The sequence below is a fragment of the Schistocerca gregaria genome, chromosome 2, assembly GCF_023897955.1.
Source record: "Schistocerca gregaria isolate iqSchGreg1 chromosome 2, iqSchGreg1.2, whole genome shotgun sequence".
In the NCBI taxonomy this organism is placed as follows: Eukaryota; Metazoa; Arthropoda; class Insecta; order Orthoptera; family Acrididae; genus Schistocerca; species Schistocerca gregaria.
The window spans coordinates 703,442,242-703,573,265 of record NC_064921.1 but is presented as its reverse complement, the minus strand read 5'-3'; the positions used below and the strand labels follow the sequence as shown (position 1 = coordinate 703,573,265).

The following is a 131,024-nucleotide window of genomic DNA, read 5'->3' as shown; positions in this document are numbered from 1 at the left end:
AGATTCCCTGTTGATAACATACATTACCTTGTGTGTATAATGAGACACTTGTCTTTCACAAGAATGATATTTTCTGATTCAGCGCTGACCGCATGTCAATATATCATTTTCTTTGAGTTAACTGATAATGTCTGAATGCAATAAAAGTTCCAAAATCCTACTGCAAATCACCATCACTGATATGCATCTGTAATTCAGCAGAGCACTTGTATTTCCCTTTTTGTATATTGGTGTGAGCTGTGCAATGTCTGTCTTTGTGTATGGAAGCATTTGTATACAGTTGCTAACTATGGAGCTATAGCCACTGGCATACTTTACATACATCCTGTTTCTCTTTGGATTTTCTGCCAGATTTTGAGAGAGATTTTTTGTGGGAATTATTAAAAGTATCTCACATTAGAGACCACATTAAATTTCAGGCTTCTGTGAAACATTGCCAATCGAGGAGATTTTGTGTTCTTTTAAATCTGACACGCTATTGCATCAGGTGAGCTAGCATTCAGGAAATTGTGCTCCTGGTGGTTTCATTGCCTTTTGACAACTGATAAAAAACTGAATTGTTTGCATACTTTGGCTACGGCAGAGAATTGTTTCTAACTCACATTGTCTCCTGTGATGAAACACTGGTACATCTTTATACCCTTGCAACAAAAGCAGCAAGCATGGAATGGGGAATTGAGGGAACCATGGACCATGGAACGCAAAGTTATGTCTGTCAGCTGCCAATGTCATGGTGACTTTTTTTGTGACCAGAATGACTGCAGATCCAACAGACTTGATTCTATGAGGACAGGATGTTGAAGTTACCTGTTTGGTGGAGGCAATGTTTTATGACAGCAGGGACTATGCTGAAAAATGGCCTAAATACTTTTTACCATCAATTAAAAATACATAGAAAATTAAGTCTCATGTATATCTGATTCATGATCACACCTTAATGGACAATATAAGGCAAGAAAGTTGATACACTGTTACAATCAATGTCATGATCGAATGGTAATAACATTGAAAATTAGACAATACATGTGTGCTGTTTTTGTGCCTATATCCTTTCTGATATTTACTTTTTCCAGATTTACAGCTTGATTCAAAATTTAAAAAAAAATGGCATTCTAATTTTGTTACTGTAGATAGCCAATTTGAAGCAATGATTGTACAAGAGGCATATAAAAATTATATTGTTGTTTTTGTGGTCTTCAGTCAAAATATACAGATCCCCATGCTACTCTACCCTGTGCAAGCCTCTTCATCTCCAAGTAACTACTGCATCCTACATCCTTCTGCGTCTGCTTAGTGTATTCATCTCTTGGTCTCCCTCTAAAATTATTACCCCATACACTTCACTCAAGTACTAAATGGGGATCTCTCTATGTCTCAGAACATGCCCTTCCAACTGATCCCTTCTTCTAGTCAGGTTGTGCCACAAATTAGTTACATGATCTACCCATCCAATCTTCAGCATTCTTCTGTAACACCACATTTCAAAAGCTTCTATTCACTTCTTGTCTAAACTGTTTATCGTCCATGTTTCACTTCCATGCTTGGCTACATTACATACCAATATTTTCATAAAAGTCTCCCCAACACTTGAATTTATAACTGATATTAAAAAATTTCTGTTCTTTCGAAATGCTTTTTCTTGTCATTATGTCTACATTTAATATCATCTCCACTTCGGCTATCGTCAGTTATTTAGCTGCCCAAACAGCAAAAGTAATCTACTACTTTTAGTATCTTGTTTCCTAATCTAATTCCCACAGCAACACCTGACTTAATTTGATTACATTCCATCAGCCTTGTTTTGCTTTTCTTGATGGTCATCTTATATCCTCCTTATAAGACCTTGTCCATTCCATTCAACTGCTCTTCAGAGGCCTTTGGAATCTCTGAGAGAATTAAAATGTCATCGGCAAACCTCAAACTTTTTATTTCTTCTCCCTAGACTTTAATTCTACTCCAAATTTTTCTTTGGTTTCCTTTCCTGCTTGCTCAATGTACAGATTCAATAATGCTGGGGCTAGGCTACAACCCTGCCTCACTTCCTTCTCAACCACTACTTCCTTTTCAAGTTCCTCGACTCTCATAAATGCTGTCTGGTGTCTGTACAAGTTGTAAATAGCCCTTTGCTTCCTGTATTTTACTCTCAGAATTTCAAAGAGAGTATTCCAGTCAGCACTGACAAAAGCTTTCTCTAAGTCTACAAATGTTACAAACTTAGGTTTGCCATTTCTTAACCTATCTTCTATGAGAAGTCATAAGGGTCAGTATTGCCTCACTTGTTCCTTCATTCCTCTGGAATCTGAACAGATCTACCCCGAGATTGGCTTCTACCAGTTTTTTCATTCCTCTGTACAGAATTAGTGTTAGTATTTTGCAACCATGACTTATTAAACTAATACTTCAGTAAAAGAAGGTGGTATACATGGAAGAATCCTGGAGATACTAGAAGGTGTCACATAGATTATATAACGGTAAGACAGAGATTTAGGAACCAGGTTTTAAACTGTAAGACATTTCCAGGGGCGGATGTGGACTCTGACCACAATCTATTGGTTATGAACTGCAGACTAAAACTGAGGAAACTGCAAAAAGGTGAGAATTTAAGGAGATGGAACATGGATAAACTGAAAGAACCAGAGGTTGTACAGAGTTTCAGGGAGAGCATAAGGGAACAATTGACAAGAATGATGGAAAGAAATACAATACAAGAAGAATGGGTAGCTTTGAGGGATGAAGTAGTGAAGGCAGCAGAGGATCAAGTAGGTAAAAGGACGACGGCTAGTAGAAATCCTTGGGTAACAGAAGAAATACTGAATTTAATTGATGAAAGGAGAAATATAAAAATGCAGTAAATGAAGCAGGCAAAAAGGAATACAAAGATCTCAAAAATGAGCTCGACAGGAAGTGCAAAATGGCTAAGCATGGATGGCTAGAGGACAAATGTAAGGATGTAGAGGCTTACCTCACTAGGGGTAAGATAGATACTGCCTACAGGAAATTTAGAGAGACCTTTGGAGAAAAGAGAACCACTTGCATGAATATCAAGAGCTCAGATGGAAACCCAGTTCTAAGCAAAGAAGGGAAAGCAGAAAGGTGGAAGGAGTATATAGCGGGTCTATACAAGGGCGATGCACTTGAGGACAATATTTTGGAAATGGATGAGGATGTAGATGAAGATGAAATGGGAGATACGATAATGTGTGAAGAGTTTGACAGAGCACTGAAAGACCTGAGTCGAAACAAAGCCCCGGGAGTAGACAACATTCCATTAGAACTAATGACAGCCTTGGGAGAGCCAGTCCTGACAAAACTCTACCATCTGGTGAGCAAGATGTATGAGAGAGGTGAAATACCCTCAGACTTCAAGAAGAATATAATAATTCCAATCCCAAAGAAAGCAGGTGTTGAGAGGTGTGAAAATTACCTAACTATCAGATTGATAAGTCATAGCTGCAAAATACTAACGCGAATTCTTTACTGACAAATGGAAAAACTAGTAGAAGCCGACCGTGGGGAAGATCAGTTTGGCTTCCGTAGAAATGTTGGAACACGTGAGGCAATACTGACCCTACGACTTATATTAGAAGCTAGATTAAGGAAAGGTAAACCTATGTTTCTAGCATTTGTAGACTTAGAGAAAGCTTTTGACAATGTTGACTGGAATACTCTCTTTCAAATTCTGAAGGTGGCGGAGGTAAAATACAGGGAGTGAAAAGGTATTTACAATTTGTACAGAAAGTTTTGAGTCGAGGGACATGAAAGGGAATCAGTGGTTGGGAAGGGAGTGAGACAGGGTTGTAGCCTCTCCCCGATGTTATTCAATCTCTATATTGAGCAAGCAGTGAAGGAATCGAAAGAAAAATTCGGAGTAGGTATTAAAATACATGGAGAAGAAATAAAAATTTGAGGTTCGCCGATGACATCGTAATTCTGTCAGAGACGGCAAAGGACTTGGAAGAGCAGTTGAACGGAATGGACAGTATCTTGAAAGGAGGATATAAGATGAACATCAACAAAAGCAAAACGAGGATAATGGAATGTAGTCGAATTAAGTCGGGTGATGCCGAGGGAATTAGATTAGGAAATGAGGCACTTAAAGTAGTAAAGGTGTTCTGCTATTTGGGAAGCAAAATAGCTGATGATGGTCAAAGTAGAGATGATATAAAATGTAGTCTGGCATGGCAGGGAAAGCGTTTCTGAAGAAGAGAAATTTGTTAACATCGAATATAGATTTAAGTGTCAGGAAGTCATTCTTGAAAGTATTTGTATGAAGTGTAGCCATGTATGGAAGTGAAACATGGACAATAAATAGTTTGGACAAGAAGAGAATAGAAGCTTTTGAAATGTTGTGCTACAGAAGACTGCTGAAGATTAGATGGGTAGATCACATAACTAATGAGGAAGTATTGAATAGGATTGGGGAGAAGAGGTTGTGGCACAACTTGACTAGAAGAAGTGATCAGTTGGTAGGACATGTTCTGAGGCATCAAGGGATCACCAATTTAGTATTGGAGGGCAGCGTGGAGGGTAAAAATTGTAGAGGGAGACCAAGAAATGAATACACTAAACAGATCCAGAAGGATGTTGGTTGCAGTAGGTACTGGGAGATGATGAAGCTTGCACAGGATACAGTAGCTTGGAGAGCTGCATCAAACCAGTCTCTGGACTGAAGACCACAACAACAACAACTTCAGTAATATCCACACCTGACAGCACCTGCTTTCTTTGGGATTGCAATTATGAGAGTTGACTGAAAAGTAATGCCTCCACCTTCGTAACTCTTCAACAGTTGGCAGCATTGGTATGCAGCAGGTACTCGTTTGTTTCGTAGCCTCTGCTCCACAGCTCCAGTTGGTGGGAAGCCTCAGTACTGAATGGTTGTGTTGTTACAGTGTGAACTATGGAGCCCTGTGCAGATGGTCGCTCAATGCGATTTAAGCAACGCCCAGTCATTGAATCCTTGGCAGAAGAAGGTGTCAGCCCAAAGGAGATTCATCAAAGAATGAAAGCATTTTATGGTGATTGTGTTGTTTTGAGTGCTGCATGTCATTGGGCAAGTAAGTTTAAAGATGCTGAGGTGGGAACATCTGACCTGCATGACAAACAAATAGTTGGATGTCCTGTGACAGCACCCACCGAGTTTCACGCGTAAAATGTTTACAAACTGATTCAGAGCAGTCATCGTATCACTCAGAGAGAAATTGCAAGCACGATCGGCATTTCACAAGAAAGTGTGGGTCACATTATTGCTTTGCTTTTTATCAGAATATCTGTGTACGATGGGTACCCCAGAAGCTGACTCCTGAAATGAAAGTGCACAGACCTGAAATTTGCCAGGACCTCCTCTTGCGTTACGAAAATGAAGGTGACGCCTTGCTCCATTTAATTGTGACAGCAGACGAAATGTGGTTACACCGTTATGACCCGGAGACAAAACATTAGTCTATGGAATATTGACACAAAGACTCGGTCTAGAAAAAGAAATTCAAGATGCACCCCTCAGCTGGAAAAATCATGGCCACATTGTTCTGGGATGCAGATGGTGTTATCCATGTTGATTTCCTTGATCATGGAACGACAATAAATTCAGAGCGTTACACCACAACACTGCAAACTCTGAAACAATAGCTAACAAGGGTCCAAAAGAAAAAGGGAAATGTTTTCCTGCAGCATGACAATGCGAAACCACACACTTCACATGCCACCACAGCAGAACTTCAGAGGCTGGATCTCACCACCGCATGGCATCCTCCATACAGTCCAGATTTAGCACCGTCTGACTTCCATCTATTCCCAATAATGAAAGACAATCTATGGGGAAATCATTATGCTTCTGATGAAGACGTTGAGAAAACAGTGAGACTGTGGTTGCGGAAACAGGACTGTCAACTTCTTCTGTGACAGCTTCAGAAAACTTGTTCATCATTAACAGAAATGTATCCAACTAGCTGGTGATTATGTGAAAAAGTGAATGTTGATAATTAAAGATCACATTCTAAGGATTATTTCTGTGTTTGATTTATTAAAATATTCCCATCCAAACCCAATTAACGAAGGAGGAGGCATTACGTTTCATTCAATCCTCGTATTATATTCTTTCTGAAATCTGAGGTTGTTTCGCCTGTTTCCACACCAGGTGGAATATTTTTGTCATGGTTGGCTCTGCCAAGCCTGTAAGTCGTTCTAACAGAAGGTCATCTGCTCCTGGTACCATGTTTTGACTTACATCTTTCTGTGCTCTGTCAAATTCTTCTCACAATATCATATCTCCCATCTCATTGTCATCCAAATTGTCTTCTATTTCTATAAGTGCGCCTGCAAGTTCACATCCCTTGTATAGACCCTCCATATACTCCTTCCACTTTCCCCTTCTTTGTTTAGGACTTGTTTTCCATGTGAGTTCTTTGAATTCATACCACTGCTTTTATTTTGACCAAAGGTCTCTAATTTTCCTGTAGACAGTTTCCCCAATGACATATGCTTCTATATCATTATGTTTCCCCTATAGCCATTCCTGATTGGCCATTTTGCACTTTCTGTCAGTCTCATTTTTTAGACGTCTGTATCCCCATTAGCCTGCTTCATTTAACGCATTTTTATATTTTCTCCTTTCATCAGTTAAATTCAATATCTTTTGTGTTATCCAAGGATTGTTCCTAGGCCTAGTCTTTTTACTATTTAATCCTCTGCTACCTTCACTATTTCTTCTCCAAAAGTTGCCCATTCATCTTCTACTGCATTCCTTTCCCATATTCTTGTTGATTGTTTCCTAACACTCCCTCTGAAACTCTCAACAACTTCTTGTTCTTTTAGTTTAGCAAGGTCCCATCTCTTTAATTTCCTACCTTTTTGCAGTTTCATTACTTTTAATCTACAGTTCACAACCAATAGATTGTGGTCAGGGTCCACATCTGCCCCTTAGAATGGGTTACAATCTAAAATCTGGTTCCAAAATCTCTGTCTTACCATTATGTAATCAATCTGAAACCTTCCAGTGTCTCCACGTCTCTTTGGTGTGTACAGCCTTCTTAAATCAAGTGTTAGCGATGATTTATATGCTCTGTGCAAAATTCTACCAGATGTCTTCCTCTTTCATTCCTTTTCCTACTATCAAATTCCAGTCCCCCATGACTATTAAATTTTCAGCTCCCTTAATCATCTGAATAATATCTTACCTAATCATACATGCCTACAATCTCATCATCCTCTGTGGAGCTAGTTGGCATATAAACTTGTACTACAGTGGTGGCTATAGGATTCATGTCTATCTTGGCTACAATAATGTGTTCCCTATGCTGTTCATAGTAGCATTCCTATTTTCTTACTCATTGTTAAACCTACTCTCGCATTACCCCTATGTGATGTTGCATTTATAACCCCCTATTCACCTTACCACAAGTCCTGTTCCTGCTGTCACCAAACTTCACTAATTTGCACTATATCTAACTTCAGCTTATCTATTTCCCTTTTTAAGTTTTCTGACTTACCTGCCCAACTACGGGATCTGACATTCCATGCTCCAATCATAGAATGACAGCTTTGTTTCTCCAGAGTAGCCCTGCCTGGACATCCAAATGGGGTACTATTTTATCTCCAGAATATTTTACCCAAGAGGACGTCATTATCATTTAACTGTACAGCAGAGCTATATACCCTCCAGAAACGTTATGGCTGTAGTTTCCCCTTGCTTTCAGGCATTCGCAGTGCCAGCACAGGAAGGCCGTTTTGGTTAATGTTACAAGGTTAGATCAGTCAAATCATCCAGACTGATCGCCCTGCAGCTACCGAAAAGGCTGCTGCCCCTCTTCAGGAACCACATGTTTGTCTGGCCTCTCAACAGACTCCCTTCTGTTGCAGCTATGGTATCGCTATCTGTATCCCTGAGATACGCAAGCCTCCCCACTAACAACACGGTCCATGGTTCATTGGGGCTGGGGAGGAGGGGTAGTGGGAGGGGTGGAGGCATAAAAATAAGTGGTTGGTAATAGTCAATTCCAGTCATCAAGAGTGTTAATGGACTGACTCAAGAAGTTAATGTCTTATGATAATGTGGAACAGTAGTTGAGACGCAAGCTAACAAATGCCAAATTTGTCCTTTCACTTTGTACTGTTTAACACACAGACTTCCTTGTGGAAGGCAACAGCCAAAGCAAAGCCCTACACAGGACACTGTGGCCTGCAGGTTGCCATAAGCTCCACTCTGTTTAGGACAGTGTATCTTAAAATGGCATTTTTGAAGTACTGTCAGTTACAAGCTGCTTTCTCATTTGGCCTGTAGATGAAGTCTTCAGCTGGTGAGATAATATCAGTTGAGCCTGGGTCACAGTTTCTGCTTCTTACAGTTCTATTTGCTGTAGATTTCTTGCTGTTCTATCCATTAATTTGTATTTCTTGAATTCATATTGTTATAAAGTGCAACAGGTACAACCCTCTATTTAATGTTTTTGATCATTTGTCCCAGAATTTATTTTCAACTATGGTATTATTTATTACAAAATTTCAATGCCATTATTTATCACTTTTTAAGCTGACTGCCAATTTACAGTGACAAGCAGAGACATCATGATCACTACCAACTGCAAGATTGAATACAGTTTAGCAGTATTGTAAGTATACGACTTAGGAAAGGATGAGTGTCCGTTAAAAATTAATTTTTCTCTTCTTAAATAAAGTTTGTTAAGTGAAAAATTCGAATCTGGCACTGTTCCACAAAACTACTCAAATCTCCACTGTAGTAATAACTTTCTTCATCAACAGGTGCCAGTACTGCAGTCTCTTGCAAAATGGCTGACATCAATATTCATATTAGACAGCATTCTGTGTTAGAATTATTGGAAGTAGAAGGTGAAATGCACATTTGCATTCGTGTAAGACTGAAAAATGTATACGGTGATGCAACAGTAGGTATCCGCACTCCTAGGTGACAGGTTCATTGCTGTAACGAAGCTGAAGGGCAACAATCATTGGCTGACAAAACTTGGAGCAGCAGGGCGGTGACTGCAGTGACTTCACACAACATTGAGTGAGTCAGTGACATCATTCAGGGGGACCACCACGTGACTGCAGATGATTTGTATCACATTACCTCTCTCACAAAATGTAGGAGATACTGATTATTCAATAACTTGGAAGATCAGGATGCCATGAAAATGTCCATGCATTAATAGTTTCAGAAGCAGGACTGCGTGTTTTACCACACTGGAATATATGTCCCTGTTAAAACATGGACCAGAACTGTGTAAATGGATGGAGGTTATATGAGAGGTCATAAATTAATCATTGGTGTCATGTTTTTTCAACCTGTGCAGTTGCATTTCAAATTCTTGACAAATTTAAGAGAGAGAGAGAGAGAGAGAGAGAGAGAGAGAGAGAGAGAGAGAGAGAAGAGGAGGAGGAGGAGGCATTACTTTTTGACCGACCCTCAATTATAAGTGGAGTACAGGCGAACAGGGAATCATTCTAGTGATTATATGGACCACACATTGGGAGATCCTCTGACATGAGCAACTTCCATAAAGGGCAGAGTGTTATTATAGCCAAGCTCTAAAAATGAGTGTCTTGGAAACGGCAAAGCTTCTTTGCTGTTTGCAGGCTACTGTCAGGAGCATCTTGGAAAATGGTTTGAACAACGGTGAAACTAAGAGTAGGCAACAAGGTGTTGGATGTCTGCACCTAATCACAGGCTATGGAGGTTGGAGGCTTGGTCGTTCAGTAAAGCAGGATAGGCAGCAATCTGATGAGCAAGTGGTATGCTAGTTCAGTAACAAGTGTTGCACTTGAAGAAAACAATCCCTCTATATTCCATGTTGACCCATCAACATCATTAGTTACCACTGCAAAGAGCATCAGATCATCGAGAATAGACCACAGACCAATTGAAACATGTCCTGGTTGGATGAATCGCGTTTCTTCTGACACCAGGTAGATAATCATGCCTGCATATGCTGTCATCCAGGAAAACAGCTGCTTAAAATATGTAGTGTGCCATAGAAGCATGCTGACACTGTCTAAATTATTGTGTGGGGGATATTCAGCTGGGCTAGGGGATGTAAGTGAAGGCAACATGATAACGGTAGACAAAAAGAACGTTACTGTGGACCATCTGCATCCATTCCTGCTTAATGTCTATCCACGAGGTGATGAGTTGTTCCAGCAGGATAAATCTCCATGTTGCAAGTTCAGACTAATGATATAGTGGTTTGAGGAGCATGATAGTGACCTCACATTCATTTCTGAGGCTTCAAATGCTCCCACACTGTACCCAGTTGAGTACATCTGGGACATTATTAGGTGTCAGCTCCATATCCACAAACCAGTGGCCTGTAATTTACCTGTGCAGAGAAACATGGTGCCACATACCCATGGAATTCTAACAAGGACTTGTCAAATCCACGTTACACAGGATCATTGTTGTATTGCATTTCACAAGCAAACCACCGTGCTATTAACATTTTGGAAACCAGCTACCTAGTAGAATATCAGGCCTAGGAAACCGACGATGTATGCCATTACTTAAAGCATTACTGACACATACGTAACTGATGTATCTTCAAGACTAATACATATTAAAATAGGACCAAGCTTCAAGAATTATTTTTCATATTTACTTTAGTTCTTTGAGAAATTACAAATTCTAAAATAGTGGCAGAAAGTATAATTATACTTCCAAGACAAAAGTGAAAGTTGAGTTTAGAAGCTCAAACAAGACAATCTGTGTCAGTCACTTTTTATTTTCTCCCAAGACGCATTTCGAGAATTTGTACTATTGTCTTCAGGTGGAAAACCTAGCTGTCTGTTTTGGTTACATTTTGCTAAAAAAATTAATAATAATAACAATAATAATAATAACAACAATAGGCACCTGTTATCATCATATGACACTCAGATCATACATTTGAAGTGGTGATGGAGTTACTTACAATCTGTTCCAGTGTACATGGTAAAACAGCCACAGTTTCCTTAAAAGACAGTCCAACATGGATGACATAAGGCAATGTGAGTTGTTGAGCAATTTCTTCCTCTCGAGCTTCCAAAATTTCTCTCTCTCAACAAATGTGAGATATTTGTAGCAGAATTACAGCTATGTGTGAAACCTAATGAGTACAAGCAGGAATTTGTCACTGTGATCATACTGGCTCAGCCAATAGAGACAGCAGCAGTTATGTTTATTAATGTTTCTTTCGAAGTAATTCTAGATATTGTCAACAAAAGGCAGCACCAGCCAAGGTACAGGCAGTGAGGTGTCCGTACATCGTTCTTGCACAAAATATGAGCAAGTGTACAGTGACAGGTGGCTCACATGTTGAAAAGACTGCGGCCCCAACTATACTCAAGGACGATCTTTCTAACAAAAAGTTGTGAACCGAGCTCTACTCGGGCTTGGTTTCCGTGTTAAGCTGCAATACATAATGTTTTCACTCATCAGTGTATGTTCAGTTATGAACAGTGAAATCTCCTCTACTATATAATATAAATGGTTTTAGTTCAAATGGTTCTTGCACCATCAAACAATGTAATACTAAAAAATTGTAAAATACAGTTTTCACTGATGAAGAATTAGTGAGGAATGTAACAATGTTATGAAAAGGGAAGTTGCTACTCACCATATAGCAGAGATGCTGAGTTGTAAATAGGCCTATATGCCTATCTGTGACTCAGCAACTTTCCTTTTCATAATAGAATTACTGAGGAAGTTTGATTTAGATCACCCAAAATTACTGGGATATTCACACAATGAAGGTGTGTGTGAACAACTGATGGTGATCGCAGTGGAAATGACATACATGTGGTGGTAACAGAAAAAAGTTCAGTAGTCCTTGTGCAGATGGAAGTCAGACTGCAGTCACTGGAGAATGTTACGATATCAGGTGGTTTGCATTTGAAAGAGATGTCATGAAAAAAGGAAGTCATCAGTTTCATTGTAAAAGAAACCAACAGCTAAGCTGCACAGTTTTTAGATGGCAACTATGTACATGGAAGTGTGTGGAGTAACCATTGAGAAGAAATGAATTCTGAATAAATCTGAAGATTTTTCGGCAGTTTTATGCAGATGTACCCAACAGCATAAGATTGTTGAAGTACAAAAGTTCTGTTCCAGAATAACATTGTGTCTACAATAATGAGCATAAATAACTTTCTATTACTCCCACAAAAAGTGAAAACCCCGCTAAGTTCAAGAAAATATTTAAAAATTGCAAATAAAATTCTTTACAGGTGATTACTGTTGCTATAGATGAAATCATGGTACCATTTTGAGACCAACTATCATTTTTACAGTATATTTCAGGTAAAAGACATGAATATGGCGTTATACAGTATTTAATTCAAGATGAGTGGTGGCGGGGTGTGGGGTCATGGAGGACAAGTAGGTGATCAATACAAATTGTCAAAATCCAATTAATTACACATCTTTATTCTTACAATACATTTGTACACACAAGTGGTCGAGGTTCTGGTTCCCTTCAAACTTAAACTCAGAGTAGATTCCACATGGACGGATATTATTTACTGCCAGCGGCCTCATGTGGAGTCAGCTGATGCAGGAATGTGCATTATGAGCAATGCGAGAATGCTCTTGCACTCTACTTCCATGGGCTCTTCCAGCACCATTCCCAGTAAACAGAAGCTACCAAAGTGGCTCATTTAAAGACAGTATCTCTATCATACTATTTCTAATATTGTGGCAAAAATGTGGTGTGATCACACACCTGACTTATTACATTTAATTGGTAACAGATGATAAATTGACCAGTGTCACTAGCAGTAATGATTTTTTTCAGGAGGTGCAGAGGTCTTTGACTCTAAGAACAAAAAGTAATCAAATGTAACAGAAAAGTTAATAAACTGTTTGATAACAAAATTGTAAGACTAAGTATTCTGTATAGCTTGCTGCCATTGCTCAATAATGTTATAAGAATGGAATGGATGTTCTACATATCTTATGTTCAGCTTAAACTGAAATTGAAGGAACTCATTCAGTGGAATAAATAGATATACTGAACAGTCAAGTACTAAAGGAATGTCATATAAGGAAGTCCAAACTGAAATTGGCTCCCTTGTTACATTAAAAGCTGAACTGGTTATTTCGCTCAATCGCAATGCAAGTGAACCATGTAAAGTTCTAGTTCAGCAATCCACCTACTGATTCCGAGGCAAACTGCAGACCATACCAGACGGTGACCAGATGGCAAGCCATAATAGCACTGCATATATTTTATGCACAGTGACCTATGCATGCTGCACAAATGTTCCATCCAAAAACTTAGCAGAAAGAATGAATTATTAATTTGGCAAAGGCATTGTGTCATAACTATTATACAACAGCTCCTCTCACAAAACTGCTTCTTGAAACATAGACATATGGTGTGAACACTGAAAGAGAAAAGAAAGCATCTTCCCACAATTATAAACAGCATAAAGAAAGTGAAGTAGGTGGGTGAAGAATCGTCTGGTGGCACTGGCAATGGAAAATGACGGACAATGGAAGGAAAGAAGTGAACTGTTTTTTCTGTCAACAACACATATGTTACATATGGTTCTATCAGATAAGGATTGATCTGGAAATGAAAAACTAAAACCTATAGTAGTAGTTTGTTGTTTTACACAACCCATAAGCAAAGAGTAGACACCCCAGACCAAATGGCTAGTTTCTTCTTGCCATTAAACCAAAAAAAGTTCAATACTATCACAAAATCATCATCTAATTCCTCACCCGAGAGGTAAATGATTCAACAGTGCATAAGAAATTAAGTGGAAACAAAATGTGAATAAAAAAACTTCTTGGTACACATTACAGAAAACTTTTTTTGAAGTGTCAACTAAAGAACGATGTTTCCAAGGCACTAGCAGCCAATGAAGATTACTAAAATTTCAGGAAATACCTAAAACCACTTCACTAATGAGTGAAGGAGACAGTCACACTCTGCAGAAGCTGCAACAAATGGTTCTGCTCACCTTGTTATTCACAAATTTCTATGTACCTGTGACCACTATGCTAAACACCTACTCTATAATTTGTACATTGTATACATGCTCAGTTTCTTTCCTTATTGCATAAGGATGGAATAAAATAAGGTTTTGTTATCCTGAATTGGCCTGGCACTGAAATGTCCATCATCACGACACTCAACATGTTAATGTCACATTGATGCTGGTGTTGTTAGTACTTATTTTTTTAATGAATGAGGGGGAACAAAATAACTTTTACACTTATGTGAGAAATAATTCTGTTATGTGCCATAAATCATACAAAAATGTAAAATAATGGAAGGACAGCTACTCACCTTTAGTGGATCAATGCATGGAGCACAAACACATAACAGTAAATGGCATTCACACTAGTTTTTGAGTACACACACACACACACACACACACACACACACACACACACACACACACACACACCAAAAAGCACCCTCTCATGGTCACAGTAAAAAAAGTCTTGCAGTAGCTATGGAAGCTTGCGTCTGAGTGTGGATGTGTGTACTTCAGCAAGAAAAAGAGCTAGTGCTTGGAAGCTTGTGTGAACGTTGTTTTCAGTTATCTGTTGCTGTGCTCCATTCTTTAATCTTCTATATATGCGAGTGGTTGCCTTATTTCACATATTGCTCCAACCAGGAATTTCCGTCATTGTTAAAAATCATTTAAAAAAATTCATGAACCACAGCCATCTTGACAATATGCACAATGTTTAACAGCTGCACCAATTCATTTTCTACTGAGTAGGTTGGTGTCCAACTATTTGTTCACCATCCCAACTATACAACATGCATTTCTGTAAACACGATATCACCAAAAACACGACAATTATTTTTAAAGAACTATAAAATTTGAAAATTAAAGGTATTCTTGCTTCTTTCCTTCCTGGTGCCCAGTATCCAACCAATGCTGCGTTAGAAATAGTATGGGACTTATCCTTATTTTGATGGAGAACCAACCATACTTGAATACAGGGTAATATTACAATGGGGTTATCAATTCAAATAGCATTTTAAAGCTACAGCCAGTGCCCATGATACAAAAACATCTAGCTGATGTTTTGACTCTAGAACCTGAATGTCGGTTTAAAAAAAAGATTCGCGAGATTGGAAATAAGCTCTGAATAGAATAAAGATGCATCTGCAAAACATATACAATTGGTGTCAAATATATGGGCTACTATCCCTGAAGCTGTGAAGACTCAACTTTAGAAAGACTGCTCTAGGCTCTGTAATATCCACTGTGAAATAAAGACCAGTAACAAATGTGCTCAGTAGTGGCCCAACCTAACAATTCATGCACAGTCTGCCAGATTTATGTACAGTGCAATTATGTGAAGAAATGAATCCACCTTGTTAACAACACATTTTATGGGCTCATGATTTCTAACACCATTAACAAACTCCACTGATGAATCAAGATATATCATTAGTGTGTGGTCACCTTACAAGACCGCTTGGGGGCCATTTACATCTCTTCAAACAGTAAAATAAAAAGATATTCCACCTGAAAAACAAACCTGTATTATCTCAATAACGGCTTTGCTGCTAGGTTTACTTGATGTTAATCCAGCAGATCACTTATGGAACTGATAACTGTAAATATCCATTTCTACAGTTCCTAAATATTTCAAACTACACACATTAACTTCCTGCAATTCCTGAATTTAGAGATGATCTTCCAAAGACTCAACCAAGAATGGTGATGCAGTGGCTAATGCACTGGATTCAAATGAAAGAAAAGTGGAGTAAAAATCTCCATCTGGCAATCCTGTATTGGGTTCCCGTAGATTCCATAAATTACTACAAGAAGAAGATATTGTATTTCAACAAGGAAATTATTGTGTTAAAATACATGACTTTATGATAATTGTCCTTTTAAAATCAATTTTGGTAACAATTTATACTTACCAATTATGAAGACTGTGGTCAACGACCACTCAACTGCAGAGAAGGGGCAATGAAAACAAAAGGTACAGGTCTATTCACCCACTGTTTTGTATTTATTTCTCATATCACAGAAATGCAAAAACAATATCTACATATATACCTCTCTCTTAGCTAAGCGTAAAGTTGAAAAATGTTGCAACATTGGCAGAAATTCTTGTATACTACTTCTTCAACTGCTATGACAGCAATAACAAAAGACGACATACATCATTCAACAAAATATCTGTACATCAAGAAAATTAAATACCATACAGCAAAAGTACATACATTTAAGTAGTTGACTAATAACAATAATAATGCTTCAATAAAAATTTTGAAGGTCAAAGAAACACTCCAAAATAAAGAGACCCCAACAGGTTTCTCAACCTTAAAAATGAGAACTTTCACAATTAATCAGCAGATACGAATCCCTGCCTCATGTACAAATGACACAGAATTTCTCTAAACAAGTAATGGCAAAACAGTGCAAAGGCAATGAATAGCAATAAATACACTAAAGACTTTGAGCAGACGTGTAGGCAATGATACTGAAATGGAATGTTTACAAATGTACCTGAAAGAAACATGTAGAACCACTTTTTTATGCACATCTACCATGGGATTCTGTAATGCAATGGCAAGAACAAAATCACATTAAAAAAATTAATGTCTATGAACACTGAAAGTAAATAAGCAGGAGCTGCCACAGCAATGTGCATATAATGCGAAATTCCCACAGATTAAATGAACTTTTTTGTCTGTAATTGTTGAAAACAGCCAACTAAACTGCATATGCAACACATTCTGTCAGACAACCAAACTTTTAACAGATGTCATTTAATTTACACAATAATGATTTGTTCACATTTATATCCAGACATAAAACTGGAAGTTAAATTCTTCAAAACTTTATGTCATGAAACTTCACAGTCAAATGAAGACATGAAAAATCAATACATGGTTCTGTTACAAACGGCACAGAATCCATCAAAGCACACAACATGTATATTGGAATCTGGCAATGTAACGTGTAGAAAAATAAGCACACAAACTACTACATTAACCAAATAGTACTTGTGCAATACTTCATTCACTGGGGACAAAATATGGCCATACTTCAGTAAATTTATTATTCCTAACACATGCTTACAGTGAACTTGGTCCGCTATGCCTATAATAGGCCATTTGTTCCTTTCAAAAAATAGTTTCATTAATTATACAAAACACATAATGCTTTGGGTTGACATTTTCCCATTCACCACAGTCTGCATACTTTCATCATGATACCTACTCAATTACTTGCCAGATATACATAAATATTTTAAGCTGTCCTCCTTTACAACTAAGGCCAATAAATTATCTAATCACTAGATAAATATCTGAATAATCACCCACATAATTTAACACCACATTCATTTGACACACACACCAATGTTTAAATGGTAGTTAATTATCGCAACTAACCACTGGTCCAAAATCAGCAAATGAGCAACATCTATTTCATTTTCTCTCCTTAATACAGTCTTACAAGAGCACTAATACACTCACCACAAACTAAATAGATCATGTAGGCAGAGCCTTACACAGTCTACATTCTTTAATGTTTCTGATAACTTTATACTTATTCAATTAATAGGCCTGAAATATTAGTAGTAGCAAATAAATTCCACTACTAACCACTGAATTTAAAATATCTCAACCTTTTGTAAAGTTCTGATAAAATATACTCAAGTGAAAGAATTTTATAGAAACTTGTTGATTTTATTTACAAAAAAACTGACAGCACAAAAAGGTAGGTAGTAACAACAAATGACACTAAAATACTGCCCCTCACATGTAAACTCCGAAGAATATAAGAATGCAGTACTTACAAGGCACCTCTGTGTTTGAAAAATTACTTTAACTTTTCAAGATACTGCCAAGAAATTTTCTGAAAACAAAATATTATTAATAAGCACAATATAAACAAAATAAAAGACATAATAATCAAAGGACACAGGATGTATTTGTAGATAAACTGGGATTTGATGAACACTAGGGGACAAAAATGTGCTCTTAATAATAACAAAAATTAATATCCCCATTAAGAAATGACAGAACAGAGGAAGAATAGGTAGATTGGAAAACAACTCACAAAAACTACTGGGCTATGAGCAGTAAGGTAATAAAGAAGAAGTTACATTAAATCCTTTTAAATGAAAACTAAACAAGAGGAACCCTACGTTATACAATGTCAATCTTTAGTCATCTACTCCTCCTCCCCACTCCTGCTCCCTGGATGTAGGGTGTGTCTTCGGTCTAGTTTGATGCGGCTCATCGTGATGTCCTCTCTGACAGTCTCTTCATCTCACAATAGCACTTGCACCAAATATCTTCAATCATTTGTCTTCTCATACAACTTTTGCTCTGTGATACTACAGAAGTTTTTCTCTGATGTCTCAAAATCTGTACTATTATTCTGTCCCTTCTTCTAATTAGACATTCCACATATTCCCTCCTCACTGGTTCTGTATAGAACCTCCTTATTTCTTATCTCACCTTCTTACCATGCCACACAATTTTCAACATTCTGCTTTAACACATCTCAAATACTTTGATTCGCTTCTTTTCCCAATTTTCCCACTGTCCACAATTCACTTTCATACAATACTTACTTTGTTTAAGATGGTGCATATGAAATTCTTCTGAATATCTCGTGATATGTCGTCAGTGTCATAGATTCTACACAATAAACTAAATAACTGTTTGGTTGCTACTTCTCCCAGATATTTTAGTGATCACATAGGAATGTTACATTCTTCCTGCCTTGGATTGTAAGTCTTTCAGACCACTTCCAAACTCCAACTGCAATACTGTATCCCCTCTGTCCTGGGAATCAAAACCTATTACACCTGCATGCACTCCCTCACGGTATGCTTTATACTCATCCATTTGATAGGTCTCATATTTATCTATGGGACTGTGTGGGCAATATTCTTCCAAAAGTTGTATGTACATAGGGGGGGGGGGGGGGGGCTATCTTCCAGGAAAAGGAGAACTGACAATAATGTGACACCATAAAAGAAGCTGTTGATAGCAAATGAACTGGTTCAGCATTCTCTAATCACTGGATTATCATAGTTTGTCACACAATTACTTTTTTTTATGGCAATGATAATCCAGTCCAGAAAGAAGTAGAAAATTGTCACTTTATCACTAATAGCAAATTGGACACTGCCAACTGAGCACACAATGAAAAAAAAAAGGTCTCTGCCCTGTTGAATTGCACAGTGCTGTGATAGTAAATATACAATAGGGAATATTTCCCTCCTGTCACAAGAGAATATTCTGATAAGATGTAATAGTATTAGTAAGCCTCTAGAAGACATTAATAACATGAAATAATCATAAACCATTTAAATAATTTAGTTCTGTTTTCTGCTCACATCAGTAGGACCATTGTGTTAGCTTCTCGGCTGTTGGTGCTAATTACAAATCTAATTTTTACGTTAATTCTATGTCAACTTCATATAACCCTAATTTTTAATCCAAGACCCCAAGAAAGAAATGAAACAGAAAAATCATGGAAAACTTAATAATGTACTAACAGCCAAACCTCCAGATATCAGACACTCAAATCGGTGCCAATCCGTTGTATGCCGGTAGAGTATCAACCAAAATCCTATTCACTTGGTCCTATGTTCTGTCGTCCAGCAGGAAGGGCAAAGGTTGTAAATTTTAATTAAAAGTAATACCAGAGCATATCAAAAGCATTACTGTGGGTAACTAACAACTTCTGCTTCTGTGGGGAAGTTGGTAAAGTGTTAGACCCTCATACCAAGAGTCCCACATTCGAACTCCAACGATGACAATTTTTTTTTAGTGCATTATTTGTGAAATTGTTACATGGAACAATGTGTTTACGATGTGTAAAAGGGCTGTTTGGAGATTACAGCAATATTGCCTTGGCAATCTGCTTTTGCATTGTTTCTTTGAAAATAGTAAACCTATTGAGTACATTTGTAGTTTCACAGAATATACAATAAGAACACAAAAGTAAAGAAACAATTGCACCACATGTGCAGAAGCAATAGTAATATTAATAATTAATAATAAACAAAATGATAAGATCAATAATAATGTTCAACTAATGAAACGAAAGCAGACTGCCAAAACAACATTGTTACAAACTCTGAAAAGTCCTTTCACATGTCAGGAAAATGTTCTCCCATGCAATATAATAGTTTCATGCGTAAACAGTTTAAACAACTGTCGTTAGTGGGTTTTGAACACACTACCTTCTCACTCACATGAGATCTATAATACAAACACTCACATATACACTTTTCCTGTGCTCCATAGTTCTGGTGACACTTTTAATTACCATTTATGCATGTTCTACTGGATGACAGCACACAGCACGAACTAAATCGGTGGTTTAGTACATTCTCTATTGACATACAATGTTTGGTACCAATCTGACAGTCACACCTGGAGGTTTGAGTGTAAGCAACACCTCAAACAAAAAAGTAACTGGGCTTTGAAAGACACTAAAATACCATCTGTATTACTGAACAGCTATCCTAGCCGTACTTCATAAACCAAGTCGAAGGTTGCTTAACTAACAGCTTACAGGGGCAACAAAAATTTGATTTTCCGTATTTTGCATAATTATTGACTGGGTTTAAAAATTTAAAATTCTGTCACACATGAAGAGTTTTAATTTATGTTAAATATTTAACAACATAAATCAAGCATTGCAGTTAGAATTTGTGTGTATGTTTTGACAAAGCATAACTCATCATGCACAAATACCTAGACTATAATCATCCAGTATTTGCAAATTTGAGCACATAGGGACTTGCAACAAACTTTACGCACAATTTCATACCTCAATCAGGATGTTTCTTGTGAATACGCACTCTTCGTCCTCCCCCTGACAAAATGAAGTTTATGGTTTACTACATTTTTGCTAGTCATGCAGTAAAACTGCCTGCATGAGGCATGACATTTCAAATTACTTCTTTACTACCAATTCTATTAACAACACATTTTTGCAGACATCATCCACATATACCACTGACTACCTCCAAAATTATATAACTACAGGACACACAGTTCAGAAGATATAACATAATAAACATTGATATGTGTGAAAAACGAACTTTTGCTTAAAACAGGACACAAATTACCCAGACCACACTCATCCAGTATTTGATCATGAGAGCACTTAGTGACTTCCAACAAACTTTAAACAAAATTTCTAAGCTTTTCCAAACTTTTATCATTTAAATGCTTAATGTTAAATAACTCACTGGTAAAGTAATGAGGAGTTAAAGCAGTTATAGACATTGGAGTTGATTGGGGATTAACTCTTTTCGAAAACTGACTTGGTCAAAGCCTACCTTAAGGTTACACTGGATGAGGCTTTGAAAGAGTTGCCTTGTGGGTAACACACTGTTTGGCCTCTATCAGTATCAATGACTAATGTTTAGGGTTACTAATGCACCTGCCATATTTCAACTTTTTTTTTTTAACCGGTCTGACAGTTGTGCCTCACTGTACTATCTATCTTAAGAACATCGTTATGACTGGTGCTACCATGGAGGAGCACCTATGTAACATCCATTCTTTGTTTACTGTTCTATACTCTGTAGGCCTCAAATGTAATTTTTAGACTTCCTTTGTTTATTTGGGTCATGAAAATTCCTAGCATGGAATAGACCTCATGGAAAAACCTGTCACTGACATTACAGCATTTCTCTCTCCATCTAATCCACAATAACTTCGTGCATTCCTTTACAAAGTGGAGCATTATCACAAGCTCATTCCCAGGATGGCTACTACTATCTACTACTTGTATTTGTAGCTTCAGAAAAGCACTCCCGTTTTCAGCCTGCAGCCTCTGAGCATGCTTTTGTGCAGCTTTAAGGATAGTCTTTGCTCTGTGCCGCATCTTGTAAACGTTTCAATCTGGCAAGCACCTGGTCCTGGTACTGACATGCCCAAGTACAAGGTTGGAGAAGTTCTGGACCACTACCATTCAGATGTCAGAGAACAGCCTACTATCTTTGCATCAGAAACAATTCTCTTGGCCCAGCAACTGTATTCTCAGATGGAAAAAGAAGCTGTTGTCTATGACTTAAAAATTTTCATGTGCCCCTGTATGGTGCAAAATTTTAATTAATTACGAACCATAAGCCCTGGGTTTCCCTGTTTAGCCCTTCAGCGTTCTTATTGGACAAAGTCACTCATTTTATTCAGTGTTGGGCTATGTTCTTGTCCAATACAATTACGAGAAACATTTTCGTCCTATGTTTCAACAGGCACATGCAGATGCTCTTTATCACAGCTCCCCATTGGCCATAACCTCTTGTTCAACCAGGAGGAACTGCTTTGTTTTCAACTGGATACAGAGGCGAGCACATGGTGGATGGCTTCCCCATCACTAGTTCCCATATTGCCTCCGCTGTGCTGGCAGATTCGGTGTTCTAGCAGCTTGTACATATGATACAACACAGGTGGCCTGATGGCCCAGCACACTGAGAATCAAACCCCCTCTAGAATTTTTATGCATTGTGCCGTTACCTCTCATTTTGGGTGGCACTGTTCTCTTGTCAATGAAAGAGTTTACTACCTGTGTTATGGTTCCAGTGGCTCTGTGGCATGACGTACTCTGCTTATAATCTTAGGAACTCTGGGGGCTCTCACACACAAAACTGTTGGTGCACCATCAAGATTTTTGGCCAGCCATCGATCTTGAGGTGGAACACATTGCCATGGCTTGCAATAAGCAAGATATTCTCCATAAAAGGCTTGCCCAGCATCCTGGTTTTGGACAATAGTCCTCGGTTCATGGCACAGTCTCTCCAGAACTTCTCTACACAAAATGGAATTTGCCATGTCACAGCATTTACCTTCCAGCTAGTCGAACAGCAAGGGAGAACAACTTCTTCGAACAATTAAGACACAAATGTGCAAGTATGTAGAAGATTTCATAGCTGAGGAAGCTCTCACATTTCTTTGAAGCTCTTACAGAACAACTCTAACTGGGGCCAAGAGTCCCACTGAGCTCCTGCATGGCCATCAGGTGTGGACACTGCTCAACATCTTGCTACTGCGCAGGTGTCTCCATCTGCTCTGGTTTTGTTAATGTTCACACCCTGTACACCTGTCTGGCCCAGGATGTTTGGATGGTGTCCTCAATGGATTCTGGCCGTTGTCCACAGACAGTGCAGTTACCATGCCTTCATGGTCCACACTGAAGATCAACTCGCTGCATACCACCAGAACCAATCACTTCTCAGGATGGATAGAGGACCCCTTCCTGTGGCTGTGGGCCTGACATCTCACTCTTTGTCAGCACTGGCCACTCTAGGGGCCGAGCAGGCTAGGTCATGGCCGACTACCCAAGTGGATTGGACTTCATCAGCACCAGTGGCAGATTTGCTTCCTGTGGCCAGTGCTAGTGCCTCTCATTGCGCTGAGCAGGTGCCACAGTCAGTTGGGATGGAAGACAGATCTCTGTCACCAGAGCCTCTGCCCTCCAGTTCACCATAATTGCTGCCAGTGCTGGTGCCCCTTGGCGTGTACTCTGACGTCCAAATGTGTCCTGCCCTCCTATCATTCACACACAGCCAATCGCAGCACTGTGGATGGTGGCATCTGGTCCCCCCCCCCCCCCCCACTGTGAGGAATAAACAGTGTAGTGGCCTACCAATTGCCATGCCTATCACCCACAGCAAATTTAGGTCAGGCCACTAGGTCAAGCACAGGGTGCACTGAAATTCTGACGTGGATAGCGTAGTAATAGTAGTAGTTGTAGTAGTAGTAGAGGGGTTTTGGGCACACGACAGCAAGGCCTTCAGCACCCGTTCAGTAACATAGTGAGACGGGTGTCAAGAAAAATCCCAGAACAGTAATATAAAACGAAACAGAATACATGGGTAACAATCGTTGAAAAACATGTGGTCACCCACACCAAAGCGTTGGATGAAGCAGAGCGTCAGCAGTAAAACATGGACAACACAGGAAGAAAATGATAGAGGGAGCTAAAACAATGTAGCAGATGGAAGTGGCTGGCTGACCGCAAGGAAAAAAGGGGAGGAGTCAGCCACTCTGCAATACACTAAAACCTCCAGCCTAAAAGTTTAGGCCAGAGTCCAGACACATCACAAAACTTAAAAACCCTAGACAAACACATCTCATCATTAGCTAAAACAGAAGGCAGATCCCCATCAACTTGTGCTTCTGCCCGTGCATCACGGTATAAAATGCAGTCTGTTAAAATGTGCCGGACAGAGATGTGCACACCACAAGCATCACAAAACGGAGGATCCTCCCGCCGTAATAAAAAGCTATGTGTGAGAGGACAGTGCCAGATCCTGAGCAACCGGCAGGAGGAACGCCACGGCTAAGTGGTTGACCTTATCAACCGCAGTTTATTGGCCGTCACCGCCAGCCATTCGTCCTCCCACAACTCCATGCACTTCCTGTGGAGTGCAGAGATGACTGACTGCAAGGGAATAGGACACTGGACCACATCCTGCTCTCTGCAGGCCTCCTTGGCAGCCCGATTGGCCTGTTCATTGCCCCATATGCTGACATGACCAGGCACCCAGCAGAAGGATACTTCTGTACCCCGCCGTTGGAGCAAGTACAGCTGGTCATGTATCAGCTGGACCATCTCCTCAGTTGGGTACAGATTCTGCAATGATTGTAAGGCACTAAGAGAATCGGAGCAGAGAAGAAATCGACCACCCCGAACACGATTCATCTGCTCCAGTGCCTTCAGGATCGCGTGGAGCTCCACTGCGAAAACGGTATATTCAGCAGGGAGGCGAATCTGGGTAACTTGATCAGGGAACACTACAGAACAGCCAAGGAAATTCTCCCATTTGGAGCCATCAGTGTAAACGACAGTGAAACTGTGATGCACATCTAAAATGTTAAAAAACAGAGATTGGAATGTAAAATCTGGTGTGCAATCTTTCTTAAAATTAGTCAAATCTAATATAAGTTTGGGTCCCCAGAGGAGCCAAGGTGGAGATCTGCTCCAACTGCGACGCAAAACACGAAGACCAGCCATAGACATCGCAGCGAGGCAATCCTGTGCGCGAATCCCATAGCGCTGCGTCGCATGTTGCCGGTTATGAAATAACTGTGCCAGAGGAGGCTGAGCAACGGTATGGTATGCAGGGGTGTATGGTGTGGACAAAGTTTTATATGCCTGGAGCACTGTAAGTACCCGTCGCCGCATATGAAGTGGTGGTTCACCAGCCTCTGTACAGAGGCTCGGTTTGGGGCTAGTTCGGAATGCTCCAGTGGCCAACCGAAGCCCTTCATAGTGCACAACGTCCAACATCTTTAAGTAAGAAGGCCTCACATACCCATACACAGTGCACCCATAATCGAGCCGAGATCGCACAAACGCCCTGTAAAACTGGAGCGGACAAGTCCTGTCAGCTCCCCATGTACTGTGGCTAAGACATTTTAAAATACTTAAAGCCTTAAGTGACCGCCATTTCAGGTCTTTAAGATGAGGTAACCTCGTGAGCTTCGAGTCAAAAATGAGCCACAGAAACCTCACCGTGTCTTTAAAAGTAAGAATAGTGTCCCTCATCCACAACTCAGAAAAGGTTAAAATCTAACGATAACGGTTAAAAAAACACACATACAGACTTCTCGGTGGAAAACTTAAAACCACTCTTCTGCGCCCAGTCATCCAAACGCCTAATCGTAAGTTGCAACTGACGAGTTGTCGTTGCAAGGCTTGAAGAAGAGCAAAACAAAGAGAAATCATCCACAAACAAAGAACACTGCACAGGACTTTTCACTATGGACGTAATGCTATTAATAGCGATGGCAAAGAGTCACACTTAAAACGCTACCCTGATGGACACCGTTCTCCTGCTCAAAGCGATCAGACAGGACGTCACTAATTCGGTATCGACAATGAGAGGAAAGACTGAATATAAAGAGGAAGACAACCACGAAAACCCCATTCATGGAGCTGCTCCAGGATGAGACGCCTCCAAGTAGTATCATAGGCCTTCTCGACGTCGAAAAATACACCTAGAAGGTGATGGCGCGTAGGAAAGCTTGTTGTATAGCCGCCTCCAGGAGGGCAAGGTTATCGAAGGTGGAACGAAACCTCCTGAACCCACACTGAAAGCGACTAAGGAGTTGCAGGGATTCTAACATCCAGACAAGGTGGCGGTTGACCATCCGCTCCAAGGTCTTCCCTATGCAACTAGTGAGGGCAACACTACGGTAGCTACTTGGGCTCGTGCGGTCTTTCCCAGGTTTTAAAAAAGGGATTAAAACTGCCTCACGCCACGCGTCAGGTAAGTGACCCGACACCCAAATGGCATTAAAAAGTGCGAGGAGGATTTCTTTGTTGCGCATTGTGAGGTGCCATGGCATACTGTAATGGATCCATCCATACATACGTACGTACGTGTGTGTGTGTGTGTGTGTGTGTGTGTGTGTGTGTGTGTGTGTGTGTGTGTGTATGTGTGTGTGTGTGTGTATGTGCGCGCGCGTGCGCGCATATACCTATCCTTTTTCCCCCTAAGGTAAGTCTTTCCGCTCCCGGGATTGGAATGACTCCTTACCCTCTCCCTTAAAACCCACATCCTTTCACCTTTCCTTTTCCTTCCCTCTTTCCTGACAAAGCAACCGCTGGTTGCGAAAACTCGTAATTTTGTGTGTGTGTTTGTGTGTTATTTTATTGTGCCGACTCTACTGGCGCTTTCCCGCTTGGTTAAGTCTTGGATTCTTTGTTTTTAATATATTTTTTCCATGTGGAAGTTTCTTTCTATTTTATTTATATTATTAAAGTCATATAGAGAAAGATTCCAAATGAAAAAAAGAATAAATTGAAGTAAAAAAATGAGCGTAAAAAAAATGTTTAAAATGGTATGGTAAAAGGTTAGGTAAACAAATGTTTGAACTAATTATTTGAATAAAAATGATGATTGCAGCCATTTCAACAAAGGCAGGAAAAAAAGGAGGAGGAAGAAAGAAAAATCGCAGTTGACAGGATTCAAAACCACAACTGCCAGCACACCAGTAAAATAATGTAACCAAGAGTCTATGGGGATGATTTGAATAAGTATTGTATTCCAGGCTCTAATGCGGAGGTTTTCAAACTGTGTGTCATGGCTCCCAGGGATGTCACGACCTTACAGCAGGAGTTTAATAAAAATGATAATCTGATATTATGAATGAACAGTGTGTAAATTAATAATGATATGTAGGGGGCTGACAAACAGTGTAGTTACTATGGCAGTTTGGTAGATGGCCGTTTAATAATATTACATGATTCATTTGTTTTTATTACGTAACAATTGATTTTAAGGCTAGTTTTGTTGAATGTTTATCATTTTTAATGATCATTTGTCTTCTGTCAGCATGGACAAATTTTTAAATGTTAGTACAAAACATGATACTTAAGTATAACATAAAATAATAAAGACATGAATAGTCAAACACGCAGGAAGCATGAAAGCAGTTACTTTAATTTCATTTTTACAAGTGCTACTGTTGGAAATAATATATCACAATAGTGTGTCATTTGTTTCAAAGTCCTACCTACTGAAAGCATGCTTCCTAATAAAGTGAAACAACATTTGGAGTAAAACCACACAGTTTGGTAAACAAAACATAAGAATATTTTTCCCACAAACTAAAAGAAATGAAAGAATAGAAAACTTTCCACTAAGCGAGTTACAATTCCTTCAAATGCTCTTCTTCCATCTTAAAGTTGCCTACCATGTAGCAAAGACCAAGAAATCTTACACCTTGATTCTTTTACAGGGAGTGCAGTGGATTGGTTGGTTGGTTGGCGGAAGAGACCAAACAGCGAGGTCATCGGTCTCATTGGATTAGGGAAAGGCGGGGAAGGAAGTCGGCCGTGCCCTTTCAGAGGAACCATCCCGGCATTTGCCTAGAACGATTTAGGGAAATCACGGAAAACCTAAATCAGGATGGCCAGACGCGGGATTGAACCATTGTCCTCCCAAATGCGAGTCCAGTGTGCTAACCACTGCGCCACCTCGCTCTTTCCTTTGAGAGGAACATTTGAAAATAGGGTTAAGGATTTCATCTATTGCTTTGCTATGCTCAATTTCAGTGCCTGTCTCATTTGCCAGGGACTGGACACAAACTTTCGTGCCACTAACAGCTTTTACAAACAACAATAACTTTTTGGGTTTTGTGGAAGATCATTTGACAGTATTCTGCTGTGGTAGTAAATGAAGGCTTCATGCATTGCTGTCTTGACAGCAGAACACGTTTCATTCACCATCTCTCTATCTACAGCCCTATGCTTTGTTTTACACCTATTATGCAGTAGTCTGTCTCTCAAGTAATTTCTTTACAGCGACTGCATACCATGGAGAGTCGCTCGCATTACGAACTGTTCTGCTGGATACATATGTTTCCACCCACATGGTATATTATTCTTTAAAACATGAGTCATAGTTCTTCAACATGCTCCTGCCCTGTGGTGGAATTTCCAAGTTCCTTAAATGAGATATGACACTACAGATTTTTTTTATTTAGTTTACTGAACATATATATCTTTCCGCTTACTTCTTGTACTTTGGTGATCATTGTTGCTGCAACTGTGTCACGTTCACTGAAGTCGGTTTCAATGTGGGCATCATCTAAGAGTTCAGACCTATTTGTTGCCATTAGATCCTATATACTTCTAAGAGTGGGGTCCCAACCTATCTGTTCTAAGTAGCTTTCAGAGAAAGCCTTTAGTAATGTTTCACAGGACGTCTTATCACACCCACCACTAATAAAACTATAATTTTCCCAACTGATTGTTGGACGACTAAAATCTTCACCGAGGACTACAGTAGGCGCGGGGAACATACATACAAGTGAACTGAGTGTCCCCTTAAAGTTTTTGGTCACATCAAGAGATAAGCCTAGTGGGCGACAGAAGGATCTAATTATCATTTTATGCCCATCCCTGATACCGAGTCTTGCCCACACAATCTCACATGTTTCAATTTCTATCTCGATGGATTTGGGTTTCTTGTCTACTGTGACAAATATGCCACCTCCATTTTCTATTCGCCTATCCTTTTGATATAAACTTAAATTTTCCCCATAAATCTCACTGCTATGAATTTCAGGTTTTACTGAACAACCTGAATGACATTTATTATTTAAATCCAAGGTGGAGAGGGGAAAAAGGAAAGAAAAAGGGAAAGGAAAATCAAAAGCAAAAGGAAATGAAAGGAACTACCAATGTCAGCTGCATGACTTGATGCGAAATCAGCAGTAACGAATGAAAATGTATGCTGAACCAGGATTTGTACCTAGGGCCTCCTGCTTACTAGGTATTTCTGTTAACCAGTGCACCACCCAGCACCATGTTTATCATAAGTGCGCACACTACCTATGCAATCTTGGGTTTGAATTAATGCCTGGTAAACATTTTCTTCACTCATCGCTGATTATTCCAAATCAACTCCTAATGCAGCTGACATCAGAAGTCCCGTCCTGCTCCACACCTTCTTCCCTTCACCTTCTATTTACATAACATGTATGACAACTGCAGAATCCACACCATGTCTGATCTTTTGGACTTGTTCAAAAGGGTGGACACCAGGCACTCATGTAATGCATGAAATTTGTTGGCTGTATAAGGATTGTAAGCAGAAGTATCTAATCCAGAATGAGATTTTCACTCTGCAGCGGAGTGTGCGCTGATATGAAACTTCCTGGCAGATTAAAGCTGCGTGCCGGACCGAGATTCGAACTCGGGACATTTGCCTTTCGCGGGCAAGTGCTCTACCATCTGAGCTACCAAAGCATGACTCACGCCTGTCCTCACAGCTTTACTTCTTCCAGTACCTTGTCTCCTACCTTCCAAACTTTACTGAATCTCTCCTGCAAAGCTTACAGAACTAGCACTCCTGAAAGAAAGGACAGTAGAGCACATGCCCACGAAAGGCAAAGGTCCCGAGTTCGAGTCTTGGTCCAGCACACAGTTTTAATCTGCCAGGAAGTTTCAAAAGTATAGTAAGCTCACCAAGGCAACAAAAAAAAAAAAAAAAAAAAAAAAAAAAAAAAAAAAAAAAAAAAAAAAAAAAAAAGTGTATTTACACTTTGGTGTTTCATTTTGTAAAAAAAAAGGAACACTGTTTGTTATTACATAGAATATGACATGGGAAATGGATAATCCACCAAATATTTTTTTCCAAAGTAATCCTCAAAGCAAAGGATATCACATGAAGAAATTAAATTTGTGGGATTATCGTTCCTGTACGGCATTTTTCTTGCTATAGCGGAAATTTTATGTCAGTTTTCTTTCAGTCATCTTACAAAATCAGTTAGTGCTCGAACACCAGTAAAAATAACTTCTCAGTTTTTAATGTTTTCAGCATTATTATTCTTTTTACAAAATAATGATTTGTTTATAAACCAAGGGAAAAATGGTCAGAGCCATGGTTCATTACTAAGCAAGTGGCAACAAACAATGTCATAGGTTGTGGGATATATGCTTATGCCAAACTAAAATTTTAAGTAATTACACTTATAAAATAAATTGTCTCAACCAAAAGCAGTACAAAATACACAGTTAAAATGATAACAAAACTTCTGACTTTAAATTTTTAGAAAACAATCTACAGTTAAATTAATTTAAAACAACAATGTCTTTTACTAATAAGGTACAGATGGAGGCATTTGAGCTGCTGTGGGCATTGGAAGAAGTCTTGTACACACTTCACTGATGACCAGGATGATACCAAGTACATGCTTCCAAAGCTCAAAGACGAGTATGAAAGATTGGGCTTCAGAGCAAGAATGAGGAAAACTGAATATACGAAGAATGGCAAGAGTACCCTAGAGGACTTGGACGTGGGAGCCATTGCAATAAGGGGGTGTAAGTCTTAAGTATCCGGGGGTTATAATGGTTCCCAACAGAAGTCAAGATGATATAAATAATAAAATAGGGTAGAGCAAAAGTTGCACAACTGAACTCAGTCCTCTGGAATAACAAAATAATGAAGGAGGGAACAAGCGTTATATTGTTTCATAAAATTTAGCAAAACTGCCAGATGTCTGCAACTTGCTGCTACAATATTTCAGTGCAGAGTCTTCTGGTTGGTTGGTTTGGTTGGTCTGGGGGAGGAGGTCCAAACAGCGAGGTCATCGGTCCCCTCAGTTTAGGATAGGATGGCAAAGGAAGTCTGCTATGTCATTTCATTTCAAAGGAACCATTCTGGAATTTGCCTGAACCAATTTAGGGAAATCACTTAAAACCTAAATCATGACAGCTGGACATGGGTTTGAACCGTTGTCCTCCAGAATGCGAGTCCAGTGTGCTAACCACTGCGCCACCTTGCTTGGTGAGTCTTCTGGCCACCGGCAAGTGAATACTATGAAAATGCACTGAGCTCATGTATTTACGACCAGCTGGCACATGCGTGGTGTATATGCTGCTTGAGCACATGCACTTGTGCTGCAGGTCTGTGCACTGCACTGCGTGCCCTTCACAGTGAAAGTTCACCTCATCAACAGAAAATGAATTGCCTTTGTACCGTAAAATCACAAAATGATGCCAGCTATGCATAGCATGAAATTTCTCTGTGAAAAGATTACACGTAGAATTTAACTGGAGTGCCAAAAGTTTGACATACAGGCCACAATTTTTGTGTCACTGCATTTCATCAAAAGACCTGTGGAAATACAGCATTCAGTGAAAGCAGACTTACTGGTTTGAGGAAGGCAAGTACGCCGCTGAATTTCTATAATGTGATCCTACACTGTGTGCATTATTTGCCCAATGTAAGGTCTGCCACATTCACATGGAATCCTGTAAACACTTGCCTTGTGCAACTCTGAAGTCTCCTTTAACAGATCCCAACAGTGTTGAAATTTTCCAAGGATGAAAGTTTGCTTTAACTTTATGTCTTTTTAATATTCTGCCTATTTTTGCTGAAATATTTCCAATATACGGCACATAAACAGTCTGTTGTTTTTATGTCTTTAGCACTCTCCATACTTGCTGAGATGAGTATCTATTGCTCAGGAACACAGTTTGCAGGTAGTCCAGTTCTGTTTGCATATTATCGACATCCGAGATGGTATGGGTTCGGTGGATTAAGGTCTTTACAACACCCACTGTTTGTGCTGGATGGTGCTAATTAGCAGCTAGCAAACACAGTCTGTATGAGTGGATTTTCGGAATACCAAATGTCCCATCACTCTTATATTGCACCAAGATATTTAAAAATGGCAGCAAAGAACTGTCTTTTTTCATCTTCATAATAAATTTTATTTTTTCATGTATGGAGTACAGATGTTGGAGGAACTCTTGGAGACAGAGTAAAACCATGAGACTGAACTGTAGAAGTGTCACCAACTTATCAGCAAAATAATGTTGGTTTTAAAATAGGTGAGGGAAGCACTCACTCCTTAGACTCTTCCATATGATTAGCCACCATAGGAGATGAAAGCGTTCTCATTCTGACACCATCCCATTGTTAAAAAAAGTCCTTGTTAAACAACTATGTCAAGAAGAGAATGTTGTTGTGTGGTCTTCAGTCCTCAGACTGGTTTGATGCAGCTCTCCATGCTACTCTATCCTGTGCAAGCTTCTCCATCTCCCAGTACCTACTGCAACCTACATCCTTCTGATTCTGCTTAGTGTAGTCATCTCTTCGTCTCCCTCTACGATTTTTACCCTCCACGCTGCCCTCCAATACTAAACTGGTGATCCCTTGATGCCTCAGAACATGTCCTACCAACCGATCCCTTCTTCTGGTCAAGTTGTGCCACAAACTTCTCTTCTCCCCAACCCTATTCTATACTTCCTGATTAGTTATGTGATCTACCCATCTAGTCTTCAGCATACTTCTGTAGCACCACATTTCAAAAGCTTCTATTCTCTTCTTGACGCTTCTATTCTCTTCTTGTCCAAACTATTTATCGTCCATGTTTCACTTCCATACATGGCTACACTCCAAACAAATACTTTCAGAAATGACTTCCTGACACTTAAATCGATACTCTATGTTAACAAATTTCTCTTCTTCAGAAACGCTTTCCTTGCCATTGCCAGCCTACACTTTACATCCTCTCTACTTCAACCATCATCAGTTATTTTGCTCCCCAAATAGCAAAACTCCTTTACTACTTTAAGTGTCTCATTTCCTAATCTAATTCACTCAGCATCACCTGACTTAAATCGACTACATGCCACGAGTGTAGACACCGGTAAAGTGTTAGATGTAGAGATAATGTCTAAATATTGGAAATGTTGTTAAGTCAATAAACATAAATAACACAACGTTGTGGCTTATTTTTAGAGGAACGAGTTGTGGTATGGTAGTTCATGGAGTACAACAAATATTTCATCGCTCTGTAGAAACAAGAGGCGTACGGTACACCAAATATTTGGGCGATGGTGACAGTAAGGCATACAACAATGTGGTGAACTCTAAGCCATATGCAGATGCCATTATTAGCAAAATAGAATGTGTAGCCCATGTTCAAAAACGTTGGGAACAAGGCTGAGAAAACTAACTGTTGATATGAGAGTAAAAAAATTAGAAGATGGAAAATTGTTGACCGGACAAAGTCAGTTAACTAAAACTGAAATAGGAACCTTGCAGGTATACTACTGTTGTTGTTGTTGTTGTTGTCTTCAGTCCTGAGACTGGTTTGATGCAGCTCTCCATGCTACTCTATCCTGTGCAAGCTGCTTCATCTCCCAGTACCTACTGCAACCTACATCCTTCTGAATTTGCTTAGTGTACTCATCTCTCGGTCTCCCTCTACGATTTTTACCCTCCACGCTGCCCTCCAATGCTAAATTTGTGATCCCTTGATGCCTCAAAACATGTCCTACCAACCGATCCCTTCTTCTAGTCAAGTTGTGCCACAAACTTCTCTTCTCCCCAATCCTATTCAATACCTCCTCATTAGTTACGTGATCTATCCACCTTATCTTCAGTATTCTTCTGAAGCACCACATTTCGAAAGCTTCTGTTCTCTTCTTGTCCAAACTAGTTATCGTCCATGTTTCACTTCCATACATGGCTACACTCCAAACAAATACTTTCAGAAACGACTTCCTGATACATAAATCTATATTCGATGTTAACAAATTTCTCTTCTTCAGAAACGCTTTCCTTGCCATTGCCAGTCTACATTTTATATCCTCTCTACTTCGACCATCATCAGTTATTTTACTTCCTAAATAGCAAAACTCCTTTACTACTTTAAGTGTCTCATTTCCTAATCTAATTCCCTCAGCATCACCCGATTTAATTTGACTACATTCCATTATCCTCGTTTTGCTTTTGTTAATGTTCATCTTATATCCTCCTTTCAAGACACTGTCTATTCCGTTCAACTGCTCTTCCAAGTCCTTTGCCGTCTCTGACAGAATTACAATGTCATCGGCGAACCTCAAAGTTTTTACTTCGTCTCCATGAATTTTAATACCTACTCCAAATTTTTCTTTTGTTTCCTTTACTGCTTGCTCAATATACAGATTGAATAACATCGGGGAGAGGCTACAACCCTGTCTCACTCCTTTCCCAACCACTGCTTCCCTTTCATGCCCCTCGACTCTTATTACTGCCATCTGGTTTCTGTACAACTTATAAATAGCCTTTCGCTCCCTGTATTTTACCCCTGCCACCTTTAGAATATGAAAAAGAGTATTCCAGTCAACATTGTCAAAAGCTTTCTCTAAGTCTACAAATGCTAGAAACGTAGGTTTGCCTTTTCTTAATCTTTCTTCTAAGATAAGTCGTAAGGTCAGTATTGCCTCACGTGTTCCAACATTTCGACGGAATCCAAACTGATCCTCCCCGAGGTCTGCATCTACCAGTTTTTCCATTCGTCTGTAAAGAATTCGCGTTAGTATTTTGCAGCTGTGACTTATTAGACTGATAGTTCGGTAATTTTCACATCTGTCAGCACCTGCTTTCTTTGGGATTGGAATTATTATATTCTTCTTGAAGTCTGAGGGTATTTCGCCTGTCTCATACATCTTGCTCACCAGCTGGTAGAGTTTTGTCATGACTGGCTCTCCCAAGGCCGTCAGTAGTTCTAATGGAATGTTGTCTACTCTGGGGGCCTTGTTTCGACTCAGGTCTTTCAGTGCTCTGTCAAACTCTTCACGCAGTATCGTATCTCCCATTTCGTCTTCATCTACATCCTCTTCTATTTCCATAATATTGTCCTCAAGTACATCGCCCTTGTATAAGCCTTCTATATACTCCTTCCACCTTTCTGCCTTCCCTTCTTTGCTTAGAACTGGGCTGCCATCTGAGCTCTTGATATTCATACACGTGGTTCTCTTCTCTCCAAAGGTCTCTTTAATTTTCCTGTAGGCAGTATCTATCTTACCCCTAGTGAGATAAGCTTCTACATCCTTACATTTGTCCTCTAGCCATCCCTGTTTAGCCATTTTGCACTTCCTGTCGATCTCATTTTTGAGACGTTTGTATTCCTTTTTGCCTGCTTCATTTACTGCATTTTTATATTTTCTCCTTTCATCAATTAAATTCAATATTTCTTCTGTTACCCAAGGATTTCTAGCAGCCCTCGTCTTTTTACCTACTTTATCCTCTGCTGCCTTCACTACTACATCCCTCAGAGCTACCCATTCTTCTTCTACTGTATTTCTTTCCCCTATTCCTGTCAATTGTTCCCTTATGCTCTCTCTGAAACTCTGTACAACCTCTGGTTCTTTCAGTTTATCCAGGTCCCATCTCCTTAATTTCTCACATTTTTGCAGTTTCTTCAGTTTTAATCTACAGGTCATAACCAATAGATTGTGGTCAGAGTCCACATCTGCCCCTGGAAATGTCTTCCAACTTAAAACCTGGTTCCTAAATCTCTGTCTTACCATTATATAATCTATCTGATACCTTTTAGTATCTCCAGGATTCTTCCACGTATACAACCTTCTTTCATGATTCTTAAACCAAGTGTTAGCTATGATTAAGTTGTGCTCTGTGCAAAATTCTACTAGGCGGCTTCCTCTTTCATTTCTTAGCCCCAATCCATATTCACCTACTATGTTTCCTTCTCTCCCTTTTCCTACACTCGAATTCCAGTCACCCATTATTATTAAATTTTCGTGTCCCTTCACTATCTGAATAATTTCTTTTATTTCATCGTACATTTCTTCAATTTCTTCATCATCTGCAGAGCTAGTTGGCATATAAACTTGTACTACTGTAGTAGGTGTGGGCTTCGTATCTATCTTGGCCACAATAATGCGTTCACTATGCTGTTTGTAGTAGCTTACCCGCATTCCTATTTTCCTATTCATTATTAAACCTACTCCTGCATTACCCCTATTTGATTGTGTGTTTATAACCCTGTAGTCACCTGACCAGAAGTCTTGTTCCTCCTGCCACCGAACCTCACTAATTCCCACTATATCTAACTTTAACCTATCCATTTCCCTTTTTAAATTTTCTAACCTACCTGCCCGATTAAGGGATCTGACATTCCACGCTCCGATCCGTAGAATGCCAGTTTTCTTTCTCCTGATAACGACATCCTCCTGAGTAGTCCCTGCCCGGAGATCCGAATGGGGGACTATTTTACCTCCGGAATATTTTACCCAAGAGGATGCCATCATCATTTAACCATACAGTAGAGCTGCATGTCCTCGGGAAAAATTACGGCTGTAGTTTCCCCTTGCTTTCAGCCGTTCGCAGTACCAGCACAGCAAGGCCGTTTTGGTTATTGTTACAAGGCCAGATCAGTCAATCATCCAGACTGTTGCCCCTGCAACTACTGAAAAGGCTGCTGCCCCTCTTCAGGAACCACACGTTTGTCTGGCCTCTCAACAGATACCCCTCCGTTGTGGTTGCACCTATGGTACGGCCATCTGTATCGCTGAGGTACGCAAGCCTCCCCACCAATGGCAAGGTCCATGGTTCATGGGGGGAGGAGAATATGCTCCAACAAAGCTGTAATGTCAGCCTCAAACCTACTGCCACCAGAAGTGCATTTGTAAGAAGTGAAACGACCTCAAAACTGACCAATAAATCACTGCTTTCCAGTTTAAATTACTGGAGTCTGATGAAATCGCTATAATTTCTGATATGATATGGGCATTTGTCTGCAATGGATTTGAGTAAAGATGCCAGGTATTTGGCCAAACCATACGTTGCTGCTCCAATATTGCTTACTATAGGACATAAAAGCACACTTTCTTTGTAGGCCTTGGGCAGTCCACACAGCATAGCTGGAAATGAACTATTTGGTCTCAGACTCTTGAAGGCTTCCTTTGGCATAGAGCTGTTAAGACAGAAGTTCTGCTGTTTTTCCCAACACACTATTACTAGGACCCTTATCCGTTTTGCGATACATTTAGTCACATAATAAAACATTGACCTTATTAATATAGTCCTCCTGTGGCACGAGCACATTAGCATTACCCTGACATGGGGAAATTAAAATGTGTTTCTTTCAGTGGCTTGTTCTTTGTTTCTCTTCCATGTGTTCCCACAAATACTTCCATAAAGTTTCATTTGGCCTACAATTGCTCTATTTTCACGAGGGGCCTCTCAAGTAGTGGAAGTTTAATTATAATTACTCTGTATAATGACAACTTTCTATTATTTTCATAGATATCTACAGCTATACTCTGCAACCTATCTCACTGTGAGCAGTGGAGAGTACTTTTAAGTACTACTAAATATTTCCACCTGTCCCTGTTCCATCTGTGAATGCTGCGAGGGAGAACAACTGCACCTGTTCAAATTTCTCTGGTTTTCCCTTCATATTCATTTTTCTTAATGTATATAAGTAGAAGTGACAAAAAGAATATTATAAAAAAGATACATTGCTGCTCCTAATAAAGGTGACACTTTGAGTTGCACACAAGCATGACGAAAAGTCGGAATGTCTGCTACATTTGGCTGCTCTGACCAAACTGATGAAGCTGCCAAAAATAGCTGTTATGTGTGTGTCTGGTGTGCTTGCTTGTGTGAATGTGTGTGCATTTTCTTTTCTGAAGGAGGCTTTGGTTGAAAGCTCAAACGTGTAACAGCTTTTTCTCGCTTCTGTCTGCAACTCAATGTGTCGTGTTTATGGGAGAAGTGATGTGTTGTTTGAATCTTCCATGATGTGCAATACTGCTCTTGTTGAGTCACTCCCTGGTGTTTGATCAACACTTCCATGGTATTCTCATGATTGGGTCATTCCATGTCAACTCACACACGTTTCCCTAATGAACATTGGTAAAGGTTAATATTCCTCATTCCTCAAAGCAATACTGGCCAACATATATGGTAGTCATTTGTTTGACTATGCACGACTTTGTGCAGAGTGAGTGTGGACTTCTGGCAACTTTGAACTGTTGTATGTCAGGCAATGTTTGTTGGAGAGAATGAAATTTGGCCGTCTTGTGCAGCTTTACTTGTTTTGTTACGAATAATAATAGGAAGAATTTTACAAGTGATATTCAGTCAGAAAATTTTTTGGCAAAATCGTCCCCAAAATTTGTTCCCAAAAACAAGTGTAAAACTTTGGTTTCTTATATCATGAGGACTAACGGTATGGTGAACGTGAAATTTGGCATGTAGTACCCTAACAACACAAGTTCTCAATCATAAAGTTTCATTTATGTACCACTTTCCAATTCTGAATAAATTACGTACAAAGTTGAAGACTTTGAAAAAAGGTAAAAAATATGGTATTTTAGATCTGATTTTGCAAAAAAACTGTGTTCTATAAAACTCACCAAACTGGGCTCAACAGAAAGAGCATGGTTTGAATTGCAAAACGAAGTGTACTTGATTACCCAACATGAGTTAATAATGCTAGATAATTTGAACCAAATTTGGACACATATAATCGTGGTATGAATAAAAGATAAACTTTGGATTCTTATATCCTGTGGAGGAAACACATGCTGAACATGACACTTATTAAACATTAGCTCGATAGCACAAGGATGTGGAATACAAAATTTCATTCACATACTATTTTCCAGTAATTCAATTTTGTCATATATAGATATGGTTGGAGATGTGGCTATTACATAAAATAAATTGTTGATAGTGTACAGCAACCAGCCATAAATTGGTTTTGGGTTACGTTATTCCAAGCGTATCATTACCGGCTTTGTCTCTACACTGCTCTTATTCCTATCTGGAGTTTCCATTGTTTGATATATCTTGGCTAGTAATGCTTTGATGAATGATAAATTTGAAAATGTTCATTGGGGATCTGTGTGCACGTTTACATAAAATTTCAATGAAATTTGTAATGGCCAAGCAGGAAAATTTTCCAAAATTAGTTGATTTGACATGGAATGACCTGATTACTAAATGAAGCTGTGATAGAAATTCTTAGTCCCTCTAGAACAATAACTATTTCCTCCATTAATCTTAACTTCCTAGAGAGCCCCACTGAGGAGGAATACTTAAGAATCAGTTGAATAAGGAGTTGTTAAGTTAAAATGACTTCTGCCATCCCTCTAATATGCCTAACCTAAGAACACATAACTTCTCTGCTTGGTAATGCTGCAGTGAATCACGCTGTTAGAATATCTAGCACCCCTGCAGAAAGATATATCTGTTCACCGTGTTACCAAAAATAACGAACGTCACCAACTTGGACCCAAAATTTGGGAAGCCAAGCTCTGCCTGTTACAAGCCAGGACAAAGTGAGGAATGAGAGAGAAGTAACACCTCTTTAAAAAAAACCTTGGTCCAGCGGGCCCACCTAGTAGTACCATGTGATGGCCCCTACCAGGGGCGACAGGTGAAGATGGTCAATGGTTCTGAAGGCAAAGGAGGACAAAGTCCCAGCTGTGGACAAAGCGGAGCATCTGTACCTCAGTGAGGCAGCTGCAAAAAGGCACCTGTTCTCCAGAGGAGCTGCTTGTCCCTGCTACTTGGCAGCAAGTATAAAATGCCTCCAGCATAACATCAAATGAGCATGTCTGCTTGAATATTGGGTTTGAATGCTAGGGCATACCCTACAAGCGACACGCATTCCCGTCACCTGGGAAACATGAGAAATGGATAAGAGCTGGGTGATCCGGGCTAAAGAAGTCAGTTCATCTGCAAATTGCTACTGTCAACATTGGCACCATGTCTGGAAGAAGCCAGGCATTAGCTGAAACCTTGAAAAACCGGCATATTAAAGAAATGGAAATAAGCCAAAGTCCTGGAGATCGGTGATGGATTCAAACTGAACCATAACAGCACAAACAGCATTCATAATGGCGTAGGCATTGTGACTAGCAATAAGTATCAGGACAGAGTCACAGATGTATACAGAATCTCCGACTGACTCACGAGTGTAAAATTCGCATCTGGCACATCTACAGTTCGAACTGTGTCCTGCTAGGTGCCTCAAGCCGGATGCTCTTATGAAGAGAAGGATGAATTTTTGACAGCATTAGATACACATCTACAAAATACTGAGCCTGAACAGTATCTGATAATGATATGATCAATGTCATGGTGGAAATCGATATGGCACTGTCAATGAGGCTGGGATACTGATTCTGGATTTTGCCCGAGCACATGAGCTTGTGGTGTCCAACACATTCTTCAAGAAGGGGCATGCACAAGTGGTGGGCGCGACATTCAAATTGATTATCTACTTACAAGAAGGACACAACCTGAAGCTGGTAACTGACATAAAAGTCATCTCCTTAGAATAAATTGCTTCCAGCATTGGTCTCTCTTGATGGACCTCAAGTTGAATATCCACAACCGAACTTGACCCCAAATCATTAGGGTGCAGGGAGTCAAATGGTGGCATATGTCAGAATGCGTAGCTCAGCTCACCACTGCTCTTAAGGCCATTGATATGGTTACAGACCAGCCAGTATTAAGCATATGGGACAGCATTACTAGCCAAGCCCACTGTGCAGTGAACAACATTCTTGGCAGGATGAAACCAGGCAAACGAGCAATCAATAACGAAATCTGGTGGTGAAATGAAAATGTTCAAACAGCTGTGAGGGAGAAGAAGAAGGTTTTCTAAGTATGGTTCCAGTCTCACACAAATGAAAATCTGCTACATTCCAAGAAACAAAAATTGACTGCTGAGAGAGCAATTGTGGCAGCCACATTATTTTACTATCATGTGTATGATGACCTGGATGTACCAGAAGAAGTAAATAAAATTTATCAACTCACCAAAGCACACCATCGAGCCACCCAGGACATTGGTCATGTCAAACATAAAGAACAAAGACCATCTACTCCTTCGAGACCCTCTCAGCATTCTCCACAGTTAAAGTGACTACTTGTCAAAAAATTTTTGCTATCCTCCAATACTAAATGCTGATATGGATGCTGGACCTGTGCTACCAATTAGGAGGTCAAGCAATCAGTCAAAAAGATGAAGAATGGGGAAGCTACTGGCCCCGATGAATCCCAGCTAATGTATGGAAGATCCTTGGCCACAAAGGTGCCACAATTCTTACTACCCTCTTCAACAGAATCACTGGTGAGGATATAGTCCCAGGACAACTAGTGTCACACTGACAATCTGGTAGCAAAAAGGTGATGTGACAGAATGCTCACAGTATTGACTAATTCAACTGCTTTGTCACATGATGAAGATCTTTGAGTGTGTTATAGATTCTAGGCTCAGTCACCCCAAATCAATGGAGGTTTATCAAAGGAAGTGGAACCACATATGCCATTCATACCGCTTGGTTACTTATTGAGACACAATTTGAGAAGAACAAGAATACTCACATGTAATTCCTAAGTCTGGGAAAGGTCTTCAACCATGTCCCACATCAGCTTTTTTGGCATGCATTACGATCTCTCAACGTCCCTGAAGCCTATGTCCAATGGGTCGAACTGCTTTATCAAAATGTCTCCAGCAATGTCCGATATATGCAGTGGGAACATCATCCCCTTTCACTATCCATGTCAGAGTACATCAAGGTTCAGCACTGTCACCTTTAGTTTTTACCCTCTGTACATACATTGTGACACACGATCTACAGTACCCCACCCTTGGCCACTTCTATATGTTGATGATGTTTTACTGGCAAGCAAACACCATTAAGATCTCCAGGAAAAGACGCAGCAATGGAATCAATGACTTGGCAAATTTGGCCTCCGTCTGAATATACAGAAGACAGAATGCATGGAGTGTGGTATTCAGACCAATGAGATCATCATAGTCAGTGGAGAGGACCTGAAGAAAGTGGAGCAATTTATTTGACAATGCAACAAAGGTCAACGTTCAACAGCAACTTGGGAGTTGCACTCATCTCAGACGAACTATGGAAAAGCAGGTTAAGGTGGTACACGGACACTTCATGCGCAGTAAAGCAGACTTGGTGGCAAGAGCAACTACACACCAGGACATAAATGGCAGACAGCCTAGTGGTAGACCCGAGACACGGATAGACTGTATCAAGAGGAATATGGAGTTCCTCAGTGCCAACTATAAAGATGCCGTTGACAGACCCAAATGGACCTTGTTAGCGCAGGATAAACACTATGAAGAAGAATTACCAAAAATAGCTGTGAAGTCTGTTTTTTTCCGTCCTCCCCCCTAGCATACACACATTACAAAGTATTTAAAATACTTACTGAATAATGTCAGGCAATTCAGGAGCTCTACAAATATACTTGTGTCCATATCGGTACTTATCTTCAAATATCACAAATTCAACAGAAGCAGCATCTTTGGGCCGTGTTTGTTCAAGACTTTTGTAGAGCTGAAATAAATTTAAAACAAAGTGTTATTATTGCTATCTGCTTTCTGCAATGTATTTTTTTCAGAAGTGATTCATTCTAGTTTAGGTTGGTCCAGCAGTTATTGAGAAATGACCACAGTATTTCACAGTAATAGCATAATTCATTAGTCACAATTCTTTACAAACTATTTTAATTATGAAAGTGTAAAAAAGATGCAATAGGTGAAAAATAAACCTACAACTAAATAGCAAATGAAACTATAAGGTTCCAGAAATCTTTTCAAGTCTCAAACATCTATAATGCATACGTGTAAATCGGGGAAAACCAAGTGATAAGAGGCATGAACAGGAATCTGGACTGAGAAAGGAGGTATGAAAGGGTAGTCCAAGCATTTGTGCAAAGCCACTGTGCCAGGGTAGTGTAGTGCTTAGCGCATTTGCCTAGTGAGCAGGAGACATGGGTTCAAATCCTGGCCTTGGTGCAAATTTTCATTTGTCACTTCAGTCTGCAAATATAGTACAACTAAACACTTCTTTCCCATCAAGGACAAAACAAACTTACAATTATAAAAAGAGGTTACCTTCAGTCTCACTGCATTATCTGTATTACTACACTAGCTATATAACCAAGGAATATTCACTTGCCTTAGAAATTAGTTACTTATGAAATTATATAATTTAGCAATATATATATAGATTTTTGTGAAGAAAGTTTAATATACTATTCACAACAAAGTAATCAGTGATGGACCACAAACTCTGCAGGTCAGGTGGTTATGTCCTTATTGAAGGAATCCCTCTAGTGTTGCCTTAAGCGATTTATTGTAAAACCATATAAATGCTAAAACAAGAAAAGCCAAAATGGGAGAGTATATGTACAACTTACAATAACTAACTTAGTTTTATGCTGTTCCTGGATTGGGCGATGAAGAGCATAGTCATGTTACGTTTCACATCTTCATGAAATTGTATTGGATTTGAAGCATGTTTCTTTTAAAAGTTTTCAAGAAGCATTTACTGCTAACTTAGTAATTCTGGTTTGGCTGCATCCTTTACCATAGAATAAAGTTATACATAGGATTTCTACCAAGCAACACAAAAATATGTACAGTCATGAAGTGCACACAGGAACCAATTCCATTTAATATGATGATAAAATAATTTAAGTAGGATAGAATACCGAAAGTGCAGAGAAAGTCGAGGAAAAGAAGCCATCAATGATTCAAGAAATATTTGAGCTTTAGTTAGGAATTAAAATAAGGCAAAGCTCCAACAGGCCGAATCAGAATGGATGAAAAAGAGGATATTGAGAAAGATATGATTATATGAAATATCCACACAACATATAGGGATATTAAACATAAATTCAGAAAAGTAAAAATAACAAGCAGACTGACATAAGCAAATAAAGCTCTCTACATTAATATAACAATACTGGTTTCAGATATTCATACATAAATGAGGAAAAAGTTTCTAAAATTGTACATCTGGAGCATAGCATAATATGGAAGTGAAATGTGGACCATTGGAAATCAGGAGAAGAATAAACTGTAGGCATTTGAAATGTGATGGTACAGAAATAATGTAAAAAATTAAGTGGACAATTATAAATAAGCACAAAATGAAAAATTACTAGTAAAAATATCTTAGGAAATAAAACTATGAAAAATAGTTAGTAGAAGAATGGACAGGTTAATGGGATGTATTCTATAGCACACAATAATAGTTTGGTGCTGGGAGGAGGAGTAAAAGTGGAAAACGCAATATGTAGACAAGGATTAGAAATGGAAAAAAATGGAGGATATTGGTTTTATTGTTTTGCCTTTTCTGAACTGGGTTAATTGCTGCTACTTATTTATTATTTAATTTTTTGAAACTTCTGCTTCTGTTAAGGCAAGGGCTATGTCTGTAAGTTTCCGCCAGTACAGGCAACTTAAAATGAAATGAGAATTTTGATGCAATCGTCTGATGCTTCCAACATATGGCTACTTATGCATTTCTATTAGTTTATGCAGTGTGAAATAACTTATACTACCATTGCACCAATACTGGAAAATCCAGGATGGAATATTGGCAATATTATGAAAGGACAGTTGCTACTCACCATATAGCAGAGATACTGGGTCGCAGATAGGCACAACAAAAACACTGTCAAATGAAGCTTTCAGACAAACAGACCTTTGTCAGAAGTGTACACACACACACACACACACACACACACACACACACACACACACACACACACACACACACACACACCACACACACACGTCTGACCTTGACAGCGACAGAAAGTGGTCACTGTGTTGTGTGATTCTGATGAGGGCCTGTTTGGCTGAAAGCTTTGTTTGACAGTCTTTTTGTTGTGCTTGTATGTGACTTGGCATCTCCACTGTACGGTAAGTAGCAACTATCCATTCCATGATATTGTAATTGCAACAATAAAACTGTCACCATGTGATGCAACTATTCTGATACAACAATGTTTTAAATGTACACTGTCTGGAAAAAGAAGAAGAAGAATCACCCAGAAGGGGAGGAGGAAACAAAATGCACCAGCTGGACAGGTAGTCTGAACTAGTTGTATTTGAAAGGAAGTAATCTCAACACAGACGAGGTAGAAGAAATCAAGAAGTATTAATGCATTTCTGAACTATTTCATTATTAGACCTACAATTACATCAAAACTTTTAGACTGCAACGTGGTTTTCATGCACTATTCATATTTTCTGCAGGAAAACCAATCTCCATATGGTACAAAAAAGGGAAAAAAAACTGAGATTAAGTAGTGATGAGCAGCTTGTGACATTTAAGTGTATGTCGCATTCTATTAATATGAGATGTTATGGAAAACCAATTCCATGGAAAATCTAAAGAAAGGTTTAACATCAACAAATGCTTCACTTTACTTTTTAAATAATATATGTTTGAATGACTGAGTGACAAGTAATACATTCCATTCGAAAATTTTTATCAGAACACGTAACTACTGCTATTGGCTAGAAACAAGGTAAATTACAAATAAGACAATATTATGATTAAGGCACATTTTCTGATTCCTAGTATACATTATTGTAATTAACATATGACATACGTACTAACCCTTTGGCCCAGAATGAAGGGAACAACGACATCATCCTGGGCATGCAGAATGAGAATAGGGCAATGAACATTCACCAAGTGCTTATCCGAAGCAAACAACAGATCGTTTTGCTCTATTGGATCAATGAAAAAGAAATCAAACCATGGTAACTGGTTGAAAAGCTGAAACAGAGATTCTTATTTAAGCAAAATATATGGAAGGGCTTCAAATATGAAACTGTAATTAATAATTGATGTAAATCTGTAATTTTACCCTTGCAAATGGATGTTCCTTTATTTCATCTCTCAAATTATTGAAAGGAGATTCCAGGATAAGTCCAGATGGACTCTTTCCTTCTTGTGCCAACAGATCTAACACATGTGATGATACTCTAAAACAAAAATGAGAGACATTTCTTACAAATACGCACTGGCATCTTACCATTACAGCCTATGATTAAGGCGTAATAGCATTTCTTTTTAAAGTTATAGTTTCATAATAAAAATAACATATTATGAAGTAGTTACCCTGTTCCTAAAGAATGACCCCACACAAACAATGGAGATCCTTTGGCATGCTCCTCCACCCATCTGTACATAAATTTTCCATCGGACACAACACCTGTCTCCGATGGTGACACAGGACTTGAATCAGCATAACCTGTGTATCACAATACATATGACGGTAAACAACATCTGAATGACACAGAATATGACACAAAAGTATGTTGTGATGAAATAGGAAGGATCATTCCAAATAATTCACATCAAGGCTACCATTCTTTTTTCATTTAGAGAGAACTTCATGTCACTGACAGAGTGCTGCGTATTACAATATAACACTCCAGCTGAGATAATGTTAACTCACTTTATAGAAAATAGCGCAATGTAGTCCCATAAATTCAAGTGATGTTTGCTGTTGTAAAAGAATTCATCTGATAACACACTTGCTGGCTTCAAAGATACGGAGAGTCTGAAGGGGAATAACAACATATACGTAAGGTCATGAATTTTATGTGCTCAATTTACAACTATTTTCAGTTGAAGTGTAAAAGCAAATTGTGGGTGTCGTGAAAACAATGCCTTGCACATTTAACCATCATATGGCTGAGAATTAGAGAGAGAGAGAGAGAGAGAGAGAGAGAGAGAGAGAGAGAGAGAGAGAGAGAGAGAATTGAGAATGCGCACATGGGACAAGAGGAGGAAGCATGGCAGAAGGAGGCAGTACGTGATCTGTTGTGTTGATGGCGTGGTCCTAGTCCTCAATATGGTTTGATATAGCTTTCAATGCACTTCTATCCTAGCCCCTTCATATTCAAACAACCACTGCAACTCACAACTGTTTGAACCAGCTTACTGCAGGCATCTCTCTGTCTCCCTCAACAAGTTTTACCCCTACACTTCCCTCCAATACTAAAGTGACAATTCCTTGAAGTCTCAGATTGTATCCTGACCTCCTTTTAGTAACATTATGCCACAAATTTCTTTTCTACCAAATTATATTCAGTATCTCCCCATTAGTTATGATATCTAACAATCTATTCTTGAACATTATTTTATGAAAAGGATAGATCGCTACTCCCTCTCCGCATGAACCATGGACCTTGCCGTTGATGGGGAGGCTTGCGTGCCTCAGCAATACAGGTTGCCGTACCGTAAGTGCAACCACAATGGGGGTATATGTTGAGAGGCCAGACAAGCATGTGGTTCCTGAAGAAGGGCAGCAGTCTTTTCAGTAGTTACAAGGGCAACAGTCTGGATGACTGACTGATCTGGCCTTATAACACTGACCAAAACGACCTTGCCGTGTTGGTACTGTGAACGGCTGAAAGCAAGGGAAAACTACAGCTATAATTTTTCCCGAGGGCTTGCAGCTTTACTGTATGGTTAAATGACGATGACATCCACTTGGAGAAAATATTCTGGAGGTAAAATAGCTCCCCATTCGGATCTCCAGGCAGGGACTACTCAGGAGGACATTATAATCAGGAGAAAGAAAAGTGGTGTTCTACGGATTGGAGTGTTGAATGACAGATCCCTTAATCAGGCAGGTATGTTAGAAAATTTAAAAAGGGAAATGGATAGGTTGATGTTAAATATAGTGGAATTAGTGAAGTTCGGTGGTAGGAGGAGCAAGACTTCTGGTCAGGTGAATACAGGGTTATAAATACAAAATTAAATAGGGGTAATGCAGGAGTAGGTTTAATAATGAATAAAAAAAATAGGAGTATGGGTGAGCTACTACAAACAGCAAATATGCATTATTGTGGCCAAGAGAGACACGAAGCCCACACCTACCACAGTAGTACAAATTTATATGCCAACTAGCTCTGCAGATGACGAAGAGATTCATGAAATGTATTATGAGATAAGAGAAAAAAAAAATATTGAGATAGTGAAGGGAGACGAAAATTTAATAGTAATGGGTGACTGGAATTCAATAGTAGGAAAAGGAAGACAAGGAAACTTAGTAGGTGAATATGGAATGGGGGTAAGAAATGAAAGAGGAAGCTGCCTGGTAGAATTTTGCACAGAGCATAACTTTATTATAGCTAACACTTGGTTCAAGAATCATAAAAAAAGGTTGTATACATGGAAGAATCCTGGAGATACTAGAAGGTATCAGACAGATTAAATAATGGGAAGACGGATATTTAGGAACCAGGTTTTAAATTGTATGACATTTCCAGGGGCAGATGTGGACTCTGACCACAATCTATTGGTTATGAACTGTAAATTAAAACTGCAGAAACTGCAAAACGGTGGGAATTTAGGGAGATGGGACCTGGATAAACTGACTAAACCAGAGGTTGTACAGAGTTTCAGGGAGAGCATAAGGGAACAATTGACAAGAATGGGGGAAAGAAATACAGTAGAAGAATAATGTGTAGCTTTGAAAGATGAAATAGTTAAGGCAGCAGAGGATCAAGTAGGTAAAAAGATGAGGGCTAGTAGAAATCCTTGGGTAACAGAAGATATATTGAATTTAATTGATGAAAGGAGAAGATATAAAAATGCAGTAAATGAAGCAGGCAGAAAGGAATACAAATGTCTCGAAAATGAGATTGACAGGAAGTGCAAAACGGCTAAGCAGGCATGGCTAGAGGACAAATGTAAGGATGTAGAAGCTTATCTCACTAGGGGTAAGATAGATACTGCCTACAGGAAAATTAAAGAGGCCTTTGGAGAAGAGAGAACCACTTCTATGAATATCAAGAGCTCAGATGGAAACCCAGTTCTAAACAAAGAAAGGGACAACAGAAAGGTGGAGGGAGTATATAGAGGGCCTATATAAGCTTGATGTACTTCAGGACAATATTATGTAAATGGAAGAGGATGTAGATGAAGATGAAATGGGAGATTTGATACTGCGAGGAGAGTTTGACAGAGCACTGACCTAAGTCAACACTAGGCCTTGGCAGTAGACAACATCCCATTAAAATTACTGATAGCCTTGAGAGAGTCAGCCCTGACAAAACTCTACCATCTGGTGATCAAGATGTACGAGACAGGTGAAACACACTCAGACTTCAAGAAGAATATAATAATTCCAATACCAAAGAAAGCAGGTGTTGGTATATATGAAAATTACCAAACTACCAGTTTAATAAGTCATGGCTGCAAAATATTAACATGAATGCTTAACAGACAAACGGAAGAACTGGTAAAGCCCAACTTCGGAGAAGATCACTTTGGATTCCGTAGAAATGTTGGAACACGAGGCAATACTGATCCTATTACTTATCTTAGAAGATAGATTAAGGAAAGGCAAACCTTTGTTTCTAGCAGTTGTACACTTACAGAAAGCTTTTGGCAATGTTGACTGGAAGGGAGATGGAGAGCAAAAAAGAGAGGACCAGAGAATGTGGAACGACTTGTGGGTGCGCAGCAGACAGCAACATACAATGAGGGTAAGGGGAGGCAATTTGCGAGGAGGTAATAGGAATTGGGGAGTGCAAATAGTTGGGTGGAAGGTGTGGGGGTAGTACACTACTGTATTTTGAGGCCAGGATGGCTTTGAGAGTGCAGAATGTGTTTTAAGGATAGCTCCCATCTGCACAGTTCAGGAAAGCTGGTGGTGGAAGGGAGGATCCAGATAGTGTGTGTTTTGAAGCGGCCATTGAAATCAAGCTTGTTCTGTTCAATTGCATGTTGTGTCACAAGGTGGTCCACTTCACTTTTGGCCAGTTTGGCAGTGGCCATTCTTCCTGGTGGACAGATGGTTGGTATCAAGCCAATATAAGAAGCTGAGCACTGACTGGAGAGAGTTAGTATATAACATGGTTGCTTTCACAGGTGGCCTGGACTTTGATGGGGTAGGATAAGCCCATGACAAGACTGGATTAGAAGGTGCTGCTTGGGTGGATTGGGCAGGCCTTGCACCTGGCTGTTCCACAGGGATACGATCCCTGTGGCAAGGGGTTGGGATTGAGAGTGGCACTGGCATGGACTAGGATGTTGTGGAGGTTGTGTGGGAACAAAATACCACTTTAGGAAGGGAGGGAAGGATCTTGGGTAGGAAGCCTTAATTTCAAGGCACAATTGTAGATAATCAAAGCCTTGCTAAAGGATGAGGTTCAGTAGCCCCAGAACAAAGTGATATTGGGTGATGAAGGGAATGCTGCTTTGTAGCTGGTTTTTAGGGGTGGTCTATGGGGATATGGCAACAAAACTTTTTTGCGGACTACGTCTGAGGGACAGTGCCTGCCCGTGAACGTCTTTGGGAGACTTCAGCATACTGGGCAAAGGAGCTCCTGTCTCTGCAGATATGTCACCCCTGGGTGGTCAGTATGTATGGAATGCATTTTTTTGGTGAGGAAGGGATAGCACATATCGAAATGCAGGTACTGTTGGTGGTTGGTGGATTTAACATGGACAGAGGTGTGTATGGAGCCATCAGAAGCATGTGGATGTCCAGGAAGGTGGCAATGGGTGACGAGGTCCAAGTGAAGTAGATGGAAGAGGTGGTGTTGAGCTCGTGTGGGAATGAGGATCGGGCATCTTGGCCCTGAGTCCAGATAATGATGAGATGGTCAACAAATTTGAAACAGAGCAGGAATTTGGGAGGCTAAGAAGGTCTCCTTTACGCATCCTGGAAACAGGTTGGCTCAGAAGGGTGCCATGTGGGTGGCTATAGCCCTGCTGCAGATTTGTTTGTGTACCTCCCCTTCAAATGGAATGTAAGTTGTGTGTTAGCATATAGTTGGTGTAAGAGGAATGAGATAGTGGATCTGAAGTCTGAATTACATTGGGAGAGGTAGTGTTCAATAATGGCAAGACCATGTTCATGAAAAATGTCAGTGTCTAGGAAAACGGCGACGACAATTACGATTACAGATCCAGGAAGTGAATGTGTGGCGATTGTGGTGAGTCGGTGAAGGTATCTTTGATGTGAGAGGCTAGATTTTGGACAAGAAGTTGGAAGTGTTGGTCAATGAGGGCTGAAATTCTTTCAGGGAGTGATCCTCGTCACCCTCCAGGAATGCCTTACCTTCAACTTGGTCTCACCATCCTTCCCCAGGTCCCTTCCTAAGAACATCAGCCTTCAGAAAAAGACAGGACAACCATACACAGCCTCAAAACAGATCCTGACCTAATCAACTTACCTGCAAAATAAGGTTCCACCACTGTCGTCATAAATTGTGGTTACTACCTGGCAGAAGGCCTCCGCCAACTGAGACTTCACCATTTAGAACCTCTGCCATTGTGATCCCATCCTAGAAGCCCAATATAACCTCTAATACCTACTTAAAACCTTAGGTCCTTCCCAGAACCTCTCCCCTGAATCCATTTTACTCTCCTCACCCCTATGACACACAGCACACCCACCGTCTACATGCTCTCTAAAAACCACAGACCCAACAGTTCTGGATGTCCCATTGTAGCTGGTTATTGTGCTCCTAATGACTACCAACCAGCTGTCCACCAGGATGGATGGCCACCACAAAACTATGACCAACAGCAAAGTGGATCACCCTGTGGCACAACATTTAGCTGAGTGTAACATGCTTGATTCCAGTAGCTGCTTCACAACCCAGCTGGATCCTCTACTCCATCACCAGCTTTTTTGAACTGTGCACATGGAAGTTATCCTTACAAGACATTCTCCACTCCCAAAATCACCCCAGCCTCCCCCTACAGTAACCTACTGTCCCCACACCCTTGACCCAACTGTTTCCACCTCCTCTATCCTGCCACCTCCTCATAATTTGCCTTACATCACCCTCATTGTGTGCTGCTCTCTGCTTGTGCACTCAGCAGTCTTTTTCCCTTCTCTGCTCCTTCCTTTTCCACTCTTCATTTTGATCCTTCTCCCTCCTCCACAGCCTCCTGACAGTGCTCTTGGCAGCCCTTTCTTGTCACCTCTCATCACTGCAAACTCTGCCAGGGAGGGCCGATTCCTCTTCCCCTGCCTGTACCCTGCTATCCCCTCCATTTCCCTCCCTACCCCACTTGAAAGTGTTGCACTTATTCGTGTAAGTTTCATACAAAATTTGTGTTCAGCATTGTTCCTATACTGTTCAGCAATGCTTATATTACAGCAAGTTAATAACTATGTCACCTGAAGCAGGTGTGGTGTGCAACAGACAACATTTCTCTCTACCCATCTCTCTCTCTCTCTCTCTCTCTCTCTCTCTCTCTCTCTCTCTCTCTCTCTCTCTCTCAAGTTTCTGAAATGAATTTCCACCCTGCAGTGGAGCGTGCATTGATTTGAACTTCCTAGAAGATTAAAATTGTATGCTGGACCAAGACTCAAATCCAAGTCCTTTGCCTTTTGTAGGCAATTGCATCACCATCTGAGTTATCCAAGCAGGATTCACAAATCGCCCTCACATCTTTATTTTACCAGTATCTCTCGTCCTACCATCCAAATTTCAGCCTGGAAGCAATCCTCTATGCAAGGCTGTTCCATCAAGAGTGCCTGCCAGCAGGCAACTGGGCACCCACAGGCACAAGAGGGCAGGGGCAGGCGAACGGCTAACACACAAGAAGTCATGCAGCCAGGATGCAGCTGCCAATGGGCAGGTGAGGGATGTCTGCGAATGCCTGCACCGTATGGGGCAACACTGGAACATATCCTAGGCTATGATTAAGCCATTCCCCTGCATTATCATAACTTCTAGGAGTGGTAGTCCCATAAGGTGTGCAGCAGAACTTTTGCTAAGGTTGGAGAGGCTGATGGAAGCAAAGCTATGAGGGCGAGTCATGCTTGACAAGCTCAGTCGGCAGAGTACTATCCAGCGAAAAGCAAAGTTCAGGTTTGTATCCCAGTCCAGCACACAGTGTTCATCTGGTAGGAAGTTTAAGCTTTTACATTGTTTTTGAATGAACTACTTAATCCATCTCATTGCGGGAACAAACAATTGAAACATGGAACCTGGGCCACTGCTGAACTTTGCATTATTTCACACACCCACTGTTTCAGAGTAGAGAAAACACAAACTGCGCCAAGAAAAAAATCCTAAAACAGTACTTCAGGTAATGGCCAAACTATAAAAAAAAGTTAATTTCCAGTGATTCTAATAAGCCACTGCAAGGGAAGAATTAATTGTATAAACTATTTAAATAAATAAATGGTGTAATTGTAAAATCTTTTGTTGCATTAACGTAAGTCATCAAGATCTGAAAATAAAATCTACTGAACAATACTTACTTCTGTAGTCAAAACTAATAACATGATAATTAAGGTTCCTCAGCATCTTGTACAGCTCAACGCGATGTGGACTTGCTCTAGACCCAGAATTTCCATGCATGTACAGTATGATTGGCTCACCACGTGTCAGTGACTTCTCAAAAAACTCGTCATCAGCAGTTTTTGATTCATTGATGAGAGATTTGGGTAATGTATGCCTGAAAAGAGACCAAACGTTCAATAAACTGCTGACAGTGACTTATTATTACCGCTAAGGAAATTGAATTTTGTCTGTTGCAACTTGTTATTACTAACATCACTATGTATGTAACTTGCCCATCTTCCTCCACAAAAGAAAGTTTATTTCAAGATGGTATGGAAAGAAAGGGAGCATTAGTGATGATCAGTCTTTGCATGACTGTATATGGTACCAATACATTCTAAAAAGTCATGCGTAAAAAAATAAATTTTTAAGGGGGGTCTTATTTCAGATTCCATTGATCACAGAGATAAGATGACAAGTGTTTTGTATAGCCCTTGGCCTAGCGACCATTTGTATTCCTATCAGAAGGAAGAATTGTAGCTATATTACAATATAGAGTAAAAATTTAAACATTATGCACTTTTTCCAGTCCAGGCAAACTGGTTGATTCCTTTGCATTAGTTGTGGTCTAGGGTGGACCTTAGGTGGCTTCTGAAAGCACCATTTCCTTATGGCCTGTTCCTGAAAACTCTCTGAGAAATCATGATTTTTGGACACCGAAAGTACTGACTGTGGGAATGACCACTTATATAATTTTTATTCACGGCGTATTGTTGAAATTTCTTTAGATGTTCTCATGGAACCTTGAAAAATCTTTTGGTATCATTATCCGGTGTTGAGAACCACAGGTTAAAAGTTAGAGTACAGCATGCACGTAAAATATGAATGTAATATCTGGTCCGAGTTTAAATGTAGTTTCAACTCACATAGTGAATACATGGCAAGTGTTTAGGGGCCATTGGAAGGGTTCTGATGTCACCACACTATGTTTTTAATCACTTTTTCCCCATCAATAAAACGTTGTCTCTGTATAATGGACAATTCACGTCTATAGAGGCTGTCTTGAACTGGAAATTATTTGATGATGTCACCTGGTGGTGTAAGCACTGTACAAAAAATTATTTTCTCATGCAAAATTCTTTTTACTTGCACATTAAACATGGCGCTTTTGGTAAACTGTAGGACAGCCTAAAAATGCAATGCATTTTTATGTACAGTAGTGTAAGAAGGACTTGTAATGGGTGGGAGATGATTCTGTGTTAATCTTATATTATGCATACTTACCTGTTGTTTGTATGTGTCAAAAGTATGTCAATGAATCTAAGTATATAAATAAACTGTCAAAACCTTATGGTCTACAGAATTCATTTTACAAGTATAAACAACTGTCCCTCCTGCAAGATGATGATGATGTTTTGGTTTGTGGGGCACTCAATTGCACAGTCATCAGTGCCCTTATACATTCCCAATCTGTACACAGGTGAATTTAGCCATTTTCATGAATGAAAACTGAATGATGATGACAACACAAACGACCCATACCCAGGCAGTGAAAATCCCCAACCCAGCTGGGAATTGAACATGGGACCTCTAGATCCAGAGGTAGCATAGGGAAAAGAAGCAAACCACCTGAAAAAGGCTCCTGTTGGAGCACAAAAAAGGCAAATACACTCTTCTTTGAAAAAATCTGACAAAAGTGGGAACCAGCTGCCGCAATCCTCAGTCAACAAAATTTTGACATGAGAACATATTTGTGCTTTTTTGTGCAGAAAGAGAGAAGCAGAGAGAGACTGATGATGGAAGAGAGAGGAAGTGGTGTGACTTGTTATATCTGTGTGTGTGTGTGTGTGTGTGTGTGTGTGTGTGTGTGTGTGTGTGTGTGAGAGAGAGAGAGAGAGAGAGAGAGAGAGAGAGAGAGAGAGAGAGAGAGAGAGAGAGAGAGAGTTGAAGCAGAGGAGAGAGGAGACAGTGGAAATGAAAAAGAAAGATGAGTAAAGACTGTACATAGGTTTGGAGGTCTGGACCCCTTTGCATACACAACCACTACCCCTTCTTCTGTCCTCTCACCCATTTTCAAACCACTCTCCCACATAATAATAATAATAATAATAATAATAATAATAATGTGCTGCATGAAGGATTCCTCGGAAAGTTAACAAAGCTCTCATTCTTTTGTATGCTTGTCAAAGAAATGCTTCTACAAACCTGGTGTTTCCACATCCCTTTGTATTCTTCTAATACCTCCACCTTCTGATGAAAAAAAACTATTAGAAGAAACTGTAAATTCATTTCATCCACAGCTAGTAAGTGCCTTTGTGATTATAAACTGTTTTCACTCATGTAGCCGACTTATGGGGGAAAAATGGTGCAAAAGAATGATTGGAAACTTTACAAGCTGACTATTTCTTTCACGTAAAGTCAGTGTGTGTATACAGTGTGATTCATGAAGATATGCAAATATTTTAATATGTTGTTATACGAGTAAAATTAAAGAAAAAAGTTCACATAAACATATGTCCACAAATGTTTAGTTACAAAGTTATGGTTAATAAAAGATTTTGTCTGAAATTTAACAACTTTGCTAACATGAAGCCATTGCAAAACTGTACGAGGTTAAAGTAAAGCACAATTTCCATTAATTTTGTTGTTACTGGTGTCGTGAATCTAATAAAACATTTCCCAGGCATGTATTTGCAGTAGTTTTCCAGAACATCCTGAGAAGCAAAGAAGTAATTTCGTGAAATTTTTAATTTATTAACTACATGGCCCAATTTGTTTTTTACATTCCAGACAATTGCACAAAGTTTTCAACAAAAGTTGTAGAGAATTTAAATTTGGAAAAATTATGGTAATAACGTTAACTGAAACTGTATGAATGTGTCAGATAATCTGCTTTTATTACTATCGTTGCACATGTGAATGCATGTTAAACTGGAAAAAAAAGCTCAGTGTTAAGGAAGTTTTACAGTGCACATACAATTTCACAATACATGAACAATAAATGTTCAAAAATGTCTCCACCAAGTTCAATGCATTTAGCTGCACGTGTATGAACAGATTTTGTTGCTTGTTTTTCAATTTCATAGGGTTGTTCTTAAATTCGTCTATTGCATTCATAATGCGAGCAGGTAATTCCTCACATGTATTGATTTTGTCCTCATTAACTGCATCTTTCACCCATCCCCATACAAGATCTGGGTGGCCACAGATGTGTAGCACCACAATCAATCCATTTTTGGGAAAAATGTTTATTTAAATGTGTAGTAACAGCATTGGTGAAATGTGGAGGCAGGCCACCATGTTGGAAATACATTTGCAATTGCGTAGCAAGTGGAACATCGGGCAAGTGGGCCATTTCTTCTTGAAGGAACTGTAAGTACTTCTCACCAGTTAGACGTTCTGGGAAAATGAATGGTCCAATGAAGCATGTGCTGATTAGACCACACCACACATTTATGCTAAATTGCTGCTGGAAATTGCATTGCACTGTTGCCTGTGGATTTTCTTCAAGACCATTTGCACTCACTATGTAAATTGTTATACCATCTTGAGAAACTGTGCCTCATCAGCAAATAAAATGTATTTGTGTAACTCCTGACTATTATTTAACCAGGTGCACAACTCTAAGCAAAGGGCAGGATCTCCCGGATGTAAATGATGCACTTTTTGCTTATGGTAAGGATACATATTATTGTACTTCAGTGTACATCATACCTTAGATTGTGAAATGCCTAATCGTTGAGAGATACGTCATGTACTGGTACTCGTACTACAATGAACAGCATCCATAATATCCTCATCATTGTCCTCATCACGAATCAAGCGCTCGTACTGATTATGAATGCTAGGTAGAAAACCTGACTCCCGTAACATTCAAAATACTCCACTAATGGTTCGTGCGTGCAGAATCCTCCGAGTTGGATAATGTACGCGATATTTGTTAACTGCGGTCATAGCATTACCATGACATTTGCCATAAATAAACACCATATCGACATATTCCTCTGTCGTAAATTTGAAAGGCATCCCTATTTCATGAATAATCTACAAATTACAACAGTTACTATATGGTTTCACTTAAATACACTGTTGTTGTTATATTCTTTCACTGAACAATACAGAAAACTAACTCATTTCAAGGTTATAAAACGACTGGAACAACTCACTAATGGTTGTAAATAATGTTTCTACATTCTTAATGGAAAGCAAACAAATTTACTTGTATATAATCCTTGCTTCTCTGGATGTTCTGGAAAACTACTGCAGATACACATCTGGGACATGTTTTATTAGATTCATCAGACCAATAACAAGAAAATCAATGGAAATCATGCTTTACTTTAACCTTGTACAGTTTTGCGATGACTTCATATTATCAAAGTTGCTAAATTTCAGGCAAAATCTTTCATTAGCCGTAACTTCATAACTAAACATTTGCAGACCTACATTTCTTTCATTTTATTTGTAGAATAACATTAAAATATTTGCAGATCTCCATGAATAACCCTGTATATGTTCTAGAAAAACCACTACTGTAATCAGCTGTACAAGTCTTCACACAAGAGTGGCAAAGACAATCTATACGGTGATAGCTGATGGTAGCCTCACGCCACAGATCATCCTGGGCGAGCTGGCTGCTATGCAACAAAACAACACCCAAAAGAAATTATATATTGATTGTTACATGATAATAGTAGCACCCCACATTTGTCTATATTTATGTTTCAGCTACGGTCTTGTGGAAAGAAGCAGTTAGCCACTATTGAGGAGCTGAAGAATACGCGAGTTTGAGTCGTAGATGATTGTTGTGTCACTGCACGTGGGTCGAGACACGTTTACAAGTGTCGAAATTGATACTTTGCTAGAATAATTTGGTATTGATTATCAAAGACAGTTGAAGGTTTTTCATGAATTTTGTTCAAAACGTTTCAGAAGCTTGTATTGATTGGATTTAGATTTTTAAATGCAAGTTAGATAATGCAAAACAATACTACAGCACAATTAGTAGAACAGTTTGGCTTGTTTTATTTGGAAGTAGTTCCTTGTAATTTTATTTTGTACTTGACCTGTGGTCAAGTGATCTTCGAGTAACAGGCTTGGTGTAGCATTGCTGGTGTGTGTGTTAGTTCAAAGATTAGTATTTGTGTATTGTAAGTATAACAATAGAGATTTTAATGTCCCTAATTGTGTCTGATGGGGACCAGTTTTGTTGCCTATGATGGTCCGTTGTACATGTCGAAAGACTGGGGTATTGTGTATAGTTTGGAAATTTTGGGATAAGCACACTCAAAGGTAGTTGAGCATTAGCTATTTGCACAGAGTTTTTTAATCAGCTGGAAAGTGGTAGTCGCATCACGAGGTTTTATTGTGTGTGTGTGTGTGTGTGTGTGTGTGTGTGTGTGTGTGTGTGTGTTTTTGTTGTTCATTATGTGGATTAGATTTGTGGTCACTTGCTAACATCAACATTTGACTATGTAGTAAAGATCTGAATCATTTTAAAGAGCTAAAAAAAATGGTTTGTTAAAATTAAAACAAAGTCCCCTTATTCTCATTTTATCCACTATTCCATATAAAGTGAAGGAGAATAATCCAATTTTGAACTTCAAAAAGCAGAAAAAGTGTTGAAAGTTTAGTGATCTGACTTATAACAAGTCGAGGAAGCATGTTTAAGTCACTGATATAATATAAATAAATGACGAGTCTTTCAAAAGAAAGCAGAGAAGTACTTTATCAAAATTTAACAACACAAATTTTGCTATTTACATAATTTCTTGAAAGGTAACATCGGAGTTACAGTAAAAAAATATTTTCGTTGACAATTATAAACCAATGTGCAAAGATTTATTTACAAAACAATTCTGATTTAGTAAAGAATGCTATATTTGAACTTTATTAGCAAAGGTATTGCTAATCAGAGAATGTAAATTACTGTTCTTTATTTCCATAGTATCAATACATCTTTGGCCTGAGATGTCAACTGTTTTATAAAAATTGTTAATTACAGAACTTTTATACATTTTGGAATGTGTACATGCTGCAATTAAGAACTGGGATTAATTAACTGAAATAATTTAATGCCAAGTGCAATGTTGTTATTACCTGAGAAACTAGTTAAAGATGTGTCAATCATGGTAGAGTATGACTGTCAAGTATAATTTTAATTGATGACAATTTGTTGATCTCTATAATTATTATTTATGAGCTTAACTCCAAAAGATCCATGGGATCATTGTAATATTACAGTGTTGGAAAGCTGTTTTAACAATGCGATCAGATACACGAGTGCTCATCATTTCCAAAAATGCTCATACAGTGTTTCAAAGACTCTGTTATCTTCTGAGAGGTTAGATCTATTGCACCTCTCCATGAATTATTAGCAATTTATGCATTTTTCCCTATATTTCCTCTTGTACTGGGTTGGGGTCACATCTGAATGTTTTATCAGGGCTAGAGACGTGGACACTCTTACGTGGCAATTCTGGCACAGCGCAACATGAAGACTGACCGTGAGAACAATGCAGCTCAAAGTATCTTAACTGAAGCGTTTTAAGTGACATGAACTGATCGAAACATAAATACATCCAGGCAGATTAAAACTGTGTGCAGGACCGAGACTCGAACTTGGAACCTTTGCCTTTCGTGGTCAATTGCTTACCATCTGAGCTATCCAATCATGACTCACGCCCCATCCTCACAACTTTACTTCCACCAGTACCTCGTCTCATAATACTGTGAGGATGGGACGTGAGTTGTGCTTGGATAGCTCAGATGGTGAGCACTTGCCTGCGAAGGGCAATGGTTCTGAGTTCGAGTCTCAGTCTGGCACACAGTTTTAATCTTCCATTAAGTTTCATATCAGTGCACACTCCGTTCCAGAGTGAAAATCTCATTTCGGATAAATACATCCAATTTGTCAAACATAACAAAGAACACTGAATAGTAAAAACATTGTTTGTTATAAGCCAAGACATATGTAAAGACAGTAATGAGTACCTAGTATTCAGTATTTTCTATCACTTTAGACATTTCTTTGTACAATATTATTTATATAGAAAGTAAGTTTTAGTTTTCAATTGGGCAAACACATGGCTTTTGTGACAAAAAATGTAGTATAAATCCCTCTACAATTTCCTATCCTCTGGTCCCATAATAAAAAAGTGCTTCCCCGGACCTTATACACATTATTCATATGGCCACGGTAACAGCTTCTACTCACTGCTGGCATGAGCAAGAACGGAAGTACACCCTTCCAGCAAATACTGTATGCAGATGTGATGGTACTTAGTGCGTGATAAAAAATTTTGTTTTTTTAAAAGTTTATAAGAGAAAGTATGTATTTATAGGAAAAACATAACTGCGATTTTATAAAATGAACAGTCTAATCATTGGAAATGTCAGAGAAACATGACCAGAAATGAGAAAGTGAATCTTTGCAGTCCTTTCTTGTTACTCTTTTTCAAAATGGTCTTCTGGCTTGTTCTACGGAATGTGAGAGCTGAGCAGAACTCTTGATATGTGTGTGAAAATGGGGCAGAGTTTTAAGAAAAACACATGCAAAATTTATACCACGAAGTACAAAAATACTTTTGTTTTAATTACTCATTATATATAATAAACCAAGCCCGTTTTAAGTAAAGAAGAAAACATCCAATTCACCTCCATTATGGCTGACACGGGAATAACTACTGAAAGGAATTGTGACATAACAGACCTCATAAGGATCACAAGGAACTAAAAGGTGAACAGTAGAGCACTAAAATATTTACAGACACTGGACAGTGTGATGGCGGCAATGAACAGATATACACGTTTTCTATAGATAGATGACTTTTCACAACTTCATGACACTACATAAAAATTAACATATCAATGCAGTGTTTTTATTTTTCTGGTCCAAAACTTTACGATGTTTTAATGGCCTTATTAAAATAATATCTGTCCAACTGAACAAAATAAACATTGTCTCAGCTCTCTCCTAATTATTTGATACAAATCATCCACTCAGCCATTTCCTCATATTTCAAAATGAAAAGTGCTAAGCAGCTACCTAAATCTGGTAGATGTATAGGATGTGGAAACTCTTCAAACTGACACTCATGTAGTTTTCACAGAACAATCTAAAACAGGGGCACCCAAAAATTCGGCTCATGCGCAGTGCCCTGGCGTGAGTGCCATAAAGCTCAACCCCACTGCACACTTCTCTTCTGCCATGCCATTATGTCCAAGTGGAAGGAGAGGTTAGAGGGGAAGCTAGAATTGTTTTACACTTGTGAGGAGTGTCGAATAAGTAATGCAACACTTTTTTTCTGAATACACATTGATTTTCTTCAGGATTCCAATATACCATATTATTCCCCCCTCTTTTGGCTACAAAAGGATAGAAGTCAGAAGGTGTGAGATTCACCATGACATTTTTTTTGTGGTGTGGCGCCAAAACATGGATTGCCATTTTGTTTCCCGTTTGAAGTGATGAACCCACGTTTCATCATCTGTAACAATGTTCAACAAACAATTGTCAAAATCAACCTCATAATACACAGGCAATTCTGTACAGAGGGTCCTTCAACTGCGCTTTGTGGTTCCAGAATACTATTTATGATCTTCCGTTAGGCGGCAAAGAACCCAGCAGGTGCACACGCTTGAGCAGTCCAACTGGTGGAAGAGTACGTGAGCACTACCAACAGACATCCAGTTGAGTAACGAGGAGTTTGTTTGTGATCCACTGGCCATCCAAATGACAGTGCCCACACATTCCAAAATTGCAGGAGTCACAGCTGTGCATGGCCAGCCAGCACACAGAGACCAGACAGGTTGCGTGACCTTGTTGCAATGACGACAAATGCCTTGTCCAATGATTCACAATGCTTTTGTTCAAAGCCATGTCTCCATGCACATTGTACAATCACCTAGGTATATCTGTGATGCTCCACTTTTCTGCCAAAAGAAACTCAATGACCGTTCTGTACTACTATAAAAACACTGTTACATATGCCACCAACTTCACAGAACTATAGGAGCTGAAACAGGAATATTCCACAACTTTCCTCAACAAATTTTGCATTTTTCAACCCAAACTGGCACAGAAAAAAAAGAGTGTTGCTTTACTTATTGAATGGCCCATGTAAATGACAGTTTTGTTACACTGGATATGACTTGGCTTTATAACTCAAATTTCTCAACAATACAGACAACAAACAAAACAAGTTTTTAGTATTATTTAATTATTTTTGGTGCAATGAAGACATAATTCTTATCTAGTACAAACTGTTGGCATACAGCCAGACAGAGGCAATTTCACAGATTTTTGCTCTCAAGCTGCCACGTAATCATGACATTTAGTTTCATAATCACACAACAAAGTCTTTCACACATGCATGGGGCGCTTTCAAGTGAAACAGCGAACGGTCTCAAAAACAGCTACGAAACAGATTTAACACTGCCAATGTCCTCAAAACATTTATGACACTATCCTTGTAATTCTTTCATGATGAAAGAGGGGAAAAAAGGACACAAAGAAAGAAAGAGAGAGAGAGAGAGAGAGAGAGAGAGAGAGAGAGAGAGAAGAAGTCGTGCTATAGCGGGCATTAGTGAGAAGGGCTAAAAATAAGCTGAGACAGGCCAGGCATTCGGCTGCACAAGGCTCGCATACCTGGCACGGATTAAGTTTGGGATGCCACGGCCAGTCCTGATCTAAAACCTGTGCAAGTGTGCACTTTCAGGTAGAAAAGAATTTTCTCTTTGAAGGATATGGACATTTACCTCCAACTGCACCCCACATACAGCACTATAGTTAGAGGTCTGCGCGGATGCGGATATCGGCGGCATTTGTTACTTGTCGGATAAAATCGCGTCCGGTGTGGATATCCGCGGGTCATCTGCGGATAATGAGCAAGGCATCTGCCCAGTACGTATGTTGCCATGTTAGTTCAAAACTTCAAGTCTGTTGACATTCTTGGAATCTTGCAGGGACTGGGTAGAGCGGATATCTGTTGTCCTTAGCCCATGACTACGACCGTCGTACCTGTACCAAAGAGACCTGCGCCTAATCCGTTTCCGCGACCGTGTCTTTTGTGTGGCCTGTGAAGTGCTCTCTGGGTGACAAACCTGCCCACTGTCTACCAGACAGGTGCCCGTTGCAAGTTTCCGCTGACTTCAGTTAGCGCTTTGTAGTGACCGAGTGACAACGTGCATCGTAGCAAATATCAGTGAGAGTTCTTTCTTCAAATGAACACCATATCGATGGATACAATTTCATGTAAGGTGAAAAAAGGTGATTTTACATTAGTTAAGCAAAACAAATTGAAATCACCAATTTGGAAAAAATTAGCATACGTATTTGATGGCAACAAAAAATAAAAGATATAGTGGCTTGTTTTGAATGTAAAAAAGTATATTCCTACACTGGACACAAAAGTGGAACTTCAAATTTGCTAAAACATTTGTGTGAGGCTCGACAAAGTAGCATAATTACTTATTTAAATACCGAAGGAGACGTGAAAGTTCCTGAAGTTCCGCCAAATTTGAAGACAGCCGTGACAGAAAAACTTATCAATCTTGTCAGCAAAGACATTTTACCGTTCGAAGTTGCGTGTGGATCTGGGTTTCTCGAGACGGCACAGTTTCTTATTGATGTGGGGGGCAAGTACGGTGCAGTGAGTGCTAAGGGACTGCTACCTCATCCAACCACTCCTAATTTCTATAACCACTGATTTTGTTGTCACTCTTCGGAAGACGAATTATTTCTTCCAGACAACGTCAATTATTGCTGGCAGTTTAACTTTTTCACAGGTGCGCCAGCGTTTTGCAGTGAAGGCCTAATATTGTAAATATTTTCACCTGGAAATAACGAGGACTGAACGCGTAAGCTATAATATAATCGTCAGCTGACATGAATGGCTTCAAAATTTGACACATCCAAGCAGTGAGTACAAAAAAACTGTCGGTAAATGATGCAATGTGCTAGTAACAGTTTAAAACCATCGTCATTTTCAGCTGCCTTGGTACAAGAGCAGCGAAATATAATTGTTTCTATATACGTATTTTCATCATTTAATACTATTACACTGAATTTTATTTTTTTAAATAGCGTTTCCAATCTCACGACATCCGAGCCGCTACTGTGTGTGCTCTGGAGCGCCAACGCTTCCTGTTTGGAATAGTCTGCTTTAGAATAGGTATAGAGCATTTCCTGTGATTTAAGAAGTCAAAAGCAGTTAAGTTGTCACAGAAATGGCACCCTAACAATAACTATACATACCATAATTCTAAGTACTACTGTCTGTTACTATTAATTACTCATTCAAAACTTAAATATATGCGGATGCGGATAAGGAACTTGCGGATGCGGATTAATTTCTGAGGATGCGGTTGCGGATGAGGATTTTGCGGATGCGGATTGTACTTTTCTTATCTGCGCAGACCTCTTAACTATAGTATAATGCAATAGTGGTCCTGCAATTGTGGTAGCAGTCATTGAGCACCACACCAAGATAAATGAGAACACATCAAAAAATAGTAGCTGTGACTTTCTGCAGGTTGAAGATATATAAGGTGCCTGTCATAAGAGTAGTTAGGTTCATTTTGTCTAGTGTTTTAGTAGATATTTTAATTTCTGCTTTTGCAGTATGTAGATAGAATTGGCCCAAATAAATACTACTCATCATGTAATGTCTATTTTCAATGGAAAGTGTTGGCTTGTTTCCAGTTAGAAATAAAATTATTTTTAAAACTTAATTTTATGTGCACTTTCAATACGGTGTTCTCAAATTAGTATAGTGTGATAATTTTTTAGCAATTGTGTCAATAGTGACAGTAGAAATTAAGAATAACCACTAATCCCCAGCTGTGACTGAGTAGCACTGCTGCATGGGGGTAGCAGGCAGCAAAAAGTCAAGACAGCATGTGAGACAGGGTAAGTCATACAATGAAGACATGGTGAACACGTTTTACTGTGGTTTACTGTCCCTGTTAAAACATATCTCCAAATCCAATAATTTACTAGATTAATTTGGGACCACTATCTGTTGGGCAAGTTAAATTCAGCTTTAAAAGCTCTTATTTGTAATGGGAAACAAACTGATGTTTTCTGTCAACATTGGGTATTGCATGAAAGATGTGATGAACAATTTTTGTTTGGTACAACTCCAAATTTATATAGCGAGAATGAAGCCACAAATATCTGCTGAAACACCAGAGCAAAAGCACTTGGTGACTCTTAGTACACAAACGTGGTATATGAAAATGCTCCCAGCTGCAAGAACATAAAACTCATTTTTCTAGGTGAGGGCAATTCTGTCATGTCAACAATTCTGTTGTGGGAATGATTGTTAAGTTTGCTGTTGGTATGATGAACAGCTTTGGCAATGCCCAGGTGTCACTCAATAAATAACTACTTCAGCAATAGTGAAACATTTCTAACCAATCGCTGTATCCAATGCTATTGGTTCATACATGGGCATACTGGTTGTTGTATCTAGATAAGCTTCCAACTGCAAAATAAAACTACTGGCTTATGCTGAAATACGTACCGCTGTCCTTCGAAAAGCAGTTTGACTTGATCGCTCTATGTTGTAATTAAGACAACAGATGGCACTCCTGTAGCAACTACTGATAACTCAATGCCCAAACTATAATTAACTGCTATCCAACACAGCATATTAATGATTTTGCAATGAACATAAGTAGAAGGTTGGTTGATGATTAAGGGACTAAGCAGTGAGGTCGTTGTCCCTTGCTCAAGGGGGAATTTGTCTGGAGTTAGTGATGTCACCAGAAATTTCAAGGGGGTTGTAAAAGTATGCAGGACTGGTAAAATTGAGGTATTGAAAGCATTACGGATGCCAGAGCTGATGTACATCGATCAGAACAGACAAAGCACCTCTCAGGGCTCATCTGTGGTGAGAAAAACCAGACCTGTATCGGACTCCCTTCACCCATCCACCAACCTACTATGGGCAAAGACAGTCACAAAGTAAAGAACTCCTTTTAGCTCAGAGAAGGTTAAAAATGTAATGGGTACTAGTTTGCACTAACAATAATGAGACAAAGTGAGCTAATGTAACTTCTACTGTTTGAAAGACAACTGAATCAAATTTTGCATACTGTCGTTATGTTATTTGCTGTAATCTGTATATTTTTCAATTTCTTTTTTCAAATAATTTGAACAGTACCTCAGTGCATATTTTTAGTATTAGAACACATACTATCACACGAGCAACATTTTCTACAAAGTTACTTTACTTGTCACTTTCAAAATTTCTTACTTTTTCTTAGTAATTACATACACAAATCTGTACACCACTTTTTTTAATATCTGTCTTAGAATTTTTTAAAATTTATGCTTATGATACACAGCAATTTTTATTTCACAAAAATTTACATAAATTGACAGTAATCCACTTTGAAAAACTTTGTAGCACAGGGAGTTGAGTTACAGTATGTACAAAATATGCAGTGAATTTCATCTTTTTGTCTGCAATGCTCCAGCAGAAAGTGTTCATTGAACAATGAAAAATGAAAGTTGTGAGAAATGCAGAAAAAAATTATTAACATTTATGCCAGAAGCAAGAACCTTAGTGCTGGTCATATTTGTACATTTGGTATTTTTGGTCTTCACACAGCTCTTTTCTTCTAATCTGATCTTCTGGTTTGCCCTTTTGCCAATATCTTCCACTGACATTTCAGAGCAACCAATATGCACACCATCAATCTTCTTCAGCAGGTTTCCAGTAAAGCAACCTGCATCTCATAAGAAACCTGACTCTTCCAGAGTTGTCATCATTGAACACCAGGCAAGCATCATACAACAACAGTTCATCAGAAAAATGTTGTTTTCATGCATCTTAATTTGATTTCATTTGATAATCTGGTGTAATCATCAGACTACCAACCTTACAAGCAGTTTGCAGAGCACACTGATGATGCTAAGTGTTTATTAGCTGTCAATGGATGTTGGGTTTTTGTCTGGCTTAATGATTGAGTAGATGGTACTATCTCTCCATTGCAAAAGAGAAACACTTTCAAGCCAAATATAGTCAAAGACACTGTGTAGATGGAGTCTCAGTAACACTCCTATGTTGTGCCATATGATTACGAATTGAACCAGGTCATGGGGCTATACTGTGACAAGACAAGAGCCTAAAGCTGTCCTCAGTCAGTGAAATGTTCATTACATAATTCAAAGTGGGGTGAAGGATGGGGAGACGTCTTCAACTTATGCATTTGAATGGTAGCTGTATAAGAATACGATTTCGACACTATTGCAAAGTGGGCTGTAAGAAACAGTGCATCAGTACAAATGACACACTGAAGAAAGAGACTCAGAACAGCTATGATATTTGGTGGCCGAAAGGACTATGGAAGCTTGGCCCAGACTTGGGATGAAAAAACATAGGTTCCTTAGGAAGAGAGACCATGCTCACAGCATTCCTTCATACTGCATTTAATAAAACAGTGAGAATTAGTGCAAAGACTCACTTAAAAGTAAAACAGAGTGTATGTGGAGGTTGCTGCTCGAGACAATGCAGGGTCCTTTGACAATCCTGAATAGCTGTTATGTGCCTTTGGTCCATTATGGCATCATCTGATGGTGGAAACGGGACATAGAAAGAGGAACAGCAGTTCTCATGGCACGCTGGAGTGATCTCCCAAAAGATCATCTATGGAGTCTGACAAGGCAGAATGTGCAGGTAACAGCAGAGGCATGCAGCTGCCAGAAGGCACCTGTAAGAGCCCATTGTGATAAGTTGTCCATTGGGTAGTACAGTGAAACCTCTTTATAACGTTCCTCCACATAATGTTTTCCTCTATGTTACGTCCGTTTTTTTCGGTCCTGACTAAAGGCCTATATAAACAATGTTAAATATTCCTCTTTACTGCATTTCCTCTATATTACAGTTTCCTCCATGTAACGCTCATATTTTTGGAACCCCGGTCAATTATTTACCTCTTTATAGCGTTTAAGTGACTGGATGTAGATGCATCGTTTTCCGTTATGTGGTTTCACAGTTTGCACTGGCTCGGAAAGCCTGCGCTCAGCGTATTTCATATGTCAGCGGCAAAACCCGGTCACGTGACATGTGACGCACATTCTGCTTGCGATCTTTTTGGCGCCATTTCAGTCGATGCTTTGTATTAGTACTTAGTAGCGTGTTGTGTGAGCTGAGCAGCAAATAGTTCATGTGCCTAGTAAGTGTGTGTCTTCCATATAATTTTTTTTTTTTAAGCTTTCATCAGTGGACATGGGTGAAAAGTGGAAGAATATTTCTCTGGAAGAGAAGGTTTCTATTATTAAAAAAGTGGAGGCATCTCCTGGTGTGAGTCGCGTGGAGCTAGCGAAGCAATTGGGACTGGCCCCTTCAACACTCAACACTATTATGAAAAACAGATCATCGATAATGGAAGGGTTTGAGAATTGTGGAAATTCGAAACGTATGCGTTTGAAACAATCGACTTTCGACGAAATGGAGAAAGTTTTATTAACTTGGTTTCAGCAAGCACGTGCTGCAACCATTCCTATAAACGGAACTATTTTGAAGGAGAAGGCGCTTCAAATATCACTTCAGTTAGGAATGGACAATTTTAAGGTGTCCAATGGATGGATTGATGAATTTCAACAGTGTCGTGTTGTGTACAAATCGGAATGTGGAGAAAGTAAAAGTGTGGACGAACCAACTGTAGCTCAATGGATGCAGACTCTCCCTAATCTGATACAGGGCTACAAACTGCGTGACATTTATAACGCTGACGAAACCGGCATGTTTTTCAATTTAATGACGGATAAGACACTTACTTTTCGTGGGGAAAATTGCCATGGCGGTAAGAAGAGCAAGGAACATCTTACCATTTTGTTGTGTACAAACACTGATGGCAGTGAAAAACTGAAACCTTTGGTTATCAGGAAGCCAAAAAATCCAAGGTGCTTCAAAAACATTTCCACGTTTTCGTGCAAATATACAAACAATGCCAAGGCATGGATGACGAGTGAAATATTTTTACGTTTTCTAAGAGAATTTGACGCCAAAATGGGGAGTGCTGCAAGAAAAGTGCTGCTGTTTGTGGATAGATGTGCGGCACATCCACCAGACGTACTCTTTCTGAGAAATGTTAAAGTAATTTTCCTGCCACCCAACTGCACCAGCCGTCTGCAACCTTTGGACTTGGGCATATTACATGCCCTTAAGGTTAAATATGGGACAGCCCTTGTAAAAAAAGGCCTTGAATTTGATGGACCAAAGAAAACTGGAAAGCCAGCAAAGATCACAACTGAAACTGAACATTTTACAGGCAATAAATTTAATTATATACTCGTGGAGGGAAGTAAGAGCTGAAACTATTAAAAACTGTTTCACAAGGGCAGGATTCTGTGAGAATGAGATGGCAGCTCCCGTGGAAGAGGTTGCAAGTGATTTGCAAGAGTTTCACCAATTAATAGGCAGTGATTCTGTCACTTCTGAGGACTTTATGGGTGTGGATGACAACGTGGCAACTACAGGAGTACAAAGTATTGAGGAGCTGACTGCAGAGAGAAGCTTGGAGAGTAATAGTGAAAGTGACAGTGGCAAGGAAGATGACCCTGTACCCTCATACACTAAGGCAGCTGAAGCCTTTGAAACATTCAGGAGGTACATGATGGCCCATAGACTTGAGGACAGAACAGTAGTTCAACTTGCTCATTTGGAGCAAGAAATGATTGCCATAGAGTCTAGGAGAAACAGAAAACAAGCAAGCCTGCTTGAATATTTAAAAAAAAAAATCATAAGTATGTTATTTCAGATTGCTTAGGTTCCTAGAGTTTTGTACAAATTTAAGTTCTATTTGATAATTTAATTATTGAAGTAGTTTTTTTTTTTTAATTTGTCCCATTTACTGTGTTTTTATGTAATATGTTCAGTATATATAACCAAAATTTGACTCAAATTCTATAATTGGGTCAACTGGAGAATGGGATACCACCTGTCATCTTTGGAGAATGATGTCAATCTTAAGAATCTGTTATAACTTTTTACTGTACAAACTGATCCATTTACTTTTACCCATCCACCTACTGAGCCCCATGTTTCAATTAAAAAAAACCTAATCAGTTGATACATTGATCATTTGCAAAGAATATAATATGTTGTGAAAATTTAAAATGTCATCTATGGCACCATTTGTCAAAGCTGACAGTGACAGTAGCCTGATCTTCAGTAATGCCCTATAATTATTATTTGGAAGCCTTCCTCTTTATAGTGTTTTCCTCTACACAGTGTTCAGAATTTGTGGTCCCTTGAAAAACGTTATATAGAGGTTTCACTGTACAAGGAAGTGACAGGATTGCCATGAAGTGGTCACTGTCACAAAGATCATTCTGTAGTGACCACTGTAGTGAAGCCATAAAATGGGAGGAAGGGACTGCCATGTGCCTTTGGAAGTGCTGAAATGGGAAGGAGTGCCATCATTGAGGGGAGGGGAGGGAGCGGGAGAGGGAGGGGGGAGGGGGAGAGAGAGAGAGAGAGAGAGAGAGAGAGAGAGAGAGAGAGAGAGAGAGAGAGAAGCTAGTCAATCAGAAGCATTCTCCACAAGGGGTGGTGCACACTGAAATCCCCCAACAGGAGTAAATGGGGTGGCATTTGTTACAGGAAGTTGGTCAAGGTAAGTAAGTACCCTGCCAGGAGGCAAATAAATATTATACTGGTGGTCACTGGGATCATACGCACTGTCACTGCCATTGCTTCCAATGTGGTATGGAGGGGAGCCCACTCACTGATAACATCTGCACGAACCAATGTACAGGTCCAACAGAAGGCACAGTAACCTCTTGGAAAGCAGCACAGTCTGCACAATATAAGGGAATTAATTGTTGTTGTTCTGGCAGGTGACATTAACATTCATTGCAACTCCATCGTATCGTCACATTTAGGATGCCTTGGTATGGTGGGAAAGGGCTAACAGGAAAGATCACACCCCCAGGTCAACAAACATTGGTTCAGAGTCCAATGGCATGGGAGGATCATCTAGCACATCCAAGGTGGTCCTCCTCCTCCTCCTCCTCCTCCACATCTTTTTGTAGTCTAGATTATTCTCATGAAAGTTTATGGACTGTGGGTAAAGGAAAGGAAGAAGAATGGGCAGCTCTAGAAGCCACAGTCCATGGCTTGTTCAGCTACTGGTTGGCGTAAGGCCTCTGATCTGTCCATTTCCAGGGAGAGGGTTCGCAAGAAGGAGCCTTGTCACTGGTGGACGGCTAGTTGCTGGAGGAGAAAGCTGCATCTCCAGCCAGGCGTAGAATGGATCCTAAAGATCCTTCCATGGGATCTGCAAGAGAGGAGCACCTATCAGCCTCATGATCAAATTTATCTGCGTGACTATCTGAGGTTGATGTTGAGGAGGTAAATACACCAGGTACTGCTGATGACCTGGTCACAGTAATGGCAAAGATCAGTACCACAGACTGAATGCCAATGGATCATATTTTTTTACAAGATTAAAAAATATGAGAAACAATCTGTGTCCTTAAGTTTCTGGATTTTGCAATCTTTGAGTAGGTTAGTAAACTTTGGGGACCAGAGGCGACTGTCTTTCCCGCAGTTGACCGAGACAGGTGGTAGCACACATGATGAATTTGTGTGTGCAGTGGCCATCCACAGTTTCACAAATCAGGTTGTATGTATACCAGGAAGACATATAGCCATTAAAATACCAAATCAAGGGCGGAAAATACAGGTTCACTTCACAGAGGCACCACGTGATTTTGACCTTTCATGGCAGTGACTACCTTGTATGGAGGTCCGGTCCACAACATATGTAGTGGATCCTCACCTCTCCAAGTGCTCATGTAGGACTGTCAGCCTGTAGCATAAGGTCTCTATGAAAAATTAATCCCTGTACCATGTTGAGGTTCTTAGGGGCTGTGATGCTAGTAAGTACCTCACCAAGTTGTTTACAAGAGTGTTACATCACAGACAGATAGCATTTCACATTTTACTTAAGATTGAACCACTTCACAAATTGCTAAGGGAATGGACTTCATCAGATATGCTTCTAATATTCTCCACAAAAAACACTGCCTTGTTGAGAGACTGCTTCGGTGCAAACTAGGAAGTGAGGGGAATTACTGTCCACAAGTCACATGGTTTCTTTTTCCTTTCCCTGATTGGTAAAGGGCCTATCTCTCTATGCGTACTTGACAACCCCCCCCCCCCCCCCCCTCGCTCCCACTTAGGCTGACTATCACGCTGAGTTGTGTGCGAACTTCACTGTTCACTGCAACATCTGTCAAAAGTTTTGAAAAACGTTGAGGTGAAACCCAGATGTAGGGACTTAACATAAATTAACCAACATATGTGAGGTAAAATAAAGGAACAATGTGGGAGAAGCCAGAATCAAGATCCGACAAGCAAGTGAGATTGTCAGCATGGAATCTGTCCCACAGAACAAGTGAAAGAAAAGATATAGTCAGAAACTAAAATTGCAACATAGAAAATGAAGTAGTAATGGCTTGGGCACCACGCTTACCATGCATGTACTCACAAATGAGATGTGGGCCCCTGGAGGATACAAGAGGTCTGTTCAAAAAGTTTCGAATCTTTGTAGTAATTCCGGTCCCAATGCTACTTCCACTTCCGGAAGCAGTCTTGGTATGTCTCTTGATGGATTGCGCGAAGTGCCATAATCAAATTTTTATTTATCTTGTCTATTGTTGAAAATCTTTGTCCTTTCATCATTGTTTTCAACTTTGAAAGTAAACAAAAAAGTCCACAAGGACCATGTCTAGAGAGTACGGAGAATGAGGCAGCACAATGATTTCATTTTTTGTGCAATAGTCATGCACCAACAGGGATGAATGTGTGAGTGCATTATTGTGATGCAAGAGCCATCAATTGTCTCACCACATTTCACACAGGCATTGCAACATGTCCCGATAGGGCTAGCGATTAACAGTTTGCCCCTGTAGCATGAACTCATGATGAACTAATCCTTCAAAATCAAAGAAAACAATCAATGTGCCTTTGACATCTGACCTGACCTGATGAGCTTATTTTGGTCTTGAAGAACCTTTCCCAATCCATTGTGAAGATTCAACCTTTGTCTCAACATCATAACCATGGATTCACATCTCATCACCAGTTATTATTCTCTTAAAGAACATCTTGTTCTCATCCGCATGGTCCAAAAGCTTTTCACAGGTTGCAAGGTGAAGGTCTTTCTGATCTTCACTCATGAGCTGTGGAGCAAACTTGGTGGCAACATGATACATTCCCAAATGCTGTGTCAGGATTTCATGACATGATACAACTGAAATGTTACATTCTTCTGCAATCTATCAGACAGTCAGTCTCCAATAGACACGCACAATTTTGTTGACATTCGTGACATGAGCATCATCGGCAGACAAGGAAGAGCATCCTAAACAAGGGGGTTGAGTTGTTTTTGGGAGGAGACCAGACTGTGTGGTCATTGGTCTCATCGGATTAGGGAAGGAAGTAGGCCGTGCCCTTTTAAAGGAACCATCCCGGCATCTGCCTGGAGCAATTTAGGGAAATCACGGAAAACCTAAATCAGGATGGCCAGACGCGAGATTGAACTGTCATCTTCTCGAATGCGAGTCCAGTGTGCTAGTCACTGCGCCACCTCGCTCGGTGGGTTCCTAAACAAGGGTCATCTTTAACTTCTGTCTCATCACCACAGGCTTCCTACATTATTTGGTGTGTCTCTGTATTTCGAGATTTGAAAACTGTGCGACACAATGTTCTACTCAATATAGCACTGAACAATAACTAACAGACATACAACAATGGTACTTCCGGCACTTACACATTAAGCAAAGGCATGTGCAGGGATGGCAACTGCATTTCGCTCCAACACACCATTGGTGCGAAATTACCAATTTTCCAGAATTATTTGAACAGACATCGTATATGGAAACCAAGGATTCTCAATGATTGTCTCAACAGTGTTTTCAAAGCAATCTGCAAGTTTGAACAATCTAAAATGGTACACGAGTTGTGGTAGGTCTTGATCATGACAAATATCCACAGCAGATTTTGTTGGCCACATCATTCAAATAGTTCCTAAAAATTTAAGCCTGCAGTGTAAGCAAAGTAACTGCTTTTGAACAGATTATAAGCCACTACTGCAGAAGGCACACCACTGACATGGCCTCATCTTCAGCCATCTGTCACAGTTGTAACCGTTATAGCAGCTGTGTTAAGCAATTTGTCAACTAACAAAGCCAACTTTTGTTAATATTCACTCAAAAGTGATCAATCCGGCAAATTAACTGATGTGGACACAAGTATAAGGTATATGTAGCCATGTCTCCTAGAAAAACTTCCATACGTGCTCAAATGTGAGACATTTTTGAATCACATATCACTCACTTTTGGACTTCATGAGAGTATTGTGCAGTTCAGAACAGACATCAAGCATGTAGAATGTGCTAGCAGACAGAAACTACTGTACCAATGTTGTCACAAAGTAACTTGATATTGGAGCTCTCACTCTTGCATAGAGTTGGGACAATGAACTGAATGTGTTCCTTAAGGAACCATGACGCTTACTGCACAGGCATCTCCTGATGCCACATTTCAATATTACGTTTTACTGGATTGTTTCAGTCGTGCAAGCATCCCCTTTTGTGACAGCAGTTTTTCAGCGGCGCATTATCTCACTGCTCCACACTTAGTTACATCAAGACGTAAGTCACTAAGCTGGCAGTCTGCACCCAGAATACGAAAAATTCTGCAACAACTTTGTACAGAAATGTGGTGCATGCCAACACAACAAGATGAACAGTCTGTTGCAATCCCATTTGGTACTTTCACTTCTCTACATCAAAAAGTGATTTAAGCATGTCCATATTGACATAAGGAGCTCGATACTGTCACATGAAGAGGACTGATACTGAAGGTAAAACCATCTAGAAGATTACGCCCCACACGTCATATTCCCCCACAAACTTAAGAATTCAATGTTTTGCCAAAATACACAACAGCTGTCACTGTTACAAAAATTTCTTTCGCAGGCGGCTGGACCATTCCAGCATTTCAATTTGCATTAAAATAAACCAGAGCAAGGAACTAAAATTATATCTACTTAAAGCATTTGCCATTCTACTTAATCTATATCATGTACAGACACGTTGCTACAACTGAGCAGCATAAATACTATTACAGTAGAGCGGTTGTTTCATAGATCATTCACCTTAATAATTTGAAAGTAAGTTGCAACTTAACAGCCACTATGCTGCATTCCAAAAAATTCACACTTACAAAATCAGTTTTCCATGAAGGCTACAGCCCATTGTTCACTCATAAAATAAATGTAAGTTACAAACTAATTAATAAATTACTCACTTAAACATAAAAATAACCAGGATTACTTACCATACTCCAAGCTGAACATCCTCTGTTGTCTTAACATAAAAATTTCTGGTCCCATCAAGACCATACTTCTTTGGCACATTGAAGTCAGGATTCCTTGGCCACCTCACTGAAAATAAAAATAAGCCTAAAGCATTTTCATAACACATATTAACAATTTTCTTTTTTTGTGGAGGATAAAAATGGTAAGGGAAGAAACCAACTGCTTACCCCACAGAGGAAAAGTTGAACAGCAGACAGACACACTTAGAAAATGATTATTACTGTAGCTGCACAACCCCCCCCCCCCTCTCTCTAACTAACAAACAAAATAAGTAACTCAATCACACACTTACACCTACACTGTGGCCTGACCGGTCAACTTTACATATGCACTGAAGTATTCAGCAGCATATCAGGTCTCTTACCATTCCCTGCCAAATGGAAGAAACTACCTGTTACTACTATTTTTGCTTTTTCTTTTTTATTGTCACTGATTAGAATCCTTTGACCAATATCACAATTTAATGTTACAATGACACCGAGATGAAACACCAACTCAGTTGAAGGTGGTTTCGTCTCACTGAGATGGAACACCACCTCACCCACCTCAAAGGGTGAAGTAACAAGCTGTTGTCTGCTGAATGAATAGTTCACCTAAAGAGAATTAGAGAATCATAAAATATGTAAATTAGGGTGACCAGAGATGGATTTGAGCCCCGTGCATCTCTGATTTACAACCACTGCCATAACGATATGTCACATCTATTGGTCTCTATTGCTTTCACTTTTTCCTAGCATTATAAGTTTGACAATTACAAAGACATAACCCAAATATTTAAAATTTTCTGTTATGTACACAAACAAACAAAATATGAAAAATGTCTTCTATGTCTTTAAAGAAATTGACATTTCCAAAACAATTTACTCACTTAACGTGAAGGACATATTCGACTTCCATCTACGAGACCTTCGCAACATATCCAAATAATGCTCCCGAAATAGTGGGCACACCTTGTTTCGTTGAGTAACTTTACTCCCAGAGTGTCTTCAATAAATGGTGATATAGTTACAACTATCTTTTACACAGCTGATTGTTGGATCATTAACACTGCTCGACTGCAACATGTACCTATGAAGTATGAATCCATACAGTAGATGGAATTGTAAGTAAACTGTCTCCACAACTTACTGTCACAACCTAAATAAATCATTTCCTCTCAACAGAAATTACTAGACAGGAGTGACAATGTTTAACGAATAGAAAACCATCCACTTCTTCCTGAACATAATTGTTACACACATTTAATTAACATCCCCAAACTATGACCACAAATAGAATAGGAGAAATTTGATACTGAGATGTTGATAAATTACCTTGTCCATTCTCTCAGAATTAATTTAAAGTTTTCATGTATTTGTACTATGGCAGAAAATTTAATAAAATCCTTTTGTATACAAAGAGACATGATTTTTCATATAAATGCTCACACAGAGCAGAAAAATGAAACTGGCATTCTACAGGTTCGATTATGAAATGTTACATACCTTAACCACATAGGTAGGTTAGAAAATTTAGTAAGGGAAATGAATAGATTGAAATTAGATAGAGTGGGAGATAGTGAAGTTCAGTGGCAGGAGGAACGGGATTTCCAGTCAGATGCGCACAGCGATATAAATAAAAAATCAAATAGTCATAATTAATCAGTCTAATAATGTATAAGAAAATAGGAATGGAGGTTAGCTACTACAAACAGCATAGTGAATGCATTATCATAGTCAAGATTCACACAAAGCCTACACGCACAACAGTAGTAGAAGTTTGTATGCCAACTAAACCAAAGATGAACAGATCGAAAGAATGTATGACGAGATAAAAGAATTTATTCAGGTACTTCAGGGAGAGGAAAATTTGTGGTAGGTGACTGAAATTCGCTAGCATGAAGAAGAAGAGAAGGAAAAATATAGTAGGAGAATATGAACTGCGGGACAGGTATGAAAGAGGAAGCTGTCTGCTACAATTTTGTGCAAAACATAATTTAATCATCACTAGCACTTGGCATAGGAATCATGAAATAAGGCTAGATATCTGGAGTACCTGAAAGATTTCAGACTGATTGTATACAAGTAATACACAAATTTCAGAACCAGATTTTAATGCACAAGACATTTCCAGGGGCAGATGTGGACTCCGATCACATTTTATTTGTTTTGAACACTAGATTAAAATTGAATAATTGCAAAAAGGTAGGACATTAAGGAGGTCGACTGATAAACTTGAAAGAACCAGATGGGAATATCAACAATGTAAGAAAAGACAGATTGCTCCTTACCATAAAGAAGACACATCCGTGTGTGCTACTTAACGTGTCTTCTTAATGGTAAGTAGCATTCTGTCTTTTCCTACACTGTTGAAGGACTTGAGGTTGTTGAGAGTTTCAGAGGGAGCAGGAATACAGCACAAGTCAAATGGGTAGCTTTGAGAGACAAAATAATTTTAACAGCAGAGGATCAAATGCAAGAAAAGTTAAGGTTTAACAGAAATCCTTTAATGTCACAGGAGCTACTGAATTTAACTGATAAAGGAGAATATATAAAAATGCAACAAATGAAACAGGCAAAAGGGAATACAAATATCTAAAAACTGACAAGAAGTGCAGACTGTGGAGAGGACAAATGTACGGATTTAGAAGCATATTCCATTACTGCAGGAATATTTAAGAGGCCTTTGGAGAAAAGAGAAGGAGGCTTATGAATATCAAGAGCTCAGAGAAAAAGCAGTGAGGGGAAATCTGGAAAGTGTAAGGAATATATAGAGGGACTATAAAAGAAGATGAACTTCCTTGCAATATTACAGAAAGGCAAGAGGACATAGATGAAGATGAAATGAGAGATACAATACTGTGAAAAGACTTTGTTGGAGCACCGGAAGGCCGAAGATGAAACGAAACCCCTGCAGCAGACAACATTCCCTCCAGGGAGAGCCAGCCATAAACAAACTATTCCCTCTGGTGTGCAAGATGTATGAGACAGGGATAATACTGTCAGAATTCATGAAGAATTAAAAAGGGTGTTGACAGATATGAATGTTGTAACATCAAGTTGAACAAACATATTTCAAAAATGACAATACATGTAAGTCACAGAGCAAGTAGACAAAGTAAGACGTGTACACAGTAACAGTCAAATCAGCACTCAGTCCAAGTCTAGTGGCCGCTGGCTGGCTGGCCACTTAGGTGGCGCAGCTGCTGCATGGCTGGCAGACAGCGCCGCATGTAGAGGACGCGCGTAACTGCGCGGCGACATGTTGAAAGATCAGCGAGTCACAACAGTGAATATTATCAAACAACAAATTTAATAAGTCATGGCTGCAAAATACTGACAAATTATTTGTAAAATATGGGTGAAACTGGTAGAAGCCTACCTCTGAGCAGGTCAATTTGGGCTCCAGAAAAATGTACGAGTATGTGAGGCAATACTGACCCTACGACTTATCTTAGAAGATAGGTTAAGGAAAGGTAAACTTACATTTACATCATTTGTAGACTTACATAAGGCTTTCAACAGTGTTGACTGGAATATTCTCTTTGAAATTCTGAAGATAGCAGGAATAAATTACAGAGAGCAAAATGTTACTTACTACAAACCAGACAGTATTTATAAGAGTTGAAAGGCATGAAAGGGAAGCAATGGTTGAGAAGACAGGTTTATAGCATATCCCAGGTGTTATTCAATCTGGAGAGCAAGCAGTAAAGAAAACCAAAGAAAAATTTGGAAAAATCTAAGTTCGAGGAGAAGGAATAAAAACTGATGTTTGTTGATGATGTAATTCTGTCAGACACTATAAAGGACACATAAGAGCAATTGACCGGAATGGAAAATATCGTGAAAGGAGGCTAAAAAACTAACATATATGGAGGTAACACACGAGTAGTGGAATTAAATCAAATTAAATCAAGTGATGCTGAAGCAATCAGATTAAGAAACGTGGCACTAAAAGTAGTGAATGAGATTTGTCACTTGGGCATTAAAATAATGGACAATGGCTGAAATACTGAAGACATAAAATTTAAAACAGTAATAGAAGTGTTTCTGAAGATGAAAAATTTGTTAACAGAAGATATAAATTTAAGTGTTAAAAAGCCCTTTCTGAAGGTATCTGTCTGATGTGTAGCCTGGTATGGAACTGAAATAGTGGCAATAAGCAGTTTATACAAGAAGAGAGTATTAATTTTTGAAATCTGGCGCTACAGAGGAATGCTGAAGATTAAATGGGTACACTGTGGAACTAATGAGAAGGTGCTGAGCAGAATTGGTGAAGAAGAAATTTGTGGCACAATTTGACTAAAAAAGTATGGGATCAGTTTCTAGGAAAAAAGAGTGAGACACCAAAGAATCATCGTGTTTGGGGGACTGCAAAGGAATACAAAGAGATGAATACAGTAAGTAGGTTGAAACGGAAGTAAGTTGCAGTAGTTATTATGAGATGGAGAGGGTCGCACAGGATAGGGTAGCAAGGAAGCTGAATACAACGTCTTCAGACTGAAAACCGTAATGCCAAAGTAACATATTTGTGTCTTTTAAACAGCATCTTCATTGGTAAATAATATGAGGGAAAAAAAAAACACAAATTTTGAATACAGCAGTTAATATTTGATTATTGTACTCTTTCGAATGATAGTTTCTGCAACGTCAATGAAAACTACAAGCTAATAAGTATTACACATGGGTAAACAGGTTGGCACACACAGAAGATAATAAGCAAAACATGCAAAAGACTACAAGCAGATCATCAACAAACACACCTAAAAGTCACAAGATACCTTTTACAGACTTAACTCAGATCTATCTCTAATTCTTTTATATGACTGTTTGACCGACCCAGTTCCTCCTATTTCTTTAAAGATGTATGGGCTCTCTACAACAATATTATGAAAAATGCCAGACTGCTAAACAATTAAGCTTTCAGATGAAACAGACCTCTTTCAGAAAGAGAACAACCCCCCCCCCCCCCCTCCCCATACACACACACAATATCCGGCCATTGTGCACTGTGGCCCAACTGACTTAAGATGAACATGTGTAAAATAAATCTGTAACTTTTTCTAAAAACTACAATTGTTCATTCTGTGGTAAGAGAGAAAATTCTGCTGCCATCTGCAGTGCACCCTAGGGCTGCCAATTTCACTTAGTGCACAATGTTTACAACCCATACCAGAAAATGAAATGTCTACTTCCATAGGGAATATGGTATAAAAACTGCTTCTTCCTTACCTCTAGCCATATCACAATTTATCACAAGCTGAGTCACAACAGCAGGCTTTATTTACAGAAATCATTTATATGGGAATGTATGAAGATGATACTATTAAAATATGTTCAGTTTTTAAAATCATCATTTGGCATCAATTTCTTACAAATAACTATTAAAGGCAGTATGTTGTTATATAGTTTATTCTTGTTGAAACAATGAACTGGAGGGGCTGCTCCTACCTGTTAATGTATACCTTGACTGGTTCCACACCCCTTACAGGCCCTACTTCATGTCGGGATTTGCTAAACATGATGCATGAATCAATGAGAAATTAATTTGTGATGAAAGGTGCTAACGAGATAATGCAACAGTGAGGACTTTAAGTCTGCTGGGAAACATGTACAAGCAATGAAAATGGTATGAGGAATGGGGGAAGAAAGCTGGAAATCAAAGTTGCACTGCAGACTACTCTGGCATCAAATTTTGAGATATTTTTTACGTATCGACATACAGGGCGAGTCACATAAGACTTAACACCATTTTTTTCCATGTGCAGTTCCAGATATTCAATGCCTAAACTGATACCACAGTTCAGATCATTATCCTCACAAAACATTATATGTCACTCAGGATACTATCAATAGCAGAAAAAGAAAACCTTGTTTCGATATCTGGAACTGTTTACAAAATAACAGGTGTATGTCTTAGACGACTCACCATGTATGTTCAAATGGCATGAAAATTTGAAGTATAAAACCACAAGCTGTATATAGGACATGCCATATAAAACAAATATACATACCAAAATTAAGGAATATCATTGTCCTCTGTAAAGCATATGTATATCTGAAGACGAATGGTACAACAATGTATATAAAAAGCAATACTGCTAGAAATATCTTCAGTGTCGTCAAGACAATTCTGAAAAAAAGAGAAAAACAAATATAACAGAAAAAATTTAACTTAAAAAAAAAACATATTCAGACAAAGAAAGTTCTGATGATACTATTACATTTTCTTTCTTTTGATTTTTCTTTTTTCCCCTTTTCTTATCTTCTGCCTACGAAGTAATAACAAAATCCAGTAGCAGTGAAACAACTAAAGTATGTATTTATTGTGTCACCCTGTCCTCACTTGACTTTATGTTACATATCCAATATAACAGTGTCTTTTAATGTTATTTTATCCATGCTGAATATTGTGAACTCTGCAGCCTTTCACAAAGTATTTGCCTCATTGAAAGTCAGTGTACAGCTTTAGTTACCATGCTGCAAAGCTTGATTAATGAGTAGATCTTAACTGTATAGGCAACCGTTAACACAAAATGAGTTGCATGAGTATTCTAACTTGTAAAAATGCTCTGCTACTTTGTAGTTTTTCAGATGACAGGGTAGACAATCAAACAAATACAATGGTGATTATGTAATTACCAACTCTTAACGAATGCCCCAGGTATGTTTTTGACGCAACAGTGGCCCATAAACTGTTTATCACAGAAAACAAGATGACAGCATTTCACTTCAGGTATGTTGTTGATTATTACATGGTGTCCAGCGAAGGAGTCCCTGATTTCAAAATTAAATATTTCGAATACTAAGGTCAAAAGACAAGAACAATGAATGGTACATTTACTGTGAATGCTATAAGAATTTTATACGCAAGTTTTGAAATAGTTCCAAAAGGGGTAACACATAGCGCTGCACACTGTGCATCTCATACAGTATTAATGGCCATAAATCAATTCATTCTCTGCACGCAGTCTTCGTAGACACTTCAAATTTTTTCAAAACGTCCATCACTCATAGTATAGAGGAGCAGCAAATGAGCAAGAAATTTGCCATCACGTCCTGTAGCGTCTCACAAGGGGAAGGCCTCACACACGGCCAATCGAATCGGCTCAAATTTGGCAGGTCACTTGTGCACAACCTAACATGAAGGACTCTTAAGATATTTTGGGTCAACACCAGCACAATTTTGAGAAAAATCACCCCTAAAGATTATGAAGAGCAACTGACTCAAAATTGGAGGAATCGATAGATAATTGTAAATAGAGCATTTTTCATCATCAGGTATGTGGTCCGCAAATGTAAAAGTTTCTTTCCTTGATTTCTAGAAAAGTTTACAACTGCCGCTTCTGTACCCACAAGGTAAACGCTTTTCACCGATAGTGCAGTGGCCAAGGTAACTGGCTGGGAATAGGAAAACCTGGGTTTGACTCTCGAAGAAACCTAGCGGATGTTATTCTTTTCGTTTGTATTTTTCCATAACTCAATTGATAGGGATAGGAGGGTTAATAAGGTAAATAAATCAATAATGAATGATAAGTAGGCAAACTAATTTCCCTAATGTTGTGAGTTAGTAAAGTATTAAAGTTTTAAGCCTTGTCACATGAAAACCAACTCCGAGTAAGAGTGCTGCGAATTCCTCACGAGGCAACACAGATAGCCAACCACGCAACACATAGGAAAGAATGCATACTGGGAGAGTTATGTTGTCCCGGTTGCCTCTTCGTCGTATTATAGTTGTGAACCTGGAAGAGTGAAGGTGTCCAGCACGAGCCTTATAGAAATCAATTGGAAAGACTTGTTTTCTGTCATTAGGCTGCCTCGAACCTCGTGGATACACATAATGATTTTTCCATCGTTAATGCATCGAATGAAGTACATTTTGTGAATGAATACAGTGTTCTTCCGTATGTAACATATGACGAGTACTGTATGTAGTTTGTAGTAATTAGCTCGTCTGTTTATGCCGTAGTAACTAGTTCTTGTTCGTTGTATCATATCCTTCAAGTGCATAATCTGAATAATGGAGGATGTACACCCTTCGAATAGTGCTGTAATATATAGTTGGGGGCTTGTCACAGACGATGGCAAGTGCGAAGTTACTGACGCTGTTTTTTTTTAGTTTGTAAAAGACTTTCGTGGCCACTTGTTGACAAACTGCTGAACAAAAGATCCGAGACCTATTAGATCCGACGACGTACCGAAAACTAAGCGCAGATCCGACGCAGCGTATCACACGGAATACGAATCGGTTAATCAAGGCATCTTCTGTTCCGGAGGACATACAGAGATACCTGCGCAACACAGAAGCCCTACCACCTCGCCTGTATGGATTACCTAAGATCCATAAGAACAACGTTCCATTAAGACCGATTGTTAGCGCTCCTGGCTCACCGACATATAAACTGGCAAAACACTTGGCCTCTCTGCTCCAGCCGCACGTGGGGAAGACCGACACGTACGTAAAGGACTCAGGACATTTCATCGAGAAGCTGAAGAAACTAAAACTTGCACCAAACGACATCCTGGTCAGCTTTGATATTGTTTCTTTGTTTACGAAAGTGCCACTCAGTGACGCTCTGGAGCACATCGGTTCCATTTTCCCGCAAGACATCATGAAGCTCTTCCATGCCTGTCTCACCACGAGCTATTTCACGTGGAATGGCAATTTCTACGAACAGCTGGAAGGCGTTGCCATGGGTAGTCCTCTTAGTCCAGTGGTGGCCAACTTCTTCATGGAACATTTCGAAGCACAGGCACTGGACTCGGCGACTTGTAAACCTAAGGTGTGGTACAGGTACGTCGATGATACTTTCGTCGTGTGGAGCCATGGTGAAGAACAGCTCGGTGACTTCCTAAGACACTTGAACAACCTCCACGCCAACATAAAATTTACCATGGAAGTGGAAAAGGACAAAAAACTACCATTTCTAGATGTGCTGGTCACAAGGGATGGCCAAAACCTGGGACATAGCGTGTACCGAAAACCGACGCACACGGACCGATATCTGCACAAACTGTCAAACCACCACCCGAGCCAGAAAAGAGGCATGATTCAGACGCTCGTAACGCGAGCAGCACGAATATGTGAGCCGCAGCACCTTAAACGCGAAATGCAACACCTGGAAAGTGTTCTGAGGAGCAATGGGTACTCCACAAATGATATTAGAAGTGTAACAGAGCCAAACCACCGGCGAAGTAAGAAACCAGAAAAAGAAATGTCGGGTACGGCCTTTCTGCCATACATTCCCAGAGTGACGGACAGAATCGGCCGTATATTACACAAGCACGGCGTAAAGACAATTTTCAGACCGACAAGGAAGATCAAAGAATGTCTTAGATCGGCAAAGGATAAAAGGGACCCACTTGCAATGTCAGGAATATACCGCTTACCATGCACATGCGGGAAAGTTTATGTCGGAATGACTGGAAGATCAATCAACACCAGGATCAAAGAACATAAGCGACATTGCAGGTTGGGACAGGTGGAAAAATCGGCCGTGGCAGAACACGCACTGAGTGAGACCGACCAGGTACATGTAATAAAATTCACCGACACAGAAATTCTGGCTGTAGAGAAGCACTATCACACCCGCTTGTACAGAGAAGCTGTAGAAATACACAAACACGGGAACAGCTTCAACAAGAAAGAAGAAAGCCTTAAGGTAAACGGCTCCTGGCTTCCCGTACTGCAGAGAACGACCGTAGCAGGTAGCAAGAGGAGAAACGCACCGGAAATGACCGCGGAGAAGCCCTCGGACGTTGGCGCGCAAGGTACATATAGTCTGCGGCCGCGAGCCCGGCTCCAGTTCACCTCCGGCAATGGAGGGTGAAGCTTTGACAATGCCAGCCACTCGTGCTGGCGAAACGTCAGCAAAATCATCACACGAACGTCGGCCGAAGAACCCGAGACAGAAGCAAATAAGCAGTTTGTTACATCTGGTCCTTGGGTTATAAGAGAGGTCAATCGTTTAACCGACTCGTTGGAAATGTTTACATTACCTGCTCCAAATCCAAGAAACTGACGAATGTGATTTACAGAATATTTCTTGAGAATGTTTTAAAACCATACGTTTCTGATAACAAGTTTTGTCTAATACTGGATTCCTGGAGTGGACGAATTAATACTACAATATATATGATACAATGTTTATAGATGGCAAGGATCAGCCGATATGCACAGTAAAAGCAATACCACCAAACTGCACACCTATGTGCCAGCCGTGTGATGTTTATTTCTATTGCCAGGTTAAAAACTTTATTTCCAGCCTTAAAAATTGCAGTGTGATTCTGGAAACCCAGCGGGAATTGCTAAACTACACGGATGCAATAACTATTCACAGCATAATTCATAAGAAACTTTCAGCACCGATTTTTTGGGCAATGATATCGTATGCAGAGTACGCATCAAAATTAATTCCTGAAAAAGACATATTTTTAAATGTAAACCAAGTTTGTTTTCCGCCGATTCTTCAGAAGGAATAGTGTAGCTGTCGAAAGATTGCATTAATTAGATGTTATTGGTGTCGTGAGTATATTTGTTCCGAATATTTATACGACAAGTACCATCCATCTAGTTGTTCGCTGAAAAGTGCGGACATGTAACAGTGACTGAAAGAGCCATTGTAAAGTGACCTGGGGTAACATTTTAGTTGTTTACTATCCCAAGAGGTTTGAGAAATTTATTTGCCTACCTTATTATCATAATTCCTTATTGACTTATTTACCTTATTAACCCTCCTATCGCTATCAATTGAGATATGGAAAAACATAAATAAAAAGAAGAACCCAGGTTCTCCAATTACCAGCCAGTTACCTTGGCCGTTGAGCTATCGGTGCTGTCGGTGAAAAGTGTTTACCATGTGGGTACAGAAGTGGCAGTTGTAAAAGTTTTTTTCCTCGATTTCTGGAAAAGTGAAAGTATGCTTTTTCAGACTCCATACCTGACGATGAAAAATGCTCTATTTACAATTATCTACTGATCCCACCAATTTTGAGTCGCTTGCTCGTCATAAAATTTAGGGGTGATTTTTTCAAAAACGTGGGGGTGATGACCCAAAATCTCTTAGATTCCTTCATTTTAGGTCGTACACAAGCGACCTGCCAAATTTGAGCCGAATCGGTTGGTCATGTCTAAGGCCTTCCCTTTGTCAGTGAAAATGGACTCTCATGCTGCACAAATCACCTATTCAAGGTCATCCAATGTAGATGAATGGTTCCAGTCTTTTAATGTGCTCCACAAAAAGGATTCACATGGGTGTCAGATCGGATGAATATGGAGGTCAGCCCATCCTTGTATCAGTAAATTTCCAATAATCCAATGCAATGACTATTCCTAAAGTATTCATCAAAAAAGCAAAATACCTGTTTGGTGCAATCTGGTCTGACCTCATCTTGCATAAACCAATCAGGGCCCAGTTGGTCTTTCAATGCTAGCTATGTGGTGACAAACTGTACCAAAACTAAAACGCAATGTACATTAGTGATCATTTCTCAAGTGAAAAAAGGGGCCAATAATGCCTCTGCGGCATACCACAGTCCTGACAGTGACTTGGGAAGAACACAGTGGTTTCGCTTTACACAAATGGGGATTTCTGAAACCCCAAAATCGCCAGTTTTGTTTACTCACAACTCCATTCAGGTGGAAGTGTGCTTCATCTGTGAACCAGATACAGCCAACATCAAAGCCTTATACAGATCTGACCTGGTGGCTTTGGATTTTGAACAGAAACATGTGCCGGCTCCTTCCCAGTATTTTCTGTGTGGTGGAATTCTTCAAATCAGTCTCTGCTGCAATTCTTCAGATGGATTTCCCTGAATTTTGTTGAATATTGAAATTCCAGAAACTGTAGCAACGTTTTCTGGAGTAACTACAGTTTTGTCTGGAGCCAACATGCTCAGCCAGATTATTAGCAACACCATCTGTTGGTTGAAATTTGACAAAGAGCTTGTGAATGGTTTTCACCTTGGGTGACCTTCGGAACATTAAATGGTGTCTGAATACTGCACCTTGTTGCCGTAGGACTTTGTTCTAACTTGTGGTATTCCAGCACCAAAAACACATTGTTCAATGGAACACATGATTTCAACCTCTTCCTGCAGTACACTAACCTCCTTTCACGTTTCAATAGTGGAACTGATTTCTCCAAGCTATGGCACACTTATTTATAGGCACTATACATTGCGATTACAGTGCCATATGTAAGCAGCTTTTCAAACTATTTCAAAACTTCTGTATAAAATTCTCGCAGCTTTCACAATAAATAGTACATTCGTTGCACTTGTCTGTCTGTCTATCTTAGTTATTGAAACATTTAATTTTGAAATCAAAGACTTCTTCACTGGACACCTTATATGTCAACAGATGTTGAAATAACTATGATTACACCAGATGCCAAGGTAATACCATCAGAGGCCTTAGACAGCGATCATTAGGATGTTAGTAATGAACATCAGAGAAGTGAAGGAGAGAAAATGAGCAATAAACCAAGATTGGTAAATAAGAGTATGGCCACTAAAAGAAGCAGAAACGAAGAAACACTATCAGAGGAAAATATAATTAACATCCCACTGGGTGAGCTACAAAATGCCAAAAAAGAATGGAGGAGATTTCAGAACACACTGGTAGAAATGACAGACAAGGTGTGTGGAAGATCCAGTCATAGAAGGAGATACAATGAGCACCTTGGCAAAATTCTGAAGTTAAAGGATAATTTTGAGGACCAGGAAGAAGGCATTTGGAGTATAGTGTCCACAAAGGACATCAGAAGCAAGCAGTGAATATAAAGTAGAAAAGAGGGAGGTACAAAAAGTTGTCGTAAGGGAAAAGAGAAAGTGGATGGAAAAAATATACATATAGAGCATGATAGTAAAGGAAATAAGCAATTACTGTATGTTACAATAAAGAAATTGGAGAAGAGGGATGGCGAAAATGTAAAAATGGTTGAGGAAAATGGGAATGAGGGAGGAAAGGAGGAAGACCTAAAAGAACTGTGGAGATCATATTTTGATGATTTGCTGAAACCAAATGGAAAAGAGGAGACAAACTGTATAGCATTATGGCAGCTGCTTGGAAGGAAAGAAAAACTCCTGAAAACTTGAAGAAGGGAATAATTATATGAATAACTGTATCTGTTTTCAAGAAAGGAAGATGAAAGGACAGAAAAACCTGAAGGGGCATTACCCTGATGTGCCAATGTGCAAAATTCATGAGAAGATTCTGGAGAGATCAAGCCAAAAAATAGTGTAAAAGCAGCTGAGAGGAGAGAAGTATAGCTTCTGTGAGGACGATTCACAACAGGTCTCATATTTGCAGCGAGACTGCTGCACGAACACAACTATGAGTATGAGAGACATCTACTAATGGTCTTCCTGGATTAATAGAAAGCATAGAACACTGTATGCAGTAACAAAGTCTGGGAGGCACTAAGACGGAAATTTGTAGAGAAGCAGACTGTACTGAGAACAAAAGAAATGTACCGTGGAAGTGTAACTTGTTTGAGAGTGGAAGGAAGAGAACAGAAAAGTTGTCTGAAACAAAAAAGTGCACTATCTCTGTTCTTTCCATAGTGGTGGGGGATAACATGACAAGTGGCAAGAGAATACAATACAGGCAATGGCAACATTGTCTGCTGATGATTTGATGGTGTGGGAGAACAGTGATGAAAAAGTACAGAAGAAATTGGGTAACCAACAAACACCCGTCACTGACACAGAGGCAGAGCTTTCATCAGAAAGCACAGCACACCTCCACCCTGCCCTTCAAGAGTTCTCATTTGATACCACTGAATTTGCAAATGGTGGTTGTTTGGGGTCAGTGGAATGCATGGAACAGGGCACCTGGCTCAGAGCTGTCCATGAAGCAACCGATTTACGGCAGTTCATTGTGTCACTGTAGTGCCAAATGCTACTCAAATAGCTGATGCAGATGCAATAAGATGCACCAGAGCCATACGTTGAACATGATGGTCTTTCCATCAGTAGTGTTATGTGCCATCCACAACTCTGTCTTCTTGGAACCATACATTCTCGTGACCACCGCTGCCAGCAATCGAGTACAGTGGCTACATTCCTGCTAAGTCTTTCTGCAATATCACTGAAGGAATATTCAGCTTCTGATAGCCCTTTTACATGATCTTGTACAAACTCAGTGAGGTTCTGATGACATCTGTGTTGCCTTAAAGGTATTCTTGACTAACCAACTCACTACGTCCAATCTCACAGGTTACTAATGCCCACTACTGTTACATTGTGTATTTAAGGCAAACCTGATTTGCATCCTCATAGCATTACAAGTATGGGACTAGTGTGTAATTTGAAAGCCAAGAGATCATCTTTCTGATGCAGAAACACGCCTACCAACTTAATTATGTTGCACAACTCCTCCTTGGTGTTGCAATCCCCCCCCCCCCCCCCCCCCCCGGATTACTATTGCTGGTGTAGTAAATTCAAACAAGAACAGTGTTCCATGTTTGTCAACCATTTCAATAAAACTACCAGTATAATGACATATATCAATAAATGTAAAGCTTACGATATACTGCACAGAACTCTGCCCTCCTCAGATTTATCTGACACTGTCAAACTCACGTTTGCCAATGTACAATGAGTTTAATTTTTACGTATGTATGCCATTAGTAGTGTTTAAATGGCTGACAAATACACACAGTTCTTCACATGCAAGTTTACTAAGCCAGAAATCATATGCACCTAAAAATGGCAAATCACCAATATCAGCTGGCAGTGTGAAAAGAAATTACTGGGACCAAGGTGTACAATGAAAAGAAGTGAAGCGTGTAAGGGAGATAACACATGAGGAACTGGTAGCAGTGAGGATTGAGAAAAGAAAGCAATGGAACTGTATGGGCATGTGAAAGAGAAAGGACGACAAGTAGATGCCAAGGAAGATCCACAAGATGATGATGATGGAAGGCAAGAAACAATAAGAACAGGCAAAAGGATACACTATAACAAAGAATTAATTTTAGATAGATTACAAATATTCATCTTATGTCCAAACTCCTAATTAATTTTATCATGCAAATGGTAAATTATGGAAAAAACACTAACAATGACAATCAAAGCACAGCCTTTCGTATGATGATCATTTTGTCCCCAACAGAAAAATCAGATGTTTTTAAAGATCACAAATTATTACAAAGGAACACAATACAACAACCACACAACACAAAAATTTAACTAGCATTTTTGCTTGATCCATTCACGAGAGAGAGAGAGAGAGAGAGAGAGAGAGAGAGAGAGAGAGAGAGAGAGAGAGAGAGAGAGAGAGAGAGGTGAAACCCTTGCCTTTCACAGTAAATTGCTCTACTAACTGAGTTATCCATGGATGCTTCATAACTCGTTCTGATTGATGGAGGGTATAAAAAGGAGCAAATCAGGGTTAGAACAATAGTTCTGTAGAAAGTCATCAACTACATAATAAACTTCATGTGTGTGTTGAATTATAGTAGAAATCACATCTAATGATATTATCGAAAGAAGACTACAAAATCAGTACAGAACTCTTGCTACCATTTAAGGATGTTGTCAAAGAAAAATGGGTGAACAGCAGCTCAACTAGCTAGCTGTGAGATGCACACTACTATAAAATTGACTGTAAATGGGCAGCAAATTCTGATTCATGAATCACTGCTTTAGAATGTTAAAACTGTAACATTGTGCCAGTCACAAGCATACCCCCATCTTATTACAGGCGTATCAGATACTGGCTCAGCTGTAACTTGAGCACAGTTTCTATGTAGGCGCGGCTACCAACCAGCTGTCCATTATAACATGGCCATAACCACAGCTGACAACCCAAGAACAGAGCACATTCCTGAGCACAACATGTGCAATTCCAGCAGCTTCTCCACAACCCGAGTTGTCCGATTCCTTCCTCTCCAATGCCAGTCCTCCTGAATTACATACACAGGAATTGCCACTGCAACACACCCTATGACCCCATAATCCTCCCTCTGCTCCTTAACTTTACTCATCCTACACTCACACCTCCCACTTCACAGTCTTCTTCGTCCAAAGTACTCCTCCATGTCAGTGTGCCCTGCACACAACTCACCAACTTGTCACCGGAATGAGCTTACTAGTGCCACATTCCTGTTCTATGCAGTTGCTGCCTAATCAATATAATCTACCTAAAAGAAAACTTTAAACCTTCCAGAGATGAATATCATAGAGGTAAGTTCAAAAATCTTGCTCCCTCCACTTATTCCCAGCTGCAAAATTTTTTCTCTTAACTCCTCAACTATCAACTGAAGCAAATACCAAACAATGCAAAGTCCAGGATAGAATAACAATAATATTATGAAAAACGAAGATTGTTACCCACCACACAGAGGAGGTATCTAGTCTCAGACGGCCACAGTGAGAAGACTGTAGCTTTTGGACAAAAAATTATCCTTTGGATAACTGAGGGGTCACAAGACTGAATCTCAGTCGGAACACAATTTTTTCTGTTTTTTGTTTTAACCTAACCTTCACATATCAACTACGTGAGGATTTTTCAGAAACTATACACGATTCGGATTACATGTTTGACTGGTAAATAGAGTTTACAAAAAAAGTTTCTAATGTGTGTAAAAATCAAAATTTCCAATCTGTCTGTCCTACCAGTTTCAACTTACAACTGTGAAACAAGAACTTCCAAAAAAGGAAACCCTTCAAGAAGTGAGTGTTGCTCAGGAAGTAGTAATGAGATAAATATGGAAGTTACTAGAAAAGATAAGAAAACTAATAAATAAACCAGGGAACAAGTTACAGTGAAAGACATAATTATGACAGTATTGAAAACAGACAGAATGTGTAGACTGGTGAATGGCTCAGATATTGACTAAAAGAGTTCTTTGTTGGCATCCAAGAGATAAAAAAAAGTAGAAGATTAACGGAAGGTGGGTAGATGACTTTAGAAACCATAATGAGGAACACATAGCTGAAGACCATAATTCATAGAAAATTTTTGGTGAGGAAATAATCTGGAAGTGGACGGTAAATTGCTAATAACTGTGGCGTGAACAGTCTTGGGGATACAAAATCTCCTTACCTGACTACTCTTTCAATTCTGAATCTGTCAGTAATCCGATGATGCCTAATGGTAGTGATTGCAGTAACTATCGAGTCTTCCGTATAACAACACTTCCAAAGCCTTTTTTTAAGGGCTATCAGATAGCTTTCTCTAATCCACAAATCTATGAGAAAGTGCCAATTCATGCATATTATTCAATTTTGTTCATGACATGCAAAAGGTCTAGTGTGCTAAATTGGTTTTTCCCAGCTTAATTCTTTACCTCATTACTTTATTTTTAATGTGGCAGGTGGCAATTTTAGACCAACAGGTCTGTAGTTTTTATGTTGTCTGTCTTCTTTTTTGTAAAAGAGAATAAATACAGCACAGTTGCAATTTAAGGAAATATTTTGCACACATACTGCAAATAATTCTCTAAGTTCCTTTTGGATGATTTTTTCTCTGACTTTAATCATTTTTCCTGAAATAGTGTCATTCTTAGTGTTTTCTTTCTTTCCACCTTCACTGGAATTAACATTTAATCTAAAAAGCTTTTATTTTCATGATCAACTATCTGTATTTCTGATTCATATCTTGAATTATACAAACATTTAAAGAAGTCTTCAAATGTGCAACTTACTAAATGCCTTATTTGGACACCCACTGCAGTGTTACTGTACAGAACAATATTATCATTCTTCTGTCTACCAGATGTTATAACAGAATTCAGTGACACACAGTTAGAAACTGACACTATACCTTTTGAATATTTTACTGCATAGGATTTCATAATGGTTACTACAGAGGTGACTAATACAAGAAAAATAATGTAAAGGACAATATATGTTTTTACAACATCAGAACTAAAATCTGTCAAGTAACTATACTCACATTCCCTGTAACCAAAGACCTACAGGAAGTAGGAACAGGGATATGGTAACTGTAATCCCCACCATGGTCTTCAATGTAATATATGATATCCTTACTAAGTATGAAATAAACTTAGATTGTGTTGTTAATTTGCTGACTGGTTACATTAAATGCAATACCTGAAACAATAAAAACAAATTTAATAAAACACACACACACACACACACACACACACACACACACACACACACACACACACACACGTACAGAATGCCAAGAAGTACACCTGAAAAGAAAATTATTTGAGTTACAATTGGACTGGCACAATGTAATGTAAAATTAGTGTTCTTTATCATTCTTTTTCATTTACACTCATAGCAAACTTTAGACATGAGTACAAGCATACTTATGGTCCCCATACATTATGCAATGCAGGAAACAACTGTTTTCAAAGAAATCCCTTGAGAGCAAGGCCGCAAAAGGCCAATGATGATTATAGCATTCGACGGCCCACATATTGTCTATCATGCAACCAAAATATTGGCTGCTAATGCCAACAGGGGGCAGGTCTGGAGGTATCCCAATGCTGAGAACAGCATGAGGCTATGAAGTGTAGGTTGAACTGCTTAGTTGACTAGTAACTCACAACAGTGATACAGTACTACTGGTGTTGATACGAAGCAGAGCAATGGCAACAATACCTAAAGCAAATATTGCATTATATCTACAACAACAGTTGCTGAAGTTGACATTCCATCAGAAAGGAATTTCGCAGAATGAGAAAGAAGCAGCAAATGAAATATTAGTATTTTTACAAGGCTAGTCCGTGGAAAGTATGGTGTTGTATACACTCGACTGTGCAATATCCATGAGGAGTATAATGATGCTGATACATGTGTAACAAGTCAAAGTGGTACTGAAATGGGTGTCGAGCCATGTAGTTCATCATCCTTGTAAGACCAGGAACCCTAAATACTGTCTCCAGTGAAATATAGTAAAGGGCAATTGTTGCTCAAGGAGCAGTTACGAAACACAATTATGTACCTGGAAGATCATGAAGAGCATAGTAAAAAAATAAAAATTTTGTATTTGAAATAAACAAATGTATCACATCATTCATTAAAGAATTAGTCTTCAACTCTGACCAATCATGATTTGAAGAGAAAATGTATATGAAAGAAACCCTAGAAATTAGAGGTACTAAGAGAGTTGTAGCAAGATCAACTAACATCAATGTCTTAACCTATTCATATACAATTATGGTTCAAATGGCTCTGAGCACTATGGGACTTAACATCTATGGTCATCAGTCCCCTATAACTTAGAACTACTTAAACCTAACTAACCTAAGGACATCACACAACACCCAGTCATCACGAGGCAGAGAAAATCCCTGACCCCGCCGGGTATATAATTATGCTGACTGTTAATCTGGATGGTAAATTGGCTAGAACATTATTTATTGTGCTGAGAGAAGTTGGAGGCACTCTGCTCCCTTACAATTCCTCAATTCCTTCCGTGTGTGTGTGTGTCAGAGATCTTGCAAGGGCAGTAGGGAATATTTATGACACAGCAAGCAAGAGTGGGAGAATGGGCATTAAAGAACTATACAACTACAGTATGAGCACTGCCTCTGGTCAACAGCTGGTCAAAAGAACTTGCTTTTGCTTGAGTCCTGGACTTTGTATAAAAATCATACTCCTTTATAGCAAACGATCCCTTTCAAAAAAATGTGGGACATTGCAATTCATACCACCTGGAGTCACTGTACAAATTCAGCCTCAGGATATTTTTCCCCCATACCTATAAAACATTTTCACACTATCTGCAGATACGCCTCAAAGGATAACCAATTTCACGATAAGCTCCTGCATTTGGTTGCATGTCATCACATTCCATCATCTCTCATCCGCCTGTTACACCAATAGGATTCTACATGCATTCTTTAAGAGTGGATACCTAGCTGAACGTCTTGCACAATTTGTAACTCCAAAGGAGTTTGCCTTCAATCTCGATGTTGTGAACCTCTGCAATCACTGTGAAATACCATTTTCCATTTGGTGTTCACGGTGTAAGTTAATGGTTTGTTTTGAACATTTCTTAAATGTTGAAGATGTCCATTTTGTGAAGTGTAGTACATACAGCCCATATAAGGCTGACCTCTGCACCTCCTGCACGTTCATTTTCTGTTGCCCTCCTGATGCACTTGGTGAGTCATTGGCAGCTAATGTTTCTTCCGTTACAATTGACACAACACTTTCAACTGCATCTTACTAATGACTGAACTTGCGATCTCGCATTCAGGGATTCCTTGTTAGTGCAAAAACTGGGACATGTAACTGCAGTCACACTCAAAAATAATATTTAATTTATGATAAAGAATGCTCAAGAAACAACTTTTCCAGTGGCGGAAGTATATTACACACACACACACACACACACACACACACACACACACACAGATACCAACTGCTAACTATAATCATTTTGCAGGTGGTGACTGATATTAATGACATTTCATGCTTCGGATATTAGTTACACACTTATTAACCCTTTAATTGCTCTGGACGTGTAAACGCGCGTGCCTTTGTACCTGTCCCTGTGTGCTCTGAATGTGTTTACGCGTAGACACGTTCAGTACCAGGCAGAAGGATTGGTGGCACACAAACACGTTCAGAGCACACAGGGACAGGTACAAAGGTGCGCGCGTTTACACGTCCAGAGCAGTTAAAAAATTAACAATTTTAAAGTTTTGTGTTAAGCAAAAAACTACATTAACAGTATATCACATTAATGCAAAGGACCCCTCCACATACACATAAAAGAATGCCAAGTAGAGAAGTTTTGTAAATAGTGTAACCTCGGATAAAATGTTTTTCAGGTGACAAACACAGCAGGACATGTACAGAAGGAGGTCAGTTTCATCATGTAGAATGCAATGTACAAGATCTTATAACTGACATAAAATAAACATTCATACAGGAATTTTACTCACATGAGAATATGATCAACTTCAACAGTTGCAGGTCTAGAGGTCTAACATGTAATATAAAATGTGATGGCAGTCTACACTAGTTTCAGAGGTTAGTGGCTATGGAACTAACACATTAAAAAATACAGCTCCAGAGTAAAAGAAATTTAACAACTGCCACAAACAGAGCAGCATACACAAAACATTCTGAGGACAAAAGAAGTTTCTGATTAAGCACTTTTCCAGAAAAATTTATTTTTCTTTCCTCAAACTGTTTGACTGATCTCATATTTAAATATTTAGATTTCAGATGAGCCGCAGAAAATTCTAGGATATTAAAGAATGAAAAATTTTATGCACACATCTACAAGAATATGAAAGAAAGACAACCACGGGTTAATAGACAAGAAGAAGAGTATGATTGTGGGGCATACTTCACCAGCCACAGAATTAAGCAATAACCCATGTACCTTTCCTCCGAAAATTAAAAATACCAGTGCTGTTTTCCAATGTAATGGTGAATTAACGGAAGGGCTTTTCCTCTATATTTAAAGACAACCGTATCATCTGAAAATAGAACTCAACAACTTTCAAAGGTCAGTATTAGGAGTTAGTCGTATAATAGTTCAAAAGTTTTGCCCATAATGATGGGTAATAACTAAGGGAACCAAAACTAGATCATATTTATTACAGATTTAAACTAGATGTTATATGATATGCACGACTTTGAATTTTACTGTCCTGTTAATTTGGTAAAATAACTGGAATTGTAAGGCATAAAGGTAAAGTCTTAATGTTCTGTACAAACATAATTTTACTGTCATGATCTACTGCTAATGCAGGATGGATTATTAGTCTTTTGACATAAGACTTCAAACAAAATTCAACACAGATTTCGAATGAAAGTGTGACTTGGCAATTTTTCGCATTAACAACCAATTTCCAGAGATGAAAGGAGCAGTTAGTCAGTGAAAAATAAAATAAAATAAAAAAAACCAGAAGGATAAAACCCATGCAGTGCAGCAAGCCTCACTGACAAAGGTGGTGTTCATACTACTTGCAAACTGAGATTTCTGCTCAACAAAAAAAAAAGTGGCTTTGGCATGAAATCAGTGCATAATTCTATTTGTTGCCCGAAAAAGTCAAAGCAGTGCAACATAATTTCCAGTTTTCATAACTGTAAAGAGAATACTGAAAGTTTGCAAACTATGCTGACAGAAATTACAAACAGTTTCAGTTAGACTGAGGTTTAATGATAAAGCTATCTACTGCACAAAAAAAAAAAAAAAAAAAAGAAGAGTATCTATATAGTTTGGCAAAGTGAAAGTGAACCTTGCATACCATGATAAGTGTATGATAAACAGGTGGTATCATCTCCTGTTGTTGTTGTTGTGGTTTTCAGTCCTGAGACTGGTTTGATGCAGCTCTCCATGCTACCCTATCCTGTGCAAGCTTCTTCATCTCCCAGTACCTACTGCAACCAACGTCCTTCTTAATCTGCTTACTGTATTCAACTCTTGGTCTCCCTCTACGATTTTTACCCTCCACGGTGCCCTCCAATACTAAATTGGTGATTCCTTGATGCCTCAGAACATGTCCTACCAACCGATCCCTTCTTCTGGTCAAGTTGTGCCACAAACTTCTCTTCTCCCCAATCCTATTAAATACTTCCCCATTAGTTATGTTATCTAGTCACCTAATATTCAGCATTCTTCTGTAGCACCACACTTCGAAAGCTTCTATTCTCTTCTTGTCCAAACTATTTATTGTCCATGTTTCACTTCCATACATGGCTACACTCCATTCAAATACTTTCAGAAATGACTTCCTGACACTTAAATCTATACTCGATGTTAACAAATTTCTCTTTTTCAGAAACGCTTTCCTTGCCATTGCCAGTCTACATTTTATGTCCTCTCTACTTCGACCATCATCAGTTATTTTGCTCCCCAAATAGCAAAACTCCTTTACTACTTTAAGAGTCTCATTTCCTCAACATCACCTGATAACTGCCATCTGGTTTCTGTACAAATTGTAAATAGCCTTTCGCTCCCTGTATTTTACCCCTGCCACATTCAGAATTTGAAGGAGAGTATTCCAGTCAACATTGTCAAAAGCTTTCTCTAAGTCTACAAATGCTAGAAACGTAGGTTTGCCTTTCCTTAATTTTTCTTCTAATTCGTTAAGGTCAGTATAGCCTCACGTGTTCCAACATTTCCACGGAAGCCAAACTGATCTTCCCCGAGGTCAGCTTCTACTAGTTTTTCCATTCGTCTGTAAAGAATTCGTGTTAGTATTTTGCAGCTGTGACTTATTAAACTGATAGTTCGGTAATTTTTACATCTGTCAGCACCTACTTTCTTTGGGATTGGAATTACTATATTCTTCTTGAAGTCTGAGGGTATTTCGCCTGTTTCATACATCTTGCTCACCAGATGGTAGAGTTTTGTGAGGACTGGCTCTCCCAAGGCCGTCAGTAGTTCTAATGGAATGTTGTCTGCTCCCGGGGCCTTGTTTTGACTCAGGTCTTTCAGTGCTCTGTCAGACTCTTCATGCAGTTTCGTATTTCCCATTTCGTCTACATCCTCTTCCATTTCCATAACATTGTCCTCAAGTACATGGCCCTTGTATTGACCCTCTATATACTCCTTCCACCTTTCTGCTTTATCTTCTGTGCTTAGAACTGGGTTTCCATCCGCGCTCTTGATGTTCATACAAGTGGTTTGCCTATCTCCAACGGTCTCTTTAATTTTCCTGTAGGCAGTATCTATCTTACCCCTAGTGAGATAAGCCTCTACATCCTTACATTTATCCTCTAGCCATGCCTGCTTAGCCATTTTGCACTTCCTGTCGATCTCATTTTTGAGACGTCTGTATTCCTTTTTGCCTGCTTCATTTACTGCATTTTCATATTTTCTCCTTTCATCAATTAAATTCAATATTTCTTCTGTCACCCAAGGATTTCTACTAGCCCATTATATAATCTATCTGATACCTTTTAGTATCTCCAGGGTTCTTCCATGTATACAGCCTTCTTTTATGATTCTTGAACCAAGTGTTACCTATGATTAAGTTGTGCTCTGTGCAAAATTCTACCAGGCAGCTTCCTCTTTAATTTCTTTGCCCAATCCATATTCACCTACTACGTTTCCTTTTCTCCCTTTCCCTACTACCGAATTCCAGTCACCCATTACTATTAAATTTTCATCTCCCTTCAGAATCTGAATAATTTCTTTCATTTGATCATACATTTCTTCAATTTCTTCGTCATCTGCAGAGCTAGTTGGCATATAAATTTGTACTACTGTAGTATGTGTGGGCTTTGTATCTATCTTTGCCACAATAATGCGTTCACTATGCTGTTTGTAGTAGCTTACCCGCATTCCTATTTATTATTAAAGCTACTCCTGCATTACCCCTATTTGATTTTGTGTTTATAACCATGTAGTCACCTGACCAGAAGTCTTGTTCCTCCTGCCACCGAACTTCACTAATTCCCACTATATCTAACTTTAACCTATCCATTTCCCTTTTTAAATTTTCTAACCTACCTGCCCGATTAAGGGATATGACATTCCACGCTCCGATCCGTAGAACGCCAGTTTTCTTTCTCCTGATAACAATATCCTCTTGAGTAGTCCCCGCCCGGAGATCCGAATGGGGGAATATTTTACCTCTGGAATATTTTACCCAAGAGGATGCCATCATCATTTAACCATACAGTAAAGCTGCATGCCCTCAGGAAAGATTACGGGCGTAGTTTCCCCTTGCTTTCAGCCGTTCATAGTACCAGCACAGCAAGGCCGTTTTGGTTAGTGTTACAAGGCCAGATCAGTCAATCATCCAGACTGTTGCCCCTGCAACTACTGAAAAGGCTGCTGCCCCTCTTCAGGAACCACACGTTTGTCTGGCCTGTCAACAGATACCCCTCCGTTGTGGTTGCACCTATGGTACGGCTATCTGTATCGCTGAGGCACGCAAGCATCCCCACCAACAGCAAGGTCCATGGTTCATGGGGGGAGGCATCTCCTGTAGACACAGTAAATGAGATATAAACTGAAACTTGTTAAAATGGTAGAAGACATTGTAGAGGCATCATAATCTGTATTCATAAATGAATGTAGACGAAATCCAATATTTCTAAGGTTACTTGTAGTTCAAGGCAGTCCTCTTGTGAAAGAAGTTGCCTCCAATAAAAAACAGCAGCACAGATGTAGATGGGATGGGATCCAGCTTTCCAACATGCAGCAAAAGAAGAAACACACACAAAAACCAGTTACCAGCTGATAATTCATGGAACTTCCTGACAGATTAAAATTGTGTGCTGGAGCGGGACTCTAACTGGGAACCTTAATCAGTAACAATTTGATCAATATTCAATCAATCTCCTGCTATCCACATTGGGATAAAAAGTAATCAATTTTTATCTTCTGCCAAAACGAGTAAACAAATACTCAAGAAAGCCATTTTTCCTTTGCTCTATTTGCAAGTGGAACAGGAAAGGAAATGGCTAGTAGTGGAACAGGGTACCCTCCACCACATGCAATACAATGGCTTGCGGAAATGTATACAAAAGGTAGACGTAAAGAAAGAGTATTCTAAGTATTACAGACTTGCAAACATTGGTTGCATTTCTTCTGAAGTCGATAATTCATACACACCAATTAAAACAATACTAAGAGCTTAGTATGCTACCAACCATGCCTTTAACTAAGGATGTTTTGCCTTTTAATAAAACAGGTACAGTACTCAATATCACCTTTTGACGTATCTTCTTCTGAAGAGGTACCTCATACTGCCGAGATGCAAATTTCTGTGCCACGGTTAAAAGATCACCTGGAAAAACAAAGACACCACTTGTTCTGAAAATTAAATGTAATTACCTTCAACAAATGCAACATGAACCTACAGCAGTAAATGAGACAGTTATCCAAGCAGATCTTCCCACATGTGCTGCGCAACTGCCTCACTTCCGTGTAAGATCACTTATTTCACATACATAAAATTAACCCTTGACTTACATGCATCCTATTCATCATTAACATCTCACCTCCTATTCACTATATAGAGCAATTTAAAAAAAAGTCACATGTCACCTCAGCATACAACAAGGATCAGCAATACATAGAGACCAAGGGTCACAAATGCCACAAAAGGACACTATGGTCATCAGAGGGCACTCTTATACCAATATGGGTGGACTGCACAGCAAGGAGTTCATGGACATTAATGCCATGCAAGCACTAGGAATAAAGTGGCTAGCTGCACATACCACAAACTGGCTGAGATGCATTTTATTTACGGTGCGGCCAGTTGTGATAGATGAGAAGCCGTGCAATTGTGTCGTGCAAAATATCCCGATAGAAATTTGCCATCCCACACATTTTTCAACACCCTGCATTGCCAACTGTGCTATACCAGCTCATTTCATGTGCACAAGCCTGACGCTGGTCACCAACAAACAACAGCTGAAATGGAAGCGTTCTTGCATGGGTGCAGTGTACTCCATCAACAAGCACATACAGTGTGTCCCACTGCAATGATATGCCCCAGCCCTCCGTCTGGAGCAGTGTACATAATGAAGAACTGTATCCGTTTCATTTCCACCATGTCCAGGCATTGCAACCAGAGGACTACAACAAGCACAAGGGAATTGCGCAGTGGTTTCTGCAAGAATCCATTGTAGGCCAAAGCTTCACAGTAAGAGTCCTCTTCACCGATGAGGCTGTATTCTCACTCAAGGCTGCGATGAAGGTTCACAACTGGCATACCTGGATGGATGTGGACCCTCATGCTACATGTACACATGCCTCACAAACACAAATTTACCCTCAACATGTGGGCTGGCATCATTAGAGACTGTTTAACTGGGCCGTACAGTCTCCCAGACTGACTTGATGGTTGCATGTATCTCTTATTCCTGCAAGAGGTTCTGTCGGACACGATGAATGATGTTCCTATGCTCGTTCATCATGCCATTTGAAGTCAGCACGAGAGAACCCCTGCACATTACAGCAGACAAATGAGGGCACATTTGCAGGCAACCATTCCTGGCCACCGAATTGGTCACAGTGTGGCAGTTGCATGGCCACAACAATCCCTTGATCTGTCCCCAATTCATTTTTTCCTGTGGGTGTATCTGAAGGGCCTTGTGTATGAAAAACCTGTTACATCAATGGAGGACCTAGGGGTTTGGATTGTTGAGGCAGCAGGATGTCTGAGATACACCAGGTACCTCTGAGAGGGTACGCCATTCAATGCAGCATCGATGTAAGGCGCGTCTTGACGCACCTGGAAAAGACTATGCGAATCTCCTGACGTGGGCGTCCATTTGTTGCAGGTGACTGAATAATGCAATGCCATTTAATAGCCCCAGCTGGCCTATGCGACCCCTGGTTCCTATGTAATTACTGATCCTTGTTGCATGCAGAATATGCCGTGTCAGCTCGTAAACATTTTTTTGAATCACCCTGCATATGATATAATTTTAAATATGTATGTACAGTACTCTAAAATAAATGAGTTTTCAAACATGCTAGTCGACCAACATGGCAACCATTTTTTTTAAAGTTTTTTTTTTTTTTTTTTTTTTTTTTTTTTTTTTTTGTGAAGTTGGGGATAAAATTGGATGACAGTATGAGAGTGTTATAATTCTTGACATGATATCAGACTTCTGAGGATGAAAGACTTCCTTCAGGAAATGTCTTAGCAGAAATCCTAAAATGATGTAAATGTTTTAAGGCAGTTTCATTTCATGACAACATACAGCAAATGAAAATCTATGTTAACCCCTGAACAGTTGAGACCCATGGTGGGGCGGGGAGGGGGGGGGGCGGGAATTGTGTGATGTCAAGTTGCAACTCACTCATAAAATGTTACTAGCTAATTTAAATGTCCAGTTTCATTGTCAGAATTTAAACACACATTTAATTGGAAAAATACCTATCTAGAGATACAGATGAACGCATCCCCAAAATATTAATGCCCTAAGGATGCTAGACCGTAATTACTGAAGGGAAATACTTCAGGGAGTTCAAGTGGGAATATTTAGGAATTTATGGCTCTGCTCTGAGGTGTAGCATACCGTGAAGGTTCAGAGTACAAAACTGGCAGCAGGTGTTTATCAGCATATACCACATCCACTCTATTACCAGCATACATCATAATGCTGCCATAACGTGAGTCCAAACTGAACACGCAGACAAGGCTACCACAAATTCACTGCATCCGACTGCGGAATTAATAAATAGATAAATGTACCCAGATATGAAACTTGCCTATAGAATGTAAGTCTAATATGGGTGCTCCCACTGTTGTTGTTGTTGTTGTTGTTGTTGTCTTCAGTCCTGAGACTGGTTTGATGCAGCTCTCCATGCTACTCTATCCTGTGCAAGCTTCTTGATCTCCCAGTACCTACTTTGCAACCTACATCCTTCTGAATCTGCTTAGTGTATTCATCTCTTGGTTCCCTCTATGATTTTTACCCTCCCTTGATGCCTCCTGCCACCCAACTTCACTAATTCCCATTATATCTAACTTTAACCTATCCATTTCCCTTTTTAAATTTTCTAACCTACCTTCCCGATTAAGGGATCTGACATTCCACACTCCGATCCATAGAACGCCAGTTTTCTTTCTCCTGATAACGACGTCCTCCTGAGTAGTCCCCGCCCGGAGATCCAAATGGGGGAATATTTTACCTCCGGAATACTTTACCAAAGAGGATGCCATCATCATTTAATCATACAGTAAAGATGCATGTCCTCGGGAAAAATTACGGCTGTAGTTTCCCCTTGCTTTCAGCCGTTCGCAGTACCAGCACGGCAAGGTCGTTTTGGTTAATGTTGCAAGGCCAGATCAGTCAATCATCCAGACTGTTGCCCCTGCAGCTATTGAAAAGGCTGCTTCCCCTCTTCAGGAACCACATGTTTGTCTGGCCTCTCAACAGATACCCCTCCGTTGTGATTGCACCTACGGTACGGCCATCTGTATCGCTGAGGCACGCAAGCCTCCCCCCAACGGCAAGGTCCATTGTTCATGCGGGGGAGGGGGGGGGGGGAGGCCTCACACTAAGCAACAGAATAGGTGACAAGCAAAACAGAGACTTGCTTTACTAGGCACGATTCTTTTGCTTTCCTCTGGCCTATGAAAAACTATTTAGCCAGTTATAGGGAGATCCATTGTGTAACAGACACATCGAACAAATCTTAAAATGAAAAACATCAAAAACGCAACACATTACAGTGTCTAATATCATGTAGGAAAACCAATGGCATTCAAAGCTGCTTCCATTAATCTTTGAATCAGTAAATACAGGTCCTATATCGTTTTCAAGTGTACCTTATACCATTCTTTTTGCAACATAGTGTTGAGTTCAGGTAACAATGATAGAGATAGATAGTTATCACGTATACTTCTCTACAAGATGGACCACAAAGGCTCAATAACACTGAGATCTGGTGACTGGTGGACAGGGGAGGTGTGACAATTCAGCCTTGTGCTCACCCAAGTCCTTAACAATGCAAACTGCATGGGCAGGAGCCCTGTTATCTTGGAACACAGCATTACTGTTGGGGAGCAAACATTGTATCACGGGATAGACCCATTCAGACAAAACAGTCGCATAATCCTTGGCAGTAATGCAACCTTGCAGAATGACCATGGGAACTATAGAATACTACTATATGGCTGCCCAAATCATCACCAAACCTGTGCTATTTTTCACTTTTAGGGCATAAATTTTTCCAATGTGTAATAAGACCCACAGTCCACTCATCAAATTTCACAAGCATTAAATAAATAAATAAAACAACACCAGATGGAATTTTCTGTGACCTACCTAAGGCAGATGACTGTGTGAATCACAATACTCTCCTAGATAAACCGAGGTTTTAATGAATTGATTGATTGGCCAACCAATGGATAATGTCATGTTTAACCAAAAGAATGCAGAATGTTGTACTCGGTAACTCTCCATTGTAATCATGTTATATTATTTTGCCTGGAAACAATTCAAATAAGGAGTTTGCTAAGACTCAATCTTAAGTCCATTATTGTTCCTCATAAGTAAACGAGCTGCCATCTAATATACAAGCACCATCAGTTCTTTTTGTGGATACACTACTACCGTAACCACCCCAAGCACACAACCAGCTACCAAAGAAATGGTACTCAATGTTCTTAAAAGTATCATTGGTTTTCTGCAAGTGGTCTCTCACTCAATTTTAAAAAGATACCATATATTCAGTTGCATATGTCTAGAGGTATTAAAACAATGATAAGAGCAACACGTGGTGAGGAAATAATGAACAGGGTGCATATGCTTCGAAATTTGTGTCCCCCTATTGATGAGAATTTAAACTAGAAAAATGCATTATACAACTCCTGAAACAACCACTTAGAATCATTGCAAATCTTGGGGAAAGCCAAATCAGTAAGTTGACACATTTTGCATAATTTCATTCAATAATGTCATATGGAATAATTTCCTGGGGTAACTCATCTTTAAGAAAGAAAGTGTTCATTGCTCAAAGATGTCCTGTAAGAATATGTGATGTTCACTCATATCTGTTACAGTAGTGGGGGCATTTAGACTACTGGTTCAAAGTACATTTATTCCCTCATTAAGTCTGTTGTAAATAATACACTGCAGTTCAAAATAAACATTTATATATGTGATTACAATACCAGGAGAAAAATTACATTTAGTACTTCATATTTAAGGTAGTCTAAAGCACAAAAAGGGGTGCATAACACTGCAACAAAAATATTTTTTCATTTGCCCAGTGATGTAAAATTTCTGACAGACAGCAAAGTAAAATTTGAAAAGAAACTGAAAGAAGTTTCTCCTTAACAACTCCTGTTCCGCAGAAAATCTTACTTTATGTATAACATGTGTATATTAGAAAATTGGTCAGCATATAGCCAAGTTTACGGACTAATTTGTTATGTGAATGTAAAATGACTCTGTGTCATTACACTTCACTGAGCAAATGATCAACAGAAAGTGAAGACAATTAAGACTCATCTGACGAAACTAATTTCTTCCGTTGCTCTACACACCAGGTTTTATGGCTTTGGCACTGTATTTTCCTGTTATGGGCATTTACATCACTGATGTGTGGGTTTGGAATTCCGGCTTGCCATACATTTCCTGGGTTATGGAGCTCCCTTCACGATGTTTTGGCGATGACAGAGTTAATGAGTGTAACATTCAGTTCTGCAAGTGACTTTTACAGCTGTCATCTTAATTTTTGTCACAATCCTCTTCAATAACTGTCTGTCACGATAACTCAACACAAACCTTTGTCTGCACTGGGACTTAGCAGATGATGTTTTCCTCCCCTCCCCTCTCCCCGTACACAAGATAAATTTTCAATATGGAGTCTCCTGAAACATCACACACTTCAACTGCCTGGTTTACGGAAGCACTAGACATATGAGCACCAGCAATTTACCCATGTTCAGAGTCACTTAGCTCCAACATAATGCACTCACAACTACCCAGGACACAATTCTGACCACAACTATCATTTGAAACATACTGAGGATAGATTCAGGTGCTATTCGTGGTCAAATGCAACAGCACAACCTGCAGGCTTGGCTAGCATCTGCATATGTGTTCAAGCATGCATTTCTGAAGGTGTTTCTATATTTTGTCCAGCCTCAGCACATACAACATTTGGCTACCACTACTTTTTAATTATATAAATGATAAACAGCCTGTTTTCTTTTAGGTCCATTAACTTGAAGATTTATAAAAAAAAGGCTGCTAAAGTTGGGAAGAAAAAACAATTGGGAGTACACTGTACCAGAATGAGTACTGAACTTTGATTAATGAGGACAGATTTTATACATAAAAAAAACATTTTTAAATTAAATTGAAATAGAATTTTCAGAGTTAGTACAGTAATGGATGGCAACAACACAGTGCAAACTAACCATACACCAAGGTGTGGGCATTAGGGTGCAAAGAATTCTTGTTTTCTCATTAACTACAATACTGCTCATCACCAAAGGAATTATTTTCCCACGACTAACATTAATAATGAATAAAAAAAAAAAAAAGGAGTGCGGGAAAGGCTACAACAAACAGCATAGTGAACGCATTATTGTTGCCAAGATAGACGCGAATCCCACACCTACTACAGTAGTACAAGTTTATATGCCAACTAGCTCTGCAGATGATGAAGAAATTGATGAAATGTATGATGAAATAAAAGAAATTATTCAGGCAGTGAAGAGAGACGAAAATTTAATAGTCATGGGTGACTGGAATTCGAGAGTAGGAAAAGGGAGAGAAGGAAACATAGTAGGTGAATATGGGTTGGGGGTAAGAAATGAAAAAGGAAGCCACCTGGTAGAATTTTGCACAAAGCACAACTTAATCATAGCTAACGCTTGGTTCAAGAATCATAAAAGAACGTTGTATACATGGAAGAATCCTGGAGATACTAAAAGGTATCAGATAGATTATATAATGGTAAGACACAGATTTAGGAACCAGGTTTTAAATTGCAAGACATTTCCAGGGGCAGATGTGGACTCTGACCACAATCTATTGGTTATGAACTGTAGATTAAAACTGAAGAAACTGCAAAAAGGTGGGAATTTAAGGAGATGGGACTTCGATAAACTGACTAAACCAGAGGTTGTACAGAGTTTCAGAGACAGCATAAGGGAACAATTGACAGGAATGAGGGAAAGAAATACAGTAGAAGAAGAATGAGTAGATTTGAGGGATGAAGTAGTGAAGGCAGCAGAGCATCAAGTAGGTAAAAAGACAAGGGCTAGTAGAAACCCTTGGGTAACAGAAGAAATATTGAATTTAATTGATGAAAGGAGAAAATATAAAAATGCAGTAAATGAAGCAGACAAAAAGGAATACAGACGCCCAAAAATGAGATCGACAGGAAGTGCAAAATGGCTAAGCAGGCATGGCTAGAGGACAAATGTAAGGATGTAGAGGCTTATCTCACTAGGGGTAAGATAGATACTGCCTACAGGAAAATTAAAGAGACCTTTGGTGCAAAGAGAACCACTTGTATGAATATCAAGAGCTCAGATGGAATCCCAGTTCTAAGCAAAGAGGGGAAAGCAGAAAGGTGGAAGGAGTATATAGAGGGTCAATACAAGGGCCATGTACTTGAGGACAATGTTATGGAAATGGAAGAGGATGTAGACGAAATGGGAAATACGAAACTGCATGAAGAGTCTGACAGAGCACTGAAAGACCTGAGTCAAAACAAGGCCCCGGGAGCAGACAACATTCCATTAGAACTACTGACGGCCTTGGGAGAGCCAGTCCTCACAAAACTCTACCATCTGGTGAGCAAGATGTACGAGACAGGCGAAATACCCTCAGACTTCAAGAAGAATATAATAATTCCAATCCCAAAGAAAGCAGGTGTTGACAGATGTGAAAATTACCGAACTATCAGTTTAATAAGCCACAGCTGCAAAATACTAATGTGAATTATTTACAAACAAATGGAAAAACTGGTAGAAGCCGACCTCGGGGAAGATCAATTTGGATTCTGTAGAAATGTTGGAACACGTGAGGCAATACTGACCTTACGACATGTCTTAGAAGAAAGACTAAGGAAAGGCAAATATAAAGGTGGCAGGGATAAAATACAGGGAGCGAAAGGCTATTTACAATTTGTACAGAAACCAGATGACAGTTGTAAGAGTCGAGGGGCATGAAAGGGAAGCAGTGGTTGGGAAGGGAGTGAGACAGGGTTGTAGCCTCTCCCGTATGTTATTCAATCTGTACATTGAGCAAGCAGCAAAAGAAAAATTTGGAGTAGGTACCAAAATCCAGGTAGAAGAAATAAAAACTCTGATGTTCGCCGATGACATTGTAATTCTGTCAGAGACAGCAAAGGACTTGGAAGAGCAGTTGAACGGAATGGAGTGTGCATTGAAAGGAGGATATAAGATGAACATCAACAAAAGTAAAACGAGGATAATGGAATGTAGTCGAATTAAGTCGGGTGATGCTGAGGGAATTAGAGTAAAAAATGACACACTTAAAGTAGTAAAGGATTTTTGCTATTTGGGGAGCAAAATAACTTATGATGGTTGAAGTAGAGAGGATATAAAACGTAGGCTGGCAATGACAAGGAAAGCGTTTCTGAAGAAGAAAAATTTGTTAACATCGAGTATAGATTTAAGTGTCAGGAAGTCATTTCTGAAAGTATTTGTATGGAGTGTAGCCATGTATGGAAGTGAAACATGGACGATAAATTGTTTGGACAAGAAGAGAATAGAAGCTTCCGAAATGTGGTGCTACAGAAGAATGTTGAAGATTAGGTGGGTTGATCACATAACTAATGAGGAGGTATTTAATAGGATTGGGGAGAAGAGAAGTTTGTGGCACAACTTGACTAGAAGAAGGGATCGGTTGGTAGGACATGTCCAGAGGCATCAAGGGATCACAAATTTAGCATTGGAGGGCAGCATGGAGGGTAAAAATCGTAGAGGGAGACCAAGAGATGGATACACTAAGCAGATTCAGAAGGATGTAGGTTGCAAAGTAGGTACTGGGAGATGAAGGAGCTTGCACAGGATAGATTAGCATGGGGAGCTGCTTCTAACCAGTCTCAGGACTAAAGACCACAACAACAAACAACATTTTTGAGAAAGTCATCGATGTATATCAGGTTTGGTCTCTCTTGTTTGTACCCTGTCTGTCGGGTAGCTATGGATGGAACTAGTCATTAACTACATCTTTATTTGTAAAGATTCTAGATTATTTAGAATAATATTATGAAAAGGAAAGTTGTTACTCATAATATTGTTACATTCCGTGCTGGATTTTGCAACACTTGATTATTTAGCATAATGTTAATATGTTTTATATATATTTTTTATAATTACTGTCGTGTTTAAGTATATTCTGTTGGATATTTCAAATACATACAGTGTGACATAAAATTCTGACCTATGCATTATCACAATGCACTTTATATACAAAAATGATTAAAAAGGACCAGTAAAGAATTCAATACAATGCAATGTGTAACCACTCTCATCATATTAGATACCTTTTAAGGCAGCAGACAGTAGCAGATAAAAATTTGGTACACAGATCACATACAGTTCCCTGTCACATCACGCTGATCAAAATTAGTAGTGCTATGGGTAGTCTAACAGTATGATGTAAACAATTTGTCAGGAGTTGTTCAACACTCAAACTGTGAATTAATAGGCAAAAATTTCCAGTGCCTGACAACTATAACCAGATGAACTGTGGAATGGACACACAACAACCTTCAGCATTAACACTATAAAGTAAAAGGATCAAAATACAGTATGTTCTATGTTCTCAAGTTCATGCATAAAGGATCCAAAATGACATGTTGATCACGAGTATCACGAAGTGTCAACTTGTAGCATCCATAACAAAAAATTCATGGTTAATTTGCTGTGTAATTAACTGGTGAATTACAATAACAGCCTGCCCTGGAATAAGACTTTTTGCCCCTGGTAAAAATGCACAATAAGGAACAGTATAAAGTTGTAGTGTATGGTGGTAGCAAATGTGTATTATATTTAATAGAATGCAGAAAATGATAAATTTGTGACACAGAAGACACAAATATTGGAACCACAGTCTGTAATTCAAATTAGGCCTACAAGCGACCATTAAAATCTATCAGTAATTCCAATTGTTTTAAAATTGTTACCGTGCATTCCCAATCAACCACTGACCAATTTTATGATATTAGTTTCTTCAGAAGAATACTTACCTTTCTAGGTAAAACATATTCAAGATCGTACTACACATTATCACAATACAAAAAATTTAAATGATTTCTTTCAGAATGTCAAGTGCAGGAGTGAAGCCTTCGTTTATATTCAGCAACGAAATTACCAAAATTACCGTCAAACAGCTTAACCAAAATATTAAATAACCTAATACGGGGAACATCTCCTCAATGACAAAATAAATTGGAAGATACCGCACATTATCGGCAATAACTAAAGATTAAATTGGAACATAATTAATCTAGGGAAATTGGAAATGTCGAGAGGAAATTTTGAATATCAGTAACAAGCATCTCCTTAACATCTTTACTTCAATTTTTGCAATATTACTTACAAACTAGGGCGTACAAGATGTTTGGAGAATAATGCGCTCATAATTTGTGCTCGGCTACATATACACAGTTATCATCGTCGCTTTTCTTGCAACGCATTTGATCAAACGATCAAGGCAACTCCTACTAAATGCTGTATCAGTGATCTGTGTCTATAACGATACTACTGGCAAGGCATACTTCGCTCAGAAACTGACAAATCACGAAGACGCCAAGACCTATGTCAATACTTACCACGTTAGTCTACGGACGCTATAACACAAACTTACAAACAACCGTACGGCAATGTATTTCGACACGTACTTTTGTGTTTCTTATTGAGGAACTATGTGCCTTTATGTGTTCCAGCTTCTTTTAGGCCACTTCATTGCTTAAACTAAGCACAATACCAACACAAAGTCACACCCACGCTCCTTTGTTATCCTATTATCCTTCCACATCTCTGATTCAGTGTCTCAAGTCCAAACTTCATGGCAGCCAACGCAACAGACCATATATAAAGGCAAGCCATAGGGCACAAGGAAATATCCGAAACAACGGTTAACGTACAGCATAAACAGAACTATTAATCGACGTCAGTTACTTGGCGTATTCATATTATGTAACGTGGTCAAAAATCTTACTTGCTCTATACAGAACAAAAGTCTCGGAATTAATCGTAAACGAAAATGAAAAAATAACGATAAACTGCCTACTGTTAGCCCTCATATAATAAAATCCAGATGTCTTTGGCGAACTGATTATAGAAATCTTACCGGTATGTGTAAGACAATATCATCAACAATAGTCTGTAAGTTACGAACGTTCTGTTCATCCCTACGGCCAGTTTAGTACATTTTGTAATTACGAACGAAGCAGTTGGTAATTCATGACAGGCATCGCGAAATTTATTAACAAAGCAAAGAAGAAAACAATTAAATACACATTTTACAATATACTTGTAACAAAATAAATATTTCTTGATATAGGTACTTTCCTGTGTATCTGTGATTACATTCCCCTGATCGGCAGAAACGTGGTAAAAAGCGTTTCTCATTTTGTCTCTAGTATTTTAATATTCTTTCTTGTCCCAGCCGTACGTGGACTGAAAAAGGAAGGCTGATTCAGTCTGTGCGTTACGCGTACAGTAGGTATCTTCTTATTCCCTCTGCACTACAAGAGTATGTTTTTACCCGTTACCACGCCCATCACTTTTTTGCCTTCCCAGCCTGGTACTTCTAGGATGAGTATGCCGCTGACGGGCGAGTTGCCGACTGCCAAGACGCCTTCTTTCAGCAGCAAAACATTACTCGCAAGAATTACGCAGAAAAATACGTAAACTGATCCCAACGAACCTACGTTGTAAATGTAGATATGAATGCCACAACTTCTGCACAGCAATGTAAGATGTTAGGCAAACTCTAATTTTTAACTTAACATTGACTTTCTATAAACAATGATGACACAAAACACTTTTTAGCTACTGACAACCCAAAAATAGTACAGTCATAAACAATACGTTGAACAGGAGCTGAACTGTACAATGAATACGTACTGTTGCAGACTGACTGTAACTTAGAGAGATCGAGAATCTTGACACACTGATTAAAACCACTCAGTTCAATTAACCAGAACTAAAAGTACACATCTGCATATTTTATGAAGTAAGCAAGTGATGTCCTACACCCTTATTCTTTTATTCTTAGGGTTTATATTAGGTATGTAAGCTATTTCCTTTTAAATTAAGCTTTATTCAGACTGATTCAAACGAACGTCCAGTTAAATTGGCCGTAAGTGAAAAAGGTGAGTGCCACATAAAAACGAACAGAGCTACGTAGACGAGCAGGAAAAAACGCCCTAATGTGGTACACGACACTTATGTACATGAAAAATTAACTTGTGTAACAATTTTTTAAAAGTTGTGTATGATTGCGCCATATCACTTATTTAAATATTTATCGGTACGTGTATATGATAATGATTTGTAATGTCGGAAAACGGGCAGTGTGGAGAGGCGTTCATCTGGAAAAAATATAATTTAAATGTTGTCCATTTGGACGTAAATTTGTGACAATTTGTGAAGATGACTAATGTCATATGGGCTCTCGAGCTTTTAAGTAGTCGGCGCATGTGTGCTTCGTGGTCGTTTCGGTCGTGTTTCGGCAGTGGACCGGTGGTGAGTCAGTGTCGGATAAAGATCTGGAGGGATTGGTAGCTTTTGGCAGGAGTTCAACGTAGTCTTCGGGCGGCAAGTCGGCTGCAACATTTCAATACGGTATGTGAAAACATATGGGTGATCGAAGTCTGAGCAGTGTTTTCAGGTGTGGTCAATCTTCGAGTCTCAAACGCTAAGTTAACTTAGCGTTAGTGGTAGTTACACGCCGAAGAGCCAAAGGAACTGGTACACCTGCTTAATATCGTGTAGGGCCACAGCGAGCACACACAAGTGCCGCAACACAACGTAGCATGGACTCGACTAATGTCTGAAGTAGTGCTGGAGGGGACTGACGCCATGAATCCTGCAGTGCTGTCCATAAATCCGTAAGAGTACGACGGGGTGGAGATCTCTTCTGAACAACACGTTGCAAGGCATCCCAGATATGCTCAATAATTTTCATATCTGGTGAGTTTGGTGGCCAGCGAAAGTGTTTAAGCTCAGAAGAGTGTTCCCAGTGTCACTCCGTAGCAATTCTGGTCGTGTCGGGTGTCGCATTGTCCTGTTGGAATTGCCCAAGTCTGTCGGAATACACAATGGACATGAATGGATGCAGGTGATCATACAGGATGCTTACGTATGTGTCACTTGTCAGAGTCGTACCTCGACGTATCAGGGGTTCCGTATCACTCCAACTGCACACGCCCCACACCATTACAGAGGCTTCTCCAGCTTCAGCAGTCCCCTGCTGATACACACGGTCCATGGATTCATGAGGTTGTTTCCATATCCATACACGTCCATCCGGTCGATACAATTTGGAACTGGCTCGCCCGACCAGGTAACATGCTTCCAGTCATCAACAGCCAATGTCGGTGTCGTCAGGCCCAGGCGAGGCATAAAGCTTTGGAGTCATCAAGGATACACGAGTGGACCTTCAGCTCTGAAAGCCCATGTCTATGACGTTTAGTTGAATGGTTCACACACTGACACTTGTTGATGGCCCAGCTTGGAAATCTGCAGCAATCTGCGGAAGGGTTGCACCTCTGTCACGTTGAACGATTCTCTTCAGTCGTCCCTTTCTTGCAGGATCTTTTACCGGCTTCAGCGATGTCGGAGATATGGTGTTTTACCGGATTCCTGATATTCATAGTACACTCGTGAAATGGTCGTACGGGAAAATTCCCACTTCATCGCTACCTCCGAGATGCTGTGTCCCATCGCTCTTGCGCTGACTATAACACCACATTGGAACTCAGTTAAATCTTGACAACCTGCAGTTGTAGCAGTAGTAACCGATCTAACAACTGCGCCAGACACTTGTTATGTTACATACGCGTTGCCGACCGCAGCGCCATGTTCTGTCCGTTTACACATGTATGTATTTGAATACGCATGCCTATACCAGTTTCTTTGGTGCTTCAGTGTATTTTGTAATGAACTTTTCTGGACGTGCTGCAGCATCATCGATGAACGCTTACGTGAGACTTGGATTGTGTTTCTGCTTTCATGTTAGCTTATGTTGTGGCGGACTCGAGTATTAATATTTGTAAATTATATCTCTGAACTTTTTTTTACATTCCAGTCACTTAGAAACTATTATCATCTCTGATCTTGTTCACATATGGTGTGCTCATGCAATCTTAACTGCACTTAGCTTTAGCTTTAATGTGGAAACTAATGTGTTTATAATTACTTAATATAAGGTCATCAATGTTTGTGTTTTAAACTTAACAGTGTATAGATTCTAAATTATCTACTCCACTGTGTTGACTTCATTAATTTGTTCCTACCTAGTTACCATTTATTTAATTTAACTTGTTTATTTCTTTGTTTTTAAATGCACTGACGGAAAACAAAATCACAACACAAGGAGTAGTTGGCAGGCGAGCTTCTACAGCTGAGAGATGAAATCTAATCAAATTTAGCGCCAGTCACATAAGAGTTAATGCTAGTTAAGAACGTCTTTAAGGCGATAAGACGTCATTATCGACACTTCACTGAGTTTGAACAAGGTTGTGTAACAGAGTGACGAGAAACTTAATGTTCCTTCTGCGATATTGCAGAAAGACTTGGCAGGAATGTAGCCACTGTACGTGATTGCTGGGAGCGGTGGTCACGAGAATGTACGCTCGAAAGAAGACCGAGCTCCGGACGGCCACGTATTACTACCGAGAGGGGCAGACATCGTGTTTAGCGTATGGCTCTTGTGCACCGTACTGTGTCTGCAGAAGCAGTTTGAGCAGGAGTTGAGGCCTCAGTGACACAACTAACTGTTACAAATCGGTTACTTCAACGCTCATTTTAGGACAGGGTGGAGGTCTGTTGTGTTTTCTAATGAAATCTGGTTCCACATCCCTGCCAGTGATGGCTGTGTGACGGTTAGAAGGAGGTCTATTGAGGGCCTGCAACCAACCTGTCTGCATGCTAGACACTGGATCTACACCTGAAGTTGTGGTGTGGGGTGTGCTTTCGTATAACAGCAGGAGCACTCTCGTGGTTATCCCACTCACCTACACTGCAAATCCATACGTCAGTCTGTTAATTTGACCTGTAGTGCTGCTATTCATTAACAGCATTCCAACATGCCCCACAGGGTGTCGACATGTTGCGTTGGCCTGCTCGGTTACCAGCTCCGTCACCAATCGCGCACATATGGGACGTCATAGGACGACAACTCCATCGTCAAGCACAGAGAGCTTTAACCGATCCTGTACTGACCGATCAAGCGCAAAAATCATGGAACTCCATCCCACAAACTGACATCCAGTACCTGTACAGCACAATACATGCACGTTTGCATGCTTTCATTCTAAATTCTGGCTGTTACACTGGTCTTATATTAACCTGTGAACTTGCACTATTAATGACTTAAAATGCTGGCTAGGCAAATGAATTCCCGAAATTTCATTACTCAACATTAATTATTTTTTGGTGTTGCTATTTTTTCCATCACTTTACAGGCATAACTTTCTCTGTAATCGGTGCCCGCTTCGTAAAACCTGATTTAGATAGCTAGTGTTGTTACTAGGTCGTATACACAGCAGTGTACAACATATCTCTAAACCTGTAGAACCATACTTTGTCTTCAGAGTATTTCACTTGCCAGAACCACAAATAAAGCTCTATATTCAGTTTGAGAACATTGACGCCACATACAGGGTGGTCCATTGATAGTGAGGGGGCCAAATATCTCACGAAATAAGCATCAAACGAAAAAACTACAAAGAACAAAACTCGTCTAGCTTGAAGAGGGAAACCAGATGGCGCTATGGTTGTCCCGCTAGATGGCTCTGCCATAGGTCAAACGGATATCAACTGCGTTTTTTAAGTAGGAGTCCCCATTTTTTATTACATATTCGTGTACTGCATAAAGAAATATGAATGTTTTAGTTGGACCACTTTTTTCGCTTTGTGATAGATGGCGCTGTAATAGTCACAAACGTATAAGTACCTGGTATCACGTAACATTCCGCCTGTGCGGACGGTATTTGCTTCGTGATACATTACACGTGTTAAAATGGACCGTTTACCAATTGAGGAAAAGGTCGATATCATGTTGATGTATGGCTATTGTGATCAAATAGCCCAACAGGCGTGTGCTATGTATGCTGTTCGGTATCCTGGATGACATCATCCAAGTGTCTGGATCGTTCACCGGATAGTTACGTTATTTAAGGAAATAGGAAGTGTTCAGCCACATGTGAAACGTCAACCACGACCTGCAACAAATGATGATGTCCAAGTGGCAGACAAATTGTGCGAGAATCGGGAATCTCAAAAACGTCGATGTTGAAAATGCTACATCAACATCGATTGCATCCGTACCATATTTATATGCACCAGGAATTGCATGGCGACGACTTTGAATGTCGTGTACAGTTCTGCCACTGGGCACAAGAGAAATTACGGGACGGTGAGAGATTTTTTGCACGCGTTCTATTAAGCGACGAAGCGTCATTCACCAACAGCGGTAACGTAAACTTGCATAATATGCACTATTGGGCAACGGAAAATCCACTATGGCTGCGACAAGTGGAACATCAGCGACCTTGGCGGGTTAATGTATGGTGTGGCATTATGGGAGGAAGCTCAATTGGCTCCCATTTTATCGATGGCAATCTAAATGGTGCAATGTATGCTGATTACTTAGGTAATGTTCTACCGATATTACTACAAGATGTTTCACTGCATGACAGAATGGCAATGTACTTCCAACATGATGGACGTACGGCACATAGCTCGCGTGCGGTCGAAGCGGTATTGAATAGCATATCTCATGACAGGTGGATTTGTCGTCGATGCACCATACAATGGCCCATACGTTTTCCGGATCTGACGTCTCCGGATTTCTTTCTGTGGAGAAAGTTGAAGGATATTTGCTATCGTGATCCACCGACAACGCCTGACAAAATGTGTCAGCGCATTGTCAATGCACGTGCGAACATCTACATCTACATCCATACTCCGCAAGCCACCTGACGGTGTGTGGCGGAGGGTACCCTAAGTACCTCTATCGGTTCTCCCTTGTATTCCAGTCTCGTATTGTTCGTGGAAAGAAGGATTGTCGGTATGCTTCTGTGTGAGCTCTAATCTCTCTGATTTTATCTTCATGGTCTCTTCGCGAGATATACGTAGGAGGGAGCAATATACTGCTTGACTCTTCGGTGAAGGTATGTTCTCGAAACTTTAACAAAAGCCCGTACCGACCTACTGAGCGTCTCTCCTGCAGAGTCTTCCACTGGAGTTTATCTATCATCTCCGTAACGCTTTCGCGATTACTAAATGATCCTGTAACGATGCGCGCTGCTCTCCGTTGGATCTTCTCTATCTCTTCTATCAACCCTATGTGGTACGGATCCCACACTGTTGAGCAGTATTCAAGCAGTGGGCGAACAAGCGTACTGTAACCTACTTCCTTTGTTTTCGGATTGCATTTCCTTAGGATTCTTCCAATGAATCTCAGTCTGGCATCTGCTTTACCGACTATCAACTTTATATGATCATTCCATCAGCGAACTACTCGCTGTTGAAAGGAATGTCGTTACAGGTATTGTCAAATGCAGTGAGGTTGACGGACATCATTTTGAGCATTTATTGCATGAATGTGGTATTTACAGGTAATCACGCTGTAACCGCATGCGTTCTCAGAAATGATAAGTTCAGAAAGGTACATGTATCATATTGGAACAACCGAAATTAAATGTTCAAACGTACCTACGTTCTGTATTTTAATTTAAAAAAAAAACTACCTGTTACGAACTGTTCGTCTAAAATTGTGAGCCATATGTTTGTGACTATTACAGCGCCATCTATCACAAAGCGGAAAAAGTGGTTCAACTAAAACATTCATATTTCCTTACGTACCACACGAATATGTAATAAAAATGGGTGTTCCTATTTTAAAAAACGCAGTTGATACCCGGTTGACCGATGGCAGCGACATTTAGCGGGACAGCTATAGCGCCATCTGATCCCACCTTCAAGCGAGACAAGTTTCGTTCTTTGTAGTTTTTTCGTTTGACGCTTATTTCGTGAGATATTTGGCCCGGTCACGATCAATGGACCACCCTGTATATTGATATATCTCAAAGGAGGTAAGCCTAGAACACTTGTTTGTCCTTTCTGTTGACCTCCGAGTCTGCATGTGTACTCTCCACGTTCGGTGACGCGTCGGTTCTTCGCATTCCTCCCGAGTACATACCACAACTGTGTGATTCCTCACCTTCCCCTCCCCACCTCCCTCTTCCATATGTTAAGATTTAATACATCTTGCCACTGAATGTGTTGCAGTGCATAATGTTGCTCTTTACTGCTTTAGCTACATTCGCCGATGTTCTGCAAAATTATGAAAGGATATTGTGATGTAATATTGCAGTCTCTCAACCAACCAATCCGAAGTTACAATTATGATGCATTCTTAATTTTCGAAACCGATTGTCAATTGCAGCAAGCAGCTCACCATGTTTTGCTTCTTCATTATTGTTTTGACGATCGCCTCATGAATCCATGGTGTAATATATAAGTGATTGGCCTTGTGTGCCACTGAGTGTCACGGTATTCCTTTCTCCTGTTGGTATAGCGAGAATGTTAATTCACATCGCGCTTTAAGTTTGATAGTATAATGTAGAATTACAAAACAGACCTCGAAGTCGTGGCAGAAAAACAAAATGTATGGTAGTGTACAAAGCGTGTTAGAGCAGAAAAAAACAATGTTTCAAACAACGACACAAGGTCACAGGGAGTGTCTCTTGCGACTTACAGTATAGTCTGTGGGATACGGTCATCCTCCTACAGTACAGGTGATGCAGTTGATCAATACCAGTATATTTAATAGGACTGTCACATGTGCTTGATGCCGGCACACAGATGGTATTGTTTTCTATATATAGGAGGAAAGAGATGCGGTAAAAATCTTATTGAGTTCTATATCGGATGAAGTTAGTGGAGTGTTTACTTCGTAGATTCTTACTTACATTGCGTCTGAGTTTCGTATAGGATGTGCAATTTCGAGTTTTAGTTACTGTAATCGTAAATTCAGGCAGATTGTAGCGCAGTCGTTAGGCATTTGCACAGGTTAGTTCATACATTCTTTGCGTGTTTCCCTTGCGTTATCTAGGCACAGACTCGTGTTCCAGTAACTGTTGTTCAACATCGATTAGAATGGACAGGGACTGTGATTGCTGTGTTCGAATGAGGGCTGAGTTGGCATCCCTTCGCTCACAGTTGCAGGTGGCGCTGACTTCGGTCGCGCAGCTTGAGGCTGTTGCCAATGGGCACCACTGTGGATAGCCGGACCTGGGTATCACGGGGATGTCAACCTCGTCCCGTCTGTCCCCAGATCGGTCTGCCGCTGTGGTTGCCCCAGTTGCTGCCTGCAGTGGGGCTGAGCCCTCGCCTGTGGTTGATTGGGAGGTCGTTCCAAGGCTTGGAAGGCAGCGAAAGACGTCCCTGGAGGCTAATCAGAAAGCCTCCCCAGTGCGTCTGACAAACAGGTTTTAGGCACTGTCTTTGGCCGAGCCAGATGCAGCTGCCTGCCCTGTTTCAGAGGATCATTCTCAGCCTTCAAGGTCCGGGCAATCGCAGAGGGGGGGGCTCATTGGTAGTTGGGAGCTCCAATGTTAGGCGCGTAATGGGACCCCTTAGGGATATGGTGGCTAAGGAGGGGAAGAAATCCAGTGTGCACTCTGTGTGCATTCCGGGTGGAGTCATTCCTGATGTGGAAAGGGTCCTTCCGGATGCCATGAAGAGCACAGGGTGCAGCCAGCTGCAGGTGGTGACACATGTCGGCACTAATGACGTGTGTCGCTTTGGACCTGAGGAAATTCTCTCTGGATTCCAGCGGCTATCTGATTTTGTGAAGGCTGCCGGTCTTGCTTACGAGGTGAAGGCAGAGCTAACCATCTGCAGCATCGCTGACAGAACCGACTGCGGACCTTTGGTGCAGAGCCGAGTGGAGGGTCTGAATCAGAGGCTCAGACGGTTTTGCGACCGTGTTGGCTGCAGATTCCTTGAATTGCGCCATAGGGTGGTGGGGTTTCAGGTTCCGCTGAATAGGTCAGGAGTTCATTACACTCAGCTGGCGGCTACACGGATAGCGGAGATTGTGTGGCGTGGACTGGGCGGTTTTTTTTTTAGGTTAGATGGCCTCGGGAAAGTACGGGGTGGGCTGCAATCTCAAAGGGTGCATGGCAAATACAGGACGTGCTTGGATCAAGGAACAGTCGGAATTGTAGTTGTAAACTGTTGTAGTTGTGCTGGGAAAGTCCCTGAGCTTCAAGCGCTAATAGAAAACACAGAAGCTGAACTCGTTATAGGTACAGAAAGCTGGCTAAAGCCTGAAATAAGTTCTGCATAAATTTTTACGAAGTCTCATACGGTGTTCAGGAAAGATAGATTAGGCAGAATTGGTGGTGGAGTGTTTGTGTCTGTCAGTAGTGGTTTATCTTGTAGTGAAGTCGAAGTAGATACTCCATGCGAATTGGTATGGGTGGAGGTTATACTTAACACCCGAAGTAAGTTAATAATTGGCTCCTTCTACCGACCCCCAGACTCCAATGATATTGTTGCTGAACAGTTCAGAGAAAATTTGACTCTCGTAACAAATAAATACTCCACTCATACGGTTATAGTTGGTGGGGACTTCAACCTTCCCTCTATATGTTGGCAAAAATATTTGTTCAAAACCGGTGGTAGGCAGAAAACATCTTCCGAGATTGCCCTAAATGCTTCCTCCGAAAATTATTTCGAGCAGTTAGTCCACAAACCCACGTGAATTGTAAATGGTTGCGAAAACACTCTTTGACCTCTTAGTCACAAACAATCCAGAGCTAATAGAGAGCACCATGACTGACACAGAGGTTGGTGATCACAAGGTCGTTGTAGCTTGGCTCAATACCGTTTCTTCCAAATCCACCAGAAACAAACGCAAGATAATTTTATTTAAAAAAGCGGATAAAGTGTCACTAGAAGCCTTCCATTCTTTCCGAACTGACTATGCAAATGTAGATGAGATGTGACTCAAATTCAAAGATATAGTAGCAAAAGCCATTGGGAGATTCATGCCTCATAAATTGGCAAGAGATGGAAGTGATCCACCATGGTACACAAAACAGGTCTGAACGCTGTTGCAGAAGCAACAGAAAAAGCATGCGAAGTTCAGAAGAACGCGGAATCTCGAAGATTGGCTAAAATTTACAGACGCGCGAAATTTGGCACGGACGTTAATGCGAGATGCTTTTAATAGATTCCATAACGAAACATTGTCTCGAAATTTGGTAGATAATCCGAAGAAATTCTGGTCGTATGTAAAGTACACAAGCGGCAAGACGCAGTCAATATCTCCGCTGCGCAGTGCCGATGGTACTGTTACCAAAGACTGTGCCGCTAAGCGGAGTTGTTGAATGCAGTTTTCCGAAATTCCTTCACCAGGGAAAACGAATGGAATATTCCAGAATTTGAAACACGAACAGCTGCTAGCATGAGTTTCTTAGAAGTAGATGCCTTACGGGTTGCGAAGCAACTCAAATCGCTTGATACGAGCAAGTCTTCAGGTCCAGATTGTATACCGATTAGGTTCCTTTCAGATTACGCTGATACAATAGCTCCCTACTTAGCACTCATATACAACCGCTCGCTCACCGATAGATCTGTACCTACAGATTGGAAAATTGCGCAGGTCGCACCAGTGTTCAAGAAGGGTAGACCTATATCATTGACGTCGGTTTGCAGTAGGGTTTTGGAGCATATACTGTATTCAAACATTATGAATCACCTCGAAGGGAACGATCTATTGACACGTAATCAGCATGGTTTCAGAAAACATCGCTCTTGTGCAACGCAGCTAGCTCTTTATTCGCACGAAGTAATGGCCGCTATCGACAGGGGATCTCAAGTTGATTCCGTATTTCTAGATTTCCGGAAAGCTTTTCACACCGTTCCTCATAAGCGACTTCTAATCAAGCTGCGGAGCTATGGGGTATCGTCTCAGTTGTGCGACTGGATTCGTGATTTCCTGTCAGGAAGGTCGCAGTTCGTAGTAATAGACGGCAAATCATCGAGTAAAACTGAAGTGATATCAGGTGTTCCCCAGGGAAGCGTCCTGGGACCTCTACTGTTCCTGATCTATATAAATGACCTGGGTGACAATCTGAGCAGTTCTCTTAGACGGTTCGCAGATGATGCTGTAATTTAACGTCTAGTAAGGTCATCCGAAGACCAGTATCAGTTGCAAAGCGATTTAGAAAAGATTGCTGTATGGTGTGTCAGGTGGCAGTTGACGCTAAATAACAAAAAGTGTGAGATGATCCACATGAGTTCCAAAAGAAATCCGTTGGAATTCGATTACTCGATAAATAGTACAATTCTCAAGGCTGTCAATTCAACTAAGTACCTGGGTGTTAAAATTACGAACAACTTCAGTTGGAAGGACCACATAGATAATATTGTCGGGAAGGCGAGCCAAAGGTTGCGTTTCATTGGCAGGGCACTTAGAAGATGCAACAAGTCCTCTAAAGAGACAGCTTACACTACACTCGTTCGTCCTCTGTTAGAATATTGCTGAGCAGTGTGGGATCCTTACCAGCTGGGATTGACGGAGGACATCGAAAGGGTGCAAGAAAGGGCAGCTCGTTTTGTATTATCACGTAATAGGGGAGAGAGTGTGGCAGATATGATACGCGAATTGGGATGGAAGTCATTAAAGCAAAGACGTTTTTCGTCGGGCGAGATCTGTTTACGAAATTTCAGCCACCAACTTTCTCTTCCGAATGGGAAAATATTTTGTTGAGCCCAACCTAGATATGTAGGAATGATCATCAAAATAAAATAAGAGAAATCAGAGCTCGAACAGAAAGGTTTAGGTGTTCGTTTTTCCCACGCGCTGTTCGGGAGTGGTATGGTAGAGAGATAGTATAATTGTGGTTCGATGAACCCTCTTCCAAGCACTTAAATGTGAATTGCAGAGTAATCATGTAGATGTAGATGTAGAGCTTTTATATTTCGTAATTTTTCTCTGGTGGATGGTATAGAATAACGATGTTAGCATGTTGGGCTGATAGACATGAATGGGAGCTGTGGGACGTGGATCTGCTTCGCACTGCAGTATCTGTATGTAGCATAGGGACGCACCACAAGGCGCCCATTTCCACCGAATAGATCCTGTCGCACAACTCAGGTCGCTCTGTTTCTACACGGGTTGCATAAGGTGGTGGATATGTATTTCTACGACTTTTACCAGTTACAACTTAAATTGGGATGATCACAAGCGCAAAGATGCGGAAATGGCAGCAGTCGCAAGATGCATTGGGACTGATTAAAACCACGTTGGAATTTTACTGTGGCAGTCAGGTTCGAGAAAGGTGACTCGTTTCGAGATATGAGAGTGCCATAAGTATGATTCACTTGTGGCTGTAATCGTTAGAGGACTTCTCCATAGGATCCAATGTAGGTATGTGGTTGAATGGAAAGACTTGATTCCAAATCATAGACATCATTTCCAGCAGATAGCATGACCCTAGAGTTCTGAAAAAATGGTTCAAATGGCTCTGAGCACTATGGTACTTAACTGCTGAGGTCATCAGTCCCCTAGAACTTAGAACTACTTAAACCTAACTTACCTAAGGACATCACACACATCCATGCCCGAGGCAGGATTCGAACCTGCGATTGTAGCGGTCTCGCAGTTCTAGACTATAGGGCCTAGAACCACTTGGCCACTCTGGCCGGCAGAGATCTGAAAAGCTAGTGTACATTTCTTATGACCTCAATCAGCACACCATCTACTACTGCTTTTGCTCTGTCTCAATCAGTCATTGCCTATAACTCAGTGGATATATCGCAGAACCTCTGAAATGGTATCAAGACAGAATTCGTTACAAATACTAGAGAAATATCTAGTGGCGGCGGTATGACGGGGTTGCAAAAATCGGTTTTATATCACGTTCCTTAGCCGAATCACTTTCAAAATTTAGCGGTTTTATGACGAGGTAGCATCGTGGGCTACATGTAACCAGACTACTGGTCTGATAATACACACTCTTACGATCACCGTCTCGGTATTTGTCTGGAAAAACCACGTGATTCGTAGGTAATGCCGTACAAGGATTTATAAACCCGGTATAGCTTTTAACATCGATACTTGTGTGCACATGTAGAACCAAGACCATTTGTAACAGTAACATACAGTAGTTGTTGGGATCCCCTTTTTTAACATCTGGCGGTTTGTAAGACGATTAAACCTCTCTTTCTAAGACACGGTGGTAGCACCCGCAAGAAAAACTTATGAGATACGTCCACCCATGATTGATTTCCATTCAGTATTATTTTGTGTGGCCAGCAATCATTTATTGACGAAGTATTATACTTAGTAGTAGGTGGTGGGCGATAGGTTCGCCTTGACCATCAGGCTTGTAAAGTATGTGTTTGTATTCTGAGATGTGCAAAAGGAAATGACTATTTCCAGTCGCAAGGAAGATATGTATTTGACGTGGAGTACTGTGATACCAAAAGGAAGAGTATGTCAAGTCATAAGAATGGTACCGATATTTCTATTTCCAGAGCCACAGCCATCAGCAGGGTATATTTCCGATACTTCGCTCATTGTCGAACGTCGTTCAACTGAGACCACAATCGTAACATTTAGTTCTAAGTACGGGGATAAAATATATATGTGACCGATTTCTTAGGATGATGATTCTACCTGTGCCTGCTTGGCATGCAGCGCCGGTGATCTGTGTGGGGATGATTCACGTTTACCGTTAACAGTAGGAGCTGTCCGAATGGAGACGTTTGGAGTGTAGGAATGTATATGACTTAACCGTGTTGTCCTCTAGATGACCGAATAGCAAACTAACACATAGTATGTGTTGGATAGCTTTCGTGATCGCATGGAAATTTGAGAAGATTGAATATGGAAGTGTGTTTGCACTGGACCGTTATTCTCTCCCATGTAAATTGTGTGCTTGACAGCTTCTGCACATTTCGCATCTTTATTTAATTGAGAGAAGATCGATTGTGGTGTGTGCATCTAGCATGTGGAAGACATGTTTGCTGGTTCTCTATAAATGGGAAACACCTTAGTTGACTTGTAAGTTGTAGGGATGATTTGGAATCTGCTGCATCACCGACATCGGTATTTGCGGGTGTAAATATCAATTTTCTCTATTTTCTTTGAGTTTCCTCATAAATGTCTTCGCAAATGTGACAAGTTTCTAGTTAGTCAGTGGTTTACAGCATGCTCACCTAGCTTAAGTTTCAGGTTTGTAGATAAATAATTTTCAGTCTATCTCTTAGGAATTATGTTGCATGAGCTATCGGTAGGATACTGCTGTGTGCTTGATATTGAGAAGTACCGCGAAAATGGTATAATATTATGGCAAACCATGCGAAAATACACGTGTTCTTGTAATCCCAGAGTCTGGAGATGGGTGTAGAAAAGCAAGGATACGAGCAGGACCAGAACAGTAATGGTAATGCATTTGTGCCAAGGGGGAACGAGCCTGAATTTGAAGAACAGTTCTGAGAGTGAGTTCGGTTTGCTGAGGGCGCTCTGGTCACCCGTTGGAGGTTAATGACCACCGACATCACAGGGAAATATCTAGTGCTGCGAGGAGTTTATACGGTGCTGTCTGTCTTCATGATATATGTATGAATGATGTAAAAAGGGCTGGTTTTGTAGGCACAGGATACGAATTGTATGTTGACTACATCAACATGGTATGCGGTGATATATTCCCGGGCTGGAGATCTGTTTCACGCTCTAATATTCAAGCTCCTTCCCTCAGTGGGAGAGCAGTGTAACTGAGTAAGAGTCTTTCTGTATTTGACGTTCTGTAGGCCACTTTGCAGGGTTTAATTGTTCCTGCAATATGATGATCTGTACAAAACACGATCATAAAGCTCTATTCATTCACAGGCCATCCTTTGTGCAGGGACGTAGGAGTGTCTACAAACTGATTTGATCAAGATGGAAGCAAAGTACATAAGGAACATTCTGAGAAAGCAAGTCGTCAAAGACAAGTTGAATCAGACTATCCATCTCTGGCAGGGATGCTGTCACTCATCTGCCTCTGTGGCGTTAGGACATCTCCAGACCTATAGCTGTAGGATACAGAAAACTCCGGCCATTTTTTCTCTTCTGTAAGTCAGTGATTCGAATTCTGTTTGCTTAATAGTTCTGATTTCCCCCTGTCTGTGTTTAGAGAGAGCTCTCTTTCCAGACAACAAGAATGCTTTTATGATTAATGGTGTTCTTGCGCATGCACAGACTTTTAGCAATGAGAACGTTTAACATTTCTGAGGCATATATTGATAGCACGACGAACATTTCGTACGATGTGTCAGCCACGATGGGTATGCATACATGGCCAGATGCAGCTCTCATGTCCCATTAGGATCGCTAGGAACAGTGCACCCTGTGCTATTCTGGAACAGATTTCTGCAGTTTTGCGATGGTGAGTCGCTCAACAATTAGGTCTTAACTCTTCTGCAGGTAGGGAGAGGAATCACACAAGCAATGGTAAACACACGAGCTGCCCAGAGTCGTCTCGCATATGGGACCTGTGTGAGTGTGCCTTGGAGTTCTATGACGTCAGTACAACACTTGAAGAACTCTAACTGTATACCCGAAAATAGACCCAACTCTCACCTGTTTGCTGTAGGCAGCATTGGTGTGAGAGCGATGGCTCGCATCCGGCCGTGGCTCATGGCAGCTTCGCCATGTGTGCACCCTTCTAGCGTCTGTGCTCTGCAAATATATCTTTGCTCCCATGTAGTTGTGTCCGAAACAGTGCCTAGGTGATCACGTATTTCGAGAGGAATTTCTCAGTTGTCAAGTACGAAAGGGATGCTGCCACCTGATGCTCGAGGGACTTGTAAGGGCACCTGTGCATGGCTTGGCAGCTGACAGCCATGTCACTTTGTGGGGGGCTGCCAGTTCATCATGACTTTTGGGAGTGTGTGTGGTAGCCTGTGTGGTTCAGTGGATAGGGAGTGGGCGGTGCCTGACCATGTTCTCTGCATGTCTGTAGGCTGTGCTATAAGTTATTTAGAGAGTTAATGAGTTGATTTCGTGTCTGCACATGAGTGTACTGCATTATTTGGGTGGAGTTTCCATGTCTGTGTGCTGTGTACTGAAATTATTTCGGTAATTTAGGGATTGTTTGAGAGTACTCAGAACATTATTTCGTCAATTTACGCGTAGTTTACAGGTCTGTAGACAGGGTGGCGTAACCCCAAGCATGTCAGAGCGTGTATTTTGTATCAGTGTGATAAATATACTATCTAAAATCCATCCCTAAATAAATTGTTCCAAATTAAATAAAGAACACTACTTCCTCTCTCCAGCAACCCAGCACAGGCTGAGTCATTCCCCCCCTTCCCCCCCCCCCCCCCCCAGACAGGCATCTTGGGTTATGTCATGGAATGGACGACAGCGCCCTCTGGTGGCGGTACTGTGTACTAGGGCAGTTGGATTCCAGACCCCATGGTGACCACCCTGTTCCCCACCATTTTCCCCCACCATCTTGGATTACGTTCCGGAATGGACGACAGCAGTATTGTATACCAGGTTAGTCGGACTCTGGACCCCATGGCGACCACACTGTTTGCCGCCATTTCTCCTCACCCCAGACCGCCATCTTAGATTACATCATGGAACAGACAACAGCATCCTCTGGTGGTGGTACTGTGTACTATGTCAGTTTGAGTCTGGACCTTGTGGTGAACATACTGGATGGCTGTACTGCATCAAATTGTTTAAATAAAGACAGCATGCAAAATAAAGACTTATATCCAGCACAGGCTGAGTCCTTTTCCCACCAACCCATAGGAAGCGGTGGCGGTCGGATGACTTATGTTATTGGAGGTAGCCCAAGTGCCCTTTCTTTCTCGCCATTTCCTTAGATAAGCAGAGATAACCCAAGTGACCTTTCCTTACAGCCAAATTTGCAATTTCCTGCCAATTCCTAGAAAGAGGTGACGATCAGATGACTTAGGTTAGTGGAGGTAGCGCAGGTGACCTACTTTCCCGCCATTTTCTCAGGTTAGTAGAGGTAACGGTGGTGTGTTGCATTGTATTGATGGAATTTGAACTTCCCGCCATTTTCTCGAGGAGGGGGAGTTAGATTAGTGGAGGTAGCCCAGTTGACCTATCTTCCCGTCAAAATCCGCCGCCTTGGATGACGTCATGGCTGCCATCTTGGATGATGTCATGCACTGTTGCCAAATCTACAGGCCGCCATCTTGGATGAAGTCATCGCCGCCATCTGGAATACATCTGGCAACAACTGGCAACTACTGACGTTAAAGTGACATGCAAGTAGAATGCACCAGTAAATCTGTGATCACTTGCTTGAACGGCATCCGAATGTATACAAGTTGTTTAGCTTCATAAGAGATTTCTACGTATCAGACTCACACAATCATGACTATCTCAGTATGAACGAATGTCCAGACCGGAATATAACCGGACAGAGTATTGTTCTGAAAATGGTTTTTACCTTGTCATAAGACTGCGAAGTCAAGCTGATCACAGTGCATCCAAAAGTGCTATACTGCACATGAATGGATAGAAAATGTACGAAGACTTTCACCTTTCTTACTGTTTTACAAGATTGAGTGATATGAAATTACTGAACCTCTGCAACAAGTGTTCATTTCAGTGAGTTCTCTCCCATTGTTTTGGTATAAAATCAAAACGCTCTAATGAAGATATATGCATATATGCAAATAGATATGCACATTCAAATCACTGTCAAAATCTCAGCAGATGTCACTGAAACAATTTCCGAGCCATATTGCCCCATACAACTACCTTCACAACTTGGATTACATGGCATTCTATATACACCGTTTCTCACCTCATATAATAACGCCAATGAATTTGTGAAGTATAAACGAACAAATTAAGCAAGTTAATTAATGTCTATTGTGATACATCGAGATACGTTGAAATCATTCTTTCAGAACGGATTTCAGTATGAACAAAACAACAATCTCTCTTCTTATGACCCCTGGTACAGTGTCTGCTAGCTTCTGTGCTAATTTTCATGGCAAGGTACTCCATGATAGATGGCCGATCAGTGATCTGAAATTTTATACGATGACTCACGTTTGACACTGAATGGTACAAATGGCTCTGAACACTATGGGACTTAATGTCTGAGGTCATCAGTCCCCTAGAACTTAGAACTACTTAAACCTAACTAACCGAGGGACATCACAAATATCCATGCCCGAGGCAGGATTCGAACCTGCGACCGTAGCGGTCGCACTCTTCCGGACTGAAGCGCCTAGGACCGCTCGGCCACATCGACCGACGTTTGACATTACCATATAGTCCTCTGCAGCTACAACGCATTATATACCGGGTGATCAAAAAGTCAGTACAAATTTGAAAACTGAATAAATCACGGAATAATGTAGATGGAGAGGTACAAATTGACACACATGCTTGGAAAGACATGGGGTTTTATTAGAACCAAAAAAAATACAAACGTTCAAGAAACGGCGCTTCATCTGATCAGAATAGCAATAATTAACATAACAAAGTAAGACAAAGCAAAGATAATGTTCTTTACAGGAAATGCTCAATATGTCCACCATCATTCCTCAACAATAGCTGTAGCCGAGGAATAATCTTGTGAACTGCACTTTAAAGCATGTCCGGAGTTATGGTGAGGCATTGGCGTCGGATGTTGTCTTTCAGCATCCCTAGAGAT

General features: G+C 39.9%; 1 protein-coding gene across 4 annotated transcripts; it reads right to left on the bottom strand.

Annotated features, from left to right (window-relative positions):
- Positions 1 to 15,956: 15,956 nt before the first annotated feature.
- LOC126334816 (lysophosphatidylserine lipase ABHD12) lies at positions 15,957 to 112,150 on the bottom strand. Of its 4 annotated transcripts, none has more exons than XM_049997457.1 (10): positions 111,906 to 112,150; positions 101,327 to 101,403; positions 81,727 to 81,845; positions 75,695 to 75,800; positions 53,309 to 53,505; positions 46,183 to 46,315; positions 45,929 to 46,046; positions 45,676 to 45,837; positions 42,467 to 42,594; positions 15,957 to 17,835 (listed from the first exon to the last, which is right to left on the bottom strand). In XM_049997457.1, the coding sequence occupies exons 2-10, from the start codon at positions 101,359 to 101,361 to the stop codon at positions 17,805 to 17,807; spliced, it is 1,029 nt and encodes a 342-aa protein (XP_049853414.1). In that variant the 5' UTR covers positions 101,362 to 101,403; positions 111,906 to 112,150; the 3' UTR covers positions 15,957 to 17,804. The 4 variants fall into 4 exon arrangements, with proteins under 4 accessions (XP_049853414.1, XP_049853415.1, XP_049853416.1 ...); XM_049997458.1 differs by having other exon boundaries at positions 111,975 to 112,150; XM_049997459.1 differs by lacking the exon at positions 111,906 to 112,150 and adding an exon at positions 111,674 to 111,903.
- Positions 112,151 to 131,024: the final 18,874 nt, after the last annotated feature.

Excerpts from the sequence above, each read along its gene's own strand:
- LOC126334816 (XM_049997456.1), bottom strand. The coding sequence starts at position 93,682 with ATGGTGGGGATTACAGTTACCATATCCCTGTTCCTACTTCCTGTAGGT. Across the intron at positions 81,846-93,617 it reads GGTCTTTGGTTACAGGGAAT|AATTGTCTTGACGACACTGA; the intron begins GTGAGTATAGTT and ends TCTTTTTTTCAG. Across the intron at positions 46,047-46,182 it reads GGTCATTCTTTAGGAACAGG|AGTATCATCACATGTGTTAG; the intron begins GTAACTACTTCA and ends TTTTTGTTTTAG.